Below are 144179 nucleotides of genomic sequence, written 5' to 3'. Positions count from 1 at the left end.
GGGGTATATTGAGGGGATATGGAGGGAGCTGAAGGGAGTTATGGGAATTAGGAGGCATATATAGATCTCGGCCTGTTCCTAGCTCACCAAGTGATTACTGCCTTCTTTAGGCAGATGCTAGACTGGCAGGAGGCAGTCTCCAGGCCCCCTTCATTCCCTGGCAGTTGGTGATTTTCAAGTCATGGTGATGCATGCTGTAGCTGTGGGGTGCCATTTCTGGGATGACTGTGTGTTTTGTTCCCTTAATGGGGACCTCAGCAGCAGTCCTGTTTGGCATCAGCTGGGCTGTGTCAGCACAATGAAGCTGATTGGTTGAGCCTCAAAAGCAGACCCTAGAGAGAGATTGATTCTGACAGGGAAATAATTAAAGGGGGAAATTGGTGCCTTGCATGGTAAGACATCTGCACACTTGTGATGCTCCTGGTCAAGTCGCCAGGATAACATGTGCTTTAATGAGTAAGGACAGAAATGCCCTAGGTTAAAGCCATTCAAGAAATTTTAAAAAAAAGAATGAAAGAAAAAAGAAAAGAAAAGACATGCAGATTATACACAGACAAGAAAAACATCTTTTAATTTTTAAAAGACTAATTTCTTATACATTTTATATTTGGAGCCAAGTGCTTTGTTGGAAAATTAGTCAGGCTTTAATTTAAATGTTATGCAAATACACGAGCAGCCTGAAGCAGTTGGCTAGGTTACTCCCACTTTCTCCAACACCTCGTGCCAACATTTTTTTTCTGCATTGGTCCTTTTGCTCTTTCTTTCTTGTATTTTCTACTTTAGTATGTCCCCATCCTTTTTTAGCCATTTAAAAATATGTATATTTCCATGATTCAGCCAAGCCCTGACTTGTCATCCATGAATATGGTACCAAGTGAATCCAGTCTCTCAGTATCAGTGAAAACATGGAAGACTTCTGAACATCGGCCCTGTCGGTGGATGTGTGCCACCATCAAACCTGGCCTCTGGTGCTTCATCCTTCATTTGGTAGAGGCTGCTGCCTCTGGTGAATTGCAAGCTGCCCATCCAGATTCGAGCAAGCTCTATTTGGCATCAGTCCCATCATCTGAGGGCAGGGCAGCACCAGAGAGCCACATCCTAAGGACAGCAGCTTCTCTCTGCATTCCCCTCCCTCATGGTACACCGAAGTCTCAGTTTCTTCTAATCTGTGGATCCTGATCCTGACCCTTTTGTTCCTGTTCCTCTACATCCATCATCCTTCAAAAACCTAAGACAGTCAGTCATGTCGTTAGCTCCACCCTGTGTGGCAGCTCCATATTTAATATTGGTCACAAGGCTAGGAACCAATATGTGTTAATAGCTCCAAATATCAACTTGTCAACATATCTGGGCCAGAGAAGAATGTGTTAGGAATTTCTCTCATTCTTGCTTTTAGATACTGTAGTTATCCTTTTACATTCTCTCTCTTTCTCTTTTTGGATTGCGGCAAACTATAAACTATATAAAAATTAACCATGGTAACCATACTTTCACTGGAATGAAACATTCACATTAGTGACTCAGCACCGTCTGTCTCCAGTGCCCTTTATGTTCCCAAACTCACACCCTAGTTCCACTGAGTGTTGCGTTTCTTTACTCCCACCTCCCCAGTGCCTCTGCCTCTAGCATTTGACTCCTTTGAGTTTCTGGTATAACCAGAGTGATACAATATTTGTTCTTGTGTGACTGACTTGAGTTCCTCAAGATTCAACCATGTTTGTAGCACATGTCACGACTGATTCCCCTTCGGAAGGCTGAATATTCACCCATGAATAAACACATTTATGAATATTTATAGTATTCGTGTATTTACATACTTATGCATATGTATATGTCATCCTAATAGCTGACTCATCTCTCAGTGGACACAGGGTTGCTTCCATTTGTCATCTATTATAAATGGCATTGCTATGAGCATCAGCATACAACCAAAATCTTCCTAATTACAGGAAAGCTTTACTTAAGAGGAAACACTATAGAGCTGTTTGAATAGACATTTCTGCCTGTGTCTCATCTTTGCCTATTAAGGATGGATGGCCCAGTCCTACATGACAGATAAAGTCAAGGTTTACTGTGGCTGTCGATTTCCTTTCAGTCCTTATTCTTCTGTATACACAATTAATTTTTTAGCAAATGAATGTTTTAGTTTATACTGCTTCATTAGGGTGGCTGATCAAAAATAAGAATAAAATGTTTTGTGTATTTAGAGATAACAAAGTTGAGTGAAATAGATAATAGATAGATAGATAGATAGATAGATAGATAGATAGATAGATAGATAGATAATGTTGACTGGGTTGGGAGGTGGGGACAATCTGCAAGGAGTTGGGGGAAGGGAAATATGAACAAAACATATTGTATGACAGAACTTAAATGAAAAGGAGTGGAACCCATGCAGTAAAACATGTAAAGTATGAAGTAGGCCAATGCAAAAAAAAAAAAGGGCAGGAAAGAAGGGAAGAAAAAAATATCATCTAAAATTACATAAAAATATAACATAAAAGTCCTAGATTCATTACAAAGCTTTGACAAACATCATGACCACAAACAGCTTAGACGAGGGGAGGGTTTATTACAGCTTACAGCTTACAATCCATCTTTGATAGAAGTCAGAGCATGAACTTAAGGCAGGCCTGCTTCCTAATCTATACATTTCCTCCAACCTTGGAACTCACTCAGCCAATCTGGTACAGCAGAAACCATGGAGGGTACTGCTTGCTAATGGGATCACTCACTAACTTTCTTATACACCTCAGGATCCAAAGCAGCAGTTCTCAACCTTCCTAACAATGCAGTCCTTTAACACAATTCCTCATATTGTGCTGACCCTGAACCATAAAATTATTTTCATTGCTACTTTATAACTTATGAATCATAATGCTAATTTCTTTGTTTTCCTATGGTCTTAGGTAGCTTCTGTGAAAAGGTTGTTTGATCTCCAGGTTGGGAAATTCTGGCTGGTCTAAGGGATATGCTGATCACAGTGGCCTGGGTCCTCCTATACTAATTAACAATCAAAATAATCTCCCACAGGTGCTCTCGGGCTAATTTGATATCGTCAGTTCCTCTCTCAGATGACTCTAGGCTGTGTCAAGTTGACAGTTAAAGGTCAATCAGGAAATGGGACTACATGCTTGACACAAAATTCAAGCCATGTATGGCAAGGCAGAGGGGAGTATGTCAGTTAGCCCTACTCTGCTCCTGCTGCCACTTAAAACTAGCTTTAATTTATCCCATGAAATCACCCATCAAGAGACAGTTTTCAGATGTAACATTCTGTGAGTGTTCTCTGTGTTATGTCTTATAATGGAGCTAGGCAATTCCCTCGTTGTGCTGTTTAGTGTGGTGACAGTGACTGCTCAGACCAAACTATGGGAAGCTTAGCCTTAAAGACGTAGCAGAGAGAGAGAGAGAGAGAGAGAGAGAGAGAGAGAGAGAGAGAGAGAGAGAGAGAGAGAGAGAGAGAGAATCACAGAACATCACAAGAAGAGCTTTTAGGATTCTGAAGAAGGCTCTAACCAAAAGTGAAAACACTGTGTGAGTTCCCTATGGATTCTATACAAATCTAGGGTCTTAAAGTGCACAAATTTCAAAACTCTTAAGTCTGAAATCAAAGAGTCAGCAGAACCACATGCCTGGAGTCTCTATAGAAGAGTCAGCACCTTGCTTCTTCTGGCCTTTATGGCGTTGTTCCTTGCCGTGTGCCTGTATCATTTCTACTTTCTGCTTCCCTCCTTACTTTTCTTCCCTTCTTCTCTACATGTTAATCAAAACTCCCTTGGCCTCCCTATGAAAATCTACATGGTTTCATGGAGGGCCCATGCAAATCATCTAGACCTTTCTTCTAGCTAAGGTAGCATTCACAGGGTCCAAGATAACTGATCTCATCTTTGGGAGTCAAGACCAACACATGAGAGAATCATTATATCAGATTCCAGAAGAAAAGAATAAAATCCAAGCTGTCAGCTTCTACACAGTTCATTTTTATGGCGGAAATGTAGAGCATTTAATGGACACATGCAGTGTGACTAACCTGTAGTAATTTAGTAAAAAGCCAAGCAAAAAAGCAACTGGTTGTATTTAACAACTCAAGATGCAATCTTTGAAGAAGAAAAACAGGCCCATAACTGTGTAATTTTTTATCGAGGAGGTCAACAGCCATGCCTCAGTAATCTCCCAGAAAATTATCCTCCTTGCAATAACCACAAAAAACTGAAGGAGAGTTTGCTAAAGTATGAGATTCCCCCTCACCTCAGGTTTTGCAGAAATCTCATGAAGCTGTGGTTTGTCAGTACAGTGAGCACCCTGTTTTACTGGGTTACAGTAGCTCCTTTGGCTGAAATGTTTAAAATAGTGTATTTCAAATCACCTGTGAAAATATTTTTCATGCCCCACAAAATATTTGGTTTATAAATCAGCGCTCCATGGTATGCATTCATAGTGTCAAACTCTTCAGTAGTCAAGGCCATCCTTTCAAATAGCCAGGAAGTTGAGATTTCTCCATCCTGAGCTACCCCATGGTTCATGGTCAAGCAGTGAGTTTTCAACACAGCAAACAAACCAAACTTGTCTGAGATTCAGAAGTGTATAAAAGAGGGAAGTCTATTTCTTCAAACACTGTTGTTTTGCTTACTCAAAACCTCCTGGACACACAGGATGCTCTCTTCTCTGCAATCCACTAGAGGAAAGAAAGCTGGTGATTACCCTTCTTCCCTTGAACTGTAAGCGTCTGTGAAGGTGGGTTTATGAATGTTCTCGACAACTGAGCTTTGTTCCATGGGCTGTTAGCCTTCTTTTGACTAGTGTCCCCTTGACCTTCAAGTGCCTCTCCTGCTTTTCACTGTGACTGTCCAGGTTTTGTTCCTGGCACACCCAACACACAACCTCTCAAGAGAGCCTTGTTCTGTCTTTGGCTGCCTAGAAGGGTCTCCCTGTTACACAGAATTCATTTCTCCCTTAGCTTCTAGCCTAACTTATCCCATTTGGGGAGAACCACTATATCCAACTCTCCATATGCATAGCATTAAGTCTCTGAAGGGAGAAATACCCGTCCTGTCACCATGTTTTATATAGACCTCTTCTTTCATCTACTATTGCCTTGGCTTGGAGAAGGAGTATCTGGGAGTGGTGAAACAAACAAATGACTCAAAATCCAATCACCATCGCTTGCAGATCAAAAGCCCAGTTTTTATTTACATATCAATTCAGTCATTACCCTAGGTTCCCTTTTGATTATCCCATGAATCAACATCCCGGCATCCTAGGCCCTTGATTCTTAGAAAGAGACTGTAAGTATAAGCACAGACAATAAGATAGCTGGATTGGGCCCCACCCTGAAATTACCATTCTGACCAGGCCTGGACCTAAAGTAGCTCTGTTCCAGGCTGGCCAGGAATCCACCTGCCTTTCTTAACATAAACAAAAGGCTTAGCTGGGTGGGATCTTGCCTTGTGACCACCACTCCCTAAATCCCTTAATATCTTCCTTAATATCTTTCTGACAAGCTGACTCATAGTGCAGCTGCCTCTGTTCCTTTAAGTCTGTGAAGCTCCTTATACAATGCATATTACAGTTCTTATATTTTGCATAGTTGAAAATTACATATTTTCAAACTCATATTTTCAGTGTTCTTTCCCACAGCTTTAAGGGCTGTCCTGAAGGTCACACCATTCTACCATTTTGCTGGAACATAGACATGCCCTTGCCTCTCAGACTGGTGCTGTCTCTGATTATCATGGACTCATTAACCTTGGCAGAGAGGACATTCCTCAAAGAAGGAACTGAAAACATACACATTATACAAACAAACTTTTCACGCACAGCAACCATGGACACTCATGGAGGCCTGTCGTCTCCATCTCCCCAGCCCCTGAGCACACTCCCTTATATCCTCCCTCAACTCTGTCTCCTCAGTCCAGACTGCGTAATCTCAGTTCATAGGTCCACATCACATGGCCTGATCTTGTGTCATGGTGTGTCTGCACAGCTCTCACAATGGACGTGGCTAGTTTCAGGTGTGTAAAGAAGTCAGGTGCTAGTCATGAGACTTAGCTGTAGTCCCGGGCGCCATCTTGGGACTGCCGCCACACCCGCTCCCCACATCTCCCCCTTTATGTTTTTGGCAGAGAGAATGTCTGTCTTAGGTTGTCCCCTGTAGCAATGTCCCTTACCCATCATCGGACGACAAACAGCTTAGGTTTGATCCCTGTCTTAGGTTGGTGACATGCACAGGCATCTTGATCGTCATTGACTACTTCTGTAGCATGCCAAGCCACACTTGAGGGGACTGTCCCATCTCCACCGCTGTAAAAGCCTGAATCATTAAGGCTTGAGTTCTGTGTTGACGAAACTGTATACAGCACATGCACCAAAAGGCCAGGACACTAATAAGAATCAGGCATAGGGCAAGTCCAGCAAGTCTAGCCCATTCTTTTAGCCGTGAGGCAGCGGTGGCAATCCAATCAGCTAGTCCTCCAGCTAAGGACATGTCCACTCAGGTGGAGTTGATATGGACGATGGATTGTCTCAATTCTCGAACTAGTCTATCAAAATGTTGAGACCAATTTCCTGTAAGATACTGAGATATATTATGGGATAACTGAGCAGCACAACTGACATTCACAAATGGTATGGAGGTGACACACAGTCCTGAATATTTCTACTCACAACCCAATTGTATTAACTCCATCATAATATCCGCTTGTTCTTGGAGCAAATCGACCCTTTGATACAGCAGCAAAATTCCCGCTTTCAACTGACTATTAATATTACTCTGAACATCTAAAGCTTCTTTAACACCTGTGGATAAATTACTTACAGCTGTGGATAAATTGCTTATAGCTGTCACAGTCTGTACTACAGAGGTAAGGGATATGGCTGCAGCAATGGCTGCGGCAGCAGAAACTGCTATAGCAGTAACAATGGCTGTAGTAACAAAAAACTCTCCAGATTTCAAAGGGTTGTAAGCTTACATCCTCTGCCCCCCTGGAGCGTACGGAGGTGATGAGGTGGCCCCGGAGCGATGGTTCTACCTTTAGTTTCACTTTCTCTAAGCTGTCGGCGATGTTTTCTAGATTGTCTTCCAACATTTCCCCCTCGCTAGAATTTCCTTCGGTCTCTAATTTTTGAGAACGTTCCTCCCTAACCTGATTTAGTGCCTTATTTCCCCTTTTGAGCTCCGTTGCCACACCTTTCCTCATCCCCTATGTATTTTTTACTAATTTCCACACTGCAGCACTCTTTTTAAACCCCTGCTCCTTGGCAAACCTCAAATCTTTCCCTAATTTCTCCCAACTGGGCATTGTAAGATGTCCTGTCACTGGAAACCATGGAGCAACCTGGTCCACTGCTTTTAAAAAACTCTCTACTATTTCTTTCTTTAGCCCGATTCCTTTCGCTTTTAACAAATCCTTGAGGGCTTGGCGAACTGTCTGAGCTGATGTTGAGTTCTCCATTGTGCTTGGTGCGACTTGTCCCAAAATCGGGAACCTTATAGTCTCAACCTGAGAGCTTAGCTCGTCCCACTTACCTGGGAACTTACCGGCTAGCCGTCCTGACCTCGATGAGTTCTGAACGAAGGAGGAGGGTCCCCGTATGGGCCACCACTTGTCGCTTTTGTCTCTGTCCCGCAGAAAGGAGCAACACCACGACGTTCTTCTGAAAGCAGTTTATTCAGGAGCCTTTCTTTTTGTATGTAAGCAGCAATCTCTCTTTTCTTCCCTTCCTCTCTCCCCAGCCCCCGAGCACACTCCCTTATATCCTCCCTCAACTCCGCCTCCTCAGTCCAGACTGCGTAATCTCAGTTCATAGGTCCACGTCACATGGCCTGACCTTGTGTCATGGTGTGTCTGCACAGCTCTCACAATGGACGTGGCTAGTTTCAGGTGTGTAAAGAAGTCAGGTGCTAGTCACGAGACTTAGCTGTAGTCCTGGGCACCATCTTGGGACTGTCGCCACACCCGCTCCCCACAGAGGCCCATGCCCTGCTGGCTCTGTTTCAGGGGCAGGAACCTTGTCATTCTGTCCCTTATACATGGCCAAGCAGGACTTGGCTTAGTGCATGCATCTTCATGGCCTTCCCTTGTTACAGGCATCATAATCCTTTCCATGCAGGTTCCCCATGACAAATTCCATGTCTACATTTGTCCCAAGTAATGGTGGAAGGAGTGGATCCAGGCTACATTACATCTGCAGCACACTTTCTGACAGAAGTGTAAGATGTCCTGGGTTTCATGGTATCTATTTCTCAGCTCCCTTTAGAACAGTCTCCACCAGGGGATCTAAAACTCCTTAGATCTCAGTATGCACAGTATCTCAGTTCGTACACAATTTTTAATCTCTACCCCTGGACATTCTGCGTTTTCTTGTAATCCATCACATTTGCTTGCAAACATTTGTAGTTGACAACCTGTGGATTACTAAGGAGCCTAGAAACTTGGAAGAAGAGTAATGCTTAGTAATGTGGCATTACTTTAGAGATAAAATACAAGTTGACAAAGTTCCCCCAGGTGCCTGTATATCAGATGAAAAGTTTCTGAACAGAATGTAATATACCTTATGGAAGCTCAGTGACTAAAACCTAATTTTTTTTCTAAACAGTATCTCAAAGGATATAATAGAAATGGAGGAGGCCTCTGGGAAGCATAATTTGCTATTCATTATGGTACTTTGTTTTCTCTACATAAATATAGAGGATGTTCTAGAAGAATACTAAACAAAGAGCCTTTCTTTTCTAAAAAATTTAAAGAGCATGATGAGAGGTTATAAAAATAATTGGTTGATTCTTGTTAATTTGAGTTTATACATGATGATAGAGGGGGAAAAAAGATGTAAGGAGACCTTGTGCAGTAACACATGGACTACTTTTGAATCTTCATTGGCAATAGACTTGAGCTCATAGATGGGGCCCATGTCAATGGAGGTATCTTTAAGATGAACCTTGTACTGTAGTAGTTGTGTAAGGTGATTTGAATGAGAATGTTCCCCATAGACTTATAGGTTTAAATGCTTGGTAGAATTGTTTAGGAAGGATTAGTAGGTGTGACCTTGTTGGAGGAAGTGTGTCACTGGCCTTTGAGGTTTCAAAAGACTTGGGCCATTTCTGCCAGCTCTCTGTACCTCATGGTTGTGCTTCAAGATGTGAGCTGTTGGCTACTACTCCAGAAGCATCCCTGCCTGCTTGCTGCAGGCTGCTGTGCTCCCGGCCATGACGCCCATGGCATCCTTTTGAAACTATAAACCCCAAATAAACTTTCCTTCTGTGGTTGCCTTGGTTGTAGTGTCTTTTCACAGCAATAGAGAAGTGGCTAAGACAGAGGCTCTACACATTCATATATTTTCTAGGGAGTCTCTTGTTTTGGTTAACTTTTGGTGTTTGCTTTGTGAGTTTCTAGTGGTGATAGTGTTTTGTTGCTATTTAGCTGACATTTTTTGCTTTCAGTGTTAGGGATAGAACACAGAGTCTCTTATGACAGCTAAGCATTCTACCACTAGGTTTACCTCTGTCCTCATTATACTCTTCACTGCCTTCAAATGCTTGTTAATCCTAGAGATTCCCAGGCTTCTGTGTCTTTTAGGAATAAAAGTGAAATTTCACTTTACCTCAGGCTGTGGAAATCACCTTGTTAAATTATCCATCCCCAGCATCCCACTGAAAAGTTAAAAACAAAATCTCACTACCAACTTCATAGTTTTCAAGAAGTCAGTGAATGTTTCTAGTTATCTATTTGTAAATTCTACTCAGCTAAGTAACATTTTTCTTGGTCATCAACCTTTCTGTGTTTTGATTCATTTTTCTCTTACTCTCATTTCCAAGTGTACATTTTGAAATTCTTATATTTGCCACAGAAGTGAAGAACCAAATTGCTGACAGGGTCTTAACACTATCTGTAGTCTATAAATCTAGATAAATAGTCAATTAAAATTCCCCAAATCAAAACATAGACTATCACTCAAACATCCCTGTGGGATCAGTGACACTAACTCCAGGCAAAACACAATTTAGCATCTGTTCTCATGGATTTGCCCCTTCCAGAAGATTCTTATAAATACCACCAAATAGTTGTATTTTTTTTTTCTTTTTGGCTTGCAGATGTATTTTGAGAGATGATGTGGTAGCAATAGTCTATTAATTTTTAAGGCTGACTAATATTCTTCTATGGTATACTATATTTTATTTACTGAGCAGTGAGATTTCAGTTGATCTTGATCAGGGTATTATAATGAATGTATGTTGAATGGGTTTCCATTTTACTGGGGTGAATGTCTAGAAGTCCTCCAATCCTTGAAATTTGTAGAAACCTGTGGGGAGGCCTAAAAATGTTACTTCTAAATGACTTCATTTTATCTTGTCAGTGTATACAGAATTCTTTTCCTTAGACATCTCTAAGGATCTCATTGATCCATTTTTCTTGGAACACACTTTCTATCTCTGATTTCAAAGACCCATTCTTGGTACAAAAGTTTTATACATAGAACATTCAGTGCCATAACTTTATTTTGTCATTATTGTCCAGTCTTCATTCCTTCTCATTGCCACTTTTTTCCAGTCCTCTCTTCCTTCATGAACCTTTGGCTTTCCAGCTGCCAACATGGCAAAACTCACTTAAGACCCTGTCTTAATTACTGTTCTATTACTATGAAAAGTTACCATGACTGAGGCAAAAAAATAAAAATAAAAAATCTCTAGGCAGTGGTATATGCCTTTAACCCCAGTCCTGGGGAGGCAGAGACAGGTAGATCTCTGAGCTCTAGATTGGCCTGGTCTAAGAGTGAATCCTAGGACAGTCAGGGTTACACACACACACACACACACACACACACACACACACACACACTGTCTCAAAACAAAACAAATGGAACCACCCAAATAACAACAAAAGTACCCACAAAAAAAAAAAACAATCAAACAAAATCATTTAATTGGAGACTTGCTTACAGTTTCAGAGGGTGAGCCAATAACATGGCCATCATGCTGGGTAACATGGTAGAAGGCACATGTTACTAGAACAGTAGCTGAAAACTTACATGTTAAAACAACAACTACAAGGTAGAGAGAGGCAGAGACAGAGGGAGGAAGGAGAGAGAGATAGAGATAGAGAGAGACAGAGAGAAATACAGAGATAGAGAGACAGAGAGTTAACTGGGAGTGATACAGCTTTCTGAAACTCAAAAGCCATCCCACCTCCTTTAATAAGGCCACACCTCCCAATCCTTCCCAAATAGTTAAACTAACTGGGACACAAACATTCAAATAATTGAGCCTATAGGGACAATTCTCATTCAAAACACTATGGGCTGTTTTCTCCAGACCTTACATTTGCTTATTCCAGGCTGGGTCTTTCCATAGGATTATATACGGATATTTATTTATGGATTTCCTGGAAGATTATAGCTTCTCAAATTATGTTAATGGTTTATTTCCCATGTTACTATTTCTACTTACTATTAAAGTAGACAATGTTTTCTAATCTATTTATCTGAAATACATTCAAATTCCCATTTTTCAAATCTATTTATCTGAAATACATTCCAATTCCTGTTTTACCTCTTGTGTTATTGTTAAGCCAGAATCATTTCATTTGTCCGCATGCAAAATAGTACCAGCAGCAATTGAAGATAGTTTGATATTTTCTTTTTTCTAATACTTGGGTGATTGCTTTCTGTCTTGATTGTGCTTACCATAATATCAGAATTGAATGACAACAGAGAGCAATGTCTCTGTCTCTGTTCTGGTTGTAAATGAACTATTTTAATGTCCTTACTTAGAACTTTCCTTTTTTTTTTTTTCTTTTCTTTTTTTTTTTTTTTTTTTTTTTTTCGGCAAAACTTGGGACCCGCGTGAACCCAGGGCCTTATATGGTTTGCTAGGGCCTTTTTGGACAATCAGGGCTCAATTTGTCTCAAAACAAAACAAATCCAAAGTATACCACTTTAGAGCTAAATCCCAACCATGTCCTTGCTTTTAAGGTGATGTTTTTTCTGTTTTTGGGTTTTGTAGAGCTGTTATTTTTTTTCATTATCTCCACATTTATTTGTAAAGAAGAGTGAATGCCGAATTCTAATATTCAGTATATAATTGTTTGATTATCTGTTTGTGGCTTTAAGATGGTTGTATTTATTTTTTATGTGTGTGTGCTATGTGCATGCTCACATGCGTGTTAGAGTGCTCACCATGTGTGTGTGTGTGTGTGTGTGTGTGTGTATCTGTCTGTGTTTGTGTGTATCTGTCTGTCTGTGTGAACGTATTTTTCTTCTAGTATTTTGCATATTAATTTTTAGGACAAGATCTCTTCCTGAACCCAAAGCTAGCCATTTTGGTTAGACTAGCTGGGCAACCAGTCCCAGGGACCTACCTATTTCGTTGCCTTCCAGCTCTGTGGTTACAGGCACATGCTAACACTCCCAGCTTTTATGTGGGTTTGAGGGATCTCGGAATCCTTGTGCTGGCTCAGCCAACACCCACTGAGGCATTTTCCCCAGCTAAGAGAGTCGTATTGTGGTAATTATGCTAAATGTGTATGATACGAGGTGTTGGTTCATTCTGAATAGTCCATGAGAAATGATGCTTGAAATGATATGAAAATGAACCAAATTGTTAAAATTGGTTTCTTGAAAACAGCCTAATTACATAAATTTTCATTTTCATATTTATCTTGAACCTTTTAACAAAGATTGCCCTGAAGCTTTTTTGAAAGGCCACCACCCTTTAAATTTAAAGCTAATGTTTTTAATAGACTGCAAATTGTAGTAATAGGTTACATTTTGACCCTTTTTTGTGGGTAGTTATGACAATATGACAGCTGTCTATTTCTACCCCCAGGAAGCCTTTTTAAAAAGAAATAACAATTCTGTGTGCTATCACTTTATTCTTGTATCGAAGCAGATCTCTCACTGGTGGCTCGTTACATTTCTCCACGGAACATAACGGAAAACTACAACTACAGCTGCAACAGTTAACCACTTAACGCAGTTACTTGTTAGTTTAACCATCTCGGCATATTTCCTAGTTCTTAGATTTCAGTGTGGTGAGGCCATAGGTAGGTTATCTCAAACAAGAGAGGACTGTTAATGTAGCTTATAGTTCCAACACCCTATCTGGGTTAGTATTTGCCTTGAATTTTCATTTAAACTGAATTCAGTTTATCACATATCAATAAATGAACAGTTTTTAGATCACCGTGTAATATGTACTTCCAAAATCTACTGTGGCTTGTTTTATTGGACCATGGGTTACATGAACAGGGAAGGAGAGCCCACTGGAACATGGAGTCCACTCAAGAACTGATTAAGGACATCTTTGCCCTTAGATACTCAATATATTATGTCTCATTTTTAGTCCTCTTTACTTCCCTCCCTTACCCTGTTCTTCTCTCTCTTTTACTATCACCAAGGATGTTTGTTTGTTTGTTTGTTTCAGTTGTTTTGGCCTATGTGCTGGAGACCGAAGCCAAGACTTTGCATGCATTGTGTGATCTATCTCAGTAGCCCCATTTTTGCAAACTCAAACTAGGCCTTTTTTTTTTTTACTATAGGATTAAAAACAACTTAGCAATCACGTTGAGAATGAGGTTCTACCCACGTATACACCAAGTCCTTGTAACCAGCATAGGAGGATAGCATGGACTAAGATTTGCACAAAACAATATAAAAAAAATACAGGCAGTCAGGCTCAGTACTGGGGAGCTATGCATCCGAATGAGTCAGGAAATGCCTCGTGGCCCTGGAACCCTGACTGCGGCTCTACTGTCTTTTGCAGGGACCCTAAGTCTGTACATTACCTGCTAAAGGCTCTTACACTATCACGTTAGACCCATGTTGCAACATAAATTGCATTTGGGGAAATGTATGGCACATTCATGCCATCGCATCATGAAGAAAAATCCATGCATGGTTTTCCTGATTCAAAGATTGTACACTCATGAATTGCTTTTCTGATAATCACATTAACTTTCACTCTGGGAATTTACTTTCTCCGACTCCCTAAAACACAGCCAAAGTCTACTTATCCCCAAGGTGCATGTAGCGAAACTTAAAGAAAGGTCAATGCCTCTTCGCTTCATTTCCTCCACCACTGCCACGATGTCTAGACCAGTTGCACAGGGTGTTTCAGGAATGGGCTAGGCTTTGGATGGGTTAGGCTTTACTCTGTTCTATTTATTAAGTCCTGAGGGTTCTTCGCTCCTTAATATTTGCTAGAGCAAGTCTTTCATTAACACCGTCTTACATAAAGGAGACAGACAAATACGCTCAATCGAACGTGGATTCTTAATGTGCCCTGACAGACCTGGTACCCACTCTCATCAGGCCGCTCTCAGGATCTTAAGCATCAGAAGAGGATGATCCAGTGCAGAAGGTACCCGTGAGTAAAAGTGTGCTGTGCTTTCTCCCTGAGAGATCCATGCAGTTCACACTGACCTCAGAAACTTGCTAGAAAGAGCCCTCTGATGTGGCCAGCAGCTTGGTCTCAAGACATAGTCATTGTGACCAGAGTTCAAATGAGATCAGAGACGAAAACGTTTGAAACATAATACCGAAAAGAGGTTGTGGCTTTCAGTTATTTTAAAGGAGTCTTCTTTGTTGGCATAAAGAGTTAGAAGCCCATACTGGGTTGTGAACAAAAAAGACACAGGGTGCAGGGGCAGAAGGTTTTCTGTGAGACCCTGTGGGGCAGGCAGTATTTTGTGAGATTGTATCTTTTATCTCTTGAAGATTTCAAGTACCTGGCAATTCTGCTGTGCAAGGAAGTTAGATTCTCATTGATGTCCATTTAAAATATACAGGTTCTATATACCAGCCATGATGTCTACACAATCACAATTATATATTTCTTCACTTAAAGGACACTTAAAGGCCAGGCATAGTGCTGAGAACCTGTAATTCCAGCACTGGGGAAGTGGAGGCATGAGGGTCAAGAGTTCAAAACCAGTTTCAGCTACATAGTGAGTTCAAGGCCAGCCTGCACTACATGAGACTTGGTCTCAAAGACAGATGAAAGACAGCTAAAAGTGGAAATCCAGACCAAACAATGGCTGAAAAGTTTGAGAATGTACTGATTGCTAGCAGTGTCAATTATTATAGTGGTAAATTAAGATTATTGCACATCTAATTTATGATACGTTCGATTAAATCTTTTATTCTCTCGGGAAACATTTTAGGAAAAAGTGTTCAACTTTTAATTTCTCTCAGACTTATAAACCTAAAAGGACCCATGTGATTTAAAGTTATCTTTTATTTTAGAAATGTTGATAAAGTGACACTTTTGACATGTTCCCTCCAATAAATCCATTCTCTTAGAACTAGAGGAAAAAACAAAACAAAAAAATCCTTTGTTTTGAAGCTTAGAAACATTTCAAATTGCCAAACCAAAAAGAAAACCGTGGTTCGGTGATTTCCAACCCCATGGATTTACCCATGAGACTTCACTTCCTGCCTGGTGACTATGCCAACCTTTCTTTTTTTTTTTTTTTTTTTTTTTTTTTTTTTTGGTTCTTTTTTTTGAGCTGGGGACCCAACCTAGGGCCTTATGCGCTTCCTAGGCAAGTGCTCTACCACTGAGCTAAATCCCAACCCTCTGCCAACCGTTCTAAATTGCCCACCTAACACCCAGTCTTTTGTGCCTGATAAAAGAAACCCATGTCCACCGGATAAGACATTATGTCCAAGCAAATACTCCATGTTGTAGCTCTGCTGTGGCCAGTTTGGGTCAATGAAACACCAGCATCCTGCATCGCTGTTGGGATGTGCTTCATTGCTGTATCTGCTTCCTCTTTCTTCTCTCCTGGAACATGGAGGTGACAACTGAGGATCCAGCAGCCAACCTACATGAGCTACATGTGAGGGGAGCTCCCAGGATGGCAGAACAGCAGGATAGGAGTCTAGGATGGGATGATATGTGAGGCCCTTCAGAGATGTTCAAATCTGCCTGTGATGGACCTCGATTGAGAAAATGTGTCTATAAGAATGGGCTGTAGGCAAGCCTGTCGAGCATTTCCTCGCTAGTGATTGATGGAAAGGATTCATCCCACTGTGAGTAGTACCATCCCCAAGCTGGTGGTCTGGGTTTCCGTAAGAAAGCAAGCTGAGCAAGCCATTAGGAGCAATCTAATAAGCAGCACCCCTCCATGGCCTCTGCATCAGCTCCTGCCTGCAGGTTCCTTCCTGTTTGATTCCTGTTCTAGCTTCCTTCAGTGATGGACTACAACGAAGAGTAAACCAAATAAACTCTTCCCTTCCCAACTTGCTTTTCAGTTATGGTGTTTCACTGCAGAAAAAGAAACCCTAACTAAGACGAGTTGGTACTGGCATAGTGGGTGAGGTAGTGCTGTGGTAGACATGACCATGTTTGGGGTAAAATTGTGAAAAGATTCTAGAAGTTTGGGCTAGAAAACCCCCTAGTGTCAAGAGCTAGGTGGGATGCTCTTTTGGGACTTGGAAGATATAAATGTTTAGAGCTGGAAAGTGGTGACTCACACACTTCAATCCCAGTACACAGAGGCTGAGACAGGAGGATCTCTGAGTTTGAAGCCGAGTGAGTTCGACAGCATCTGGAATACAGAGAGACCCTCTCTCAGAAGAAGAGGTGGAAGAGGAAGAGAAGGAGGAAGAGGAAGGAGAGGAGGAGGAAGAAGAGGACAAGGAAGAGGACAAGGAAGAGGACAAGGAAGAGGAGGAGGAAGAGGAAGAAGGAGAGAATGAGGGAGAGGATGAGGAAGAGGAAGAGGAAGAAGGGGAGGAGGAGGAATATTGAGAGCAGTACAGAATATAGAAAATGGAGACCTGGCTTGTGAAGTTTCAGAGGGAAGTTTAAAAACAACATCAGAGTCATTTGTTCTTTTGAAGTAAAATTCTGCCCTTCTGGTCAGATGGTGCTATAGAATCAGCTGTCTTTTGTTTTCAGTCTCACTGGACTAGAAGCAGAACACCCTGCTATCTTGAGTGAACATCAGATTTATGTCTGGCAAGTTGTCCAAGCTCTGTCCATGACCAGGGGTTTCTGCGCAGATGCAGAAATAGTGCTTTTGCACACAATGCAGTGTACTCTTACTCTGGGCACAAATTTCTGGCCAATTAGTTTTGCCAGGCATCTTTTGCTTTTCTCTATTTCACTAACCTCTTTTTATAGGGAGAGTTAAGCATAAAGGAAAAATACAATAGGTGATGGTTCAAAGAAGATGGCTGACAATCAAGATATTTAATAGTAGACCAATAAGATGAGTCAGCAGATAAAGATTGCCGCTGTTAAGCCTGAAGACCAGGGTTTGATCCTTCCGCATGATGGAAGAAGAGAATTCATTCTTGCAAACTGGCAAATTAACTCCTCCACATGTACTTTGTAGCACACACATACACGTACTCCTTCCCTATAACACACACACACACGCACGCACACACACACACACACACACACACACACACACACACATTCACACTAAATTTATTGGTTCTCTGTGAATTTCACATCATTCACCCCAGCTGCACTCATCTCTCCCTCCCCTCATACCCACCCTCCACCACTGCAACCTCCCGGCCAAGAGAGAGAGAGAAAATCTTACTGTGGAAGCTGTGGCACGTCAGAGTGTGTCCCACAGTCTACCCTTTTGTCCACACTTCTTTGCTTGCAAATGTTCTCTGCAATGACTCATTGGTCTGGTATGAGGCCTCTGGCTTCTGCTACTCTATTAATACCAGAATCTCACTGGGACTCCTCTCAGATATCCTGTTGTTGTCCTGTCTCATGGAGATCTTGTTGTCTGGGATATGTAAGACATGCCCTTTCATGCACTCCAGCACTCATTGATGGAGATGTTGGGCTGGGGCCAGTTCTGCACAGCCCTCAGACATCAGCATATCCACAGGTGGCAGCCCAGGCCAGGGATGTCAGTATCACCAGTTACTCAGATCAGACTATCCTCCAGTACGGCCTCTCTTCCTTGTGCCCGTATTCTGAGAGTCTGGACTCAGGGGTGCTATGCCCTACTTGTGACTTCAGGTAGGGTCATCTCAGGCATGGTCTGCTCCCCAAGGATTGTGTGGAACTCTGATTTATGATCATTTCTGGCTAGTTTCCTGTCAGGGTCCTGTGTCACCAGACTGGAGGTTATCTCAGGCACACTCCTTGCCTGGGCCTACCCCTGTGACACCACAGAAGGGTCATCTGTCTCAGGCTCACTCCTGCCTAGGGTCATGGTCCCAGGCCAGGTTCATCTGGACTCCAGCTCATTCCCTACCAGGAGCCTAGCCAGGCCGTGCTACAATGTACTGGTGGTCATCTCAGGATAGCTCTCTGCCCAAAGGCCCCTTGCTGCTGGCCTCGTGGTTGTCTCAGGCTTCCTTTTTTCAAGGAAAGTTAGGTTACTAATCATTCAGATATTCACAGGTCAGAACACTGAGCCTAGACGTAGCCTCTCTCCCCTCTGCCACCTACTGACACACATGTGACACAGCAGCCACAAGTGCAGTGCTTCTAGGGGCGAGCACACACTAATGTTTTTAAAAGTAAAACAAAGGCATGTAATAGTGATGACGTACTTTGTTTAAATGCTAATTTCTTTGTATGATTTTTTTTCTCTATCCCTGTTCCTCAACCCAATGCCAATCCTCTTTACCTGAAATACTACTGTAAACATTGCCTTGCAGAAATAGAAGCTTTCAATATTTGCTTTTCTATTCTTCTGTTTTTACTTCCTTGAAGAAGTAAGGGGTGCTTTGTGTCTTTTAGGGTGATATCTGTTAGTCAGTTTTCTGTTGCTACTAGAAATGTCCGAACAATCAAACTATAAGAAAAATTAATTTAGCTTGGAGTTTTAGGGATTTCAGTGCATGCTTTATTGACTACGTTGTCTAGGACCTGAAGTGAGGAGTTACATCATAGTGGGAGTGTGTGTTGGAATAAATTTAACTTCTTGTCACAGGTAAGCCAAGAGAGACAGAGGAAGACCCAGAGACCAATGTCCCTTCAAGAGCACAACCCTAGTGAGTTATCTTCCTGACACTTGGTTCCACCTTGTAAAGATTCTACTATATTCCCCAAAAAACTACTCTACGGAACATAATTTCAACGAAGGAAACTTCCAGGTCCAAACTGTGGCAAAAGGCTAAAGGGAATTGATTAGGCTGGTGTTCTGAAAGAGAGGGAGAAAGGATTTGGCCTCTGGCTGCCTTAAGATAGTGATTTCCCAGAAACTAAGACCCAGAGGAGGCAGTAGGTCCATGTCCTATGAGTGCTTTGTAGAGTTGGTATGACTTGTGAGAGTTGGCCAATATACAAATACCCCAGCCTCATCAGAGACTCCCAGACCCCAAGTGTAGCAACAGGAGTCTCTATACCTGAAGTCAAACATAGAAACGACTGGTAACGGGTTGCGTTTGTACCAGTGCTAAGCCTCCTTTAGGACTTCTGGGCCTAGAAACATCCTAAAGCCCTTGCACAAAGGAATGTTCTCACTGAAGGAAATGGTAACTGAGGCTGCATTTCCTACCAGCCCAAAGGTCTGAGTCAAATTTAAGTTGACAAACAGAAGAGAGATGTAAACATTTCTGCCAACCTACGATGTTTATAAAAGAAATGAAAGATTGCATATAAATCTTATAGTAATGACATAATAACCCCTGGGCTCCTGCTACATTTTTTAGCTCTCTTTGCATAACTTAGAATTTAGGTTAGTTAAAGTCGATTTAGAAGAAAGACTCTGTTTACCTTGAAAACAGACCTGTAGTGTTCCATTGCACACTGAACACCTAAAGAGATTATTTCTTGTGAGGAGGCTGCTGATGTTACTATCTCAAGACCCAGAGTCCTGGCTCCATTGTTTCCAAACTGGCAACTCTTTCAGTGAACCATTCCTGAACATAGCTTTGCAGATTAACAAATGATCGTTCATTCAGCAAGTCCATACGTCGTACTCAGACTGAGAAGATAAATCCTTAGGTAGCAAGATTCAGTGTCTCATGCGGGGGTTTCTAGCTGACTGTTGGCAAGATGGGAAACAAATGCATTTGCCAGCAAGTAGAATGCATTACATAGTTGTGAACTGAGATTTCGGGATAGAAGAAAAGACAGAATGTGAGAAAAAATTGACTCTTCCTATTACTTAAATGAAATGCGTGAAAATGAATTGAAACAGCAGACACAGAAGCTAATTGGATCTGTTGCCGTCTCTAGTATACATGATGAAACAAGGAAAGGAAGGGAAATAGTGACCTCGAACTGACTCACAATTCTCTTAAAGTCAAGCTATGTACATGTGGTATCTGTATTAGCATCTACCTGTTTTTCATCAATGGGCAGTTCCATTTAAGCCAAACCCATTGCTGAGCCAAAGTAATTTATTTTAATTAAGTTTGTTGGGAACAATTAGCAATTTTCATGTAATTGAGTTAGAAGTGAAATGAAATCCAATTTTGGAAAAGTTCTCCTTGGTGGCTTCCTAGTAAGCGTGACCGTGGTTTCTTTGCTGCAAGCTGGGGACATTGGCCTGTTTTGTGTCCAGACTGTTATTCACCCAACAGCAGCTCTCCTCAGCTACTCCCTGGTAATGGTAACCAATATCTCAAATCGCCAGCTGGAGGGTAGTGCAGCCTCATATCTCACCTCCAGAAAGCAGTTCAGTGATTATAAAATAGGGGTGAGGTGTATGTGGAAAGAACTAGCAAGACTCCTCTCAGATATGACAACATATTCAAGGCTTTCCAGGAGTTCAGTCCTGTCCCTTGACCATTTGTACAGATCATGACCAGCATTTCCTGGGTGAGAGTTCAAGAATGTACATGGTTAAGGGCCCAGTTAGGTCACGTCACTTGAAACTGTCTCTGGACAGTTTGTACCTTAGAGACAAATCTGTTAACCACTGAAATAATAATCACCACATAAAAGACATGAAGAATTATGTCATCCAGGAAAGATCTGGAAAGGCTGGAGATACAGCTCAAGAATACAGAAGGGCTGAGGGTGACCCCCAACTCACTACCACTGCCACACCTCCCCCCAACAATGAAACAAAGAAAAAGAGGAAAGTTGAATTTATATATTATATGACCAAAAGAAAAATAGAGCAAACTTCAAAACTTTTTGGTGTCACATTTAACTGGGGCTCTTGGAAAATGGCACCAAAGGTCACATTAGAAAGAGTGAAGAAACAAGAAATGCTTGACCTAGAAGGAAAATCTTTAGAGCTGTGATATGTATGGAAGATGTCTGAAGTCACTAGCGAGGTCCTGTGGTAAACACTTAAAATGTGATCTGCAGAGCGTTGCTTAGGTACCTTAGGTCTCAACCCCTCTAAGGGTTTCGTTGATTTCTGTCATTATCTTTACTGGATCTGGAGAGAGAGAAAAAAATCAAAAATAGTTAAGCCAGTGAGTTTCCATCTGGGCTTCGTGTACAGCACTGCAACACCCACAAAGGTTAATTTCAGTACTGGAGAATTCACCTGGTAAGTGTGAGGATACTAGACAGTATGAAAGGTGACCAGAGCAGCGTGAACTGAGGACTCCAGTAGGATTTAGTCCCTCTCTTGTCCTCCTGCCGAGGAATGGCTCTTGTGTTATTATTGTTACTGTCTCTCTTGAGTTTCGATCACATGAGTTTGAGGTTGATAATTAAACTTACGTGAAATAGTCTCTTTGAAATATAAAAGGAATTTGAAATGATTCCATCTTGGCAACCACATCAAAGGCGGAAAAATGCAGAACCTAAAGATTCCCAGATAATATCTAAGCCAAGCTTCCATCAGAGGAGGCGGGAAATGTGCAAGGTGGGTTGGGCAGAGCAAGGCGATCAATTTATCTACAGCCAAGGAATATCAGCTTCTGTGAAACTCTTCCTCCTAACTCCTTATCCACTGCCCTCTTCCTCTGATTACTCATTTACTCCTACCAAATAATGTTCTTCCAGTAAATGTCTGTTCCTGATTCCCAAACCCTACAAACTATACTGATATAGCCAATCCAGGGTTGAGTTGATAATTTTAAGTCTTTAAATATGATAACCAAATTGGATGGATGTCTGTCCTAATTTTTATGCTTCGTAGAAGTCACAAATCAATTATCACCAAGCAAGTAACAAATCAGGTCTCTGAGGCCCAGCTGTGAGTCTCTTTCTTTGACTTTAATGTTGAATCGAAGAGAACATTGCGCACTGGACTTGATCTTGCTTATGTCCAAAAGTGTCTCCTTGGGCACAGGAGATTTTTCTCCAGCCTGAGGTGTTCTCTCGCCCTTCTGTTACATGCCTGTTTTTCACCGTTGTGAGAACGATGACCTCATTCTCTCCGGCTGATAACAATAATGGCACACTTTTTATAACTTGAAAAGACCTTTCCTTATTGATATGGTGGTTAAAATTAACTGTAACCCAGGAGCCTCCCACCGCATACCTCGCCTTATCTTGTGGAGCAAAAATGAGGAAGACGGAAAACATGTACAACCCGTGGCTGTTCAGGGCTTTGTCAGGGCTAATCTGTGCTCCTGGAGAAACCTCTGTCTTTAAGCTCATGTCACAGCCAGCTAGACTACACTTTGTTGAACAGAGCCAAGCTAAATGGAACAATCACACTAAAATAGGTACAATAAAAGTCTGTGCTGAAGAGATCTTGACATTTAATTCACAGTAACATTTGATAGGCTGATAAGTGTGAAAATTAACGACTGATCTTTGTCTCTCAGAGGCGGCACGTATCTTTCAACTACAGCCCTCAACTGTGTTTTCTGGGCTGACTTCTGACTAAAAATCTACTAAAGGTAGTATTTAAATGAATTGAGGATTCAAGTCTTAGTAAGAATGATAAATGAGTTTTGGAGCCTGGTATAACAAGAGGCCTGAAAATGAGAATGTAGTCTTATTTGGTCATACTAGTGTTTACAAATCTAACGCCTATCCTCTATTTAAAAACTAAAAAGATAAACTCTCTATTTAAAAAAACACCTCTGTCCATAGGGAAAAGAAAGTAGCATACTTTGCATGTGGACTTCTACATATGAATTAGCTGGCAGTGTGGTGGGTTACAGATAATGGCGGATCTCGTCATGAAATGGTAATGGAGAGACTTTGCATCTTATTGCAATGGTCCGAGCGCTTATCTCTCTCCTCAACTTCATTAACATAAGCTCCTAGGACTGTACAATATTTTTATCTGCCTTTCCATCACTGTATTGGGCAGATTGCTGGCAACTACAGTCTCTTCATCATGGCCTATTGTTATTCAGATTACACACAGTGTTAAAAGAGGAATAGCTCATCCTCGCTAGCCTAGCCTAGTGCTCTTTATTTTCAAAAATGTGTAAAACCTCTAATGTGTAAACACGGTGTCGTGTGGAAGGGTTGGTCATTTGTTCTAATCGTGGACTGTTGCAGAATAAGACCCATTAATCCACAGGAGATCTTTTAGCTATTCTGTCTCACCTCACTGTTTTCCTGGTGTGTGTGTGTGTGTGTGTGTGTGTGTGTGTGTGTGTGTGTGTGTGTGTGTGTGTGTGTGTTTATAGTCTTAAAAGTGATATCATGAATTTAACTTCGAATATTTTTACTGCAGTGCCTTGGCAGGGAAAACAGGAGTGGGGCCTGAGGATGACAAAAGGCAGGAGGAAGAAGAGGTACCCTCCCTAAACCTTCCCACGATGAAAAAGATTCATCACAAGGCAAAGCCATCTGAGGAAACAATAAGTGTTTCTTACACATTGTGGATAAAGGATGTGGATGTGGAGATCCCCATGCTGCCTTCAATAGATAAGGTTTCAATGAGGGAGAGAGGACTGCTCGAAATTGTTCATGGGATCTGCGTGCACTCTGTGTTAAGCCAGGAGACCCCTTGGGAAGTTCTGTGGCCGTGGCAGTGAGCTGAGGACTTTTCTGTGAATGCTTTGTACTGTACTGAAAGATAATGCAGACTGAGATGCATGATGTCACTTTTGCACATCTAACCTCAATGACCACTCAGTGGCCGATGACGAAGGCATCTGTGCAACCCGACTTTGCATGACCTGGCCCCTTCTGACCTCATTTGCAGTCCCTGCCCAGTTCCCATTCACCCCCATGCTGCCATCGCACCGAACTTTTATCTAGCACCATTCCTTGTATAGCCACAATTTTCTGCTCGATTTTTACATTTATGGAAATTACATTCCTTTCCACAGTCTGTAGCCAAATAATCACTGTAATTGCAATTCTCTTCTCTCCACTGCCAAGATCTGACTCATGACACCACCATCCCTCATTCAGGTAACTGCCCTCACTGCCCTGCTTCAAATCACCGCCCCATTATCAAGTATCTGCCACACAGCGGGCAAAGCATTCTGTATCAAGTATAAATCAGATCCGTTTTCATGACCTCTAAATCATTGCCTGGCTGCCTATGCTCTGCTTCTCCATGCTCATTATGGGCGTGGTTCCTGTTCCGTGTCTCCTCCACATGGACTTCTTTTGGGTCTCACAGATACAGTAACCCTCATCTCAGGGACTCTGACACATTCCACCTGCTCTAAAGATTTTTCTCCAAGTCCTCAGGGCTCCTCCACTCAGCGAGGCCTTGGAATTAATGCTCTCTCTTTGGAAGGCCTCATCTAACCAGGAAAACTGTTACCACAATAGCGCAGCCTCTGTTACCCTCTACGGTACAGTACCCAGCACACTCTGCTTTCTCTGACTTTCCTCTTATCTGCAATTATTGATACCTAGTTTGTTTACTATTATCTCTTGCTCTGGAAATATCAAGAGGAAAAACATTCTCAGAGTCCCTCATCCAGTGCCTGGTATAGTCTGGGTCTCACGCATTCAGCAGCTGCTTCCTTATTCACGAGCCACTTTTCTTCTGTGTCTTATTCTTTCTATCTGCTCAGTGTTTTCTTCTGATCCTATTTCACGTTCAGCGGAAAGCTTCCCAGAATTCGATAATGCTTATAAAATCACCATTGACCTTTTATTTATGGTGTCCCTTCAAGTAACCTCTAAAGGGAGGGAAAAAGTTAATAAATTATGAAAGCTTCCTTAGCATATGGTTAAATTTTTACTGACTGGATGTCATTTTCTCTCTGTCATCTCTCTGCATGACTGACAGCATTTGCTGCGTTACTGGTTCATTATCTTGAGCACCTGTTTTTGGAAATAATAGCCAACAGCACCTTAGGTTTTGTTGAGTAGCCACATTTTTTTCATCTCCAGTCTCCCCTCCCCATTCTTTATGGGTTACCCATGTCCCAGGTACTAACAAGACAAGATTTTAAAAATGGCTGACAACCTCTAGTCTACCTATCAGAGATGGCTGACAGGTAAAGAAAATAACATCTAGGGTATAGATATATGCAAATCAGAAGATCCAGAGAGTATCCACAAAACCAATCAATCTGGAGATGTTTTTACAATAAAATGGCCATATGGTCACCCTACAGAGGGAGAACCAGGGATTCCTGGCAAGGAAGCACAATCAGTTAAAGCAGGAATACTTGAAGAATCCAGAGTTGTAGAAGATTGGCCTATTTAGGATGTGTGGAATGTGCAGGAAATAGAGGGAGGGTTTCAAGAGGGGTAGGATGTAAAACCTTGGAAGAATTGAGAATGATGTGCAAACATCTGAATCTTATCTCTTGGGGGTAAAATGGCCACTGAACGTGTCTGCTTTCCAGCTACATGAATAGCAAGGAACAACAGTTCATTAACAAGTTCTATTTTTACAGTTTTTCTGAAAATCCTATTACAGTCTATACTGTGTGTTTTTAAACTCTTGAGGGAAACCTCCTTGCAGACAATAAAGATAAGTTGATTTATTGTTTTAATTGCAATTCCCTGTCCTATTTTCTCATGTTTATCCCCATTAGTCTTTTGAGTTCACCAAAACTCTGTGAGTTCATTATAAGGTATAAATAGACTCATCTTATCAAGTAGAAAAAGACTAAATTTCCAGAACTAATAATTATTCCAAGTATCACTAGAAAGAGTTATGACTATGTAGACTCCTCTTGAAGCCTTCAGCCTTCTTTGGCTTTTATGATAAGAAGTAGATGACCATGTCACAAGAAAAGAACATGAAAACGATCGCTTTCTTTTATCTCGACTATTTCACCAATACTCTCCGCAAAGTCAATTAATTCTTTTGGTAGAATTGTCTACATTTCTGTTTATGGCATATTTTCATCTTATTCATCATGGTGGCCTGGGCTTCTTTACAGTCCTTTCATGGATCTCCCTTAATGGTACACTGTGGGCTTGCCTACTACCCACCGTTTTTCATGTTGACCCTGCATAAAAGGCAATTTATGGATCCAGAAGGGAGGAAATATGAAATGCTTCCCAATAAACATTAAGTACTTGATTTTACCATGGGATCTCTATTCTCAACACCTAAGAGGGAAATGGGGAAAAGGTAACAGTGGGAAAGGTGAAGGTGTGCGTATTCAAGGGTATTTTAAATGGCAGTGCTGGGTCATTGTGGCAAGGGAGGAGAGTAATAATGGTAGTCTCCAAAGTTAAAAAACATTAATTAATTAATTAATTAAGAATCAATTAATTCCTAATTTTGCCAAGATTACAAAAATTTTACCTGTGGTTATGAAAGAGTGGGACAAGTGTAGAATCTGGTGGAAGGAACCAATCACTTCTACTGTACAGATTCCACAAGCCAAACAATGGCCTCAGGATATTAACGCATAATCTTATTTTCTATTTTGCCACAATTTAGACTGGTGTGATTAGGAATTTACTGGAAGGAAGTGGAAACCCACAGGCTACATATCTTGACCTATAGACAATTTTCAGATGCTATTCTTGGGAATCTATGGAGAAGGCTAAAACTCAATGGTCACAATAACATGGCCAGATCAGGTGGCTATGTGGGAGGGGGCAGAGTTTGAACCCATCCTGATCATGAGTCCTATGATCTTTGTGATACATGACACTTCTTTTTATTCTAGACTAGGAGCACTCTGCTTAAGAGTAAGAGTTAAGTGTTAGAGACATGCCTCAGTGGTTGAGAGCTTTGTTATTCTTGTCCAGTAACCACCTATGGTAGCCCACAACTGCTTATAGCATTCACAGGAACATGCACATATATATGTGCACGCATAAATAATAAACACTTTCATTAAAATAAATTCTTTGAAAAATCATTTTTAAAAGATGATTAAATGGATATTAGATTAAAAGAGTAATAGAAAGTATTATGAGGTATACACTGCTTTGTGTCCTGGTGTTCATTTAACTTTGTTTTTATTTTTTTTTAAGGAGAGCTAAATTTGGATAGACATTACAGTGTCGCATACTGAGGTTCATATTTCACTTATGTTTACTAAGTATTGACTATGTGCCTAGAATTACAAAGGCACATTAAAATGTAGTGTGATTCATCCTACCAACCAAGCAACCAAAAATGGTGCCTGGTTGTCTTTTGATATCAGCTATAACTTACTGCAAAAGGCTAAGTCAAAATGGTACCTTAACAGTGACCCGGTGTTATTCCGCATATAAATCACTTCTGCAAGGCTCACAGATACAGTGCTCAGAGATGACGGGGGCTTCGATGGCCACTCAGACTTAGAAAGGATTCAGTGTGGTCAGTGACATCTCATGAGAGAGAAGACCCAGGTTTTTCATCCTGCCTGAATCCTAGATGATTTTACCACGCTCCCATTTACCCAAGAAAATCAGGTTCTCTAGGTGAGCCTTCAGAAAGTGCTTCTTCTTGGACTGTTTGTGTTTCAGAAAAGGAAAGTTGTTCCCAAATCAATATGCTTAAGGAAATGGAAAGTCCTTGATTAGCAGCCAAGAGGCCTCCTAATGAAACGACATTTCCCTCCAGGGATTTCAAGTGGTTAATGGAGCCTGGCGCTCCCTGGGTGAAGTGCTTGTGTTTGCTCTGTGCTGTGCTGAGCTCCGCTTATATAAACACCAGTGCACCATGAAAGTGACCCCGAATAGACGCATTTGCATGTCCATGTATGTCTTCAGACAAAAGAAGAAGTGTGTCTGCAGTAATAGCTGGGTTCTGTGGCTACAAGTAAATTTGCCATGTGGACAGACTCAACACAGTTCTTCATGAGCCGTTAGAGAGTGGTAGCCGGTTATCAGGCTAAAAATACTAAAAGGTCATATAATGCTGGGGACATGGAGACACAGTAAGATTAACACTGTGCCCAGGGGAATTTTAAGCAGTTGGTTGGAAGGATGTACAATCTCTGTTGTTGTTGTTGTTGTTTGTTTGTTTGTTTGTTTCCCTAAAGGAAGTAAACAGACTATGGTCTTTATGATGACATGATTTAAATATGTTTATAAATATGCAAGGGCCTCATTCTCCATTTTTATGGTACCTTCACTCTATCTATGTGTATAAATTGCCTTAATTAAAGCTTAAAACTCCATAGAAACGAACCGAAAACATCTGAATATCAAAGAAGAATTTTCTGGCATCCAAAATACAGGTGAGATGCAGAGACTGGCAAATTTTCTCTGGGTGGAATTTCTCAATTCTTCCCTTTCGCCTTTCTTTGTCTCTTCACCACCACCACCACCCCCTCAGAAATAGAGATGCTATCTCCTGAAAGTGACTACAGATAAATCTGATCATTTATAATCACAGTATATTTCTTGAATGGAACTTTGAAGAGGAGAATCTCTTTATATTTTTAAAAATAAAATTATAAATAGGAAATTATGATCTTAGAGATATTTCAAAATGGACTTCTTAATTTCTGAGGACATAGAGGCTTTCTTAGTTTATCAGCAACATTACTAAATGCAAAATGTCTAAAAAAAATTAAAGCTGTTTTATCAGACCTCTGGACAGCTTTTTGATACATGCATATGTGTTAGTAAAGGTTTTCTAGAGAAATAGAACACACACACACACACACACACACACACACACACACACACACACACACACACACTAGATACCTTATGGAGGTCAGGAAATTTCATGATCTGCTGAATGCTGGATGCCCAGAAAAGCCAGTAGTATAGGTGTCAGTCTAAGTCTGGAAGCCTAAGAACAAGGAGTGACGTCAAGGGCAGAAGACAGATGCTCCCAGAGAAACACAGAACCACTGAATCCACACTTCTCCTCTGCTATATCTAGTCTCTGAACAGATGGGTGGTGCCCACTCACACTGGTGAGGTCCTATCTTCTTCACCCAGTCTACTAAATCAAGTGCTGATCTCTCTTGGAAACACCCTCACAGGCATCCTCAAAAAGATCTACCAGCCATCTGGGCCTCTCTTAGTCCAGGCGAGTCCACCTCTGAATTAACTGTCACATGTTCTGAGCATATTCTGACCACATTTGATTAAAGACGCAGTGGAGAGTATGATGCTCTTGAGCACAGGCAGTTGGAACACTATTAGTGCTGCTCAAAGTAAATGAGGCAATGTAGGTTTGTTTTGTTTTTAAAATATAACTCATGACATGAAGTCATCAAATCTTTTAATTATTTTCACTTTACATCTCCATATCAGCCCCCCTCTCCTCCCAGTAGCCCCTCATGCAAGTCCTCCCCCAACTCCCCATTCCACCTTCCCTTTCTCTTTTGAGAAGGGGAAGCCCCCTCTGGGTGTCACCCCTCCCACTAACACACACACACACACACACACACACACACACACACACACACACACACACACCAAGTTGCTGCAAAAACCAGGTGCATCTTCTCCCACTGAGGAAGACAAAGTGGTCCTTTTAGGGGTGTGGGATCCACAGGCAGGCAGGCCACAGGCTGGGGGACAGCCCCTGTTCCAGTTGTTGGGGAAACCCACTTGAAGACCAAGGTGCTCATCTGCTGCATGGGTGCAGAGGACCTAGGTTCAGCCCCTGCTGGCTCTTTGGTTGGTGATTTAGTCTCTGGGAGCCCCCAAGGGTCCAGGATTGTTGACTCCGTTGATCTTCCTGTGGAGTCCTTAATCTCTTTGGGTGTCTCAGTTCTTCTCCAAACTCTTCCATAAGACTCCCAAGCTCCATCTAATGCTTGAGTGTGAATCTCTACATCTCTTTCCATTGGCTGCTGCATAGAGCCTCTCAGAGGATATTTAAGCTAGGTTCCTGTCTATAAGCATAACAGAGTAACATTAATAGTGACAGGGATTGGTTCATGCCCATAGGATGGGTCTCAATATAGGGCAGTCATTGGCCATTCCCTCAGTCTTTTCTCTACCTTTTCCCTGGCACATCTTGCAGGCAGGACATGTTTTCGGTAGAAGCTTTTATGGATGGATTGCTGTCCTTTTCTCTCCACTGGAAGTCCTGCCTGGCTGCAGGAAGTAGCCACTTCAGGATCCATATTCTCCACTGCTAAGAATCTCAGCCTGAGTCACCCCTACATATCCTCTCCCCATCCCAGATCTCCGGCATGTCCTATTGAGTGTCTCCTACAGCCTAACTCCCTTCTCTCTCCCCTGCTCTCCCTCCATAAGATCTCCCCTCCCATCTCTACCCAATTCTCTCCTTCCATTGGTCATATCTCTTTTGTTTCCTCTTCTAAGGAAGATTCACCCATCTTCCCTTGGGCCCTCCTTGTTATTTAGCTTCTTTGTGTCTGTTGGGTTTGGGTTTGTTGGTATGGTTATTCCGTACTTCCTGGATAGATACCATGCATGTCCTACTGGGTCTGAGTTACCTCATGCAAGTCTTCTTTCTATTTTATTCTTTTTGTTTGTACAAATAGAGATATCTCTTGAAGTACATTTATCTGTAGGACAATCATGACATTTCAAAGAACTGTGAATACATTCACTTGAGCTTTGACATGGATGAAGAAACTGTTCTCTTTCCTTCCGGAAGCTTCCTTGTAAGAATTGTTAGCTTCTTAACATTGGGGTTAAGTCAGTGTAGCAAAATCTTAGGTCCTAACATGGCTTCTTAGCATCTGAAAGATGCTCTGAGGACTGGTGGCAAGCAGATGGCTCAAGGTGTACATTTCTGCCAACTCAGATATCACCAACTGTGCATCCCACATGAGAGTCGTGTTTAGCATTCCCCCAGATTTGAAGAGAAAGTGGCGAGTCAGGCCTGTGAGAAGAAAGGTCTCACAGGGATCTTCAAATCAGGGCTGCCTCTCTTTCCCATTTTAATCATGAAAGGGCTTTGTTTCATCCGAAGCCAGAGACCAAGTATGAGTTAGCATTGCCACAATCATGGAGAATGTTAGGTTTGTACAATTTTGGAATGGCCATGGTGGGTGTGGATCAGAAAGCCATGAAGAAGCCCTCATGCCATTTAGAGCAAACTGTGATGGCCATCCAGTTGTTCTTGTGATTTTAACAACCAAATGTCTGGCTTCTGTTTCCTGGCAATCTAGATCTGCTCTTTATTTCTTTTTTTGGTCTTGTTAGAAATTAAGTGGTCTGGCCATCACCATCTCTCAGTTCCCTGTGAAGAGAGCCAGATGGAAAAAGGCCTTTTTATATTTGCACATTCATCAGAATTGAAATAATGGCCCACTGATGTTTTATCTTATAGATGAAGACCCAGGTCTGCCCTTAGGGAAACATTAAATGCTGGTTATTCTGCAATGAGAGTTGAAGCATGAAAAACCCAAAAGATAGCATCAAAAAGACTAATTTTAAAAACACGTGGGGTTTATTTAGGAGAAAGAATTTTAGAGCTCATTAGTGAATTATCCCCACACTGCACCAAAGCATTTTCCTTTCAGAACCTCAAATATGTGTTTGAGAGAAAGAGGCAAACGAGGATCCAGCTCAACTAGCAGCTTAAGCAGTCAATTCATAACACGGCACTTTGGATTCATGAATTATCTCCTTGTCACTTGAACTGAAATAATGGAGAAAGAGTTTTCCATTAAGGAAAAAAAATCCTACTTCAAATATACAGTGGGCTAAAATCTTTCAAAATCTCAAGTCAGAACCCAGAGTAGATCAGTAGAGAGCTCTTGTTCTCTGGACTGAACCCAGAGTCAACAACAGCATGCCAAGGTACCAAGACCTCAACCAGATCTGCCAACCTGATAAGTCCCTACCCTAATGGGGTCCTGAGATGGTACCTCTTGATCTTGAGGATCAGCCTTTCCTCCCAATAGCACTTTCATGATTGAAGGCCACTGTCTGTTTCAATTATTTTTTATGTCGCTGAAACATGATGCCTGAAAAGGCAACATAAGAAAGAAAGAGTTTATTTGTGATCACAGTTTTGGGGTTCAGTCCACCATATCATCAGAAAGTTGAGGCAGCTGGTTACATTGTGCTCACATGTCATGAGGCAGAGAATGCTGACTACTCTTGCCCATTTCTTTGTCTTCTTTCTCCTTAGTCCAAGACACCAGCCCACAGTGCTGCCCACATTTAGAATGTGTCTTCTCTCCTCAGTTAACCTAGTCTAGAAACTCTCCTGTATACATGGACAGAGCTTACTTATTCTAAATCTATCAAGCTGACACAAAGATTAACCATCATGTTATCAAGATCGACCAACTTTTTCTAGACCAGTTTGCAATGGTCTAGTCAGTCTGACACAACTATATCACAATCATCTCTACGCCACAACTGTGTCACAGTCATGTGTACCTTTGATGAAGCCAAAGCAGTAAGCAAGCTAGAGAAGATATGTTGCTCTGGTTCCTCTAGAGTCTTCTTAAAAAGTCTCAGAGCAACTTCAAAATGATTAGTACATATTTACTGTAGAAATGAAGTTTAAGCTTAAGGTCCTCATCCAATTCCACCTAATTGACAGATGAAATGTTTTTCTAGTTTTTTTCCCAAGTTCATCTTTCATAAATTTATGCAGAATCATGGTGGTTATTTATATGAACAATGTTTTACCAATACAAAATTTAAGACAGTCTGTGATGATGGGATTTCATGAGGTCTAAATCACCATTGCTTAGCCAGCCACTCCCATTTCTCTTCCTGTTCCACAGTATTACAGTTATTACAGTTCCAAGGATAAAGGCATTTAGTGGTTCTTGTAGATTGACCAGTAACCCACATGCCACAGCCCTTCTCCAACTTCTCACAAAGGTCTGAATCACACGAGAGCCATTGCATGCTTGGCCTCAATCCTAGAGCCTTTATGAGAGAGAGAGAGAGAGAGAGAGAGAGAGAGAGAGAGAGAGAGAGAGAGAGAAGAGAGAGAGAGGAGAGAGAGAGAAAGAACAAGAACAAGAAGAAGGAGAGGAGGAGGAGGAGGAGGAGGAGAAGGAGAAGGAGAAGGAGAAGGAGAAGGAGAAGGAGAAGGAGAAGGAGAAGGAGAAGGAGAAGGAGAAGAAGAAGAAGAAGAAGAAGAAGAAGAAGAAGAAGAAGAAGAAGAAGAAGAAGAAGAAGAAGAAGAAGAAGAAGAAGAAGAAGAAAGAAAAGAAAGAAAGAAAGAAAGAAAGAAAGAAAGAAAGAAAGAAAGAAAGAAAGAAAGAAAGAAAGAAGTTTAGATTTTCTTTTCCATCTTCATTCCAGGATACTCGTGTACTTTGAGGATATCTAAGTCTGGAATTTAAAATGTTTCACTCCTACTGAAACCAAGAATTTAATTGGAGTTGATAGACAACACAACAATAAACTTTGATTTGGGGATCACTTGGAGATTCTCGATTTTCTGGAGAATTTAGAACCCAGAGTGTGCCAGACCACCCTGGAGCCTTCAGGAATGTGCTAAGTTGTAGGATTCCAAAAGATCCAGTTAGCTCTTTTATGGAGAGCAGCCTTTTTGCTGTTTGAAGAGAACAGCCATCCAAAAGGTCACCAGAGGACCAGAGAATGCCACTGAGTGGTAAATTGAATAGACTAATTCAGTACTAGGTTCAATCCTTAAGACAAAACACATTTTCAGAAAAAAAATTTTTTTGAAAACTTTTTACTCATTGTTATGAAGACCATTTCTCCCTCAGGAACAAATCTCCTTAGATGGGTGCCTGATGCTTCCACAATTTAGTCACCAGCTCAAATGCTAGTGTACAAATTCTTGCTCTGGAATGAGTCATTGCTAAGATTCAAGTCGTCACATTCCTTATGGAGTCAAGGTTGCTATATTTGTCACTGCTATGTCCAGAAGCCTGGGAAGGACAATGGACTGAAGGGAATTTCACACATGCCATTATAAGTCACTTCCTCATCCCTCTGTGGGGATGTGGCTGGAACTTGGAGAGCTGGAGGAGGAGGAGATCTGTCTGGCTGATGCAGACACAGGGACCACAGAGCCTTCGAGAATGGAGTCTGAACTAAGATTGTCCCGCATTACGCATGTGTGTGGCTTGATTCTATGGCACCAACATTTTGGCACTCAGCAGCCACCTCCATCCAGGCAGAGTGAGACACTGGTACAATCCATCCAAAAGATACTGCGGGTGTTTTCAGAGGCAAACCAATTTAGATCATTACCCCCAGACAGCAAAGAAGGTCTTTTCTTTGCTAGGGAGAACTAGCAATGTCAGGTTTTATTTCTTATCCCTTCCCCCCTCCAAAAAAATTATTAGTAAGTCTTAAGTATAGTGCAGTAGACAATTAAAATACTGTTAATATTGCTTTTATTACTAAACACAAGGTAAGTGTAAATTCATAGAATAAGCTTTGTCTCGTTGTTTTTGGCCCATATCCCCCTTTATTCTAATTATTTTTTTAAAAAGCATACCCACAACCATTCTTTTTTTTTTTTTTTTTTTTTATTAACTTGAGTATTTCTTATGTACATTTCGAGTGTTATTCCCTTTCCCGGTTTCCGGGCAAACATCCCCCTCCCCCCTCCCCTTCCTTATGGGTGTTCCCCTCCCCACCCTCCCCCCATTGCCGTCCTTCCCCCAACAGTCTAGTTCACTGGGGGTTCAGTCTTAGCAGGACCTAGGGCTTCCCTTCCACTGGTGCTCTTACTAGGATATTCATTGCTACCTATGAGGTCAGAGTCCAGGGTCAGTCCATGTATAGTCTTTAGGTAGTGGCTTAGTCCCTGGAAGCTCTGGTTGGTTGGCATTGTTGTACATATAACAGTCTCAAGCCCTTTCAAGCTCTTCCAGTTCTTTCTCTGATTCCTTCAACGGGGGTCCTATTCCCAGTTCAGTGGTTTGCTGCTGGCATTCGGCCTCTGTATTTGCTGTATTCTGGCTGTGTCTCTCAGGATCGATCTACATCCGCCTCCTGTCGGTCTGCACTTTCTTGTTTCATCCATCTTTGTCTAATTGGGTGGCTCTATATATGTATGGGCCACATGTGGGCAGGCTCTGAAACCCACAACCATTCTTGCCACACAAACACATCCCTGGGAGCAGGGGCCTGCCATGAGTTACTTTTCAATATCTTGGTTGTCATCTTACAATAAGTGTTTGCCACACTTTACTTATCCTAGTTTTTATTTTACATGTAGGAGATATATTTTTGCTCTCAAAATTAAATATCATAAATAAAATCATGAAACACAAGTGCTTTTGGAGATTCTGACTCATCAGCACCAACTCCCTCTTCTGCTCGCTCTCTCTCTCTCTCTCTCTCTCTCTCTCTCTCTCTCTCTCTCCCCCAAATGTTCCTAGGTTTGCACACTGAACTAGATAAATGGAAGACTCATAGGCAACCGAATCATCCTTCCTCCGCCTTGCTTTCTGCCTCATTGAATGTGTGCTCTTATCACCGTCTTGCCTTAGGCTTTACTAGGGAGATTGCTCTCAGGAAGATCCCTAAGGCTTTTGTGCCTTGATCTTAGTCACTGTAAAATTTATCCAGCACTATCCAGGGAGGCAGAGGCAGACAGATCTCTGAGTTGGAGACCAGCCTGGTCTGCAAAGTGAGTTTCAGGACATCCAGGGCTACACAGAGAAACCCTGTCTTGAAAAAACAAATAAATAAAATGCTAAAGCTAGGCTTATAAACAAAGACTGTGTTGATGGCGCTGTCGTGCAGTTGGCAACTTGCCAAGCATCAAGAAGCCCAGGGGGTTGAATTTCTAGCACCATATAAACCAGGTGTGGTGCTGGAGGATATGAATTTAAGGCCACCTTTGGCTACATAAACAGTTAGAATGCAGAATGAACTAAATGAGACCATACCATAACAAAATAAAGCAAGCATACAAAATAACGAACATGTAATTTATAGACATTCATTCTTTGAGGTGTAGATATAATATTTGAAAATTAGATGTAATCATGAAACTTCTAGCACAGAAAGATTAGAACATTTCATTGCTCTATAAAAACAGCCTAGTAGCCATTTATAGTCAATTTCCACTCTACCCAACAAACCCCAAACTGCTTTCCCTAGATTTTCCCTTTTCTAGAATATTTAATTTTTTATTATCATACACACATGAAAGTAGAAAATTAAAGCTAACATAGCCTACAGTCATCTGGGAAGAAAGATTTGATCTTGGAATTGCCTAGATCAAATTAGCTCGTGGACCTGTCTGCAGGGAACGATTTGATTATTAATTGATACTGTAGACCTCTTCCCACTGTGTGTTTCACCATCCCTAAGCAGGTAGTCCTGGGTTACAAAAGAAATCTAGTTAAGAATGAGCTAAAGAGCCAACCAGCAGGCACAGTTCCAACATGGATCCTACCTGCAGGTTCCTGCCTCGAATTCGTGTCTTGACTTCCCTCAGCGATGATGGTGACCTGGAACTTGAGTTGGTTTGGGTCAGATTGTTTTCTCAGCAACAGAACATAAGCGGGAACATATCGCTCCCAGCTCTCCAGGATTTCTGGGAATATGAGTTCTGCTACTCACCATTGCGTAGCAAGCATGTACCCATAGAACCATCTTCCCATTCCCAAATAGAGCACCATTAGAGTAAATTTTGACATCAGATCATGTGATCCCTTAACTTTGATCTTCTTTTTCTAAATTCCTTAAAGCTATTCTATTTCCTTTGATTTTCCACACAGACTAAGAATAAACTCATTCATGTCTCAAAGTAGCTTGTTGACATGTCGATAGAAATAGACTTTTTTTTAATTGTATCTTATTACACTGAGTCTAGATTTATTTGGAGAAAATAGATATCTTAAAGTTAGCTAATTGTCTCATCCTTGAACATGATAGACTTCCCCATTCATCCATGTCTGCTTTAGTGTCTTTATGTTAGCATCTTTTTTTTTTCTGAGCTGGGGACCGAACCCAGGGCCTTGTGCTTGCTAGGCAAGCGCTCTACCACTGAGCTAAATCCCCAACCCCTTTAGTGTCTTTAATACATACTTTTTAGCTATAATAAATAACGTAGTTACTGGGGGATTAATTTGGTTTGGTTGGTTTTGGTTTTGGTTCGCTTTTGTTTGTTATTGTTTGTTCCTTTGGTTGGTTGGTATTTTGAGGTTCTTTTGAGACCGAGTTTCTATATGTAGCCCTGGCTGTCCTGGAACTCATTTTGTAGACCAGGATGGCTTTCAACTCAGAGGTACCCCTGCCTCTGCCTCCCGAGTGCTAAAACTAAAGTTGTGCCCCACCATTACCAACTGGCTAAATAATTTAGTTTTAACTATACAAAACTTGCCACCATTTTAGATTTATTCCCGGGTGTTTAATTTGGGATGTGATCGCAGATGGTACTTTCATTTGCAGTAATCAGTGCTCTATTGCTAGTATGTACACTCGTGGTTCATTTCTATATAATTAGTATATATCCTGCAAGCTTATTAAACTCAGGTATTAGCTCTCAGAGCTCTTGAGTATTCTTTGCAATCCCTTTGTAGATAACTTGTCCTCTGTGAATGGAGGCCGTTACGGGTCTGTTGTTCCCACCTGGGTGTCCTTTTCTCCCCCTATTGCTTTGCTGAGGGTATCTAATACAATAAGAGCTGCAGACGCAGAAATCTTATCTTGCTCTCAACCGATCATGCTTTAGTTACTCTTATTTTCCCATGATGAAACACTCCTAACTTCTGTGGTCCCCAAATGAATTCTCCCCGCTCTCCTCCTGACGTGGTAGGTGCCTCTTCTTCCAGCTGTCCTTACTGAGTGTGTCATGCATAGTCACAGATCCCTTGTCACTGCATACACTCTTGGCTTTGACGTCTTACCTGTGAATAGACTCCTTCCTCATTCCTTTCTGAATGCTAGGTCTTTCCTAGAGGACACTTTTTTCCAGTTCCATGCCAACAGCATGTCTGAGTGGCACATCAAACTGATATTAATGCTTACCAAACATCACTACTTTTCTATTTGCCACAGAGTTTGTTTCTCTGGTACATTTTTAAAAGCACGAATCTAATTATATTGCCAGTTGGTTAAATGTTCTCTTGTCTTATTTTGAGTATTGAACCAGAGCCTTCCATGATACTTCCCTCACACTCAGGCTTATTCATCTCCTAACACTTCCCTTCTTGTCCCTTGTTGTGTGGGTCTTTCAGCCTCAAATGTGACCTCCTTAGTTGGCTTTTCCCTCTACTCAGTCTAGGTCATACTACTGCTTATGATTTCTTTCATCTGATTGTCGCTTACTTCTTCCTAGCATTACTATCTGACATAGCATCATTTGTTAAGTATTGGTTTATTATGTTATTTTTATCTCTAGAAAGGAAGCCTCCATCGAGGACAGGAGATTGGCATTGAAACTATAACTCTGCTTCCGGTTCCAATGCCTGAACTCAACAGTAGACGTTTCACAAATAATGAATGCTGAATGAAATGAAACCTCTAATTTTCCATGCACTTGGTCACTGAATATAGAAATTTAGTATTATCTTATTCCAGCAATAAAATGGCAACCAAGAGAGAGAGAGAGAGAGAGAGAGAGAGAGAGAGAGAGAGAGAGAGAGAGAGAGACCTCCTTCCCCCTTTCCTCCCCCTCCATCCCTCCATCTTTCTGGTGGGCCAGTAATCAACTTCAGGCCTTGCAGATGCTGGACAAGCTCCCTACTCCTGGGCTACACATGAGACTTTTAAATCAGAAAATGATTTAACACAGAGAATTAGGAAATTCTGGAATCTATTGTAAGCACAAAAGAAGCAGAGGCCAGAAACATTACTGCCAGTGATTAGGGAAACAAATTTTAGGAATTCTGATGAACTCCTGCCAAAGATCTCAGCTGTCCATCGCACCAAAGCTTCTCAAGGGTTTTGCAGCAGCTCTGGCAAAAGCTGATCCTGCCGATGGCCAATACTCTCTGGCTTACTCATCGCTGCTGAGCAATGACAGTGTTTCTTTCTTTTCCACCTTCCTGTCTTTCATGAGTTCTGTTCTGAGCAGAAATCTGACATGAGATCCTGCTTGCCAACAAGAAATAAACTATTGGCTCTGGGCCCCAGCTACCTCTGAGAAAGGAAGGAGAAAGAAAGAGAGAGAAATGAGAGGGGAGAAAGGAGAGAGAAGAAGAAGAGGAGAGTCACTAGCAACCCAACTCATAAGTTCATCTTCTTCCAATCTATGATAAAGTTCACTCGTTTTTACTCAAGTCTTATTCTCTCCATACCCCATTGTCTGCCCTTCACCGCCCCTCCCACCTCCACGTAATAGGACATTATCCTCTGCAGCAGCTTGCAGAGCATTCTCCTCTTTATCCTGCTTTGTTAACGTGCCTGAAATGCATATAACTCTCTTGTTCCCCAGTTCTAGAGGATTCAGTGCTTTTCATCACCTGCGAGGGTAAATACAAGTGACATGGCTTGGGAAGAAAGGCCTGGTGTTTGACCTTTGTTCTTCAGCACCATTCTGCAGCCCACATGCTTCCTCACCTCTGCCTCTCTTCATCTCATTCACCCCTTTTCTGCTTCCTGCACTTTTCCACCTGGCGTCTGCTGACCCTGTGAGAAACAGTTCAAATATCACCTTACCCGAGAGGCCTTATGTGGTATTTTGATTGAGAATGGTCTCCATAGAGGCATATATCCGAATGTTCAATCCACAGTTGGCGGAACAGTTCAGGAAGGAGTAGAAGGTGTGGCCTTACTGGATGAGATGCACATTGTTGGGGGTAGGCTTCAAGGTGTCAAACGTACACACCATTCCCCGTTAGCTCTTTTTGCCTCATTCTTGTGGATCATGACAGAGGCTCCCAGTTACCACTTTAGCACCATGCCTGTCTGCCTGTTGCCATACTTTTTGACATGATGGCAGGAACTCTATCTAACCCTCCAGAACCATGAGCCGCAACACAAATACTTCCTCTTATAATTTACTATGGTCCTGGTCTTCTGTCACAGCAACTGGCTATTCCCTTTCCTTTGCTTCCTCCTTGACCCTTTTCAATGCCCATCCTACAATTGAGTTAGGACACTCGCAAAGTAGTGCAGTCATTCATATCGTAAGGGCCTGTCCAACTATAGAACTGTAAGAATCTGCCCAACTGTAGACTTCATAAAACAACAAGTCCTAGGAGTATGCCACTCTTCCCCAGAGTTAACATCGTCGAGATCGTGTTTTGCCACTTTCAGAGAACCCTAGCCTCTTATTCAAATGTCTGCTTTCTTTGCCTTGAGCCTGTGTGTGGCAGATTCAACCAAAGAGTTTGTATTTGACTACGTCATGTTTATTTGACTTTGGGTTCCACTTCTTTCTGGCAGTTTTCGAATTCTTTCTCATAAGCAAGCACAGGCTTCGCCATTTCAGGGTCTCTCTCAGACAGACTGTGTAACATGAGCATTGAATGTTCTCCCCTATTTTGCAAGATAGCATCACTTGTCATTAGGACCTTGAAGATTCAACTCCTAAAAGGCAGAGGATAAGTGATGTCCTGTGGGAACGCTTGCTAATCTTGCAAAGGACTTTGGTTTGGTTCCCAGCACCCACATGGTGGTTCACAACCACCTGTAACTCCAGCACTAGGTGATTCAACACTATCTCTGGCCTATACAGGCTACAGATAGCAGGAAATACACATAAACCTGTGTGTGTACACATACACACATAAGTAAATAGTAAAAATAGATAAAGAGTAAATGTAATGGGGCCGTATATCTTAAAGCTTCTCCTCAACATTATGCGATGGTCACTATCAATGTTTGCACATTCTAGATTCTTACATGTAAGGAAGTCTCTGAGGAAACCAAGACTATGGTAGCATGAGTTGTGCCAGACCTAGGTGACAATTTGCCATAACTGAAATTCCACTGGGCATGATAGTGGTCTTGCCTGACCCTGGAAGGTGGAGGTAGCCAGCCTGTGGGATAAGAGGCTGGCAAGGCAGGGGTGTTGTTAAGGTTTCACAGCCACAGGAATGGAGCAAAATTGCAGCTGAGACCACTCTAGCCAAGACCTGAGATTTATGGAGTGAATGGGAATAAGCAGACCTCCAGTGTGCATAGTTGAGCCCTAGACACACTCTAGCATACCACGATTGGACACGTGGAAACACTGGATACATCCAGATTTCACAAATTATAAGTACCCTCATCCTTACAAATATATCATCTATTAGAAGTAATCTCAAAAGAGAAGTTGCAGGAGTTCCATAAAAATACATAGGTGTATAGGCTTGGAAAAAAAGAGGAGCCTCTAGGGATCATTTCCAAATAAAAAATTAATAGTTCAAAAGGAAGGGATTGGGTAGAATGTCTACCAAACAAAGGAATATAGATTCTGTTGTTTTGTTTATCAAAGAATTACTTTTTATTATTAAGGATGATATATAATTGCCAGCTGTCAAGGCCACACCTATATAATCCCACCACTTAGGAGGTTAAGTTTGGCTAGAGGATCAAAATAGTTCAGGGCTAGCCTGAGCCACACAGGAAGACAGTGGATGAGGAAACAGAAAGTGGAAGCTGCAATACCTTTGGGAGATAGTCTGTATAATCCCAGAACAGTCTAAGTGACTGGTTACCATGTCCTTTACATTGCAATTTTATATTCCAATGTTCTTATTCTAATTAACTGCCTAAAGATTTATAGGCTTCTAAAAATATATTGTTTATTTTTATTTATTTATAATCCAGCCATGTTCCCCACCCAGGCCTCTCTTCTCATTCTTCCTCCCTACCGCCTCCAAAAGGATTCTTCTCAGAAGTATTTCCGTACATCTGAAAGTATTGGATTGATATCGGTCAGTTTTGGCTACAGGAATGTTAAGTTGTATGTATTAGCGATTATCTTCTATGGCAGATCGTCTACCTTGGTCTGCTTAGTTAAACTGAAATCTGCTGGAGTGGTCAAGTACTGTAATAAGCATTTGTTTCCTTCTAACCCACTCGTACTTGATAAAGGACTCCATGAAGAGTCTGTCTCCTCTCGCTCTCTCTGTCTCTGTCTCTGTCTCTCTGTCTCTGTCTCTCTCTGTGTGTCTCTGTCTCTCTCTGTGTCTCTGTCTCTGCCTCTCTCTCTCTCTCTCTGTCTCTCTGTCTCTCTCTCTCTCTCTCTCTCTCTCTCTCTCTCTCTCTCTCTCTCTCTCCTTGCTTTTCATCTGAGGGTGTTTTGAAAGGCTTTAAAAATTATCCAACAGAAGAGTTATGAAGTCAGTGACACCCCTGACAAGTAGCACACACCCAAGTGCCCACGCAAAATGTTTCAAGAGCATGGTTGAAGCAGCTCCCCTGGCCCAGCCCTGCCTATGAAGAAATGGAATCGCAATTTGTGGGGAAAGCTGAGGCTCCCAGTGGTGTTTGTCTGGACGTGCATTTCTCCAGGAAAAAGTGGTTTGATGATTTCTGTCAATGTCATCAATCTGCATAAATTTAATATTTTTGTGGACATCTTTTGAAAGAAACGAGCTTACTTAGATTTACATAATTTTAGCTTTTGCACATTTTTTTTTTTAAAAAAATATGAAAGTTGGCTCTGGTATCTTGTGATGGTTGCTGGGAGAGAAATCAGCCCACACTTTTTCTTACTTGTTATTCGTTAGTGGAACACCACTGGGAAAAAATCATGCTCACACTTGGCAAAAAAAAAAAAAATCAACAAAATTTAAAATCTTTCCATCCTTTAATTTTCCAATCAATGCTGAAATGAATTTATACTGATGGAAGCATGTTCTAATATTCTGTTATCAAACTATTTTCCTTCTGTAGTTTAGATTCCCCAAAGGAAAATATCACAAGTTTACTTAAACATGAAAAGTAGTTTTGTTTCTTTTTCTACTAAATGGGTCAGTTAAAATTTGAATATCATTGAAATAAAAGGGTATCTTAATTTCCTGCAGCTAAGCAACAATTTTCTATTTAAGTGTATGTTTTATTTCGTTCCCTTTTATTTGTACTGAGGGTTGAAAATTACTTTTTGAGGACATCTTTTGATATGTTTTACATCTTTGAAAATTGGGTGTACTTTATGACCTTGAAAAACATCTATACTTTGAAAATAGACTTGAAAAACAATGATGTGGTTTCTGGGGGAAGGGGTTAGTTTTATACTGTACACAACAAATCAAGTATATGCTGATTCTACAATATAAATTTCAAAGCTTTTTTTTGTAAGGTCTATCCATAAGTTATGTTATTTTAAATAGAACTATTTACATTCACTATTTTGAAACCCCAGAGAATAATTATCACTTTAGGACCTACCAGCAAATAACTGGTAAGGGTAATAAATATTTAGTATTGTTCACATTATACTAAGGTGAGAGTAACATGTATTTATTTTTCCTTATGTGGCCAAATATATGCTTTATCTCACTAATGTGTCAAAAATTAATATAATCATTGTAAAATCTGGTTAGCCATTATTTTATTATCTGAATAGTTGTAGTTTTCCATCCCACTGTCACAACTTATGCTTACCCCTCACATGGATTACTTCTAGAACTATTTGTTGAAGATGTTCTGTGCCAGGAGCCGTGCCACTTGACACAGACCTTACATGCCTCGAGCTCTCAATCACGTAAAAGAAATATGCACTCTTTAGGTAATGAGAGAGTATCGCTTGGCATCAAGTGTTGCTGTTTATTGTATTTTAGTTCTTTATTAATTGAAATACAGATTAGATGAGAATTAGTGAGATGGTACCTGAATTAAATCCTCTGTATAAGTCATGGCCAAAAAATATGAAGCAGATGTTTAAATTCTTATTTTACATATAAAGTAATATGATGTAGGCTGTAGTTAGAAGACTATAAACTGAGCATTTATTTATATCTCATATATTTTAGCATATTATACATATTTATAACATATTATACAACTATTTCTCTTCCAAACCACTCTTTTAAAAAAGCATATTAGGGATGCATATTAATTATTGGGTTTTGTGGCACCAGTTGCTTTATTTCTTACATTTGGAATAGTTTTCATTAGGCAGACAAAGAAGCAAGATATTACAAGGTGATAATCCCAGTGGACATGTACTACTTAGTTGATTTGAAATACCACCTTCTAGAGTGCAAAGCCATTGTTGGGCTTTGAGGAACAAAAAAGGGACAGTGACCTACCCACAGAAAGAATGCTATGGAGAAGCCGATCGGTTACTTATCAGTCTGCTATTATTACTGTGCCAAACCGACAAGCTCACATAGCTTGGGCATGATGTGACTGGTGGCTGTGGTCAAACAACGCGATAAAGATAAAGTGATGACGTCATCCTCTGCGGATAACTTCTACCTTGTTTTCCAAAATTAATCATTTTAGGAATACCTATGAGGAAGGGATAAAACCAAACACATGTTCCAACTAGGTACGATAGTGCTTTTAAAGCTTGGTCACTGCCAGAGAGGAAAGATTTTGTAAGTATAAATTCTGCTGAACTCTCTTTTGAGAAATAGTTATATTGACAGAGTCTCAAGACAGTGTTAACCTCCAGCATACCATGTGAATTCAGACTAATGCTTTATGATTTGTTGAGAAGTGGCTCCCATCTTCAGATTCTCAAAAATTTTAATGAAGAAGATGCCCATTATTCCCCCACCAGACTGCTTGGAACAAATTCAGTTATTTAAGGAAAGGTTACAAGGGCAACCATAAGCAACCGCTTCTGGGTCAACCTTCTGCAGAAATAGTCCCTCCTGGACAAATAAAACCAATCTAAGTTTGGGATAAATATAAGACTAAGGCACAAAGAATACAATGAAATTAAGAAACAGGTTAATTCTTTGTTACCAACTCTTCTTGAATGGTATTTTGATATACAATAACCAAAATGGAATGTGGCTTCACTGAGATGACAAATCCACTTTCTTTTTTAAACTTCTAAAGTAAAACTGTGGGAGCAACTCCATCTGTAAGCACTCAGAATGGACAGAGGTGAAGTAGGTAAATAAAACTGCATGATCATTTTGCTAGAATTGATCTGGGTGAATTGCTGCTTTAACTATTATTTTTTATTTTTTTATTTTTGCTTTAACTATTTATGTACACCAAGTGTGAGTCTCTTAAGCAAAGACGCATCCTAAAATATAAGAATACAATATGTAACATGTGCATATATATGTATAATATGCTCATTGTCACATATGTACATATGTAGATATATATGGCATTTCTATGTAGAACTTAGACTGTGCCTGCTGGGTTTAAAGTCTCACTACTTGCCTGGATTGTGAGTAAAGGAATACCAGCACCTAAAATGGTGAATTGGATAGAAATTAGCACCTCTTAAGTGAACACATTACAAAAAGTTAATATGAAGAGAGCAAATATCCATAAATTTCAAATGTATCACTTTTTCATGACAGGGCAAAGAATGTTTATAATCAGAGGACATAAGTGATAATCATAGCATTTACTGAGTCCTTGGTGGTGGTGACATCTTCTTTTTGAGGGAATCATTTAATCTGCCATTGCATTAGCAATTCTGTCTACCTATAGGCTATAGACATCTTTATTCATCAACCAGGGATAACTTGGTGGACAAGTCACTGGATATGTCATTTGGGTACCAGCAGACTCTCTCTCACCCCTGGGGGCAATCAATCTTCGGAGGGGGCAGTATTTAGCATTACATATAAACAAAAGACTAAGCCTCAACAATAGTGAATGTTTTCTACAGACTGTCAGAATTCACACTCAGATCCCAGGGAAGACTTCCATCCCTCTGAGCCTCCCCTGGGAAAGATTTTGCCAAGCTGTCTTAGTTAGGGTTTCATTACTATGCAGAAACACCATGACCACCGTGGCAACTCTAATAAAGGACAACAATTAGAGCTGGGCTACAGGTTCAGAGGTTCAGTCCATTATCACCAAGGCACGGTACAAGATGAACTGAAGTTTTACATCTTCATCTGAAGGCCGCTAAGAAAACACTGACTCCCATGTGGCTAGGAAGAAGGTCTCAAAGCCCACCCCACAGTGACACACTTCTTCTAACAAGGCCACACCTACTCCAACAAGTCTACATCTCCTAATAGTGCCACTTCTTGGGCCAAGTGTATTCAAACCACCACACACACCCATGGTGCTGAAGCATCAACCCTTGATGTGGCTGTGTCTGCGTCAACAGCACACACCCACTCTAGCTTCCTCCATTCCCTTGAAGGTGGGTACTACCTTGGTGACTCTTGTGGGCAATTCTTAAGTTCTCAATTGGGTCCTTCATATGGTGAGCTATTGGCTCACCACATGAAGAGGAGATCAGACAAATTGCTCAACCTATCTGGGTGCCATCCATACTTCCCCTTCATTTTCTATTTCATTTCTAGAATCTTTTTTGTTTCCCAAAATGATTTAAAATAGGCTGGAAAAAAAAAGATATATAGTGCCTAAGACCTTTAAGAGATAAGAGCTTGCGTGTGATAGGCTTTATTTGGAACTCAGACTGAAAGGTAGTCCAGAAATGGAGCCACTGCTTGACTGACACCCCTCCACTCCCACCTCCCCCCACCTACTCACTTTTCTTCTGCCACATTTGGCCAGAGCAATCTGCTCCTGTGGGAGTCTTGGGAGGAAAGAAGAGAAAAATCCAAAATACCAACTTGGCTGTCTAATTATTTTTAATTATGAAATCACTCAAGGTCGAGGTGAGCACGTGAAGCTCATTCCAGAGACTGAGATCCAACTCCTCAAACAGCAGGAAATCTTGGGGAACAGAACAAAGAGGTTCCTTTATCAAGTGACATCTGAAAGGGTCTATGGCAGGTAGAGTCACAGTGGCTCTTAAAATAAATAGATTTGAACAGTAAGCTCAAAAAAAAAAAAATCAAAAAGAAGCAGGACCCAATAAAACCACAAACACCCACACAGAAACGCCAGTGATCCCTGACCTACTCCTGGTTACTGAGAACAAGAAAGACCATGAGAGACGGTGAGTGGATGAACAGAAAAAACGGTCAGCCGATGTCACAGAAACCCAGTTTAGGGAAAGCACTAACCGCCCCAGGGAGGTTGTTTGTTTGGAGTTCAGACAGAGCAACTTGATAAGAAAAGAATCCGAGGAGACCGGGGAGGAAGTAAATAATTAACCATGCAACCTGGGTGAAGAGTGGCAAGCTAAGACAGCCCTATTAGACCTTCAAATCGGAAGGTTAGTACCAGTGAGAACCCAGCCTGAGACAGTCGTCTTTATGCTTCAGGCGCTTCTCCTTTCTCCAGAGAAGTCAGTCCCTAAGCCTGGCTGGGTTACACTTTAGAGATCAATAGGAGATCCTTTTCAGCACATTAAAGGCAAGTCCTTCAAGTCCTTCAGTGCTTACCGAGCTGTGTATTCACCTGCTTCCTTCTGTCACTTCCAAGTCTGCAGACTTAAGTCCAATGGTAGGCAAGTGTAGAGCTATTTGGTTAAAAATGTGTCTATTCAAGGGGGGCAAAGGCACATGCACGCCTATATTCATAGCTCTAGGAAGGCTGCACTGGGAAGACCGCAAGTTCAAGGTCAGTCTGGATTACACAGCAAGTTCCAGGGTACAATGAGATCCTGTCCCAAAAATCCGGGTCTGGGTGTAGCTCATTAATAAAGCACTGGCCAACCAAAACAAAACAGTTAAGCAAACAAAAAAATTGTATGACCCTGAAAGTATTATTTATGTGCTAGCTCTCTTTCTTCTGCATAGTTATTGTATAGATTTTCTTAGGGAAATTTCGAATAAGTTGCACAATGGTTCTTTCTCTAAATTATGACCCCTGAACCATCTGAATCAGCAAATGTTGTCTAATTCATCTCATTGTTTTCTTAAATATCTTTCAATCTTTCAATCTTGTACATCTGGGTGAATAGTAATCACCTTGGAAATAGAAAGGAATGTGGAGAACGTAGGGGAGAGCTTTAATATGAAAAAAATGACCAGTGTGGACATAATCAAATGATTTCTAATTACCATGGTGACTCTTAAAACTCCCTCAGAGCTGGGGCTCACAACCCTTGAGAAAATGAAGGAAATCTGACATTTGATCTTGGACTCAAAGACAAACAGTGTAGGAATGTTACCCTTCTCATTCTCCTCTGCAGGCAGATCAGTGAAGTCATTTCCACCGGAGAGGAGAGTCTGAAAACCAGATTATTTGTTTTAATCCTTTTAAAAGTTGAGTGGAAACACAAGTCTGGATGGTATGGAACCATGCATGAGTTGACTAAATTATTGTCTGATCATGAAAGGCAGCTGATACTCTTCATGATACATCTTCACGGCTATTTTAATGCAGTACATAAGCTTTGAGTAGGTGTTCACATTTTATAAATACTGTACGGCGAAACCCGACAGTATGACTTAGAAAACAGCTCATCTCTTTCTCACTTGGTGAGCAGAACGCTCCATCTGCTTTATCCGAGTGGTTAATTCACTCCCCCGTGTGCCCAAGAGTCTATTGAGAGTAAGCATGAAGGTAGGACTAGAAATCAATTTCTTTTTACTTTCAAATTCTTTTCCTCAAAGTTTTGCGTTGTCCTGGCCAATATTTTTACAAGTGTGTGTGTGTGTGTGTGTGTGTGTGTGTGTGTGTGTGTGTGATCACATTAGTAGTGCCTCAAAAATATTCTTCTACAAAGATTGTCTTCATTAAGATCTCAATATTTTCGATCAGAGACAAAATTGAGTTGTACATAAGTCTACATGGACCCCATCATTAGCATTCAAAAAGCAAGTTCAATGCATTAAAGGATAATTATAAAAGATTTGGCTTAAGCTTTGGTTTCCCAACCACATCATGTTCTTCATACATGAAGGTTACTTACTAGTGTTTTCACATGATACCATCTAAAGACAGAGGCCCAAGAGCATGAAAGATAGTTGTTGTCAAATCCTTTCTACATGGGTGAGAAAACCCAGGGCATGATGTCACAGTTTAGAACAGACAGGAGGCAGTCCAAGGAGCAAGGCCATATACTGGTTTGGAAAACATTACAAATCAGAGTCAAATTGTGGGACCTGAGCACATTTCAAAATAAAGGACTGTTCAAAACATGGGAGATAGATCAATTCTTGTCTGTGTCCTTCCATTGCACATCAATAGGAACAAAGTAAAACCAAGCTGGGAAAGAGGATTCAGCCCCAGCAGGTTAAGAATGCAGTAAATACATCTTTACAGGGATTGGTCAGCCATGTTGGAGCTAGATAATGTTTGACAGAGTTGCTGCCAAGAGCTCAGTCACAAGGTGGCACTTTAACCAAATGACCCCCTCCTTCCCTGGGAATCTATCATTTAATATGTAGAATGGAAACAATAGTGCAATTAGTGTGGAGATAGGATAATTTGATGGAATTAATGTAAAACTCATGCCTCTGGACCATTTCAGCAGATTGTAGATTCAAGATCTCTTGAGACCCTTCAAGGGTACTTCCTATCATGGCAACAGTGATATGAAAAGGAAATAAAACGTGCACCTTTAAGGGCTGCCTCAAGTGTGCCAAGGCCAAGACTGTATTTATGTCATTAGCGGATACTTCCAGCCCCCATATCTTCCCTTCGGAACAAGGGGGCTCACTTATCCAATCGCATGGGGACTTTGAACAAACTGGAAGGGTCATCTCAGCCCCATAATCGCCTATGTCCTCTGTTATAACCATGATGGTTAATATTGTTTGTTAGCTTGACGGTATCTAGAACCACCTAGGAGACAAGCTCCTGGTAACTCAAGAAGAAAGAAGAAAGATTGAGTTAACTGAGATGGGAAGAACCACTCAAAATGTGGTCTATAGCATAAGCGCCCCCCCTCTCTATATATATACATATATATATATATGTATATATATGTATGTATATGTGTGTATGTATTTATGTAGATAGATAGATAGATAGATAGATAGATAGATAGATAGATAGATAGATAGATAGATAGATAGATAGATAGATCTCCAGCCCTCCCTCCCTCCCCTTCCCCTTCCCCTCCCCTACCTGACAGTAGATAGAATGTGTCCAGCTACCTCATGTTCCTCCTACCATGCCTTCCACCATGATGATGGTGGTGCTGATGAGGATGAGGATGTGGTTGGGTAGGCGAGGCCTGCAGTAGGCACAGGGATGATGGAAATGGCATTTCATCACATGTTCTCCGCATGTGATCATTATAATAATTTGTGGATGGACAGGTTCCTAATTTCTTCTCAATGTATAAATAAGGGAGCTTAGTAACACAAGACAGGAATCCATATATAAAGATGGGTCTTATGGAAATCTTGTCATCTTCAATTTTAATACTATTTCACCTGAGTCCTGTACCTAGCACAGTACAGAACTCAAACACATTAGCTGAAGAAATGGACTGATTTTGTTGGATCTTTGTGATTCCCTCCCCTTCTCCTGCCCCCAAAAGTCTGGGGGAGATAATATATCCAGTGGTTCTGCCTTGCAAAAGAAGCATGATTTCGAACGTTTTGAATGATTCCATTCAATAGGTCTTATACTCACTAGCTCTCAAGAACAATTTGTTTTATCTGGGAAAGCTGATGGCATGGCTATAAGTAATTTGCAGAGCAAAGAGAATCATATTTGAAATAATATGCAAGGAACTCTGGGAGGTCCTGGCATGCTGCTCGCCCGTGTTTGTCACCGACCAGCAGAACCTGAATAACAAGTACTAGTGGTCAATGAGTGTTCATGCTTCAGCTAGGTGAGAGCACTTCACCGGCCACTCCAAGCACAGCACTTCCACGAAGTCTTCACTGTGAAACAAGCCAAGCCAAACCAAAAAAAAAACCTTCAGAGAAAGCTCACCAGCTCCACAAAGCAGCAACCAGCGATATTTGTTAAGACGATGACAAAATGAATTGAAAAGCATTCGGTCTGAGGGCACATTTCCTGACGCGTCTGATTAACACACCACAAGGATCGGCTTCCCCACTTAGATTTTACTTGAATGAAGTTGTTTGGCTCTTGTAGCACGAGGACTTTAAAAGCTGGAGGGCCAGCTTGTTTAATTAACTGCAGAAAGACTCCCCCCAGGACCTGGGATATTTCACTCAGCGGGAGTGCTAGGTGAAGACGTCTCCACCGGCTGAGGGAAGGGAGGTCTCCACCTGTCGAGCTGGGGAGGTGGCTCCTTGCAACTGAGAGGAAATAAAAACCATTCTTCTTTTCCACAGTGCAGTTAGGCACTGTGGAAAGAAAGGTTAGAAACAGAAATCGTTTCTTTCACCCCGGGAGCAACCTATAGTTTGGTTTTCAAGTGATAGTTGTTGCTAGTAAGAAAACCAGCCTTTAAACTAGAATAATGTTTTCTCTCCTCCATTTGGTAGGGTCAGAAGGGGGAGGAGCCTTCAGAAATAAAGACCCGAGGACCTAGGGAAAGCTGTTTAAGGGTGCAATAAGGAATGGACAGTTGTGCTGAAATGTGATTGGATGAACCGGAATGATGTAATGCGGTGGGAGGGGGAAGGGCTGTCTGTTCAGAGTTCCTTGGCTTCTGTGCAGCATTCTTTACCAATGGGCAGCACTTCCACAGAATAAGGATCTTCTAGGGAGGAGTGATAAGAAAGAAAACAGTCTTCTTAATATTTTAGACAGCTTTGAAGAGCTGTAAAAACATCTAACCAGCACACCAAGTTGTCTGTCTTCTATCAGCAATCAGCGATTAGATTTTACTTAATGAGAGTGGAGCTGGGCCACTGGGAGAGTCTGGATTTGTTGCTGCACACACAATATGAACATCTTTTGTGCCATGAATTCTAAAAAAAAAATAATAATAAAGAAGGGATAAAACAATGAAATAGGATCTTCATACTTTTCTTAGTCATCTTAGAACTTTCTAAAAGCTGATGCACACCATGAGATCCTAAGAAAAAGAGTAGTTACCAGAGTCTACAATTTCTTATTTCTTTGTGTGTAGACCCATTTTTAACAGCTGCATAATAACTCTCTCTCTCTCTCTCTCTCTCTCTCTCTCTCTGTCTCTCTCTCTCTCTCTCTCTCTCTCTCTCTCTCTCTCTCTCTCTCTCTCTCTCTCTGTCTCTCTCTCTCTCTCTCTCTCTCTCTCTCTCTCTCTCTCTCTCTCTCTCTCTCTCTCTCTGTGTATGTGTGTGTGTGTGTACATGTACAGTCCAGAAGTCAACATCGGATGTCATTCCTAATCACTCTATACCTCATTTTTAAAGATTTTCTTATTCTTATTTTATGTGTCTGAGTGTCTCACCTGCATGTGTGCATGTGTGCTGTGTATGTGCCTGGTGTCTGTGGAAGAACTGGAATTACTGACAGTGAGCCATCGGTAGGTGCTGGGAACTACACTTGGGTTTTCTGTAAGTTAGCAAGTAGACTTAACCATCTCTCCAAACCTCTACCTTATCTTATTGAGATATTGTGTCTCAATAAACCTGTAGTTTACTAACTTTGCTAGACTGGCTAATAAGCCAGTCCCCAGGATGTGCCTGTCTTCAGCTCCTTGGTGCTGAAATTACAGGAGGCTTTTTTTTCCCTTTAACATGGATACTATGGCTCGAACTCAGCTCATTCCTCAGACTTGTGAGCCCCACACATTACTGATGTAGCTTCCTCCACAGTCCTTGCAACTTTTAACCACTGAGCGTCCCCCATGCCGTGCAGCACGGAAGTCTGCTTTCTTTGCTATGCAAGTCATCATCATATTTTTAAAGTGTCCTTTTTATATGTTATCAGATTCCAGCCAACTTTGCTAGTTCTGAAATAAATTACCACACCTCCGTGATGCTGAAACATTCATGGTTTGCAATTTAACTTCCCAGAGAACAGGCTATGTCTCAGCCAGGCTACAGTCATGGCAGCTCCATCATATGCATCCAAGAAAGCCCAGCAAAAGCAAGAAGATTCTGACCAGAGAAGCAGCTCACTGGCTTAGGACTGTTTCTCAGATTGGGGGCCTCAAAGGCTTCCAGAATACTAGCAACAGATACTGCATCTGAAGGTTGTTGAAGTGGTGCAGCTCAGACCTCTATTATTTCTGGTATTTCCTCCTCCTCCTCCTCTTCCTTCTCCTCCTCCCCTTCCTCCTCCTCCTCTCTCCTCCTCCCCTTCCTCCTCCTCCTCCCCTTTCTCCTCCTCCCCTTCCTCCTCCTCCTCTTCCTTTTCCTCCTCCCCTTCCTCCTCCTCCTCTTCCCCCTCCTCCTTCCTTAATTTTCTTTCTTTTTCTATCTTATTTTTCTTGCTCCTGTTCCTTCCTCCTCCTCATCTTCTTCAAGATTTATTTTTTATTTTCTTGAATTATATATATATATATATATATATACATGAGACGCAGGGGTAGTATGGGCACGCAAGTGCAGGTGACCAAAAAGAAAGCAAATGCTAGATTCCCTGAAACTGGAGTAACAGGCAGTTGTGAGCTGCTCAATGTGGGTTCTTGGAACTGAAGCCTGGTTCTCTGGTAGAACAGTCCACATTCTTAACTGATGAGTTACCTCTTTCCCACCAACCCCAGTATTTTACATCTATTGATTCTGAAATGTCAAACTTTGAAAAGCACCAGACAGTGAATACTGCCATTCAGAACAGTCCAAGTCTGTATGTGAAGAATTTTAGGAATATCTTCACCTAATAATTTCAAGTCTTTCTTGTACACAGAGGGACAGATGGGAAAAGGCAATCTAATGGATTCGAGAAAGAGCTTAAAACAAGCAGTAATCAAAATCCCAGGGTACAAAGGAACACTGCATTTCACTTTCATTGGCAGGATACTGTTCTTTTATTCTTTTTCTCATTTTAGTAGAACATAAAATATCAGTGTAGCTCATAATCTGAGTTTCTCATTTTGTTGGAACTTTTTTGGCACCAAAAATAAATACCTTACATAGAGAAGGCATCCAACAGATAATAATGATGGGCAATAAAAGCAGCTAAAATATAGAGCCCTATGCCTTACTCTATTAAAACAAACCACCTAAGCAAATGCTCCGTAAGGCCTTCTTCCTAAAATACAAATATAGGCTAGGCATAGTGGTGTACATCTGAACACTTGGGGAGTGGAGGTAAGAGGATCCAAGGTCCAAGGTTGTCGTCACCCGTGTAAAGGACTCAGGCTGGCCTTGTTTTGTGAGACTCTGTCTCAAAAAGGTGGGTTCTGCCGTCACATCTCTATTGTTGTTGAGTTGCTGTTGTTGCTGCTGCTGTTGTTGCTGCTGCTGTTGTTGTTGTTGTTGTTGTTGTTGTTGTTGTTGTTGTTGTTAGTGATGGTGGTGGTGGTGATGGTGATGTGTGTTTAATTCTATGATAAAGAGGTGGAGAGATGGCCCGGTGATTGGTTAAGAGTGGGTATTGCTCTTGCAAAATTTCCCAAATTTTGGTTCCCAGCATCCTTGTTTGGTGAATCACAACTGCCAATAATTCTAGATCTAGAATCTGACAACTCTGGCCTCTTCAGGCACATGCAGACACATGCATATAAACACACACACATACATACATACACACACACACATACACACACAGACCATCCATATTACATACCCATCCCAACCCCCTCCCCCCTCCATACACATAATTAAAAGCACATCTTTCTAAAAATTAAAATTGAAACATGGTGCATGGTAGCTTCCCAATCCTTGGGAGAGACATCTCTTCCGTGCAAGCAAGCCTTATCTCCTCTCTTGCTCAATCCAAAACGGCAACTACATCCACCTTCCTGGGGACTTCTTTCCTCTAACGTTGTCACACCTGCTGCTTCTCTCAACATAGAAATCCCGTTTCTGCCTCTCAGAGAAGTGACCCCTCTTCCTCTACCTAGACTAACTCAAGCACAGCCTTTCATGAAACACATAGGCTAATGACTTTTCTCTTTGCTCCTTGGGGGTAATTACTCTAAGAAATCCCATTGTGACGTCACTAGGGCTTGGCTTACTTTTTCACCTCCACCCCAGAATGTGAGCCTTGATTTACTAATCTGACACCTGATGCTATTCTGGGTATGTGTGATGAGTCAAGGGAACATTTGATTGGATGGAGAAATGGTATTCAGGAAAGATACAACACAACGGCAACTCTTCTGGACTCACTTGCCTTTCTGTTCGTTCACTGTTTCCGCATCTGCATGCATGAGCTAGAAAGAAGACGAAGGCAAGGCCAAGCAGATCCTTGCCATTGAGAACTCCATCTGCTAGACGACAGTGATAATTACCCATAAATGTGCCAGCACATGTACAGACACAATGTGTGGCTAATCGTAGGCTGGCTAACACCCTGTGTCCAAATTCAGATACGAGTCTTAAAGGAAAAGGTTCGGATACCCCTCGGGAACTTCTTCCTCCAGAGATGTAGGTGTTCCCGTCTTCAGTCCTCTTTCTTCCCCCGCTGTGCTCCTAAGGACAGCCCAGCTTCAGAGGCAGCCCCTCAGAGGCAGCTCTGCCCCAGCAGCTCCTGGATGCTCTTACAGACAGTTCTTCACCACACAGACTTAATGAAGGGGTTACAAGAGTAAAAAAAAAACTAGGGCTATGAGGGAAGAGATGCGAATCACTAATTTAACTAAGCAGGCAGGGAAAGCATTCATCACAGGGAGGGCATGGGCTGAGGCTGAATAGGCCTCCAACAGCTTCTAGGTAGCCTTCAATGCCTAAATAACCAGAGCCTATACCTTCCTCCCTGACCTCCACTGGCCCTTAGGATCCGTGATGGCCCATAATAAAGCTCCCTGAGAATTTGTGAGGTCCATAACCTCCAGGAAGGCACAGCTCTGGGCATATCTCAGGGTATTTACAGGAAGGTCTACCTGCAAAGGGAAGACCTATTCCGAGTGTGAGCGATGCCTTTTTAGGAATTGGGGACCTGGACTGAAAAGGGGGAAGAAGTCAACTGGTTTCAGCATTCGTTTCTCTCTGCTTTTTGACTTTGGAACCAGAGACCAGCTGGCTTATGGCCTTGCTGCCACGCCATCCCTACTAGGATGGACTGTACGCTCAAACTGTGAACTCAAACTAACCTTCCTCCTTGAAGTTGCTTCTTGTCTGGTAGTTCATCACAGCAACAAGAAAAACAATCCACACTGCATCTGATCATTCCTCTCCACAGGAGACAAATTAATGATGTAGGTTTTGGGTTTTTTAACCAATGTTCCATGCTCATCTACTTTTTACAATTATATAACAGAAGATTTAAGACATCTGTATCTATCACAATTCTTCTCGGGATATAGCAATGCAAGAACAATCAGAAACAAAGTATCAAAGAACACATAATAACCTTTTAGTCCAGTTAGTTTCCATAACAACCATTTTCTGAGTTAGATAATGTCTCCTAAGGTGTAAAAGGGGTTAAGTCATTCCCACAGGATCTGACAGCTGATGCTGACAGAAAGCTTGGGTTGTGCAACACGTTTATTTGTCTAGTAAGTGGAGGAAAAGTTAAACTGGCATAGGGGTTTGAAACTAGGAAGAGGAGTAGCCCTTGGCCAAGCTCCTTGAGACTCTGCTGGGACACCAACAGAGATACCCTAATGGATCAGTGTTCCACCACACTAGAAAGGACACTTCTTTACCCGGTCAAATCAGCCTTTCAGATCCTCAATCTGATGATGTCCAGCCAATTCAGCAACAGAGTAGGGGACAACAGGCAATGAAGCTTGACAGAGCTTTTATTTCAAAGCAGCCAGGAGGCTATCAACAGAAGTGACCCTCCAAAGCCCACAACGTGTCTGTGACAATGAAAGATGCTCTCTTTGTCACCATGGCCAATATCATCTGGCTATGGTTACCCACCTATAGCCATTGTCCTTTTCCTCATCTACAGCAGATCACCATGACTCTTGTCTGAGACTGGCTAGAGGCCAACATCTGCAAGCTTCCTTTGTGACTAAAGCCCGATAAGGAGACCTTGGGTCCACTGGATAGAAGGTATGGGAATGGTCCTCAAAACAGGCCAAGCTGGGGATGGAGCTCAGTGGCAGAGTACTTGTTTGATCTCAAGCAAGGCATGGTTCCTTTTTTCTAGCTGTATATGCTGCCCTTAGCAAGCCTTTTCCTGGGTCCTGAATCACATGTGATAGGGCATAATCCTTTGGCTCCGTCTTACTTCTACGATTGAATCCCAGCATTTGTATCAGAAGAGTTTTATCAGGATCGTTTATATCTGAAGGGCAAAAGGTGACAGTTCTTATTTTTTTTTTTTTTCTGGGCATTTGCACATTTGGCTTCTTCCGGATTTGGCCTTTGCCTCCTCAGCACTTACAAACCCTGCCAAGTTTCACCCTGTCTTTCAGAGGTTTTTTTCAATGGCTCCAGCGAAACCAACAGCATTTGTTTTAAAGAGCTCCTTGCCAGACTTCCTTTGCTGAAGCTGATGTTTCCTTACTGATTCAATACTGCTGGGACATTGGAGCCTTGGGGCTGTTTCTGAGCTGGGCATGTGGCACTCAGCCTGCACCTCCCTGGGAGGCATTGATTCCACTGGACACCATGGTGAGTGGAAAAGGTCACTCTAGATACACTCCAGATGTGGTCGGAGCACCTCCCCCATACAAAGTGTGGTTCCCCTGTGGGAGAAAAATGGCTGATAGTCTCCTCCTCCCTGGTCGCTTTTCAAGATTATGAGGAGACATAGTCACTCCCTCTCAGTGGGCCCAGGTACAGCTCTCTCCTGAGCTTGTAAACTCACGCCGTGTACTGAACACAGGCCTCTGGTCTTGAGCCAGGTCTAGCAATACCTGTTTGTGCTCAAAGGGTTAGTTCTTAGAACAGGAAGCAGGTTGGTGGGTAGTATAATTACAGGTTAGTTTTGTTGATGTTGAATAACATCTCCCCGAGGCTCCTACTGACATATATAAATGCAGACTGTACGATGAAGCTCCCCTTTCAGTTTCTGTGATCATAGTCATTTGCAAGCCCAGAGCTCGGGAAGGCTGAGATATCTAAAGGAACATTGTTATTACAGAGCAGCCAAGAGCATCATCTTAGGCCTTGCTAGCTCCACTTCCTGGACCTCTTGCCATCTTTTCCACTATTTCTTATTCTGGAAGGGACGCGGAATGACATGGTTCTGGTTCCTCCTCATGGGATGGCCTTCTATGATACACACTTGGTAGTGCTATCTATGTGTGTAGACTATTTCATGTCAAGTTTTTGAAAAAGTTTTCAAAAGAACACCGACATTTTCACCATTTCTCGTGTGATAAAGGTTTGCTCTTCTGTAACCATTTTCTTAATTTTGACTTACTTGGAACATGGATTTCTTAGAAGCCTTCAGTAGGCTAGATTGGTTTTGGTGTTGGGGAAGGGACATATGAATGTAACTCTGGATCTTAATGGGGAATTAGAACTCTTTGCTGGATATGAAAGCATGCACTCTACAGCCTGAGGAGGCCTCTGTTTTCCAGTACAGCATCTGAGAGAATGGATTCTTTGAACCAAACCCAATTTACTCTACTTTACTGAATCTACCCAAGGTGGTTGTCACATTCCCCGTCAAGGTCCCAATTAGGATGCACGTTATTCCTGTCACCGAGAAAATGGCTAAACACTTAAGATTGTGAGACAACATTGGGCCCATTCCATTTGTTATAAGGAATTAGGAACCTCTGCATATGGTTTATAAAACTGTGTTATTCCATTAAACAAACCACACTCCAGCTTTATCCCCCACAGTGAGCCTTACAAAGAGTTTCTTTGTTACACTAGAGATCTTATGGTAGAACCCAGTGATGGAGGCTCTAGGGTAGGTGTGCCCAAGGACTATGTTGACCCAAGCAACAATGCTCTCATTGAGTTTTACAGCAAGGAAGGAACCAGATTAAGAAGGGGTTCAACTTGGGAAGCAGTGGGTAAGTGGCTTATGATCAGGACACCAGGAAGCAGCAGACGCAGGGAAATGGCAAATTCTTTTCAAGAAAGTACAAAATATTCTCAATAGTTTTCACCAAAATAGCTTTTTAATAAGAACAACAATAATACCTTAGTTCATAGTTTATTGATCGTCATTTTTAACTTTACTAAGAAGTTGTGTGCCATCAAGTTACCTTAACCTTAAAATGATTATCTATTCCAAGTGCTATGTTTTTTTTTTATTTTTTATTTTTTTCCAAGTGCTACATTTTATTCCATTTAAAAAAAAAACTTGGCAACATGAGAAGAAAAGCTTGTTAAAGCTCTAGAAAAGTAGAAAGAATTGTGAAATAACATAAAAACATCTTTCACCTAAGACTTACAAGGTGTTAATATGGTGCATATTTGCACTGTTCTCATTTAGAGAGAAGTGATAGCTAATAGATAATGATAGATGATAGATAGAGATAGATATATTGATAGATGATAGTAGCTAGAGGGCAAATAGATGACTGATATATGATAGACAGATGATAGATATGATAATTGGTAGATGTGTAGGTAGATAGACAATAGACAAAAGATGGATGATAGATATGGATATATTTTTGCTATAACTTAGATCTTAGATAGATGATAATTAGGTGGTAGGTAGAAGACAGATAAGTAAAAGATAATATAAACTTGTCTGAGGTATAACAGCTCTTGAAAGAATGACAGATCATGGATATTATACAATTTTATTGTTTTATCCAACATTATTTCTAAACATGTGCTGTATTTATTTTACTAAATAAATATAGTGTATTTATTTAGACTACACTATGTATTCTACTATGGTAGTATATGCTTTCATAGAGAACATAATGTCTATGTGGAAATTCCTACCCTCACTCATCATTCTATTTCATAATTAACCACACCCAGAAATAGTGTATGTATTATATTTTTATGTCAATGAATACCTTATTAACTTTTAATTACATAACAAATGTAATCATAATATATAGAAATTTGAAACTATCTTATAGACATTTTTCTTAAAACTACACTGTGAGACGATACCTCAACAGAAGAAACAGGCAAAGCTGTCGGTAAGAATTTCACAGAGGTGGTGATTTAAAAGATCTCCAAATGAAGAGATGTTCAATTTTGTTAGTGACTAGAGAGATACAAAATAAAACGGTAATAAATGATGATTTCACAGGTACTGCCCTGGCCAAAATTTGAAAACTAGATGACAATGAGCATCCTGACTAGGGAGACCAAGCAGGTGTCATCATCTCACAATGAAAGATGAGCTAGAAAGGCCAGATTTGCCTCCTAGAAGCTTGTCTATAGCAAGTTCTAAATGAACACTTTCACAAGAAGAATAGAATTACAATGGATCCATAGGACAAAAGAGATGTTGATAGACCTACAGAGTTTGAAGACAGAGGTTTTAATATAAAGGAAAAGCCAGTGAGGACCCAAGCCTGACACAGAACTGCACTTAGGAAGCCCTCTGCAGCCTTGGGTTCAACATCAGCAGATTCAATCCATCACCAATAAAAACTCACAAACTGCTTCTGTGCGGCGTGATACACAGTGGTACATACCTACAATACTAGTACTTAGGAGGCAGGGGCAGGAAGATTAAGAATTCAAATTCAGCCTCAATTATGTATCAAATTTGTGTTGGATAGGATTGCCTTGCTCTGAAGAGACATCAAGACCACAGCAACTCTTATAAAGAAAAACATTTCACTGGGGCTGCCTTACAGTTTCAGAGTTTAGTCTGTTATCATCATGGCAGGCAGCATGCAGGCAGGCATGGAGCTAGAGAAGGAGCTGAGAGTTCTACACCTTGATCCGCAGGCAGCAGGAGACCGCAATCCACACGGGTGTAGCTCGAGCATAGGAGACTTCAAAGCCCACCCCTACAGTGACACACTTCCTCCAACGAGGCCACACCTATATCAGTGAGGCCACACTTCCCAGTAGTGCCACTCCCTATGAGCCAAGCATTCAAACACATGGGTCTATGGGAGCCATTCAAACCTATTGAATAGGGAGACCTATTCAAACCACTACAAAATTCAAGGTCACTGGAGTCTAATGACACCTGCCTCATTAAAAAAAAAAAAAAGTATGTATCTAGACTTCTTAACACTATTTTCTAAGTAATATAACACAATACACATAGCATTTACGTTGAATTAGATGTGGTCTATATGATAACATGCAGTTTTGTATAAAGGACTTGAACATCTGATGGTTATGTTATCCTTGGTGAGAGAAGGTTGTCCTGGAACCAGTCTCCAGTGTTAATAAGGGACAACTCTTTAACTACCAATAAAGATGAATACATGACAACAGGGGTCACAAAATATCAAAGGATTGGTTTCCATTCCTACCAGCTTTCTAGTCCCATGAAATATGGGGATTTCAGCCTCTCTTCTTTAGAGAAAAAACTATTTATGGCCTAATGGAGTAGGAGGTGCATGATAAAGGAAGGAGACCCTTTGTATCCCTCTGAAAAAAAGAGTAATGGTTTCCATACCCAACTAAGCAATCATGTAAGTAGAATAAAGAAATTTTCAGACATAATATGAAAAAAGTCATACAAAAGACCCAAAATAACCCTGACTGTTTGTTGGTATCTTTTATAAAGTATCAACATTTAATTAGAATCACGTCCATTTTCCTGAAATGATTGCATCCATTAATGTTTGAAAATGAGTTAAAATGCAGGATTCACATGCAATCTTACAATGCTGTAGGATATCATTCAATATCAAGGAAACTACACATAGCAGCTTATCCTTGTAGTCACAGTTTTTCAATAGACAGAGGCAGAATTCCTTCCGTTCAGAAGTTGAGTTCAGCCTAGGCAACACAGTTAGATCCCATCTTAACGTTCAAGAAAATATATGTATTGAGAAGCTGCAGTATTCAAGTAGAGAAGGCAATAATTTATGGGCAGGATTGGCCAGATCAAGCAGTGGCAGAGAAAAATCTGTTAATGAGTAAAAAGGCACAACAGGTCTCCAGACAACATAGACAGATCCCTGCACAGTGGGGCCACAGAGGTGAGCTCTGAGAGTGCCACTGGTGAGTGGTCTATTTGAGCAAGATGTCTTCTGAAGGATAAAGAGACAGCTTGGACCCGAGGTTAAAGATGCTGGATGGTGGGTTCAGTAAAGAAACTTTCAGGAACTAGAAACATTCAGGAGTCCAGGAAGCCTTTATACCACTCAAAATGTGGACATTTGGGATTGAAGAGCAGACATGCTTGAGGAATTGTAGTGTCCAGTTCAGAACTAGCAAAACCTGGTGACTTAACAGAGGAAAACTCCAGTGACCATATAAAATGTGGGAGTCTTGCCAGGCCAGAAGGGTCCACTCACTCCTTCTAACTGGATGTACTGATCCTATGTGGCTCAAAGATGAAACTGCTTGGACAGGAGAGGAAACAGGATTCCCTAAATCTACATTCACAGAATTCCTGTCATATTGATCCTGGGAATGATGACAGAAGGCAGGAATGTTAACTTGGGCAGGAAAGATGCAATCCTCACGAAATATAAATCAATGTCTCCTAGCAAACAAAACTTGTCTGTTTACAAGTCCAAAGTGTTAACACACCATTTCAAACTGATTGCTAGAAGCAAAACTAAGGAAGACAGTGCTTTGAGAATATATCAAATTGAATATGACTGGAGACAATCCTTAAAGCATAGAAAGGGCTGTGGGGGAGGGGTTAGAGATTTAAATTGTTAATGGCATTAACCGTGGAAGATTCCCCAAGGAGGTGGGCTTTTGAGAGAGTGTGGAATGCAATTCAAGCTACTCCTGCCTCGAAGGGAATGCTTAAATTCTCAAAGGATTTTTCATTTGATGTGTATTCTTTCAAAGCATTTTAAAATTAAAGATAAAGTATAATTACATTAAAGAGAATGTCCTACAGAAACTGCAACAGAACTTTTAAAAGTTCTGCTTTAGACTGCGTAACGTGATAAGTAGACCATTCAGAAATACTAAACGAGCTCATCGGACTAGATTATTATATTGACCATATATAACACACAAGTCAAGGGGCTTTATTTGAATTAAGTTGGCTATAAGATTGTCATTGGAAAAAACAGGAAAACAAAACAAAACAAACAAACAACAACAACAACAACAAAAAACCCCAGCCATCTCATGTACCAATCTCCTTCCAGCCCCTTCTAAGGTCGAACCCGGTTTCACCCATGGTTCCAATTAGCGCCTCTCCGGCGATATGCATATTATTAACCTGGATAGAGAAGAATACAGCCTTGCTCCCTTGATCTCACACTGTAACACTGACACATACAACAAAAGTTCCCTAGAAAAGCAGAGGGGGCGGGGTGAAGGCCCAGGGCGCTTGCGCTCTAGGTTGAACATTTAGGTAGGTGAAACATTTAGGAAGCTGCCTTCCTTTGAAAAATGATGAGTTTGATTTTTAAAAAAAAGGAATTAACAAGCTGTGTCGTGCGCTGCACATGATCAGCCATGCTTGCTAAGTCTGTCTGTTGGCTGTTGCTATGGCTACGGAAAGCCAGTGGAACCCAATGAGCTGTCTGCAGAGGCGCTGAGAGGACCAGCCATTTTACTTAGGGAAAGCAGTGTGGCATAAAGCCTTTCTGTGGAGGAAGCATTTTTTTGAAAAAAAGAAAAATCTTTGGGGAGAAGAGAGCCCACAGTGGGCACGCTAGTGCACAATTATTGCAGCCACGTGTGCCCGCAAGCTGGCCCTGCGACAAGCTGTTGAGTGCTGTTGCAATTAGCTGATTGGAGAACGGGGACTGCAGGGTGATAATGCTGCGTCTCCGCTCGCGGGCACCAGGAAAGGGTTTTGTCTCGGGAAGGCAAGTCTTCCCTGCACAGTTATCTCAGCAGCTCCCTAGCTGAAGAGAACTGGGGGCTCTAAAGGGAGGGGGTCGCACTGTGCGAGCACAGGTTCTGGGCCAGGCTGTTGCTTATGAGCCGCAGGTCTGGGAAAGCAGGTGTGTGCTCGGACCGGCACTGGGCTGGAACGCAGGCGGCCGCTCTCGGGTTCACCTGCTTCCTGTTAACAGACTGTTGGCTCACAGAGCATCTGCTCCTACACGCTGAAGCTGCGGCTGAGAAAGGGGTTCCGGGCATCCCACTTGACTGACGGAGGTAAGCCTTTCAACCCTCTTTTGAAAGCTCAGCATTAAAAAAAAAATTAAATTGAAGCAAAACTTAACAAGAAAAAAATTTACATTGATCGTTATGATCTGAAATTAAGGAGGAGCACACACACGTTACTTCCACAAATTGGTGCCTCAGATACAGAGTTAACTCGGTGAGTTGAGGTTTCAGAAATTGTATGCTAAAGAAAAAAAAAGCGCCGCTGTTCTGCGTTAGGATTTAAAATAAATATTAACAAACTATCCTGGCTTGTCTTTCTGGACAGACCTGATAGCCAATAACCTTTCTGTCCGACAGAACAATGGATTCTTTTGTGACTTGCCCTTTGACACGTTAAAAGAACTACACAGTAAACCAGCAGAATGCAAGCTGTGGAACATTTATTTTTAATCCTCATAAACGTTTTAAATCTTTATACCTATGCACACCTTTAAAGTCAGGAATTCTGTTCCCTATCTAGGTCACAACAGCCCGTGGATATTGTACTTGCTTATTCTGGACTGAATGGCCCGGTGTGCTGTTTGATTTAGATCCCGGGCAGTTAGAGAGCAAACAGTGTAGGTATTGGGAGTTGCTCACACCTCCTCTCCCAATATCCTGCATGCCAGGCTGCCCCAGAGCACAACACCCCCATTGTACTCCCGAAACTCAGAATCCAGGGAAAGAAAAGAGATGGAGTCTTTGCATTGAACTCCAGTGCTGCTATAGGATGCGGCAGGAAAACTTGTTTTCTTGCCTAATTTCTTTTGTTTTCGCAAGTAGATAGATTTCACAGGACAGTGAAACAAACCATGCCACATACTTCCTACCGAGGCATACACCAATAATGGCAGTGATGTCTGCTGCTGGCCACTGGCTGCAAGTGGTGCAGACTTTGAAATGAATAGGGGAACTGCCCCTCAGTAAGCCTTGCTGTACTTTACAGTCTCTTAGGAACAAGCTGGTCGGTGGATTGAAACTGCTCAGCCAAATCAAACAGCCCGGAGAGGAACGGGTCAAGGAATGAGTAAATTCTGCTTTAGCACCATTTCAGCCTTTTCTGACTCAATCCTGCCGCTGGTGTACCAGGAATGTCTGATTAGTCATAATGCTGTTGAAAATAATAATAAAAAAAATTATTTGGCTGAAAACTTCTGTTAACACCGCTATCAGCTAAAGATGGAGTTTGCCACGAAATTCAAATAAATAGTTACCCAAGGTCTTTTTCCAAGAAGTGGTTTATTTTATCCTGTCTTTTTATGGCTAAATACAGATTGGATAAGGAGTCTCCCAGTAGCATTAATTGTGATGTCTTCACTGATGTATGTGAACAAGGATCACCTGTTTCGTGTGTTAGCCTAGCCTCAGAGGAGCAAGTCATAAAGCCCAAGGTGGGGGATATTTTATAATTTTCCTTTTGTCATTGGTATCTAGGACATAAAGATTTAGAAAGGTGAGCGTGTGCTGGATAAGGAAGCCTATGGTTGAGTGGAAAGGGTCTGTGGGCTAAAACGCTACGATGATGGAACCATACTTAGTTTAGCTCTGAAGGCAAAGTAACCGAATGCCGCCGGCCGTTAAGTTCTGTGAATAACATTTCTCATCCATGTTTTAAATCATTCAGGGAGAACAAAATGGACCCTAAAAAGATCTCCTTTCACTTTGCTCCCTTTTTACGATACCACCAAAGGAGTTCTTAGAATCAGCAAACACACCCAAGGCAAGAAAATCATACTCGGCTAATTTCTCTTGGGGTAACCTTTAGAACAGGTTGTGGGAATACCTATAGCATGCCTGAGGGGTGTCCCTTGTTACCTTGGTGGTGTCTTTTTGTGGGACAGGAGCGTGCGAGCTCACAGGAAGATGAACTTGCAGCTCTGTTTTCCCACGTTGCTAACCCTTTAAGGTGGCAGCCACAGAAGACCAGACCGGCACTCCCGAGCCTGACCCTGTTTGGATACCAACAGCTCTAGGAACGGAGCTCAGAGAGTCCTCCTCTCTCAACACTTTGCTTGCTAGTTTTTGCTTATCTTCGTTATCTTTGTTTTAGATAAATTTCTGCCATCCCCAACTCTCCTCTTGGCAAAGTCAAATATTTTACAATTTCCAAAACACACTATGAAACTTTGGCAAATGCTAACACCCTCTATTGTAGATTTCCCTGAAACTCTCTAAGCAGCCACCTTTAGTGGACCCTGGAGAACCCAGTAAGGATGACTCTCTGGACAGATCCTTACCACATTGAGCAACCCTCTTGATTCTGTCTGTCTGCATCAGCGTATTGCTTTTGCCTCTGCTCACAGGTTTCCATGGTCTTACTAATCTCTGATTCTAAAGCATTTAGAACATAGTGTTCAGGCATTCCGTTGAATAAGTCAGGTTTCACTGTTGTTGCAAATATACCCTTGACCTAGTAGCCGTGAATCAGAGAAACTCAAAACATAAAAAAAAAAAAAAAAAAAAAGGCACCAACTTATCAAGTGTGAAAATGTCACTCTGGACCCCAGTTCCATAAGCACATGGGTGTCTTGTATTAACTAGTCATTTTCTGAAAGAAAATCTTTAAGTGTAAATTTTAAATAAAGTGACAAAAATTTCAGAAGAAGATAAAGTGACCATTCTTATTTGGGGTAGCTCTCAGGCTCTCAGTGGACTTTGTGTTGGAAGCTGAGTATAATGTACAAAGTATAAATACTTAGGGAAGAGCTTTTCATGTTGAAGCTGAGAAAGGGAAGAGGTCTTTAGCCTGGGGGAGGCAAGACTAAGGAACTGGAAAACAATGTCTAGTAACAGTTTCTTTCCATTTTCCTAAATGAACGTTGAAGGTTACAGGCTCTGTCATCTGTCAATCACTGATGCCCCTCCTCCTTCTCCCAAATGTGAGTGCCTAGGTAAGATAGGGGTGTCATTGTAGCTGTGAACTTAGTTTTAATGGAGACTGACTTTTTCCCCAGATAAAGGCATAATTCTTTTGTTAAAGAAATATTCTGATTACCCTTTTGTTGTGGGAAAATTGCTAGAATGATGTGATCCACAGGACGATTTCATGGGGGAACTTAATGTATAATTTCCTATCTCTTAAGATACTCATGTTCAAGGCAAAAGTAGTCATTAGTTTGGGAGCTCAGATTAGAGGGTTCAAAATATTCAGCTGTTTTGAATTAGAGAGGAAAATACTAGAAAATATTTAAATTCCGATTTCTAGACATTTTAATATCCATTCCAGACTTGAAGTTTCTAATGATAATGAGTTAAATATAAGTTCCTCATGATTGTGCTGGGTCCTAAAGGTTCATGTTAACTATCCCCCGCTGACGTGAATGAATAGCATGCTGTAATTAATAGAAAAGGCTTGATATTCATCATAAAGACAAATTATTGAGTAGCTCAAGTCAAATATATCAGGTAGATTCCAGGAAACATAATCTCATCACACATCTATATCACCTATATATATTTAAGTAAAATATTATATCTAAGTAATATCTTATACTTAAAAATATTTGATTGTATAGCGATTGGCCCTTGCCTCTTTCAGTGAAGAATTATAATAGATAACTGCATTTGATAATTTTCTGAAAGTTGTACAAAAGGATATAAATCACTCCAATATGCCTATTGTAAACTATCCTTGTCAAGAGTTATACTGAGTGTTTCAAAAGATCTATAAATCATTTCTTAAAATTCTAAGACATGCATTTAGCTATAGAGAAGCATTTCTGTAACTGTTGATCTCTGAAAGAAACCAAATAACTCTGGTCCAGTGTAAGTTCAACCAAGGCTATATTAGTTGCCTGGAGGAGGGAGTACCGGCTTAGTCAGGGCTGGAGAAGGCTTACAGTGTGACAGACTTACATAGAATATCACACTTTCCAGTCTCCTAAACGGAAATGCATAGTTCATTACAGAACAATTTTGGCCAAAAGACACCAGTTTTCTTGTCCCTATCTGAATCAGGTATATGCAGGTCTACCATTGCTCCCATTTGCTCTTACAAAGGTTTCCTTTGAGCAAAATCCAAAGAGCTGTCATTCTTCCTTGATCTAACCAAGAGACATCTCCAAAATTGCATTTCACTCCCTCAAATATGCGGTAGTAATATTTCTTACGTTCCTTTCATGCATATATTGGAAAAATAGGAAAATCGAATAAAGAAGAGGCTTAATCAGAATCTTCAGAGACTTTAAAAATACGTGTTTATCTGTTTTCTTGTTTTGGGGTGTTTTTTTATCCAACACAGACATTCGCTTTCTCTTCTTTTCCTTTGAGAAGTGTTTACAAAGGAAGGCAAATACTAAAAAGGATTTTCCTATAATGAACCATAACCTCTGTCTTCAGAAGGATATAATTTTATGTACTATTAAGAAAGCAGCACTTTGCTGGCTTAGTTTGAACTAACATTTGTACAGATTATCAAAGTGAGTCCAGGCCAACCAATGTGGATTATCTTTTCATATTCCTTTCCCACTCAGTTTTTTTCTAGGATGGCCAGAGTAGAGAACAGAGGCCACATAAATGTTCCCGATTCTGTATCCACTCCATGTTCTGCTCGATGTGGCATCCGTGAGAGCAATGTTTCTAAACCTGTGGATCACAGTCCCATTTGGGGTCAAATGATCTTGTCACAGGGGTAGCCTACAACATTTACATTATGATTCATAACAGTAGCAAAATTCTAGTTACTAAGTAGCAATGAAAATAATTTTATGGCCGGAGTTTACCCCAACATAAGGAACTGTATTAAAGAGTGATAGCATTAGGAAGGTTGAGAACCACTGACTTAGAGACTAAGGTGTTTGTAAGGATTAGCTATGGGGACCAATGAACTACAACAAAAAGGGACTTATGACCAAGAGTGCCAATTTAGAATACTCCCAACAGGAATTACAAATGCCAGTAAGACTGGAGTGAAGTTTTTTAAGTGCACAGAAAAATAAAACAACAACAGTAACAACAACAAAGCTTATATACATTCTGGGTACACTGGAGAAAATACTCTTGTTTAAATGTTCCTTCTTTCATCCTCTACAAAGTCTATGTGCCTACCAGGCTAAGATAGCTAGCTTCTCAGAAGCATTTAGGTCTCCCAGGAAGTGGCTGTCAAAGAGGTGACATCCCTGTAGATAGAAATGTACCTGTGCTTATGACTGTGGGGGTTCCTCTCCACCGATTATCTAAGCTTCCATCACCTCCGGCCTCATTGGGACATTGAGTATCTTATACCCTTTACCCATACTTAATACAGCTGAGGAAAATAACCCAACAATAACAACAAGAATGCTTCGGAAGGATGCCGAAGGGGGCTGACTCCTTGTGGTTTCCCAATGTGCCATCGCACCTTCTTCTGTTATTTTCTGTGCTGAAGTTAATCAAGGAAAGAGGATTAGGTCACGATGACTCCGCCATTCTTGTGTTCACTGTGTAGTCTTGTGAAGGTTTAGTGTGCTCTGAAATAAACGCTCATAATCTGTTAGCTCTGTCTTTGTATGGAATATTCCAGTCCACACTGTGAGAGTGAACACCCTTTGAAAGAACTTGTCTCTTAATAGCCAGATCTATAGTCTTTTCCTTTGTTATTGTTCTTAAAGATTTCCTTAGTTTTATTTTACGTGTATGGATGTTTTTCCTGCACCTCATCTATATGGGACATTGTATGGTGCCTGTGGAGTCCAGAGAGGGTCTCAGATCCCCTTGGAACCTGGGAGTTCCCCAAGGTTCTGGACGATCACATGGGTGCAGGGCCTTAATCAACACTGGTTCTCCACTAGAGCATCAATTGCTCTTAACCACTGAGCCGTTACTCTGACTCCCTTGACTTCTTTGAAAGAGGGCAGGCTGGCTTCAAACCCCCAATCCTCCAGCCTCTGCTTCCTGAGTACTGAGAATGCTGACAGTTGCTACCACATCCAGATAGATCAGGAGATCTACATAACATAGCGGTCAAGATGAAAACGTTGGAACAGATCAGTTGTTGCTACAGTGTGGATAGTCTCGTGTTTTATGTGCCTGTCTGCTAGGTTCGACAATTTTAGGTAAAGGGAGGCCATGTGAGTACCTAATGTTTTTGTTGTTGTTGTTGTTGTTGGTGGTGGTGGTGGTTTGTTTTGGCTGTTGTTGTTATTTTTGTTTTTTTGTTTTTGTTATTTTAAGGGACAGTGCTTGGGCAGAACAAAAGTGACAAGCAAAACTCTAGTCATTCTACTCTAGCTTTAGCATGGCAGCTGGGACATTGAAGGCATTCAGGAAACACGTCGGCCCATTAAATCTTCAGTCAGCATTCACCAAATGAATACATGGTCCATAGTAATCAGTTCTGCCCTCCACATTGTCCTAATGCTGACACATGATTCTAAAAGGCCGTGACTACCCAGAGATAAAAAAGGAGATAAGGCAACGGTTCTTAAGTTTTATTTTATTTTTTTTGAAATTACAAAACAGATGAGAAGAAAAAAAATGAAAATTTTAGGAAGTGCTATTATTATTTTTTAAAGCAAAATATAGTCTTCCTGAAGAAAAGCGCTCACTGAGCTTCAACAATTTCATAGCACAGGAATATTGCCAGGACCTGGGTAAAGCGTAAATGTATCTCGGAGTATCATGAATAATTCAGACAAGGAAATGCGATTTCTGTTCCTTCTAAAGTGTCTGGCTATATTCACACCCATTGAGAAAACAAGATCAACACGAACAAGTTCACATTTGCCTTCTATTTAAAATAGCAAAAGGAAGATAATTTAAACACCACAAATTCTAAGATATTTCTCCTTATGCTTCGGAGTGTAATCAGAGAGCTTAAGCTAGAAAACGGTGTCAATTTAGGGAGATCTTTTTAAGTTGAAAAGCTGTAAAAGCTGGAAGACCTTGTATAAGTAATCAAAATAACAGCTTCCAAGTAGATTCGAGAAAATGAAAGCTTAAATACTTAGCATTTGGTAAGCTACATTTTTTTCAGACTTATTTTATTCTGTAATTGTATGTATGCCTGTGGGTGGGTGAGTGCTGCTGGGTCAGTGCCTGCAGGGACCTGGAGCATCTGATTCGTCCGTAGCTGCAGTTCTGGGTGGTTGTCAGCTGCAGGGGGTTGGTGCAGGGTTTCAAACCTGGGTCATCTGCAAGAGCAGAAAATGCTGTTAACACAGAGACCTGGCTCCAGGCACGCTGCGGAAAGTATCAGTCCAAAAATGATCCAACCCGATCAATCCAAGGATGCTGTAAAGCCAGCACTTGCCCTGTGATAGCTACTATGCCAAGAGCTTTAGGTGTGTTAGCTCTTACAGAGGGGCTGAAAATTGTGAGCACACCGAGGATAGGTACTTTTCAGGCCGTGAGACTCAGCGGTGCTCAACAAGACTTTCATGACCTTTCTCCTGAAGAAAGACTTAACAAAGTCACCTACCTGCCTTACTCTTCACACATTGCATTCTGCTGCCATTTAAACGAAGCTTTTCTATGTATGTCTAATCATCCCCTGTGAGCCTAAATCCCATAAGAAAACGGCAGTGTTTTGGCTGTTTACTACGTCATGGCCTCGGCCAGAAGGAAATGATGGCTGGATATGGACTGAATAGGTTGTAGACATATAGATTTCTATGTCTGTCAATATGATCTGTGTGAAAGAATGGAGGTTAAATTAAAGTAGTGAGAACTGATTCCTTTCAACTTTCATCACAAGAACATTCATATGGTCCATATATCTTCAGATGTTCTTTTTGTTAAAACCTTTTTATTTTTTTCGTGCAGTTGGTGCCCTTTTTAGGTAAAACACTAAGCTAATGTCTAAGGAATCCTTTGAAGTCTTCGAGGTATCTTGAACAAAGGAAGTCCTGACACAATAGAAAATAACTTGGCTCATTTCGCACACTATCGACTTCCCCCACAATTTAATCCCGAGAACAACCAGCCTTGTGGTAGTGACCTCTGAGAATTAAAAAATAAATAAAAACAGCAAAGACTATAGTCATCTGATTTACCAAGAAACAATAGTCACTCCTTTTAACTACACCTGTTTAGGGAAAAGGATTTTCTTAGGTCTGTACCTTAGACACTGAGGGTACATCCTGAAGTCACATAGAATCATGTCTTTTCAGATAAGATGTGGTCTGAAATCTGATTATGTTCTTGACTTCCTTTCTACCAGAGCTTTAATTCTATAAAACTAACCCAACCGATTACAGTTTCCTTTCAATTATACAAAAATTCCCTTCCTCTGTATATAAAGTATTTGGGCTACATGTTAAATTAATTTTTAGATTTATTAGCGGGACAGAAGATACCATCTTATTTAATAAAAGCAAATGATAATCTTACTCATGAATAACCTGGTGTAGTTTGAAAAGTCATCGTCCTTTTGACCCAGCGACCCACTAGTGCTTCCCAGAAATTGTGATCTGACAAAGTCATTTGACTTAAGCTGTAGATTATCATGGGATCTTGTATCACTTCATAATCATTTGAAACCCTAATTTTTTTCTTCCTTTGAAAGAAATCAGAAAAACATGTCCTCAGAACTCCGTTTCCTCCCTTTGGAACTTTGATATTTATTTTCATAGCTGTCAGGAATGCAAAGATTAGGATCATCAACTTGATTCCTCGAGGATGTTCTGTCTGTGAACTGCCCAGTTCCCACACTCCTCAGTGTTTTCGTGCACTCTGCTTCTATTCCCCTCTGTAAGCTGAGGTCCTGAAAGTCCACAGTACAGAGAAGGCCTGTGGGGAAGAGAGCATCCAGAGGGACTTCAGCACATGGAGTGGGTGCATCCTTTGGGTCACCTAACCAAAGGCGCTTTCAAGGTCAGTCAGAAAGAACTAAGAAGAGTGTTGATTTGAAACTCAAGTGTTTCCACTTCTAACTAAAAGCAAATCATTTCCAAGAAATCAACAACCATCCTAGCTGATGCATCCCAGAGCAAAGGAGAATATTTTATCTGGTCAACAAACAGCATAGCTTCTTGGGTGACTGGCATTTGGAAACACAAAGAATTCATTGATCAGTACATTCTCTTGGGAAATAAATCAGGATTCTACCTGGCAAATATAATGCCAGGTGGCAAAATGATTTTAAGACCATTATCAACATCGTCACTCAACAAACATACCTGGACCATGAGTTCATACTTCTAAGTAACCAGGATATTAAGGAATTGTTCTTTCTGGCAGATGGGCATGACCATATAAGAACAGGTTCTTTCATTCTCACTTCCCAGACTTGTAAAGCTAGTGTCTCAGTTGCTGAGTTAATACAAGTGAGCCAGTCATGACCTTTCTAGTTCTATCTAGTACTGAAAAGTTCTCAATAAAAGGAAGTAACTGGGGCTGGAGAGATGGCTCAGCGGTTAAGAGCACTGACTGCTCTTCCAGAGGTCCTGAGTTCAATTCCCAGCAACCACATGGTGGCTCATAAACCATCTGTAATGGGATCCAATGCCCTCTTCTGGTGTGTCTGAAGACAGTGACAGTGTACTCATGCATAAAATAAATAAATAAATCTTAAAAAAAAAAAAAAGGAAGTAACTAAGGTGGGACCTCGGGGGCAGGGAACATGCACTAAGGGGATGGCTTCAAGCTCCCTGGGTTCAATTTTTAGTCCTCCAAAGAGATTAGCAATAAAAGTAGAGAATGAGAGAGATCATAAATTCTAGGTGCAAATTAAAGGAGACATCAGACGGAAATGCAAATATTGAGAGTCTAATTACACCTTTGTTGTTGTTTGATTGAAACAGACTCTCTCTTATGTGGCTCCAGCTGTCCTGAGCTCACGACATAGATCAGGTTGGCCTCAAACTCACAGAGATCCTCCTGCCTCTGCCTCCCAAACTCTTGGATTAAAAGCATGTGCCACCATGCCCTGCTGAAACTGTGTTTTAATGTTAATATTGTCTACATGGTTAATTTGTTTGCTTGTTCCTTGTACTCCCATGAGGGAGCTACCATGTGTTTGTGGCAGAAGAAATGATAAAACATTGAGCTAGGAATCCATTAGAGTTCAGTTCAATTCAACAGGAATGCTGATTATGCAATAGTATAGAAGATGGTAACCTGTCATACAAAGGATACTTAGTAACACATGGAAATTCTGTGTCAGAAGAGATGACAATAAAAGGCTCTGAGAAGAGAGATTTCTTAGAGGATGAGAGAAGGACGCTCAGAGAACTATGACAGGGAACATTGCACAGGACTGGTGCACTCATCATCCATATGAAAATAAGGAGCGGGCTGGAGAGATGGCTCAGTGGTTAAGAGCACCTGACTGCTCTTCCAGAGGTCCTGAGTTCAATTCCCAGCAATCACATGGTGGCTCACAACCATCTGTAAGGAGATCCGATGCCCTCTTCTGGTGTGTCTGAAGACAGCTACAGTGTACTTATATATAATAAATGAATAAAAAAAAAAAAAAAAACAAGGAGGGAGTGGTATATAAACGTCAGCAATGACTCTCTCTCTCTCTCTCTCTCTCTCTCTCTCTCTCTCTCTCTAATGCTTGTTAAAGAAATTCTTGATTCTCGCCTTTCCAAGTAAGTTCCAAACCCTCACTTAATTAAGGTCTGACTTTAATAACATTTAAATACATCATTAACGAGACTGTAAACCAGTGTAACCATGGTGGGAGACAGAGTAAAGGTTCTTCAAAAAATTACAACTGCCCCATCTTGTTTATTGGAAGGGTTGCATTACAGCTTGGGGGCCAGTGGAACAGAAACCATGGGACTTAGCAACTACTTCTAAAGTAAGCAAGACTTTGGTTGTGAAGATCACAAAGATATACACTCTATGTAATTCATAGTACCATTATCTGACACAAGGACAGTTCTATAAATGTTAGCTGCTATAATTATATTAGCTGCTGTTATATATTGTTGACACATTTATAGCTGATTTTAGAAGTTACAGAAAGACTCTGCTTACTACTTGGTCCTTGACAGTCTTGCAAAGTCATGCAGGTGATATGAAGGGCCACCCCTTTGATGAGGTCCACGGATGAACCCCAGAAGACCTATGCAATGCTCCTCTTAAGAATGCATCACTGGGACAGTTGAAAGAAAAGATCCGTGGGTGATCAAGTAACAAGAGAGATAGTGAAACTCTCAACAAAAGTGGAAAGAGATGAATGGGTGAGGATTCAAGCATTCAGGACTTGGGATGCTTCCTGAAAATGTCTTCATACAGGCACCTAGCAAACAGCCAGGAATACTTTAGCTATCAAGGAGAAGTGAAGCAAATGTTGGGGCCCATGAGGGCTCTGATGTTGCCCACGTGAACAGACTGTTGACCACATATAGCTTGACCCTACTGCCTCTGTGGGAGACGTTGTCCCCCACGGATGCTTGCTTGACCAATAAAAGACTGTAGACAAGCTGTTTTAGTTCCTCTCTAACAAAACAATTCCTATTTTTTGCACTACTTTATCTTTTAAATTTTTTTATTTAATTAAAATAAAATTATATAATGTCCTCTGCTCCCTGTCCTCTATCTGACCCTTCTGGTATCCACTCTCCATGCCTTCTCAAATTCATGGCTTCTTTTTCTTTAATCATTATGGTTACATACATATGCAAATAATTATGTAAATGCAGCCTGCCATTGAATATAATTGTTCAGTTTAATTAAGTTACATGTTCTAGTTGATACCACTTTTCCCATTTCCCCCTCTATGATTTTAAATAAGCGATAATACTCTTTCCTTGCTTTAAAAGCATAGAATCTGACTGATAAATGCAATTTCTGTGAAGAAATAATGAACATTAACATGAATCAGCAAAATTAGCCAATTTTCACTTATTTTGCTGTTTAATGTTGGGCAAAAGTTGTTTTTTTTTCCACTGAAGTTAACATTGTAAGATATGCTTCTGGCAAAACAAAACAAAACAAAGATTAAAATTAAAAAAAAGAAGAAACTAAAAGATTTAAATGATGAACAATTTCAAGAAGTTTGGTGCAGATCAAATGGAATGCATACTCTGATTATGTACGGCTGAGGCTGGTGTATAAAAATGCTAATGGGATGTTAGCTGTAGCAAGACATGGTGGTGCGGACTGGGAGGAGTCAGGGCAGGACAGTCACAAGGGTAAGCCCAGCCTGGTCTACACATTCTCTCTCTCTCTCTCTCTCTCTCTCTCTCTCTCTCACACACACACACACACACACACACACAAAGGTGGGGTAGAGAACCAAGTCCTGTATGTGATTCTTTGATCTCCACATGCAGTGGAACAGCACACATGCATCCTTACATATATATGTACATGGCCACACGTTCACTCACAAAAACATGCATGTACGATAAATGAGAGTAATTTAAAAACTAAAAATCAATAAAAAAGAAAACAAATTAGGAGGGGGAAAGAGAAGGAGGGAATGGGGAATGGAAGGAGGAAGGAAGAGAAGGAGAGAAGAAGGGGGAGAGAGGGAAGGAGGGAGAGGGGAGGGAGAGGGAAAAAGCACTACGTCATCCTTAGAAGAGCGAGTTCATTGGAAGACAGATACTGACTCTCCTGGCTGTGTGAGTTCACTGGTAACAAGCTAGAGTCCTGATCTTGGGAACTGTTCACAGTCAATATGGACAGTCACACAGCATCAGAGAGAAGTGACCAACCATTCTGACAGCACACACAGAACAGAATATGGCTGGTCTTACCTGAACCAATTTAGACAAGAACAAGGCAAAAACAGGGTTTGCGGGCAGTGACCCTGTATGCTGGTGAGCAGGGCATGGAAAGAACATCTCTTATCTTCTGGATTGTTCTCCTCACTAAGGCCCACTATTCTATAAAACACACAAAAGGAAGGGAGAGAGAAAGAAAAAAGGAAGGTAGGAAGGAAGGAAGGAGAGAGAGAGAGAAACAAGGAAGATATGAATAGATAGATAGATAGATAGATAGATAGATAGATAGATAGATAGATAGATAGATAGATAGATAGATCACATTCAATCACTGCTCTTGAAGACCTGACATCAACTATGTTAACAGAAGTTAGACTTTAAGCCTATAGAGCTACTCGTTTGCAAATGCCTGTGTTCATTTTCTAGCCGACTTTCCTGACTCTGTTTTCCTTAACTCTGTTTTTCCTGAGCTGATCTACCTTACCCCGATTCATCTTCAGGGTAAATTGGGGTGGTAAAATGACATCAACTCTTCCTATAGTTTATCATAATGGCTGCCACCCATTGGCTGCTGCGTCAGGGAGCGTGGCAAATTCTTTAAACACTTCTCAGTGACTAGTCACAAAACCACTCCAAGGAAGGTATTGTTCTCGTCTTACAGAAGAGGGCATGGCCTCAGAGATGTTTGACGACTTGTACAGGGTCACACATATGGGGAGGGTGGGACTCAAACTTGGATCCTTGATGTTCCAACCCCTGAGCTCTGAGTGGTTTTCAAAGCTGTCTATTAGTGGGAACTACAGGCCGGTCAAAAGAAAAGGTTACAATTTACACTTTCTCATTCTCCCTATGATTTTATACATGGGCTCTACAGAAATATTTGTTTAGAAGCAAATATTTTTCCTCTTCAAAGATCCCAAATGGCACAACAATAAAAAGAGGCAGGCAACCAGAATCTAGGATGTCAATAATCATTTTTTATATACTGAAGTTATAGATGGTTTTTACTTTCCTTTATATTATTGCTTGTCTTTGTTTGGGGGTAGGGGGAGGGAGTCTCATGTATCCCAGGCTGGCCACTAACATCCTGTGTAGCCAAGGATAACCTTGAGTTTCCAGTTCTTCGTTCCTCATTTTCCCCAAGTGCTGGGATTGAGGGTCTGTTCTACCACTCCCAGTTTTGTGGGTTGCTGGAGATCAAACCCAGGGCTTGCTGCATGCTAGGCAAACAGCCTACCTACTGAGTCACATCCCTAGCCCACTTGTCCATACTTTTAAAAATCTAGTTCAAGTTCTAAAATTTTCAAAGTAAGGAGATGCATCTAGAATACCCAAAGGAAATATGTGACTCCAGCTGACATTTAGATAGCTAATTATGATGTTCCTAGACAAAGCCATAGGAAAGTTAAACTAGCTGCAATTGAATGCTTTATCAGTTCCATTTACTTTTAAAATTGGCATCCTTGGTATTTTAAGAGATTACGTGTACCACTGGGAAGTTGGTAGCTGCTAGCTTGACACTCTGTGTGCGATGTCAGCAGTCCCCTGTGTTTGCTGGCCATAAAGATTTACCCTGGATTAACAATGATTAGTTCTACTTTGGAGCTGAGTCAGTTCAAATGGAGTTCAGAAATAATCAAGAGCTTGTACCAATGCACACATCAAGTAGTTTTTCTCGAGCATGTAGGACCAATCTAAGGCAGAAAAATGGGGCACTGGAAAGAATGTGTCTTGGGAGAAAACCCTTCTTGCTGTCTTCACGTTTTGAGGGCGGTATCTAGTACTATAAATGGTAAGGTTGAACACTAGCTTTTGTGAGTTTCATTTCTCAGGTAAGTACTAATATGCTGGGAAAGAAAACTCATCCCGCCCCTTTACTGGATGAAAAATGAACTGGGAATGTAGCTCAGTAGAAATGCCTGCCTAGCATGCATGAGCCTTTGACTGTAATCCCCATTACAAAAATAATACTAAAATTAAGTTAAATTAAGCCCAGTAATTGAATGGGTTTTCACAAGGTTTTGGTGCACGGTTCACATTATAAGGCACGGCCGTGGCTAGCTGTATTCCTCCTTCCTCCCTCATGCATTGTCATCATTACTAGTTAAGTTCCATCATGAACTAAGATATACTACGTGAGCAGGGGAAGGTCCCCAGCCCCGTGGAGCTTGTGTTCTGCTAAGGTCTATTTTCGCTTTGTATCTGCAGTTCAGTTGCCTGATTCATGAATGGATGAGTCTGCATAGACAAAACAGTTTTGCTAAGTGGTTACTGTGTTAGCAAATATGGTTGCAATATTTCCTTCTCGTGTAGGTGATGGATTTATACATGCCTTTGGAAGGCAACTCTTTCGAAGTTGGGTAGAAATATGCAGTTTAAAAGTTGCGTCAAAAGCAGCATGCGCTCAGAATTAGCAAATAAGACACTGCAGTTGTTTACAAAGATGGTTATTTTAATAAGCACCAACATTTTGTACCCTTGAAAGTACAGTGGTTTTCTTGTATTGCTTCTGTCTGTATCCCATTCATGGCCTTCAATTGATTACTCAAAAGTTTCAGAAGTCAGACACTGGAATATTCATACTGAGCACCAGAGCCGTCTTGTCAGTCCATTTTTGAGATGAAAGCATTTTCACTGGTACAGAGTCAGTGCCTGGTAACAAATGTTGCTCATTTCAGGTGAACGTGAACACTCATTTAACTGGGTCCTAAGGGATAAACATATTTCAGAGTCTTTGAGAACCAAGACTTACTTTCTGTCAGCCCAAGGGATTGGTGTAGGAACAGGGATATTAACATTCCTAACATTCAGATGCTAAAATTCCTTTTCTATGAAAAAGAGCCGGTATTTAAGTGTAACTGGCTGCATCAATCACAAATAAAATGAGGGTCTGTATTGTCTCTTATGCGAAAGCCATCACATTTTTAGAGGCATCCATTTCTTTGTGTACCTTGCAATGCTCTCTGAATCCTTTAGTCCTTATCCATTTGAGGCAAGTCATTAGCATACATCCAATCAATGAAATGGCACAGAGACTTGGAAAGCCACAATGAGTAACATGTAAGTAAGAGAATTCAGAATGTTTCAGTTGGTCTTTATGAGTACAGACAGTTCTCAGTTCCCTCCTTAAGAGACTTCTGGTCTACCTCCTTCATTGTTCATCTGTTTTACAGTTTTATCTCAGTGCTGGTTTCTCTCAGGACAAGTTAATATAACCACTGGAGCAGTGGGTGGAGATAAGTGTAATCAGGAGTAAAGCTTCTTATCTCCTTGGATGCTATAAAATTAGGCAGGCTTCCTTGGCCTGGGAATTAGCAAGTGCCATTCCTAACCCTCCCCAGTACGACAAATTCACTGTTTTTCAGCAAAACACAAACAGCAAACGAAGCTAGTGTCCTGGAAGTGCTCACTCTGACATCAAAGTGGTTCAGGTTTGATCTAGTTACTGTGCAGGAAGAAACTTCAGAGTCAAATGAAATTTCTAAATATACTGAGAAACAGTGAGAAATGGTCCAGAAGCAAGATTGATGAAACAAGCCCTCATCTTAACCATTCTTATAAATTCTAAATACTTAAAATAGGAATGCCGTCAAGTGTTACATCAATAATCAGGATGATATATTATTGTTTCTCCTTTGAGTGAGTCTATTGTAACACATGAATGTATTCTGAAGACACAATGTAAGTTAACCCCTTTAAAAGCAAAGCAAGAAGAGGATGATGAATGAAATAATGAGTTTATTTCTTCAGCTACATTTGCATTGTTTCTTATGAAATAGATTTAATTATCTTATTAATTATATGTAATCACTAAATAATATATACCATGGTCTGTGTAGTTATATAATGTGCAAGGTATCATGAATATTATTTTATTATTCAGTTGGCAAACTGAGGATAAATAATGAAAATATGATGCCTTTATTTTTAATAACTCTGTCACAGAAACTGAAAACTCTGAGTACCCCTGTCGTTCATTCATCTGGCTAAAGCAAGTGAGATAAATGAGAATGGGCGCTCTCTACATGGCTGGTAGGAAGCAGAAGGAAATCAATTCATTTCCTCTGAATTAAAGTTTCTATTAGTCATCTCAGGATGGTGTAAAGGTAGTCCTCAAAAATAGACCTTAAGCTGGTTTTGAGGATTAGAAAAAGAGCAGTAATTATTATATTTCCTGAAAGAGGAAGAAAAAAAGAACAAAAACAAAAATCATCGTAACAGAGATGACCTGACCTGGTCTGGCTCAGTAAGTCAACCACCTGAGAGAATAATTGGTGTTTGCACCTCTGGACTCCTGTATTCAGGGACTCCTGTTCTTACATTTGTAGGCCATGGTGTTTGTTACAAACTTGAAATTTCCAGGACCTTTGTAGCTACCCAAAATAGACGGCAGTGCCTCGGTCCATTTTTGGAGATGCAAAGGTGTGTTCAAATGTGTGGAAGCCTTTTAAAGAGGCCAAGCGGGGAGATCCTAATCTAGTAACATGAACATAGAGTTCACGTTACAGGATGGTGACAGAGTGGGTGCTTAGGATGGATAAAATGCTGGGTACCGTTTGTCCTGGCCTTTCGAGTTCCTCCTTCCCTTACCCAACATTGTACATGCAAGTCCAAGGCAGCCTGAATTTTGATCTTTCTATCCGTCTTCACAGCTAGGCTTCATTGCACAGTGTAACTTTTACCAATAAATAACCCACAAATAGATCATTTCAGCTGTGACCTTTTTTTTCAGAAGCATTTGACAAAGTAACCCTCATGTTAACAGAAATTAATTTATCTCTGAGAGTTACCTCACTTCTCCAACCATTTTTTCTAATTATCCTGCATAACATTTTGTCCCATGATAACTGCTTCTGGAGATCACTTTGCCCTACTTGAACGCCTTCGTTAAATGTGCCTCATTTTCAACTTCAGCGCTTCAAATTTTGCCTCTCTCTTCAGAAGACATTCTACTCCTCCTGTCTCAAATGATTGCAGCTCTCACTGTCTCTGCTGCTGGTGTCTCTTTTCTAGTCTCCATAGAAGCCTCTTTTTCTTACTCCATCGAAGCCAGCACCGGATACTTAAATGAGCTGGCTGTTGTGCCCAGCAAGTTCATCAGGGTTTGAACAGCAAGGCTCTATCAAGCCTTTTTCTTAGCAAAAAGAAAGAGCAGCATTTGGCACTGTAACAGCGCTGGTACACCTGGCTTGAATCCACAGGAACCTGTGGGAGCACTAGCCCTTTTGTGGCCTTCCGTCTCCGACGGAATGATGTTCCTCAGTCCCTCACTCAGTAATGGTTTTCCTATACATTCATCCTTCACACTCCAGTTTTCAAAATGTGAAACCTCATGGGCCTCAGATGTTTCTTCCAACTATCATTTAAGAATATATGAAAAACGACAGATACTTAAAGTCAAACCCGGTCCTGAGAGTCTCCAGAATGCGTCAGGTTTGCGATGTGCTGCATTTAGGCATAACATACTAAGCAGATCTATGGATGTGTCTCGCTAGATTCTGCAGAGAAAAAACAAAAACAAAAACAAAACATGAGTTCCTAAGGTGGAGTCGCTGGCAGGGGAGACACAGAATAGGGTAGAAGAGAAGGCAGAAATCAGACGTGAGGTTCATACAAAATGCTTCTGAATTTAATTAAAGCAGACAGCACTCATAACAATCAAGGGCCTAAGGTAATTTCTTTCTACAAAAAAACCTTTTAGAACCATGCAGAGTGTGTGTGTGTGTGTGTGTGTGTGTGTGTGTGCACCATAAGCCCATTTCACGATGCTGTTTATAAAACCTTCAGATAGTGTGACCATCAATGTGACAACCTTTTTCTCTTCCTTATAGACTACGATTCCTCTCTAAGTCCTGTGAGGGTGGAGGGGGAATGATTTTTATTTACCATTTATTTCGATCTCCTCTCTAGTATATCTATTCAAGTAGCCAACATCTGCTTTTACTTAAGTCTTTTGGTCATTATTAATTATTGCTGGCATTTTAATGGTCCTTTCATGTTAACCCTCTATTCCATAATGTATTCACTCATCACCTTTAACCAAACACTGTACAGAGATAACTGCATTCACCTTTTCACTGCTTTTATTTATTATTTGTGGGTGGGGTATGGGTAAACATGCACGTAAACAGGGCTTACAGGACTGGTTCTCTTCTCCCATCATGGAAGTACCAGAGACAGCACTCAGACTGTCAGGATTAGCAGCAAGTGCGGACCTGCCGAGCCATCTCACTGGTCCTCATTCAAGTTTTCAAAATGAAGAAGGTCCTCTCCTCAGAGTTTACAGTCTCTTAGGACAGAGCCAAGCAGCTGCCATGATCGTACATCTCTTTCCATAACACACATTTACCTCTAGTCATTTTTCACGGTCTTGTTTAATTCTTTCAAAGCGTTCTCAAATAGGTAGACAGGATTTTATATTTTATCAACTAACTCTTCCCAAAATAGCATGGATTGCCACTGGGGAAGCAAAGCCTGGAACTCAGCGGTGCCTGATTCTAAAAGGCTACCCTTGTCACTTTCAGAAGGTAATCACCACCTTAGTAGGCAGATCTTGGACTTCGGCTATCATTGGATTATAATTACAGTCCACCAACATAGCTGGTGTGTGTTTGTAACAAGATGCATAGGGCTATAAATCTGCAAAGGGTATGACAGATTCTCCTCTGCTTTCTACAAGCCACTCCCTTTGATAGCAACAGCATTCCCCCACAGCCTTCTTCTTAGCATATGAGGTGACAAAGTCATTGATTTGAAAAAGGCTATCCCATCAAGCCCAGGACAAAACTAGAGAGGAGATGAGAATTCTTTAATCCTGTTGCCCGACAGTTCCAAGAACTCTTATTTAAAACTGAAACAGGAAAATAAACAAAACGAGACCCAGAATGTGAGCTATCTGAAATAAATTATAAGGAAATTAAACTCAATATTCAGGTGTGTCCAATCCATTTCATTTCCCCTCCAGCAAACTAAAAGTGCATAAATTTTTGAAGCTAAATGATTATATTCAGAAAGAAGTTTTCTATGTAGCTTTTGAAAATCGCTGTCTAATGATTACTTTGTGCCAGGAGTGATTTCCCCTGCACAATATTCTTTAATCCTCTATAAAATGCTCTCAGGTCAGGAATGGCAGTCCATTTTCAAAGTGAAGGAATTGGGGCTCAGATGTGCCCAAATCAAGGAGTTTAAACAAGTGTAGAAGAATTTTAACTCTGAACTCTGCTGAAAGGCACAACTTTTAATTGCAGTGCTGTGTATCACCAAAGTGGGTGAAGATAAGCCACAGCAACAACCAGCACTTAGGCAGCACCTACTGTGTGCCAACACTATCTAAACTGTGTATTAACTCATTCTCGTTGTACAGCACTCAGAGGGGTAGAGTGCTGCTGTGGTTCCTATCTGCTGTTAAGACTCTGTCCTGTCCAGTTTTTATGTCATCTTGACACAAGCGAGAGTTACCTCAGAGGAGGAAACCTCAGATAAGAAAATACATCAATAAGTGAGGGCTATAGGCAGTATAGGCATTTTCTTAATTAGTGATTGATGGGAGATGGACCAGTCCATTGTAGGTGGTGCCATCTCTGGGCTGGTGGTCCTGGGTTGTATAGGAAAGCAGGCTGAGCAAGCCATGGGGAGCAAGCCAGTAAGCAGCATCCCTCCGTGACCTCATACATCAGCTCCTGCCTCCAGGTTCCTAAACCCTTTTAGGTTCTTGCCCTGACTTCCCTCAATGGACTGTGATTCAGGATATATAAACCAAATGAACCCTTTCCTCCTCCAGCTACTTTTGGTCATGGTGTTTCATCATAGTTATGGAAACCCTAAGACAACATCCAAAGTACATGTATCAAACGAGCGACAACGGTCAGAAATAGTTGTTACATTTACAGTAGCAGCCAGGTTCCTCAGCTTTTAAAAGCTATAAAACCCAAACCCCATCTGGGACTCTGTGCTATACAATCAGTTGTGTTATCATTTATCCTTATTCCTTCAATTAAGGTCTTTAATCTGAAACCCAAAACCAACAAACCAAACAGAACCCCAAGATTCCTTAGAATAATTCCTGTGTATATCATCACAGTTATTGATAGGAAATAGGGGGCTTCCTAATCCAATACAGCTTTACCTTAGCTATGAGTGGTAGTTCTCAGAAAGGAGTAAGTGGAACTGTTCTTGCTGACCTGGAATACATTTTCAAACTGTCTTTTCTATAGCAAGAAAAAATCCTATCTTTCAGTCTCGATTTTGAAAGCTTGGGTAAACTCAGTAAGTGACCCCGTCCTCAGTTTTCTGAACAGTGATCTTGCCATGTTCACCAAGAACAGGATAAACACTGGGCTCATGTTCTGGGCTTCTTAACAATTAGTCTAGTGCTGTGTTCTTAGCTCTCTTGGCATCAGTAATCACTAAACGTCGGTTTTCAGAAGAGCCAACCTCTTTACCGTGCTTAGAAATAAAAAGAAATGATATCACCTAGTGAGCCTCCTACGGCGTCACATTGTGACTGTATTCCATGGCGTTCTTTAGTCCCGTGGGCCCGAAACCTAATGCAACAGCAGTTGTCAGTGCTAGTGTTGATATCTAGACATTACCCTTCTGGGTCTATTTTTACCTGATATCTTAATGGCAGGCCTAATAGTCCCTGCTATCTTTCAGCCAGCCCGATGTAATAAAGTTGTTCTTAGATGGTCGTGTTGGTTGATTTCCACTTTAAGAAGCAGTCTAACTCTGTGAAGCCATGAAAGCCTTTGGCAGGCTAGATTTTGCTTCAGACAAGGACCCAGGCAAAGGCAGCCTGGTTTCCACTCCTGGCCGTAGCATGAGGGATAGCAGCTCATCTCAGTTCATAGGAGTACAGAGCAAAATGGCCTAGGACCAAAAGCAGCCTGCTGGGGGAGATTTTACATCGCTACTATGTGTATGCTCTCCACGTCGTGTAGCCTATTACAAGGAAGTATGGGAAAGCAAGTTTCTAACAAGGTATACTCTCCAGACTTTGTAAGGAAGAAACAAAACAGGTCCTCAGTGTGAGAAAGCAGTGTGGCCCACAAGCGTGTTCTATAGTGTAATTATTCTAAAGTATGATAAACGTGGAATGTTTGTAACTAAAGCATTGCTGGTTTTTGTAGGAGGTTGACTTTGCTGGCTAATGCTGGCCTTCCCCAACTTCTCTGTGAATGATGTCAAGAACAGGAGAATGCTTGTAGGTGTACTGCCGTAAACAAAGGAGTTTGCAAAAAGCCGTAAGTGACATGGTCTGAGGCATGCAGCACCTGGGCCCTGTCTGATCATCTGAGAATGAAGGGACCAATAGGCAGCATGGGGCCACAGGTAGATCTGTACCTGGGTGGATACGCATGCCGGCAGACTGCAGAAACGGGTAGGAAGGCTTTGGTAAAAGGAAGCCATAACATGGACGATACTCGCATGTCCAACCTGCAGTCCTCTGAGGACAAGCTTTTATTACTACCTAAGAAAATGGATCTAGGCTGGCACTGGGCTTGCTCTTCCTCCAAGTCTTCACATGCACCCCCCAGCCCTGCTAACTTTTGAATGCTGGTCAACTCCTCTTTATACTGCATCTTCATGAGTTACAAGGACACTTTTCTAGCATTGTGTATAGTGTGTAGTGTGTGTGTGTGTGTGTGTGTGTGTGTGTGTGTGTGTGTGTGTGTGTGTGAGAGAGAGAGAGAGAGAGAGAGAGAGAGAGAAAGAGACTGTCTTTGTATTATATGTGTGTGTGGTTTAGTGGGAAAAGTCAGTCTCAGTTTCTCCTATACATTTATTTAATAAGAATTAACACACAAAACTTTTGAGACTTCAAAAGAACTGTGAATGTCTCCCACCAGTAAGCACCCAGCTTGGTTATAGTGGATGCTTCCATTCTAAGTTCTGACACTATGTAGATTCTAGATTCTAGACAATAGAATCACATTCTACAGGCTATGGGCTCCGTTCCCCAGCTTCAGGCGTCAGTCGCAAACCCTGTATTTCTTTACCCAGCTTACGAACTATCAGTTCCAAGTCAGGATCTCCATCTCCCTTGCTTTGTTCAGTTAATTTTCTAGAGTGAATCAAGGCCTTGGGGAAATATATTAGCTGGTTTATTGTGAGTGACATAAAAAGGACTCAGAGGAGGAGACACACCTGTAGGGCTAGGAACGTGTACACTCCCTTCAGGAGCCTCTCTTTCTTCAGCTATCCACAAACTCTCTGAACTCTGTCCTTTTTCCCCCTAGAGGCTTCATTACTTAGACATGCACAACTGATTAAATTATTGGCCGCTGGTGATCGATTAAACCCTTAGCTCCTCTCCTTTCCTTGAAGAGCAGAGAATGAGGTTTACTGTTCCAATCCTCTAACCCTGGCATGGTCTTTACAATGTGAAACCCCCATTCTGAAACTCCCCAGTGATGGACAGACATCAGTCATCTCTGTAGCATGCAAAAAGAGCCTAGGGAACTCAGTAGTAGGCAAACATCAGGGGTAAAAATCCACTTATATTTCATATGCAAAATGAACCTTTGTGATCCTGTACTGATAATTGTTGAAATATGCCATGGATCATTGAGTTAATTTATTCATTTATCTAATGACTCAGAAAATATATTTTCATCCTGCCCTGTGATGATCTCAGTATATTTTACATATTATCAAAGAACATACAAAAATCGATAACAGGTAACACATTTTCAAACATTGTCAGCCTGTGCCAAGCACTGGTGAGTCCAGTGACACAAAAGCTTACATAGCCCCTTTGCAGTACACACAGCAAAGACCACTCCATGGATGACCTCCATGAGCCTGTGATTCCTGCTTTGCAACAATGGCCACCACATTTCTCCTTTCCTCTTTTGGTGGCTTTGATTTGCCCCTTTGCCTGAAGACAAGTTTTCATGTTCTCTGGTTTCTAAAGATTTGACTGCCTATTCATTTGTGTTTCTAACCAATGTATAACTCAAATGAAAAAGGGTTTCAGACTATGAAAAGTAGACTGGTATGACCGTTGTTGGTAGTATTGTTGGTACAGCTTAGTTCATGCCTAAGTCTATGTTCAGAAACTTCCCTTTAAACATAGGTATAACCACCTCATAAAACAAAGAATAATAAATCTTTCTCTCAATCAGAAGAAATATTCCTCATCTGAGGGGTTCATCCACCTTAACAGAATGTCAGATGGTTCTTAGAAAAATCTGAAGGCATGATTTATGTGTGTACAGACAACTGAATTCAAATTTATTTTAAAATAAGTACAAATTATATAGATAATATAATTTATTAAATCGAAGGGAAACACATGACATTTGCCTCTTCCAACAGAGTTTTTGCTGAATGTGTAGGTACAAAGAAACTTCCCAAAAGTCCCTGTGGTTGAAAACACCTGCTTAATTAAAATATCCAGTAAGATTTGTTACTGGTGGGGGTGTTTTACATAAGAAACTGTATTTTACAAGTTCTGGCAGATATATAAGAAAAATGTACTCGTGTTGCTTAATATTTTGAGGAATTTAGTAAATCATTTATTTATCCATCAAGGTGGTGTGGAGGACTTACCAGGGACAGGTCTTATACCTGTGGAGATCACACTGACTAAAGGAAAGGGTGATGCAAATGCAGGAGGGAGCAGCAATGGGGCAATCCCTAAAATAAATGGTTTGACCTAGCAGAGGAGGAGGAATATGGCTCCCTAAGACTTAAAAATGAGCCAAGTGGTGGTGGCAGTGGCACACACATTTAATCCCAGCACTTGGGAGGCAGAGGCAGGTAGATCTCTGAGTTTGAGGCCAGCCTGGTCTACAGAGCAAGTTCTAGGACAGCCAGGACTGCACAAAGAAAACGGGGGGGGGTGGCAAAAAATAAAAGAAAGAGAGGAAGGAAGGAAAGGAAGAATAGGAAAGAAGGAAGGAAGGGAGAGGGAGGGAGGGAGGAAGGAAACTAAGAAGAAGAAGAATAAAATGAAGGAAGGGAGAAAGAAAGAAAGAAAGAAAGAAAGAAAGAAAGGAAGGAAGGAAGGAAGGAAGGAAGGAAGGAAGGAAGGAAGAAAGAAGAAAGAAAGAAAAAGAAAGAACTACAATGAGAAAACTCTGCCTATCTGGGTGGGCCATGAAAGCCTTTCTGAGGAAGGGCATGTGTGAGTTCTGTATATCAATGACTGAACAGAGAATGGAGGTGTTCCAATCCAAGGACATCACGTATGCCAAGGCACTGAGTTCTGTTCCATTACCCTCTGCCTTGTTGCTTTGAGTCAGGGTCTCTCCCTAAACCTTGAGCTCAGTAAGGCCCAGCAACCTCCTGCCTCTGATCCTCTCTCTCCTAGCTCTGGGATGCTGACACTCATGAGACCATTCCCAGCTTGTGAGGTTTGTGCTCCAAGACCCAAATTCAGGTCTCATGGTTACGCAGCGACAGCTCTTCACTCTCTCTCCAGCCCCTCGAGTAGTGGCATTAAACACGGTAAAGTTTTCATTAGAAAACGGAGTTTTAACAAAAATGTAAGAAGTCGTTTTTACAAAACTTGAATCTGATAATATTAGTCTGTTAACCTTTCCATGGAAGATCACTTGGTAAAACCCAGTCTTGGGGCATAACGGTACATATGGGCACAAAATAATCTGAAAACCAGAACTTACCATACCACCCTCAACTAGGCAGTGAAAGTAATTAGAAGTGTGATGAGATAGCTCTCAGGGGGATTTATGTAACCCTGAATAGAGACAGGTTCTGAGGTTGGTAACGACTTACAGTTTAGCTCAGGGTACAAGTATAAGAGGAGGGTTTCGGGACTGGTCAGACCCTGTCTTGGGCCTCAGTTTCCCAAGTCGGGCCATTGATGCTTGATTCAGTGCACAGCAGACCCAAGGATGGCTTGACAGATGCTTGCTGCAGGATAAAATGAAAGGCAGTGTTTTTCTTGTACACTCTTCACTTCGATGAGGATGGCCGGAGCAAGCAACTGCGCCTAACTCCGACTTCTTTTACCGTCTTTTGCATGCCTCTCTTTAACTCAGCTCTATCAGATTTCTGTAGTCTCTGTAGCAGGAGAGTTTGATTGACATTCTTCTCAATACATCCTCGGAGTGCTTTGGAGGGTCTCGCTGCTCCAAACACTAAAGCATTCCCCTAAGAGAATGACTCATTGTTCTCCTGGATTAGACAATGTCACTAAGCTGAGGAAGGCTATGAAAGCCTTCAGGTAGCGGCAGCACAATTCACTTTTCAACGGCGGTGAACTCTTGAAAACAATATTCCTGGGAAAACTCCGTTCACTTCCTTCCTCCCAAGATTCACCCCCAAATAATAGGAAGTGATGAACAATGACTAGGAATTCTGAGTTCTCTTGAGAAAAGAATTTTTACAAGTTTAAACTACACGAATTCAAGAAGTTGCACAGAAAAGTTCTTGGAAATCATCTTGCTATCTAAAAATAATCGCTAAATGTAGCCACACACGTTGGCCTGTCAGCCTCGAGCCATTACATGTTTTTGAAGTTTTTCTAAAATTACCACCCCCACCCCCAACACACACAAAACCAAACCACCTGAAAAGCAAGGCCAGCAGTGAACGGTGGCATTGAGGGCAGGGAGGAGGGGTGTTTCTTGTTTGCCTCTGTCTGTTTTGTTGTGCTAGGGGACAGACCCAAAGCCACCTATGTACTAAGCTAGTGCTATGCAACAGAGCCTGAGTGGAAACTCCTGAAGGCTGCCAATGTGAGCCCAGATGTTCTTTTCCAGTGAGGGTTTATTTTTGTGGAGTTCTGTGGAAGCTGCAGCACTCTGGGGCCACTTGCAACAGTGAGGAGTGTATTTGAAAGGCTGGCGAGGTTACTCATACTCTAAACTGGCATATTCATTCATTAAGGGTGGGACACAGTATAGGGAAGAATAACAGAAAGACTCTCTCTCTCTGCCAAATTGTGTATCTGTCTTACCAGTGGGTCTAATTGGGGTGTTATTTGAGTTAGCAAGCTCCTCCCTTGGGGTGTAAACACCCTCTAGGATGGTTTGGTCTATGTAAACTATCTCAGTGAACACTGTTCTAACACAGCATTGACCTCAGAATCGTCTAGATTCTCGGTAAGTATTTGGAGGGAGACAAGAAAACGCACAAGTAAGCTGCCCTTCATTTGATTCTACTTTGTGTCCACTAATCTCCATCTAAGACTCTCCCTACTCTGAAACCTATTCAGTGCATACACAGAGTGCGTGACATTCAGTTACTACGGAGCCAACTGGTCTCACTTTGGATTTGAGCTAGGATTCTCGTGTCCAGGTCCTACTTTCTTTCTTAGAGCCCACATCTCTGCCCAGATATTTTGCCTACTGTTCTTACCTCTCCAAAAACAAGTAAGGGGCTCACTTAAATATAATCACTGATGAATTATTCAAACCTGATGTATTTACAAAAGAAAAGAGAATATGAATGAATGTAATTAGTATCGATGTTGAGATAAAAGTCACACGAATTACCTAGAAAAGTCAGAATTGACCATCCTTTACCATTTTAAAATATGCTTAAATCTTAATTTGTTCTCTAAGACATTGAATGAGTTGAAAGGAGTTATTTGGATCCCAGCTCGGGATCTTTGGAACCAAAAAAGACTTTGAAGAGATACAGCCCACAACAGGATTGATATTAAATGGACGAGGGATCAGACCTTTGACCTCTTTGTTTGAGAGTGGATTTTGAGGTAACATGACCATGCAGGTGCAAGTAAGGCAGTGCGCGACCCACGGGATTGGTGTGGAAAGCCAGCTGCCAGGAATGAAAAAGAATAGTTGACTTAGTGGTCAGAGAGTCAGTCCTTACTTCTCTCATTAACATTCACGGGTTCTCAAGGAACCATATTTAATAAATGGTTCTTTTTAAAATAAACTATCATAAGGAGCGTACAAAAATAACTTTAAGAAACTTGCCTGAGAAGAGGGTTCAAATCTTTATTGGTAGAATTCTCACTCAACAAGGAAAACAAGTATCTAATTTAAACTGGTAGATGATTAACGCTTGATAAAACATGACTATTTAATCAAATAAAAAACTGCACTATTCTATAATGATTATAAGTATTATAGCATGCTGCTTGCAAGAGTCACGTGAATTTCTAATTCTCTACCATGCTTGACTCACTATGTTTTGAAAAATCAATCCTGCTGTCATTGATGCAAAGAAGAAATTGATTTTGTATTTGTCTCGAAACAAAGTACAAAGTGACGGGAGACTCCTTTTGTAGCTCTTGAGTAAAACACTGCTTTCTGACCGCTCCTATGGTTCTGTGTTGCCTGATAAAGGAAGAAAAGATTGGGGAAATTCATCTTCAAGGAATTAAGACTTTAAAAAAGAAAACTGCAATATTCGCTGGGTATAGCCACTGCCTTTCCTTCCTAATGGCTGTGCTGGTTAGTTTTTTTGACGCAAGCAAGAGGCATCTAGGAAGAGGAACCCTTAATTGAGAGATTGCCTTTGGGTAAGCCTATAGAGCATTGTCTCAATGGGGGATTAATGTGGGAGGGGCCAGCCTACTGTGGGTGGGGCCACTCTGGACAGGTGGTCCTGGAAAGCAGGCGGGGCTACAGTAAGCACCTTTCCTAGTCTTTGCTTCAGTCCTGGCTTCAGGTTAGTGCCTTGAGTTTCTGAACTGACTTCCCTCAGTGAAGGACTGGATCCCTAAGATGAAATCAACCCTTTCCGCCCCAGGTTGCTTTTGGTCATGGTGTTTTATCACAGTCATAGAAAGCAAGATAGGACAGTGATAAAGCAAGGACCTAACGAAACAGTGTTGCTTACGTATCCTGTCCTCCCTTCTCGGTAAAAAGAGACCTTGGTTCTGTCTTTACTTATTCCTGCAGCTGAGTACAGCAAATCCTTAAAAGCCAAAGCAACGCTCATCTGCCCAGTTGTGTATTCCCAGAGTTCCCACTATACAGTGAGCTGAGAGATGCTTGCCACATAAATGTTAATCAAGGAAATGTCCAAGTACAACTTGTAGAATGTGGTTATTCATTCTGAAAACCAAATAAAAGTCCTAAGTTTGCCTGTCATGGTTAGTGACCCGGTGTGAATGATTTTTCCCCCGCTGGGCTTTCAGAGGTAGAAGCCTCTCTGTATCGTGTCACTGAATGGTCCCCAGTCTTAGCCAGCAGATAAGAAATGTCATCAGCTTAACCCAGTAGCTTTCAAAAATAGCATAGTTAAAGTGGACACGTCGGTGTGTGCTAGAAAGAAACCATTTGCCTGTGGTCTTAAGAAGAAGCTGGTAGCTGGTGTTCCTACCTGAGATCTAAAAATGCTGCACTAGGATCAGTTGTGAATAAGCAAGGAGGTAATCAGAAGTCTCCCTCATCAAAACGCCTTAACATCTTACTTTCTACCGCTCAGGTAAACTCTTTTGAAAACATCACGGTTGGAGCAAGGTACAGTGTTCCTTTAAGATTCAGTGTGTGTGTGTGTGTGTGTGTGTGTGTGTGTGTGTGTGTGTGTGTGTGTGTGTGTGTGTGTGTGTGTTGCTTTCAAAAGCGCTGGCTGGCAGCTTTCCTCAAAATTTCAATGAATATTTGCACAATGAACCAAGTTGTTGTGGGTTTCCTGGTTTGTGTTGGTCCAGCCCCCCCTCCACCCCCCAGTGGGGGTGGCGAACCGGGTAAGGCATTTTCATCCCTTCGCAGACAAGTCCAGCTGCTGGTAATGCTGAAAATAGCTCAAATGCTCGCAGGCTGGGAGCACCACCCCGCAGCTGAGATTCTTTGCCTCTCTCATTCGCGTTCTCTCCTGACCCCCATCTCCCTTTCCTCCCTGCAGGCACTTGGATTGGACTTAATCTTAAACCTCTGGAGGTCAAGACCTTTTAAAAAGGGCTAAATAAACATTCTACATGTAAAAGGCCAGCGACTCCTACTTCCTCTGTTGGAGCAACTGTGAAGTCCAGCCTCTTCTAGGTAAGGATTTTATTCAGGAATTACTTGCTTTCTGGTGTGGTCCTGACTAGTGTCTCTGAAATAATAACATAGGAGGAGGCTGAAGGGTTCCCAGGTAAACTCTATGTGCCGGGATGCAGCAGTAGCATCGAGCATTTTGTGAGTGTGATTGTAAACTTAGCCTAAAGCCCTCTCTCCGTCCCTGGGGTGGCGGCGCTCACACAGACCTGACCACTGCAGAGTACTGTCTTGGAGCTTTCATTAGGCGTGACTGCCACAGAGCTGAGGGGACCTGTAGACACCATCATTTAGTTGTTTAGACGGCTTTCTTATTTTAACTTTCTAAAGGCATGCTTTAAAGTCAACAAGGGGAAGCCCACCAGGGTAAAGACAGCTCTCAGTGATTACTCTTGGGTGTGGAAGAGTCTGTTCCCTACTTAACGCTGTCTAAGTCACTGCCTGTGTGGAGTGAGAAGGTGGTTAGGGGATTTTATTATGATGATCATTATTGGGTTTTTATATGTCTAGTGCACTTTGGGTGACTGATTTTGAGAATCCCTGACCCAAGCTGAATCTTATCTAAGTGACTTTTGTATGAGGTAGATTTTCTGACAGGTTTTTCTCTACTGCAACAGTAAGCTTTTTTTTTGGATAGTTTTCTGGCTTTCCCCCTTCCCACCTTCTTATGCCTGCACTTGACATTTTGCAAAGTACTTTGATCTGTGGACTTTAACCTCAAACATACCATTTACTTTGATTGTGAGTATTTACTGTGTTCAGTTAAAAGGCCGTTTTTTTTTTTTTCTTCTTCTTTTTGCTTAATGCTTTGATAGCAATTCCTTCAGATAATTTACTGGCTTCGGTCCTCCTGCTGCTATGTTTTAGACTTCATTTCTAAAGGAACCTTTAATTTAAGAAGATTTTTTTCCTGGCAAAGCTCATTTACCATGTTGACTTTCTAAGGTAGCTGTTCTCAACCTTCCTGATGCTGCGACCCTTTAATACAGTTCCCCGAGCCGTGGTGACCCCCCCATCACAAAAGTATTTTCTTTGCTACTTTATAACTGTAATTTTGTCACTGTTATGAATCATAATGAAAGCATCTGACATTTCCAATAGTCTTAGGTGACCCCTGTGGAAGGTGGTTCCTCCCTCAAAGGGATCCCAGCCCACAGGGTGAGAGCTGCTGATCTAACAACTCAAGATGTCTAAAAGCAAATAGTAAAGACAGTTCACAGAACCAGTCCTGTCACTCCCTGCTTAAGTGTCCTGCTTCCCCAAATTACCACATGCCTTGAGGTTTAATTGTTGCTTTTTTATATACTGAAATCCTTAGCATGTCAAGATGCTTTTTACCAAAAGACTTTTGGTTAAAATGAACAAACAAAAACAAAAAAACCAAACGAAGAACCCAAGTATTTAAATGGCACAGTGATCTTTGAGTAACAAAACCAATATTTCAAAAGAAGAGGCAGAAGAAAAACAAAAGTTAAAAAAAAAAATCTTCAGTAGCCGAAAGTTTTAGTGAGACTTTTTTGGTGAATGGGAATAAAGGATTTAAGAAAACAAACTACAAAGTGGTTCCTGAAACTGACAAAATGTGAACAAGTCTTCTAATCAATCATTAATCGGCTCAGCTATCATTGTCTTCACGTTCAAAACTTCATACACAATGCGTTTGCTTCCTCCGGAGTTCTTTCCTACTCTATGAGCTGAATATTGTTTCTCTTCTGCTGGAGGCTAGGAGCCTAATCCAGCCAGGAAGGCTGTGAGATCCCAGACTGCGGCTCCACGGAGCTGACAGTCTGCTCTGTGAACCTTGTAAAGGAAGGAAGCCAGTAGCCACCAGACAGGACTTGAAGGAGGCAGAGGGAGGGGGAATGTTTCAGGAATGTTCCTCCTCAAGTAGGAGCACATGGAGTTCTTCCCTCTAGAATGCGGATTATAGTAGGAAATGCTGGGAGAGGGTCAGCAACAATGCCTTGCTCCTTGGCCTCTTGGAATCTACATTATAAAGAACATATCAGTCATCTATTTCTGGGAACAGTCTGACTTTGAATGCCCCTGTTTCTTTGAGCAAGGGCTTCAGGGTTGCCAAGGATCTCTGAGGATCAGGAATGGTCCCTCTTAGCACTGGGAAGCCTGGTGAGCATGCGGGGTGCACGTTCGTCCCTAGAGCCTGCAGTAACGCCATTAGTATAGATGCAAAATCAAAGACACGGGAAGGCGCAAGTTTACGCAACAGCAGACTGCAATCCCACCCTGATGAGCCATCCAATGGCCTGTTTCTCCCTCCTCCTCCATGCCCCTCTGTTTCAACTTTACTTTGAAGCATTGGACTGTTTGAATGTGAAACTCAAGGAGGAACCTAGCCGAGGCAGCCGAGTTTCACATAGGCTCCACATGAATGAAGCATTCTACCCACCCTTGCTGGAAACCCGGCCCAAGTTTGCCAAAAGCTCTGTTCGTGTCAGCAAGCCTGGCTTGGAAACCTAATCCCAAACCAGGTGACTTCTGGACTTTAGAGGCTTTGTTGTATAAGTACAGAAGCTGTCAAACAAGGGCACTTGCTATTTCCACAACCTCTACTGTAATTTCATGTGTATACACATTTCTTCCTATTTATTCTATGATATTTTGAGGACAAGTAGAAGTCTAATATGGATTTCTGTAGATGCAGTGTTTAAGCACTGGCAAATCGTAGTCTGCATTTTAAATTCCAGCACGGTTTGAACAGAGTGGCGTGAACACGCTGGTGTAATTCAGCCGAAGGAAGGAAGTCCCAAGAGAGCTATGGAATGTCTTTCTTTGCTTAAATATACCTCTGTGCTTGCGAAGAACAAACAGTAACATTTTGTCCAGGTCTGTCCTCTTGACAGTGTGCCTTTTGTTCGCTCTTTAAAGGTGGTGTCAAATATATTGGTGGAAAAATAATAAACTTCCCCAGACTCCCCCCTCTGCCCGCTTGCTCAATTGATACACTCAGAGGGAGGGAACATTGTAAGCACTGAAACGTTTGCTGCTATTCCTTGTGATGTAAACTGAGAATAAAGGAGGAGTCGGTGGAGTCAGCCTCTCTCAGAAAGGCTTGCAGACCCAGAGTTGCTGTGTACGTGAACAGTTTAATGGGACCTGGTCATTAAAGTGCAAGCATGAGTGTGTGTTTGCCTGGGTGCTTGCGGGCGTGCGCAGGGGGACTGGAGGGGGGACGGGAGAACGGTTTTGCTTTCTTCAGCAAATCCGTGACCTCAGAAACAAAACTGGTCAAGATCGGGATCAGGATCAAGATCAACAAACCTTCCTTTGTTGGTAATATAAATTTTGTTGGCTGAATATCAAAATCCTTTTGATATTACTCCTTTCTTCAGGAGCATCAAGCATTAGGATTCAAGACACAGGAAATAATCTCCAAGGAAAATACGGTAGTTACTTGTAGGACTTCCATGGGTTGCTCTCACAAAAGTCATCATGACTCTGAGGCCATCATAAGACTCAAAGCCACCCGAAAACTAAGATGCACCTTGACATTTTGTGAATTGGACAGTGTGTACCCAACCTGAGGACGTTTCAGGGGAATTAATCAGTGAGCTCAATAAAGATGTCGTTAGACTAAACTGAATGACATTGATGAATACAGATTCACGATAAGATGAAATTCCAGAAAATTTCCATCCAGAAACTACAGTGTGTTTTAAATTTGACAGTGTGTACTTTCATTATAGTTTGCAGTTTGTAGCTAACCTGTAAAGTGGCTATTGTCTGAGTCCACACTACATAAAGCACTGTCAGAGAGCAGCAACAAGTGTGGAGTCAATGTGTGTAGGAGCTGGTTTAACACCAGCTTCACTATGCTCCGTGTAAGATTTATTGGCATATAAAAATGAAATAGTCCCAAATTAGCAAAATGAAAACAAAACTCTCAAATGCAGGCCCTAGAGAAAACAAGGCAAAGCAATCCAGAACATTCCTGCTAAGGAGAACATCACTAAGTGCACCCTCGCCCAGGAGTTTAGTCTTTCTGGCAGTTCCATCATCCGTAATATTCATAAGGAAGAGAACAAAGATGCCACACCCAAAATAAATGCCATGCCCATGCACATGCTTCTCTAGGCCATTAAAGGGCTTTTTCACAAATGACTTCAGTTGTGATTTAGGAAGGCAAATACCTCTGAATTAAAACCATTTTGTGATTAATTTACTATCAGAAAGAAATGAGCCATTTCATTCTTATGTATTCCTTAAGGATATATCACAATAGCCAAACTTATATAAAATAGATTTTTTTTTCTGGAAAAAAAATGTGGTTTAGATCAGGTCAAGATCAGAGTGTCCTTCCCAGTAAATCAAAGAGGATTATTTGCACAGCAAGATAATGCACTCATCTACAGAAAACTCATCAATTTTAACCAAATAAGGATATTTGAAATAAGAAGTATTGAAATAGAAGACAGTACAGGGAGCTAAGCAAAGTCAATGGTAGATCATTTGCCAAGTATGAATGTTACCCTGAGTTGAGTTTGATCTTCAGGAATAACTCGGAAGGAGGAGTGGGGAAAGAGGAAGAATGGTATGGGGAAGGAGGAGTTAAAAACCACCTTAATCATTACAATGCCCACACCCTACTGTCTTATTAGAGTCTGCCCTGCTCTGTAAGACGGTTTTCCACACTGGTGTTGACGTGCAGGCATGTGTGTAAGGGTACAATGCATCTGCTCAGTGCTTCTCTCACTTCTGCACTCTCTCCTGAGTTATCGTGGAGTGAGAGCTGGAAATGAGCCTCTGAATCAGTCCTAAGTCACAGAGCCGAGCAAGCCAACTGGTCTACCACATAGTCACAGAGAGAAAGGACCGGACTGGAGGAGAAAGTAGGCTGTTCTCTCCCCTGAACTTGGCAGAAGACTCCCTGGGTCTCCAGGTCCCACCATCACTTTTTCTTCTCTCCCAAGATATTTCTTCTCTTATGTTCACCTCTGTCTTGCTAAGAAATAGTTGTCTCTGGCAAACTCATTATTTGATAATGAGGGGAAAAGAGGTTCAGATAGCTAACACTGGGGTGCAAGATACACATATACTATGGCCCACAGCCCCTGAGCTAGAAGAAGACGGGCATGAATGCATCACAGGACACTTGTGTTTTATTATTGTTGACTGATTCACACTTAAATGTAAATAGATTTCAATTTCTAATTTTTCAACCAAACTTTTTGTTTTAGAACAATTTGATACTTATAGAAGACCTATGAAGACAAGAGTTATGTTTCATGTTTATTAGTAAAACTTATATCAGATGATATCCCACTATAATTAACCTCATTGACAACGACATTATAACTAAACCCCATGCTTTCTCCTCCTTTCTACATAATGACCTTCTCTGTCCTGGGATCCTTTCCAGACTATCATATTACATTTAATCATTCCTCCTCAGGCTCCTCTTAACTATGACAGTTTATTTTCTCGTGTTTGAGGGCTGTGACAGTTTGGGGAATACTTGTCAGGTATTTTGTAGACTGCTTTATTGAAATTTCTCATATGTTTTTCTTATAACTAGCCTGGGCTCACTGGCTTGGGAGAAGGAAACCTCAGAGCAAGTGCTGGTCTCATAAGATCACATGAGTGTACCGTATCAACAGGACATATGACGCTGACACTGTCTTTGACCCTCTGGCTAGGGCAGCATGCAACAGTTTCATTCCTATAAAGAGGCTTTCTATCCCCTTTTTAATATTTACTTTTAGCTTTTTTTTTGAACATTGTTGTGATAAAATATAGGATAGAAAAACTTCTGGGAAGAAAAGTTAATCTTGGCTCACAGTTCCAGTGGATACAGGGTATAAGGTGGGCAGGGTAAGGCAGCTCCATGGCGGGGACCTTTGCTCATCACTGTTTACACGGTCACCAGACAAGGAAGCAGTAAGCCAAATCTGAACCAGAGGGCCGAAACCTTCAAAGGCTCACCTTTGGTGGACTATGTTACTGTATAGGCTCCACATCCCAAAGGTTGACTTTCTTCTACAATGATTACTTGTAACTCTACTCCATTAATTTAAATCTACTTCATTTACTAATGTCATCGTGAACATATGGACATTTGTTTCGTATTGTGAGTCATGTGATGCTTAATATCAAGATCCAAATAAAATCACCAAACAGACAAGCTTTTGGCCATGTTTGTGAAGGACTGTCTAGATTAGGTTAAATGGAGTGTGAAAACTCAGTTCCAAATGTGGGCAGCACCATGCCACAGGCTCAGATCGCAGACTGTATAAAAAGGAGAGACCTAGATAAGCCCTGGCCTTCATCTCTTTCTGCTTCCTGACTATAGATGCAACACGATCAGCCACCTCCTCCTCCTCCTGCTGCCCCACTGTCCCCGCCATGATGGACTGTATCACTTCTGGCCCCTCAGTGGCTTTGTTGGCTGTTCTGTCTCAGGACTGAGATGAATAGCTCGCACAGTTCAGTTAATCCAAGGCTATCTGATGTTTCCTTCTCTCTCGTTGTTCCAGTTTGGGCCTTGGGTGGTTCTGTTTATTGTTGCCCGTGTCTCTTTAACATACTTCTATCATTTTAAGGATTTTTTTTCTGGCTCCACAAGATACTCCACATTTTCCTTGGTGTATTTTCTGATTCCCTGAACCAGTTATTACCTCAAGGATCTCTGATTACTTATATTGAAAAATTGCATTACTGAACCCAGAGCACTCATTTTTATTCTTGAGTGAAATATTTACAAATTATAACCAGTTTTAACTTTTGTATTACATAAAAAAGGAAAATAAGGTAAAAAATGGAAGGAGTTTACAAAAGGCGCAAATAGACCTACTAAGAACCAAAAGTTATGATTAGGCCATCTGAAACAACCTGTCAGCACAGCAAAGAGAAGAGCACTAATAACTCAATGCAGTTTATATTAAAATTTTTACTCTTGTGAAAAGACAATTTTAGGATTAAGAACAGAGTGGGACCACCCATGTCTGCCCCATTCTAAAGTTCATCTGCACCCGAACTTTAGTGACAGTGACTGAATTTGACTTAATAGGGAAAAGGATGCCCATGTGAAATCCAACATTCGAGGGCCCATAGGGATGCTCAGTAAGAAAGTGGGAGGAACTAAGTTCAGACTCCAGTTTCCACAGAAGTGCTAGGTAGGCAAGGCAGCCTGCCTCTATAGCCAGTGACCTGGAGGCAGAGGAAGGGTACCCAGAATGAGCTAGACTAGCTGAATCACCCATCTCCAGTTCAACAAGAGATCCTTTCTTAATGGGCAGGAAGATACATGATGAAAACATCTGATTCACACACACACAGACATATGCTCACATACAGATATATGTAACCACGTAGGAACACACATCCACACTCTCATACCACATAGACACTTATGTGACATTGGGGGGGGTACGTGTAACATACATGTTTAAAGCACAACACTTTGGTTATTTTAACCCATTGAAAATGTTGCTCCAAGTAAAATTTCCAATTGATTTAATTGCTCTCAACAGGCATTCAGCTCAGTGGTACTCTATTCATTCAACTTTGTAAACCCAAGACGTTTGCTGGCTTAGAATTTAGTCGTACATGATACTCGTGGTTTTGTTTGATTTGACCTTTCAGATGTTCGATTTTAAAAACAACCAGGAATGTTGGAAAAGTTATATGATAGTATATATTATAAGACTTCAATGAACAGAGAATCAAATAGTTACCAAATACAGGCTTTTTGCTTTTTAAATTTTATGTAATAAAGTATATGTGATGGTGTGGCAGAGCATACACACACATGCACACACACATAAGCACATGCATGCACACACACAGGTGGACCCAGGCATGGCACATGTGTGGGGCACATGTACAATTTTCAGGAGTCAGCTCTCTCCTTCTACTTTATTGAGGCATAGTCTCTCTTGTACCTGCAGCCCTGTTTACCCCAAACTTGCCTGTCCATGAATTACTAGGCTATTTTTCTATGTCTCCATCCCATCTTCCTCTAGGCGTGCTAGAATTCCAAATATTAGCCATTCGTCTTGATTTTTGTGGGTTCCGGGGCTTGACCATTGAGCTCGTGTCATCCACCTTGTGTGACAAGTGATTTAAACCCTCTGAACCAAGACACCAGTTCTCTAAATATAGTTTTATCCATAGATGAATAATATTTTCTAGCTCGTATTTGTAAGTATTCTTGTGTGTATACACACACGTGTGCGTTTGTGATTGAATGGACAGCTCCCAGCATACCAACATATCCTCTACCCCTGAGAGGTGTCCGTCAGGTTTTCTGTGTTTACTGAATGGTAAACTAACAATGGGTGAGTATGAGAAAGCCACCTAAAAACAAATACTGTTTTGTAAAGACACATTGAGACTAGAAACCACCTCGCTGTGTACCTGCAGGACTGAGTATTCAGAGGCATGGCGTGGACTCTGCATTGCACTCAACAGCATGTTCTTGATTAAGCCTGAACTTTGAGCTCAAGGTAGTAAAGATTTGGAGATGGGGTCTGTTGCCTGCTCCGGAAGACCCTTGCAACACACCTGCTTTACGGAGAAGCAAATGGCGTCCAGAATATCACCCCTTTGTCATAGAGTCCGAGGAAGAATGCTAATCGTGTTTCTGACATAAAATTAAATTATCGACATTTTATTTGTATACTCTATGATTATTTTTATTCAAGGCAAAATAAGTCCTAAATTTCACAGGAAAAAAATTACTTGAAATAAAGGAAAGTATGTATGTGGCTTACGAGGAACTAAAGCAATGAAGAGTTATCAGGTGAGCAATGGTTTGTAAAAAGAACAGTGGAAGTTCCCTTTAACAGAGTGGGGGTTCTTTACTTACTGTGTGTTTACACGTGTGTGTTCACACGTGCACATGTGTATGTATGGCTGCCTATGTGTGGAGACCGGAGATCAACCACAGATAGCATTCCTCAGGAGCCCTATTTTTTGAGATGAAGCCTCTCCCTGGGACCTGGGCCTCCAGATTTGGCTAAGACTAGCTGGTAAGCAAGCTCCAGACGTCCTCTTGTCCCCACCTCCCTCCATCCCAGGCTTTTTACATAGGGTCTGGGATCCAACTCCAGTCCTCAAGCCTGTGCAGTGAGTGCTTTATGAATGGAGTAATCTCCCCAGCTCTTAAATCTAATCTTTATTTCATGATAGCTATTTATGTATAAAATACATCATTGCTTATCCTGCTTTTGAACAACATGATAAATGTATTCCATTTCGCGGGCTTTGTATAAAATTGACACTCACTCTCTTTGTCTTGTGTGGCAAGCTCCATCACCGGGTGGATGGTCACAGCTTATAAAACCCTGAGCCTCAAACAAAGTGATAATTACTTGGCTGGGGTGAGAACACTTGACTGTTGTGAGATATTTTCCTCCTTATACTATTTCATCTGTTTCTGTGACAGAAATTCAAAAGAAGGCTACCAGTCATTTACATCTACATAATACGCAATGTGCATCCAAAATGTCTTTTTCTAATCAGTATTCAGAGCGAATAAGGACATATGTATCATAGGACACATTTCACAGCAGACCTTTTCATACTGTTAATGAATATTAAAACTGAGTACATTTAGCATTCAACTGTACTTAACCATTTAAGTAAGAATGGCTATATAGATCAATAATGAATTAGGAATTTATTAATAAAATACTGTTCTGAGTGACCACAGATAACCCCTTTAATGTCTTGAATTTTTGTATTCATTGAATGAAATAATATCACAAAATTTTTATAATACCTTTTGTTCCTGTTATTTTTTAGTTGCTTTACTATTTGATGGACATCATACTGTTTTCAATGTAAAACTTTATACTCTGACTACAGAAACATCTCAGTTCATGTGGGAAAATTAATAAAACCTGATAGAGCCTTTTAAGATTAAAAATTATAAGGCATAGGGAAGAATTACTTTAGTTTGAAAGTGCTATCTATCAGAAACCTACATTAACATAGATAAAGAAACATATGGATAACCTTATATAATAAATTTACATAAAGGATGCCTCTGGGGAGAGGAAGAGATTATGTTAAGAGAAGTGTATATTGAGTTTTAATTAAATTAATAATATCTTGTATCTAAGTATCAATATAAATATAGGTATATTTGTTTTCTCACTCCATTTAATATTTGAGCAAAAATATGAAGAAAAAGACCTTCTCATAGTTACATTTCTTAAGTTTCAGGTGAATCTTAAATGCAGAACAAATTGGAAGGCCATTTCTAGGTGAAATGCACTTTCACTTCTGGCATCCTTAGGATTCTGAAACGTAACAAAAACAAAATGATACGCAGACACACAGATGTTGCAGCCCTTAGCTTTTACCTCCAGACTTTTACCTCAGGTGCAAAACACCCATAAATGATAAATTTGAGGTGAAAATAGGTTAGCGTAGAGCAGGCAGAGAGCTTTGAAAGCCTGCATTCATGATCAATTATGTGGCTTGTTATTTCTTCTCCCTTTTTAGATAGAATTGTTATAAATGCAGTATTTATTCTTTAGCTATGAAATAATTATCCACTATGCTTCACGAGACTCTGCAATGATGACTGAGTCTGTCAGCGAAGAGTATGTATTGTCTTCTCTCTTTAGCACTGCCTTTGTGGTAATGAAATAAAAAGGATAGATTCTTGTTTTGAGAGAACTCATAAAGATCTAAAAGTGACCAGGACACACAAACAATCCTAATTATTTTTATGTATCAGCTGCCACAAATCTACTGTAAGCAGTGGTGTGGCTATATGCACAGACAGACCATGTACATTATACAAAATGTTTAACAAAGACTTCGCTTTGCAATTTAACATATTTCTTACCATTTCATTTATTCGCCAAAGCGTATATAAACACAGCTGTTGATTCACATTTGTACTCAACACTTCTCGATGGCACAGGGGGATGGTGATAACCATTCACAACTATGTGGCAAGAACAAATGCTCTGTTTGCTGTCCTTTGTACATGAAGCCATCTTGTTTCGCCATCTCAACACCATTTATTGAGATGCTGTGTTCTTTTCCAGTGCATATTTCTTGCTCCATTATAAAAACAATATATCAGGTATCCATCGCTGTGTGGATTTATGTCTGCGTCCACAAACAATTGATTCCACTGATTGATATGTCTGTTCTTGTGCCAATACCAGGCTGATTTTATTACTGTGGCTCTGTGGTACCATTTGAAGTTGGGGATGGCGATAGCTCTAAAAGTTCTTTGACTATTCAGGATTGTTTGAAGTATCCTGAGTTTGTGTGTGTGTGTGTGTGTGTGTGTGTGTGTGTGTGTGTGTGTGTGTGTGTGTGTGTGTGTGTGTGTGTGTGTGCATGTGTGTGTGTTTCCATGTGAAGTTCACTATTGCCTTTTCATGATCTGAGAATTATGCTGGAATTTTGATGGAGATTGCATTGAATCATTTGTTTCATTAATGACCTGAAGTTCTTGTCACACAAGCCTTCTACTTGCTTGGTTAGAGTTACCCTACGATATTTCATATTTTTAAAGGCTATTGTGAAGGATGCTGTTCCCCTGGTTTCTCTTTGTAATTGGTACATAGAAGATATATAGCGTCGGTACATACTAGTTTTTGCAAGTTAGATTTGCATCCAGTTCCTTTCCTGGAAGTATTTATCAGCTGTAGCAGTTCCCCGCTGGAATTTTTAAGGTCACTTATATACATTATCATATCATCTGCAAAAAGCATGCTTTGCTCTTAAGAAATAAAAGGTCAGAATGCTTTTGCATCTGTCATCGTTCAAGAGCTTTTAATTCAAAATTATATGCCAGAGGGGCTTACTTGGAGTTGGCATGTTTTTAATTCCCTCATAGGCAACATTCATGAAGTTTATTAAAAGTATTTCTAAAATAAACAACAAACACATGAGAAATCATGCAGCCCCAATAAAAATGAAGAGTAACTTTGAATCTCCTCATGCTGCTGTCATTAATACTGAGAAACCAAGAATTGCATAATGAGAAATGACGTTTGGGGGATGAGGGAAAGACGTGGATTTCTGGCATTTGATGCTAGAGAGCCCCTGCTTGATTGACATCTCCTCCCTCATGCTGGCTGGAGCACTAGAGCCTCCTGATTTTCCTTCAGGTTCTGATTACAGGGTCTGTGTCCCACTCTCAGGTGTGCCGTTCTTTGCCTCACCATACAGTTACTCCCCTGGGGTCTATTTTTTTGCCTGTAGCCCTGTAACCTTCCCTGAGTTCAACAGCCTCATCCACGATGCCCTCCAGCGCTACACCTCTCTCCCTGCTTTGTCCCACAGGACTCAGACTTACAGTTCCAAGTAGTTCTTGTATGAATGCCTCCCGAATCCCTCAAACTCAACACGTTTAGAATGTACTGTCTTCTACCTTCCTCCCCACCGAGGGATGTATCATTTTAATGAGATCATCCAGTTACACAGGATTGGAATCGTACACAAGTTTTCTTCACTCCTCCTTAGCCACTCAGCATTCCTTGATTCTTCTGTATCACCCTTCCCCTAGTTACAAGGCTCTTGCAACTCTCTTGGCCAGGATTTCTTAGCAGTGTTCTGACTACTCCCAGGTACAGGGATTATAAGAATGAGTGACTACCTTTAGTCCTTGTTTCTGTTTGTTTCATGAATGTTACAGCTTCTTGTATTTAAAACATTGCTATACTTATTAATCTCAGAGTAATTATATTCTAGGCCTCGGGAGATGCTTGTACCTGGGAGGCTAAGGTAGAAGAGAATTCTAAGTTTAGGCTATGTTATGAGACCATATCTCATAAAAGAGAGAAGGGAGAAGACATATGGTGGAGTAGCATAAACTTTCCATTCTTCTAATTATTACCATAAAGCAAATATAGCTTTATATAATATGCACGGTAACATCCTAAATAAGCAGGAAATTAAAATCATAAAGGAGCAGCTGAAGGGAGCAGCGTGGCAAACTATGGAAGCTGAATCCCAAAGAGCTAGAAGTAAGTGACATGCACAACAAGGATTCCATATTTGAGTTGAGTGGCTTCATAAAAAGTGTTGACTACAAAGTTTAAAAGCCAGCTGAGGGGCTGAGGATGGGGTATGAGGATGAGGATGAGGTTGAAAGACAGTTTTCCTAGCTCACGTGATTTGCTGAGGTCAATCCCCATCTTCTCCGTTTGACAAAATGGCGACCATGCTTATAATTTCAGCATTCGAGACATAGAGACAGAATCAGAAGTTCAAGGTCACTCTCAGTGATAAACTAAATCCAAGACTGGCATAGAATACAGGAGATGCTGTCTGATGCCCTACCCGATACTCTGTGAAGGTTTCCACTCCATGAGTCTAGTATATCTCCGATGGACTCGGTTCTTAGTGAGGGATGTCTCAAAAGTGACGACCGCTTGTATCTGTATATATATAACTCATCTGTGGATTGGAAAGAGACTGTTCTATTTGTCTCTATTTAAGGACCAGAATTTCTACAGGAGTCTGTGAGAAATAAGTATGTCTTTGAAGGAAAGCGTCTTATGGCTTTCAGTATTAATTTTCAAGATAAACATCCAAAACAAGGAAGTCCAATAGGAGAGTATTGAAGCAAGAGCTCTCAATTGAGTATGAACTCAGGTATTTAGCACATGCTCTGATGTTTACTTTGGTCCTATGCAGAGTGAAAGGAAATACCTCACAATTTGCCTTACTCTGAAATCAGGAAATGCACAGTTGTAAAACACAAAAGGTTTTTCTCTGTGAAACAATTACAAATTATTTCTGTCCCCTACCTCTCTGTGTGTGTATTAATATGGTGTCGCTGTTATACACATTTCATACAACATACATTTACTGTGAAATTGAGCTGTCATTGAAAGAAATAGTTCTGCTTTTCAGGTATAGTGACAAATTATTCAGAACAAAATCAACTGTTTTTCTGCTCCTGATACTGCCAATACCATTCCTATGATTGACAAGCGAGCTCACTTATTTTAAAGAGGTCAGGTGTTTTCAACTAAAACTATCCACATGTAACTAGAGAGGGACTTGCTTTCCTGCACTGACCTTTTATCTTTCTCATCTTCTCAGGAACTCCCATGTGGCAGGTAGCTGAAAACTTTCATGCTATTTCTTCTTCAGCATTCGATGTTGTTCTATCAAATGCTTGCTGAAGGTCTCACTGTATACACAGACCCACTCTACAGACAGAGGATCTCACCATATACACAGACCCACTCTACAGACATGGTATGCCTATTAGGCATTTTGTTAATTTTTTTGAGTATTCTTTCCTCATGGTTTGCCAAACCACGGAGAGTAATTTTAAAAAGTCATTTTCAGTTCCTGGGAAACTATACATAATATGTGATCATCGCTCTTGATATGAGAGTTGAATGCAAATAATAAAATTACAGTGATGATTCCTACTTACTTCTGTCCCAAATGACATTTAATCTTTAAATATTTATTACTTTAAATAACTTGTAATCATCTAAAGCAAAATCAGATGTTGTTGAATGACTCCGTTCTCTACATATTTTTAAATTACACAGAGAAAAACACTATCAGCCTCCAGGAAACTCATTTACTTCAGAGATTTAAGCTTCTCTTCTTTACTCATTCATTATGAGGGAGTTTCAGGTGAACTGCTGATCCAGTGTTCTCCCTGCTCACTGCCATTAAATGTGTGCACCATGTAGTCAGTCATTCAGAATAGCCCCTGGACAACGCAGTTTCTGTGCAATGCACACACAAGCTTCATTTTGTTTCTGCGCGTGCCAAATAAAACACCTTATCCCCCTCCATAGAAAAATGACTGACTGACTACAAATTACCCATAAAGAAGAGCTAGACTGCAAATGGACTCATGAGAAGTCGAGGAAAAGAATAGCAGTCAGCTCTTCGAGGCTGGCATATGAATGCCATGGTCATTGTATAAAGCAGAAATAGCTTCGTTCTATCCTACGTCAAATCTTTACAAAAGAAGCGCTAACTTCCCTCCTCAGGCTTTTGACGTTCCGTGGATACACTTTCTGTCTAAACTTAGAAATCCTGACGTCCTTGTCATTTGTGACAGGGCACAGTCATTCTCTCCTACACATCCAAATTTGAGAGTCATCCTAGTCCAAGCACTGTTTGAAGACTTAGAACACATCAATGAGCTACTCCAGTGGAAAAGCTTCATTCTTGAAGTTTTTGAATGCCTAGAAACACTATCAAGCTATTGGTGAAAAGGAACATGAACACCACCTCTAGAAGGTGAATGCAGAGAGTAGAATTTGACCCTCCACTGTAGGCTTTTTGTTCTAAAAAGCCAACCCAAACCAAGCAAACAACAACAAACAAGAAATAGGTAATGCTCTGGTCTATCTTCTCCCTATGAGTGAATAGTTTATCTCATTTCTGAGGGTAATTATGAACCAATAATTATTATGATCAACTTGGTATTATAATAAAAATCACATGTTCAAGGAAATTTGATTCATCTAAATATCTGAGGTCATAAGAGAAGCCACTGAGGTCAAAGAGAAAGAAATGACCTAGAATGACCTTGAAACACGTTAGTGAATTGGATCTTCTTTAAAAAGTAGCTTCCTAGCGACTTCTCAGGATTTCCCGGAAATCCAACAACAGTGGGAGAAATAGAATCTAGCCCCAATAGGTTATAAATCTATACATTAAACACAATTTTGCAGGCCCATCCCATAAGACTATATAGCATTCCAGCTAGACTCACCAGGATACAGCATTCCAGCTAGACGTACCAGGATATGGTGCTTGAGGTTTGGAGAAACTTAAAGAAGCATAATTTTAGTTGTGTGGACTGACGGGTTTGCTTTCTGTTTAGACAATAAGCTATTTAAATCAGGACCCTCAATCAGAAGAGTGAAACTTCATAAAGTATTCTGTTCAGGACTTTGAAAAGGTTGCATGACTGAAAGACCATATGGTGTAAATAGCTTCTAGCTATAGGAAGGAAAAAGTCTTAGCATGGCTTAAACTCGTCTTTCAGTTTTACAGAGCCTCATGTCCTGATCTGAGTAATGGCTATAGAAGCATGAACAAGATAACTGCATGCTGGAGAGGCACTCGCTTGAGCACCCTCCCTTCTAAGAGGCTGTGAATGAAGAGACCCCGGGATTTCTTGTCTATCCCACCAACCAATGACCCAGATAGTCTGCCCACTATTAAAATACGTGACGTCTTCATTGGCTTCCAATAAAGCTGCCTGCTTTTTTTTTTTTTTTAACTTTTGGTTTTGCATCTTAACTGATACAAATTTATTTCAGATCTGCTGTCTGATACTCCTAGTTAGATCCTTTCAATCAATATTGTTAGGTATGCAATCAAGGTAAAATCGGGGCATGGGAAGATGGATCGGTGTGTAAAGTACTTCCTGAGCAAGCCCAAGAGCCTGAGTTCAAATCCCCAGACCTGACTTCAAAGCTGAGTATGATAAAGCAAGGACCACACCCCGAGCACCGGAGGGTGAGACAGGAAGACTTGCTGGCCATCCTTTCTATCTCAAATGATAAGCTCACTTAGTTTGTGACCCTGCCTCACAAACTAAAGTGGTCAGCGGTAGAGGACGCTATCCAGAGTCTATCTTGATTTTATGGGCGCACGGGTGCACACACACATACACACAGGAGCATACCATCTACACATACATACACTCCAAAATAAATAAATAGGTAAATAAATATAAATAAGTGAGATGAACAGGCCTCAGAAGTTATCCCTACTGAGATATGAGTAGTGACATGTTTCCTTCAAAAGGAGAAGTCTTAAGAGAAAACAAATCAGCAAAAATAAACAAACAAACAAACAAACAAACAAACTATCCAGCTCCCACTAGTTCTACTACCAAACAATAAGAATGTTGAAATGAAAACTTTGTAATCTGGGTTAAGGTGTAGTTGAGCCTCTGGCTGATAATCGCATTTGGGCTTTTTAAACTTGTCACTGTTTGCTAGCTCAATGCCATTTTCATTGTGCCATCTCCACCAAGTATCTGCTGCAAAGTCTGCCCAGCATTATTAAAGACCTGGCATTTTTTAAACCATATTTTAAGTAGTATACTTTGTGGCTACACAGGTGTCTTTTGTGGCCAAATCTTCCCGTTTGTCCATGCCCTGAGAATCTGTTATTTTCTTGTGACTTTCCCTTTCAGAGTGTTTAAATCAGTGGTTCTCAACTGGGGTCGCATCTCAGATATTTACATTATGATTCGTAACAGTTGCAACATTATAGTTATGTAGTAGAAACAAAATAATTCTATGGCTGAGGGTCACCACAACATGAAGAACTGTTGAAGGGTCACAGCATTAGGAAGGTTGAGAACTGCTGGTCTCAGAGATAATGTGAGGACAGTGGACCAGGGCTTTGTTCCAGGTCATAGTGACTTCCCCATGTGAATATGTAGCATGGGTAACAATAATCAAATCTTGTCCTTAACTGTGAGGAGAAGCAAGAATTGTCAATCACCAAGTAGAACGAAGACCATGATTTCTGGACGAGCAGGAAGAGAATCTAGGCAGGATGTCTGGATGGATGGCTTTGTGGATTGCTATGAGTATACAGGGAGATCATGTTGACACACCGCAAAGCCAGAACTGTACTCTCGAACCAGCATTCTCTTAAGGAAAAGAACTGAGCATTGTTTCTATAGCTGCCAAGTATATGGATAACTGACTTTTTTTCTTCCTTGAGATTTAATTGCCAGACATGATGCTGTGCATTTAAATGAAGCCCCTTTCCTCTCCTCCTGGGCACGCAGCCAGGTCACATCCACCCTTATGGCTGATACCCAGCCAATGAAAACGGTCCATTCCCCCATCAGTCTGCCTCCCAATGCCCATGTTGTCCCCTCTTCCCATCTGCCCTTGGGTTCAGCTAGTTCTGTAGTCTCTGAGCACCTATGCAATGCTGGAACATCATGTGAAAGAAGCCTTTTTCCTAAGTGACTACCAGGGACAGAGGCGTCTATCCTCCACCTGACCAGCATTGGATATTTTATTTTTCTGGTGTTCAGCCATGAGGATTTGGAAATTATGAGTGTAAGAAGTTGGATAATTTTGCACAGTTGGTAAAACTGTAGAATTGCAAGATTATAACATAAATTGTAAACATGTCATAAAGGATTTTGTGATCATACATTATATTTCTTACAGATAAATTTTTAGAAGGCTAACGAATAACATTGAACCAAAACTCATACCATAGTGCTTTGATTTTGAGAAAATTAGGGGGGAAATATCAGAGGATTGAGCACTCCTATTCCATTTGAAAGCATTTTAGTTACTCATGCACACGCCCTCTTTGCCGAGTATTTTTCCTGTTGAGGAGGACATAATTCTAGAGAAACTAAAAGAAGAATATTGCATGTGATTTTTGTTTAGCTCTCAAGAGGATTCTAACAAATAATCTTGGAAAACAGCCATGAATCTGTTTAGTCAAATTTCTAATCAGTATCCCTGTTAGAATTTATAAAATTACGTTTTATAGAAAGTACATTTTAACCTTGAACTTCCCAAGGAAATAAAATAAAGTAAGCCAAGAAAATGAAAATACTGCCACTATTTGGAATTTTCCTGTGGTTTTTAACCACAGCTAGCTTTTAAGAGAGCTCTAAACAACTCTTCACCATCATTGTTGTGACTCCAAGAAACAATGTAAGTGGCCATGTTGAAATGACTACGATTCAAAGACCCACTCTCCCCAGAGAGAGAGTTTTTTGTATTTATGGGTCAGTGTCCTAAGAAAACACCCTCATAAATACAGAATTATAATTTATCCATTAGGTCTAATTAGGCTCAGACATTCATTGTACACCAGTAATTGCAGTAAGTATCCTTCCTGTGATGGGATTGTTAGGGACTAATGTGCTGCAGCAACCCATGAAATACTCATGGTTACGTTAAGTGACTCCAAGCAGGTGCCCCTGAAGGAGTGCCTTCCATCTCAGTGGCTGCTTTACACATTGGACTGAAGTTCCCACTATAATCTGAAATGTGGCGTACTGACGCCAACGTAAACATCGAGTATTATGACTGCAAGACCAGTGATAGTTTCTCGCATCCATGAGGTACCTCAGAAAGGACAGCAATTCCTCAGGCGACACATTTCATCATGACTAAATGGGTCAGCATTCATTAACAGCTTGAAAAAAACAAATATAAAATGGAACCCCAGCCAGACTTAATTAAACTATCTCCTTTAGTCTTGTTTTAAGGTCATTCCTTACACAGCAGCTAGGTACTTTCTGTAAAGGCTTGTGTCAGATACCATTGTCTTCCACTGGCATGATTCTCATGGTTGTCCCCTTCAATTCATTAAGAAAGAATGATGAGACTGACTATGTTCTTTGAAAGCCTACTGTGCTACAGAGAAAGATGAAAAGAATTCTAACTACAATAATATTGTTACTTAAGTCCATTTTTAATAAGGGCACAATGTTACCATGTGCCAACTATAGACACCCCTATTTTGCAACTAGATGGCATAATTTATCTTTAAGATCTTGCTGTTTCCAAGGTGATCCTTTGGAGCAAGCTTCTCATCTTTGGCATTATTAGCAGTTATATTAAATGATTATTTGTTAGAGTGGATTCTCTGGCATGCTGTTGGGTATTTAATAGCATCCTGTCTTTTATGAGATGCCAGTTAGCACCTCTCCATAGCCCAGTAATTGCAATTAAAAATGTCTCCAGATGTCACTTCTCCCTGGAAAGCAAAGTCACAGTGGCTTATCTTTAATGTCTCAGATGATAAATATTCATAAACTTCACCATAATGCATCACGTTTGAGTAGGTGTTGATGCCAGTAAGTCTTTCTTTGCTGTCGCTTGGTGCTGTTTTGTGCTTGGCAAAGTGTGATGGTTAGAATTGTCAACTCGGCAGGATCTGGAATCCCCTCAGACGAACTTCCAGGTACAACTATGAGGGACACTTAAAGTTAGATTAGCCTCTATTTGTGCCCATGAGATATCATCTTAATTGAATTAGTTGAAGTTGGAGGACTCACCCTAAAAAAGGCGGCGCCATTCCCTAGGCTTGGGTTCAAAGGAGAAAATGAGCTGAGCACTAGCATTGACTCTCTCTGCTTCCTGACCATGGATGTAGTGTGACAGCTGCCTCAAGCTCCCCAACACCACCACTTCTCCGCCATGATGACTGTATCATCAAGTGATGCCCCCCCACCCCCAATAAAACCTTTCTCTCTGAACTTCTCTTAACTTTCTTTTGTCACAGTGACAGGAAAAGCAGCTAGGATATGACACCCAGCTTCTTTCTTTGATATTTTTTTGTATTTCTCTCCTCTTAAACAATCCTATCTCCTTGTATTTTTCTGTACATCTTTGCATATTCTGATGAATATGTACATCTGTGCATATTCTGTCTCTGATGTTGTTCACATTGCTCCACTTTATTCAGAGTGGTTTAGACTCTAGGACCAGTTACGCAGTTGTCTGACGCCTGCCTTCTCCCTTTAACATTAGAGCTTCGCCTCAGCCGGCAGTTTTAAATTTATGTAAGAGCAACAAGATACACTATTGACACTTAGAAATGGCATGTGAGATTCGTCTTTTTCCTTTTATGGACTAGAGATAATTTCACAGCAGATAAAGAAACACTAATCTTGTCTGAATCAGTATACCTCGTGAGGGCGGAACAAGAATTCTTAACATCAGCTGGGAGGACAGTCCAGGTAGCAACACTAGAGCACCTCAACACAATGTGTCTCTGCAGTGTGCTGATGGGACCAGAAGCTGATGTTACTGCACACCCCTATAAGCAGTTACTTACCAAGGTTGACAACCTCCCCAATGGGTTCATTTCCTAACCGGCTCAGTAAGTGTTCACAGACAAAGAGTGAAGGCATAGCACCTGGCAGGTAAGCAGTAATCCCTTAAGATTAATTCCTATTATTTTTGTTTTTGAGGATCTTAATAGGAATATGGCTAGTAAGCAAGCATCGTTTCCCTCTTTACCTCTGCATTGAGGCCATGGTCTCCATTCCTGCGTATACTGGTTTGTCTAAAAGAGCAACTAAAACTCCTCCATTAATCTGTAATCTACTCTGCAGCGTTCTGCTGTCAACGCTCAGAATCACCAGATGCACCTTCTCATACAAGAGTGAAGGCACTGAACTAATTTGTCTACAGGTTTCTTTTCCTTCCATAAAATACTACTGGCATCAAAGCCCTTGCACTGTGAGGTTGCACAATTGAATATGCTGATCTCCGACATGTGAGCAAACTGGGCAGGAGTTAGAGGTCTGTGTAGCTGCTTAATTGGCTTCCAGTCCTATCAGGATTTCAGATGATATTCTCTCTCTCTCTCTCTCTCTCTCTCTCTCCTCTCTCTCTCTCTCCCCCTCCCTCTCCCTCCCTCTCTCCCTCCCTCTCTCTCTCTCTCCCTCTCTCTCTCTCTCTCCTCCCCTCCCTTCCTTCCTTCCCATCTTCATATCTATTCTTTTGTCTTCCTCTTTTAATACAAAATGACAACTCCTCCTCCTCTCCCTGAAGGCTGACTCTCATGGGATATCAGGAAAGCAGGAAGGTCAAACCAATGACATCTTCCCTGCCAATCTCTCTTGTTGCCAGGAGGCAGCCAGGAGCATGCCTGAACCTAGGGCTGGCTGCTCTTAACAACACTATCAGAGCTTCCTCAGGCTGTCTGAGCTGTGGCATTCCCAGCTGTCTCTGCTACGGTTCTCTCTTCAGTTCCCCCGAAACAGCTTTTATATCTGGGAATAATCCTCTAAGGGCACCTCCTTCAGAGTGTAGCCAACTGCAGTGGTGGTTATGGAACCCCATGGGTTTCATGGGATCTTACTCAGAGTCCCTTAAGGATGCATTGTAAAATAAAGCTTAACCTGTAGCCCACGAAGCCAGGCTCTAAACCCCCAACCCTTCCTGTTATCATATTACTACAGAATAGCATCCATCCGAACTGGGTTCTCCTATATTTCCCCACAGGTTTTCCTTTGAGAACTACTTAAGTACAGAGTCTCATTCTCAATGAGTACATGATGTTACGTCTCTGCTAAGGAAATCTTGTAGTTATCAAGGCAACTCTATTCCATTAATGTAGCTATTATTGTTCACCATGGATTACCAAAACTGATAGATATGTTGACTAACAAAATCTCATTTTATGAGAGAATTATTTTGAAATAACTAACCAACTTACTTTATTATGACTAACATGAATACAGATACAAAATCCATACTAAACCTCCTCGTCAGATTGTCCCTGGGGTCTGCCTGGAGACTCTGGCTCACCTGTGGAGGGATATTTGAGTGATCTATAGGACTTTAGAATCTTGCTACCCAACATGCCATAGTACATATTAGATGTAAACATGGAAATATAAAACTAATAGAAAGTAAACTCTGAAACTAGTTTCAGGAATGTATTGCATAAGCCAAAGTCAGCATGATTAAAGTGTTTTCCTGGTGAATGCAGGAGAGACCAGGAATACAGCTTGCCATTCCCAGAAACTCCACTCTGCACACACCGAGGCAATGCCTGGCATTTCCCTTCATTAAAACTTGGCACAAACTGATGAGGCCAAGGTCATGTGTCCTGACGGTCTATGATTACATGCTGATTTCCGAGTTCAAGTGAGAACAGTGCTTCCTACCTCAAAGCAAGCCATTCAAAACTTACAAAGTGTGCCTCAAACAAAAACAAGTTTTGCCACAGCTTCGACTGAGCCAGGATCTTCCAGGTACAGAGCAAGTGGTACCAAAGGTCAAAGAGACACCATTGATCTGACCTCTAGGTCTAAGTCATATAGGTATGGTCAACTGCAGTCAAATGCTAGCACCTCAGCTGCCTCTGAAGATGACAGAAGTGTCCTTTATGCTAAGACAGTATTTTTCAATCTGTGCATTGAGACCCCTTTGGTGGTGGTGGGGTTATGTGTGTGAATGATCCTTTCACAGGGGTCACCTAAGACCATCCAAAACCACAGATATTTACATTACAATTCAGAAGCAGAAAATTACAGTTATAAAGTAGCAACAAACATGAAAAACTGTGTCACGGTGGCAAAGCATTAGGAAGGTTGAGAAGCACTGTTCCAGGGCACAGTCTGATTAACCTGACACTACCATCCACACACTAGGGGCTTTTAGTCCATTCCAGTTAGTTTGCAGCCTGTTGAGCTTCCATTCAAGCACTGGTATCTAAATTCAACTTTGTAAACCTACAACGTGGTTGCATCCTGTACTTAGAATTTAAACTATAAAATATCTTATTTTGCTTGAACAATAGGAGTTTATTTCTCAGCTTTCTGGGAGCCAGAAGGCATTTAAGCAGGTTGTTCAAGATCAAGGTTCTAGCAGATGATGCTTTCCCTGCAGCATCTCCTTGCTTTGTCCATGTCCCCCCAAGAGAGCTGCCTTCTCACTCAGTGTATGAGGTCAGTCTTTATGTCCTTGCATCTGTGGTGTCTTCTTTGCAGGACCACATTTCATTCCATTTCCTTATAAGAAGGATTCTAGGTAAATTGGATGAAGACCCACCTCAATGCCTCATTTAAACGGAACCATCTCTTAAAGGCCTAACTTCAAATATCGTCACATTCTGAGGTGTGTAGGAGTCAAGGCCTCACCATAGCATGTGTGTGTGCTCATACATGTATGTGTATATGGTCATGCATTTGTGTGTGTGCATGTAAAGACCAGAGGCTGACATCAGGTGTCTTCCTCAGTTTCTCTCCACATTGTATTTTGAGACAGGGTCTCTCACTGAACTTGGAGTTTACTGATGTGGGCAGACTGGCCAGATAAAAAGCCCTAGGAATCCACCTGTCTCAACCTTGCCAGTACTAGGATTATAGATATATCCTCCTCACCTAGATGTTTTTTTGTAAGTTGTGAGGGATTAAACTAAGGGCCACATTTGTATATGGCAAGCACTTTACCTTCTGAGCCATCTCCCTGGCCTTCATCACAGGAAATTTGAGAGGAGACATTTTATCCTTAATGAATACAATATAATTATAACTCCACTAATATAAGTTGTTAATTGAGGAGGGGAAGTGATGTAGTCATAGAAAGCCTAAACCACCTCATACTGGGATCTCAGCCTTCATAGTCTTAACCACCCTTCTGTCTCAGGATAGTCATCTGAGCTTTCAGAGCTCGTCCCAGCCACTAGCTTCAGGCTCCACTCCTACCGGTGCACTCCAATCAGATCAAAGAGACTGAGAAGAGGCAGAGAAATCTACCACACTGTGTAAAACAGCCCCGAGAACGTGTTTTATAATCGCGCTGGAGCACTCTCAGACATAAGCAAATGTGAATTATCTCACTGGGCATTCATCTTTCTATAACTCTTCAAGCTGCTTAAGTGTAGAGAAAACATGGCCTGCCATAAATTTCGCAGAAATTCGGCCCCGATGAAAAGCCACTTGCTCTTTCCCTCCTCCGTGTCTGTCAGCTTGTTATTTCTTCCATGATTTCCCTCGGGCTTCCTTTGCCATATTTACAGTGGAGATAGATGTAGTTAAAGTTTTGCTGATTTGTGGAAAGATCAAAAGTAGAACAGGAAGACATATTTCTGAGAGTCAGAGCTCCCCCAACTTGTGGGGAAGGCTGAAAAGTGGCAGTAAACGCTGTGACAAAAGATAGTTACTGTAGAAACCAATTGGACAGGCTTTCATCCAGGTGTTCTTCATACAGCTTGAGCTGAAATTTTTATATTAGCCTAAAATCTAACATGTCAAAGAAAAACCAAAAAGAGAATGCCATTTGTTACTACTGTTCAGTTTTTAATCTACGATAATAATAATGGATATTACTATCAATACTACATTCTCAAGTATTGAGCTAAGTGTTCAACAAGACAAGGCCGTTAACTCTTGTATGGCAACTCTAAACAGATTTGGAATATCTTGCCACTCTCAAGTCAGAATGGTACTACTTGAGGACAAAGGCGTCATGTGGGAAGTTCTTACCACGTCCCTCATTCTTCCTTCATGAATTTAATTTAATTCATAATTGCCTTCATGAATGTTAGTTTAGAAGATAGTTGACCCTACTATGGAACTGAACTGTATATTTTTCAAGATGCCTGTCTAAAAATGTATGAAACAAAAATGTAAGGCCACTTATGATTGCTCTTTGCTTTAGGGATGTTTCTAGTCAGACTTGGATTCTTATCTGTCCATGTTCATGATGGTCCTGACACCACCTACTTGGCCATCGATGGAACAGTTCCTTCATCCTTCATGTTTGGTTCCTACTTCATGGTAATGACATAAATGGTAGTGGGGAAATAAATGCACCCTGTATGCCCGCTCATCTCAAAATAACTAGAACCGGATACCCTCTAACCTCCGCTGGGCTGCAAATATCTATCCATGTCTCTTCCCTTTCCTTATTGATGGATGGTTATCAGAAGTCCTGAGGTAGCTATCCCAACACCTAAGCTGTCTCTCCTTTCTGAGTTCTCATTCCTTAATACAAATGACCAAAGCATGCTGCCAATGGTTAGGAAGAAAGCCTTACTTAACAGTGTAGAGAATTCTTAATGTTAGGAACTGATCTTAGCAGCCTTATTATATAATGGTCATTTACCATGGCATCATGCTTATATCGTTGTGTTTTTAACTATAACAGGTCCATGCTGCCAGTGTGTAGAATGTTACTGAATTTGTAATATGTGTTCATTCTAGGATTCCCTGAGAGTTAAAAACCATCTCAGTATGGCCACTAGTTTGCAGAAGTTTCAAGGTGACACAACTTCCTTGATTGGTTTGAGCCAATGATGACTCAAGCAACAATGATTTATCAAGTCTCTCCTATCTCAATTTAAACCACAGGTTTTGTTTAGTAACACAGAATAGAAAACAGCCAACAATTTTTTCCATCACAGTCATGAACTGTGAACAGATAATCTACTAATATGATGAAACAAAGCTAGATTAAAAACTTAATATAATTTAAGGAATCTGGGAAGGGCTTCATTGGACTTAACAGCAATTCCAAGTTCCACAGGAATACAATAACTTAGCCCATAGGAAACATAGTTTGAAACTACCTTCCCTCATGTGATCACAATATGTCAGTATAATTACATAATAATAATGGCATTCAATCTCATGAACTTTTAGAAAGTAACAGTTGAAGCTAGCAATAAGGAGAAAGGGGGATCGCAAAGCTTGCATTGTCCAACCATGCATGTGCAGGGAACAGCTATGGAAAATAACACATAGATTAATACACTTTGGAAATTACAAACAGAGTTATAAGATACTGTGTATAAGGGAGGCAATAAATCATTGTATACGATTTTTATGTATATGGTTTCATACTCATCACTGAAGGGGGATGTTTATTATGGGATAAACAAATGTAATACACTCTTGTGTTGTAACATGCTAAGGGATTATCTGCTTTGGTCATAGTTGGTAGCTATTGGGAAGCTAGTTGGGAAATCCTTGCAAAACCCAAGAGAAACCAGTTTGATCCCCAGTTGAGCTATTAATAATGAATTGGGTATTCAAAAGAGAGAGGGAGAGAGAGAGAGAGAGAGAGAGAGAGAGAGAGAGAGAGAGAGAGAGAGAAGATCCTACAATCTCTAGCATGCGGTGAGATCAAATTCATTACCAATGACAAATTTTCTCTGAGCTGCAAGTTGCAGAACTAGGATACCTCACTGGGATGTTATGAAACATTGAGAAAAGACAACATAACTCAAAGATGACAGTGTACCCAATAAAGAGAAACGCGGAGAACCTTTCTCCTGCCATCTTTCTGATCTGAAGTTCAGATCTAGGTTGCTTTGGGAGATGAGTGTAAACAAGATGTCTCTCTGGGAGAACCTGAGCTCTTACAGCCAGGGCCAAAGCGCTCAAACCTATAAGCCACCGTACACTGTGAGGGTACTCTGTTCAAGGGATGCCGGCCAAGGATGCTGAGGCTGTCAGGTGTGCAGAGCCGGTAGACAGGTTTACTCTCTATGTTCCTCGATATGCAACAACACATAGACTAGTGTGGGCTCAGGCTCAGGAGATGCTCGGTGTCTACTTAGTATCAGATATGCATGAGAAATAATCCCTCTTCCCTAGATTCCATTTATTTACTCTGTTTTACTATAGCAGGTTTTATGTTTTGGAGTTCAGAAGTGGGGTCAGCACATAAAAGACCTCTCTATCACTCTGTCTTTGTGGAGACAGGGTGTCTCACTGAACCTGAACCTGACACACTGCCTAGAGTGGCTGGCCACCAAGCCCAGCCTGGGAACCCTCCTGTCTCTGTCTCATGTCTCTAGGATTACAGGCACACTCTTACACACAGGCTTTTGACGTGGATGCTGGGCATTTGAACAGAAATCTTCATATTTGCATGCTAAACAATGTCATCGCCTCGGCCCCAGTCTTATTTATTATTTTAGCCTAATCCGATTAAAACTTGAGCTAAGCATTTATTTTTATGGCTCTGATACTAACTAAAAGCTCTTGAGAATTTTCCACATCTCAGGCACTATGGTTTGCAGGTTTGATGGATGATGTTATATGATTCCCTAAATTAAACTGCATGTGGGCATGGACCCTAGTTTTCTCTGGACACTTCTCATCTTTTTGCTTGGGAATTATTTAAGGATTTAATGAATACTAAAAGAATGAATGGTCAATAATGGAATGGAAAAGCAACGTACAAAATCTATACTATTGTCGTGCCAAGTGACCAATGAATAGTCATAGCAGGGTTCCAAGCCAGGTCAGACACACAGTCATGCTGATGGTGCATTGTGTATGCTTTGTGTTGTTGTTGTTGTTGTCATCGTCATCATTGTCATCGTCATCAGTTGGTTTCTTGGTTGGTCAGTTGCTTTTTATTTCCTACCTACCTTAGAAATTGAGTAGCCATAAAATGCTAGCCCACTGGTTTGAAAAATAAGATCCTTGGTGTCGATGAAACTCTATACAAAAACTGTTTGACCCAGGATGAGGCCCCAGAGGACTAGGCATTATCATCTTCGCCAAATATTAATGGGAGGAGAAACAAGCCAGTGGGACAAGTTAAACTGGAAAGAAAGCAAAGAGGCTGAGAAGCCAAGGAAGGCAAGCTGAGAGAATCAGGACAAGCCTCTGACTCAGGAAGGAGAAAAGGCTGCCCAGGCACGAGGGGACTGAAAAGCAGGACAGAAGACAAATAGATACAGACCAGGATCAAATGGAGAGCACAGGGTGGTGCGAAGGAGATACGCATCTTAGTGATTACCAGGAAGGCCAAGCTGGGTTTGCTCCTGTCAACTGGCCAGGGTATGATTTGTGGCTAGTAATTAAAACAGATACTGGAACCAGAAGCATAGTTTCTGTTTACTTCATGCTGTGTCCAGAGAAGACCACAAACTCAAGAGCAGAGTGAAAGGCAAAAGACCAGTCTCAGGCGAGGCTTTTGTTTAAAGTGTGAGATGCACAAGGAGGGGGAGACTTTGTGCTTTCCTACAGAATGCTAAAGATTTCAACACACACTCTCTCTCTCTGGTGTGTGTGTGTCTGTGTGTGTGTGCGCGCGTGCAGGATTTCATCGTGTTTGCACATGTGCATAGAGAGGCTGCAAGCCAACACTGATGTCTTCCTCAATTGCGTCTCTACCTTACTTTTTGAGACAAGATCTCTCACTGAGCCTGGATCGTACCAATTAGATCAGATTTGCTGGCCGGTAAATCCTAGGGATCCTCCTATGTCTGCCTCCCACACAGGGATGATAGATGCCCCACGGCCATGCTGCCTTCATACATGGGTGCCGAGAATCTGACTTCACATATTCTCCATCCATATGCCAAGCACTGTACCAATTAAGCTCACACCCTCAGCCCCTAAGATGATGTCTTTCTTGATGACTTTGAGTTGTATTTCTCATCCATATGATCATGGTCATTGTTCTATCTCTGCAAGGGACAGACCACAGTGTCAGCTTTGTAGCTCTCACACATTTTCTGTGCATCTTGGGCTCAGAGAATAAGCAGCATTTGCAGTTGGTCCTTGTCCGAGCTGCTGTTATATACTCACGCTTCCTGGCATCACTCCTTGCTGGAGCACAGACTTGATGACCTTCCAGTCTTCACCACACCACTTTCTAGCTTTATTTATGCCACAGGACAGTCTGGTGCTGAAAATTATCCCTTGGCAAAGGCGATAACACCATAAAGAACCCAGCTTGCCCACCCTGCAGTGACATTCCCTAGGGTCACATTTCTGCACCAGAGGAAGTCTAGCAGGCATTCATATGTTTAGCTTCCTGCCATTTATGAAAACCGAACCGAGCGTTGCCCCGTGCCCAGAGTGATGGATGCCCTGACAGCCTGCATGCAGTCCCCGTGCAGCCACTTGTCGGCACAGGACAAGCCCCCCTCTGATGCACAGACAGGACCACACTTCTTTCTACTCCCTTTCCAAGTAAGACACACACAGAGGACTTGTGTTTCTGTCTGCAGCTCTGGGTTTCCACCATTTATTTTTTATAGCACCGACACTAAACCAGGTGGAGCCAATGCGGGCTATTATTTCGGACTTGGTACATCACCATGCCGATTTGCCGTTCCTAGGAGGCACACTTGCCGAGTTGGGTTTTTACCATTTTTGTCATGGGAGACCTGGCTCATCAGAACGTAAGTGTTTTGAGGTGTTTGATAATTTCCGTAATGTAAATGCTTAATTTCCTCTGCATGGCGGGGGAAGGACTATGTCAGAGTAAGATGAGAGACGAGGCTGAGGTTATTGGTAGGGCTTCTGGCAGGATGGCAGAAGAGCGGAGAAAAGCAGAATATCTTGTCCCCTCCTCTGGTTTCTCAATAGATCGCTAATTTTTGAGAGAGGCTTGGTTTGCCTGAAGCAGCTGTGTGGTATTTCAAAACACAGATAGCCATGCGATTTCAGTAATGTTTGTATTTCTCATCTTTATGTACTCTCTAAATAAAATAGACCTGCAGTTTTAGGCTTAAAGGGGGGTAATAAGAACTTTCAAATTAGGGCATTTTAAAGGAACAATTTGTAAGGAACTGGAAACGTTCCCCACACCCCTTCACACACCAACAGAACAACAGTAACTAAAAATTAGCGTGCTAACTGGTAATAACCTATTCCAGTTTAGAAGTCCTTTGTCTGCAATCTGAATTGTTCTTCATCAATAGTGTTAAACTTTAGGAAATAGAATGTGTTTGGTTTATTTCTCTATGAATATTTAGCACATCTCAAGGTATAAATACTACTGCTTTTTCAAGCATCTTTCCATTTTGGCCCGTTTGCAACATTCCAGACTCCCTACCCAGCCTTTTGACTTTGCAAATGTCATTCCCAAACTGAGCTGGTAAATCAGAAAATACCCAAGCAACTCATAGGCTTTGCCGTTTCCCAGTGCTCTGCGCTCCACCTCAAAGTGGGGTCAATAGGACACCAGGGGAGGATTGGAATCAGGTCAGCTCTAGGTGGCTTTATTCGCTTTCTATTAAACCTGACAGCTAATTTGCAAGTTCACACTTATTAAAAGCTAGGGTTCTTGAAACTCTGGCAGCTGAACCCTCCCAACTACGCTCACACAGAGAAAATGGAGCCCCTTACATCAGGGCCCCTAGCCCAGGCATTATTATGGTCAAAGACCAAAATGAATTCTCATTCAATGCTTTCTAGTAAAAGGGCACTGAGAGACAAAGTAGGAAGCGTGAGGTAAGAAGCCAGAGATTCCCACTGAAAGTCTCGCCTGGAATTCAAACCTTGTCATTTCATCTGAATTCACAAAGTCATCCCAAGGAAGAATTTCTCCATAGACCCACTGATGGGATGTTTCAAATGCCTCTTCTATATAAAGATATGTTTAATCTGATAGAGCAAGTGACATTTTTATAACCCAGAAAAATTTATTTATTCTTGGAAAAGAAAAAAGAATCTTGGACACGCGGCCAGATACGGGAAAAATATATTTAGGGGGTGACTTTTTTTTGGCATGCAATAGAAAGGAAACAGTTTTTTTTAATGAAACATTTGGCAAAGCAGACTCTTAGAACTATTTCTAAACTTGTCCATTTGCAAAGCCTCACAGACTGTTTTGCTTTCTCTGCTCTGGGAGAAGGAAAATCCCTTGGCTGGGAAGGGCTGCATCCCATCACTGTGCTTCTGCTGATAGGAATTGGATAAATTAACTAAACTCCCGTTGGAATGTCTAGCCTGTCATCAGCTCTGCATCAAAATGAAACACATGGCATTGAGAGAGAGAATCCAAACCAATTCATTTTCAAAAAATATTTGAATAACCCTTGAAGGTTAGCAACACATTCATTTACATACACACATGCACCTGCATACACACACCATACATACATAGACACTTTCATACACATATACACTTATACACACTACAGACATATAAACTTACATATACACAAACACACACATATACACATATATTACATACACACAAAAACACACATATATACATATATACCACACACACATATACTACACAAAAATGCATACATACCATATGCATTCACACACATACACATATACCCACCACACATATACAAATACATACACACACATGCACACACAATACTGCTCTAAATTTCTCTTCTATAGAGTTGGACAGATTTCTATGCTCTGACCCATGTGCATCGCTTCAGAGGGAATGCTGCTCTCATGAGGAACTTTGGCATCCTGGGTTTTGGGGGCTCATGGTGTGCCAGGAAGAAATTAAACGTGGGTATTTTAGTAAAAATATCTCAGTGGAGTTAAGGACCTAAGACAGTGAGGCAAAGAATATCAGTACAGCCTGCCTACAAATGTGGATGATGTGTTTGTCCAGGTCAGCACAGTATTTGCTCACTGAATATCACACCTAAGCTTCCATCGTTCAGTCCAGGACAAGCATAGGCAGACACTGGGGATGGAGACCACAAGAACGTGCCTCAGTTTCCCTCCTTCAGTCTGTCATTTTCATCTTTCAGTGCCTCTTATCTCACAGTGTGGAGTGGAGCTTAAAGCCACATTCATGGAGCTCTTTGGGGAGCCAGTCAACTTGCTCAGGATTAGTAAACAACTGAACGTGTGTCTCCTCAAGGTTAACACGGACTGTTTCTGCAGGCCAAGAGGAGCACTTGAGGCTTTGTTGAGTGAACAGAGGCTGCTGCACTGTGAACATGTGTTCTGTTTCTCTAGAGCTGAGCATGAGTCTAAGGGACAGAGGTTGATTTAATAGAAATGTTGTTCTGTCGGCAGGAAAAGCCTTTCCCTTCCTCACACCTGTCTCTGGCCCTGTAAAATGTTAATCCCCACAAACGTGTTAGATCCCCACTGATGTTTGGCCACCTATACAGGGTCACTCTCTTTATATCAGAATCAACATAGCTGCAGGCTTTCCATCTTCTAGAGCATTGATGCTTTGACTAGACCATTGTTCAGGGTTGTGGGGTATGTGTGTGACAGAGTCTCCTCTTTTCTCCATTCATAAATTGAATCTAAAGCCTTCCAAACTGCTCCAGAATGATTACCACAGCTCTGCTTAAACAGCTCAGCCAATCCAGGCAAAGCCAAGGCACACACGATTGGCATTAACTGAGGAAAGAGAGGACCCCGGGCTCTTGGTGGGCTACTCACCTCCACCGTTTCCCCCTCTCCATTGGTTTTGGGGAGAGGTCAAAGGTCAGACTTGGGTCAATACAGTTCTTTTGTCAACAGCTGTTTTAAGTTCCAAACCTGAAACCCGAAGGCAGTGGAAATTCTAAGGACAGTTGCCAGTTAGAACAATCACTGGGAAATCTACCTTCCCTCTTCCTCCTCTTACGTGAGAGAAGTGTTGCTTTTAAAGCACAGACATAATTAGAGAAAAGGGGTAGGGTGGGCTAGCATCAATGCTGAATCCTTACCTTGGTCACCTCTCTCCAGGGAACATGCTTAGAAACTTGGGTGAACGTTGAAGGAATCAGAGAAAGAACTGGAAGAGCTTGAAGGGGCTCGAGACCCCATATGTACAACAATGCCAAGCAACCAGAGCTTCCAGGGACTAAGCCACTACCTAAAGACTATACATGGACTGACCCTGGACTCTGACCTCATAGGTAGCAATGAATATCCTAGTAAGAGCACCAGTGGAAGAGGAAGCCCTGGGTCCTGCTAAGACTGAACCCCAGTGAACTAGACAGTTGGGGGAGGGCGGCAATAGGGGGAGGGTGGGGAGGGGAACACCCAGAAGGAAGGGGAGGGGGGAGGGGGATGTTTGCCCGGAAACCGGGAAAGGGAATAACACTCGAAATGTATATAAGAAATATTCAAGTTAATAATAAAAAAAAAAAAAAGAAACTTGGGTGAAATGGGTATTTCCAAAAGCAACCCACAGCAAAGGCATTTTAATCACACTTTACTTGACATGATAAGCTGGAATTTTAGAATGTTAGCTTAGCAATGAGACAATGAAAAAACCGTCAGTGAGCATGCTTGCATCAGATAACGCAATGAATCGCGCATGCATGTCGAAAACATTTCTTTTTTTACTGATATGGAGTACCTTCTTTATTATTATGATGTCTCAAGTCTGTGCTGAAGATGAGCTGTTGTCTAGGTGATATCTTCTGACACCTCAGAGGATTTGTAGAAAATTTATAACATAAATAAGTTAGCCTTAAGCACGGTCCTGAAGGGGCCTGCTGCTATCAGGCGGGTGTTAGGGTGGCACTGGGCTAAAGTCCTCTAAGAATAGCTATGGAAAGTTGGTAGGGTCGGCAACGTCCATACACCTGTAGTTAGCTACAGATGTTAGCAAGCATTCACCTCATTCAGAAAGGGTACTCTCTGGATTCTCAAGTCTGTACTGTTGTGGGTATGAAAACATAACGGGGTCATTAACATGGATGGCACTGATTTTAACCCCTCCTTAATCCCCCATGCACAGTTCTTCTACCTCCTCATGCATGAGGAACCCACGACTACCCAGACTCTCACGATCAGCTTCTATTATGCTCTCAAGATTCACATAACAGGGATGCCCGTTCCTTACTCATATGGCTGCCTTAGGTGTAAGCAAGCCTTGCTGTTCTTTAATAAAAGACTAGACCCGTACCACAACATCTTGAATTAGTCAGGCTTTTGAATGCTAAACATATAGAAATTGGGTCTTTGCTGTCCCTATAGCCAAGCTCTCAAGAAGCAATGTTGACAAAAACTACTTAAGACAGTTACAGCCGGTCCATTGTAGGGCTGTGGTAATGACCCCGTATCTGAGTACTGACTTCAGAGCGAGGCTGCTGGGCAGGAGATCCATCCCACCACTGAGGCCTGATAGCTTGGCACCTGGCCACGACTCTACTTCCAATTTGTAAAAGGGGGAGAAATGGCATCTGGCAGTGACTCTATTTCCAATTTGTAAATGTGGGGAAGGGCATGGCAGACCCCATTTTGTCTGCCATCGGAGGCATAACCTAACTTAATGTGAGCGCTTGGGAAAAGGCTTTGTGACAGCAATCTCCATAAGTGCTCGCTGCAGGGCATGCTGTGGTTGTCTTGTGGTGAACTCAGCAACATTAAAATTATACTAAAATACTAAAGCCTAAATATTTTCCAGGATTGTCTATTAATCATTACCGTTAAATGAGTTGAACTCCATTGAGGCATATGCACAGAATTTTAGATACATGCTAATTTTAGACTGTGACTATTCTATGTTAAAGGTATAACCGTGCACACACTCATGGGCATACATAGTGACAAATGTTTCAGCAAGATACTGTAGGGATTAACAAACATCTAATGTGGAAGCAGATGCAGTTTCAATGGGACTGAAGACTGGAGGGGACTTGGGGCAGGGTGGCACCTGCATGCCTACCTGCGTCCTTTGCCCGTTCTCCTCTTCAGAGTTGTTCCCTTTAGGAAAGAAATACTTTATTCTCAATTCACAGCTATCTACAAATAGTATTCTGCCCAGAAGGGAAATAATTTACAATGAATCATCTGAAGCAAGTGTCCTAGGATGTCAAAATGACAGACTGCTGTTATAAGAATATCTACAGAACCACACATGACTTCTCACCATGGAATCAGAGCCATCCCTTAAAACAGGCTGTCGCTGAGTGTGGAAGACCACAGAGAAGTTCCCTCTAGCTCCAAAGTACTGTGGTCTTCCCCTGACCATAGCTCCCTCCTTTGTCTTGAAATTCTACTGCAGGAGTGAACATTGTATTTAAAAATGACACTTGCTTAAAATATTTTATGACTTACCTGAAAGACTGATCTGCCCATTAGTACATCGGAGAGCCTTACACGGTCAGATGAGCCACTGTACTCTACACATTGTAGAGAGCCATCCAACCCTAAAAGATGATTTTCAATGAGCGAATGTGTAGTAATAAAGGAAAGGCATTTCTAAAGACAAGGCACAGGAAGTGACTCTTTGGCTCTAAGGAGCAGGGAGGTATGAGAGCGCCCAGTGGGGTCAGCAGGGCGAGCTCTGCTCTTCTGACTCTATATGTCTCTCCTGTCCTGCCCTACTCTACACATGTCTAGAATAGACTAGAAGAGCTCAGTCTGGGATGCAGGTCTGGGGTGTGGAGTGTACGAACAGCATGGTCCTTGCTAGCACACCCTATTGTTCCATTTTATTAGAACTCTGAGCAATGGTCACAGAAATCTTTGTGAGGAGAAATGTATTAAATTAGGATCAAAAAGAAAGGAAGCGGATTAGTAAAACATGCCAGGGTCTAGGACAGTCATCAGTGCTTGCTTCATGATCATCTGATGTGATCCAGAACAAAACAGTTACTAACTTCATATGACTATGAGTCTGTACAGACTCGCTGTGGCATGTAAATGTATTTACAGTAACAAATGCATTCCCCAATTTTCTTACACTATTTTTGTCCATCATTTTAGAAAGCGAGCATCAAGCTTTGTCTGAAAAAAAGATACCCTGATAAAGTTAGGCTTTGCTTGGTTAGATCTCACTGCTATTTTGGTGATTTGGTGGTTGACAAGCAGGTCCCATCCACCTACTCATTGTCACCTTTCTCTTCTAGAGCCAGAATAGGACAGACTCATATACCATTCTGATCTGGGTGCATTTCTTCAGAAGGTATGCTGCCCTCATGGGGAACCTTGGTGACCTGGGGTCGGAGTTTCTGGTGCTGGGAAGAAGTTCAATGCATGCATTTTAGTAAAAAGATACCTCAGTGGAGTTAAGGCTATCAGACAACGGGCCAAGAGTATGCACATGCCTTGATCTCTCCTTGACCGTTACTGCATATTTCCCAGAACGACGACTCCCTGGAGATTTTGCATAGACAACTGTTTTTAAGCTGATTCAGAAGAAGCCCTTAGGGCACAGCAGAAGGACAGGATCTCAAGAGAACTTTCCTTTTTGCTTAGTGATTGTTTTTGTTTACTTAGGAATGCTAGCGGTGGCACTCAGGACCTTGTGAATGCTACATAAGCCCTCAGCCACCAACTCACTTCCCAAGTACATGTGAGGAAATCTCTTGAGTGGGTCATAAAAACACAAAGAGTAACTGAATTCTACCCTTGTCCTAAAAGTGTCTTCATTGTCACTGAGATGCCAAGAAGAATGTCACTGTCAACAGGAATGCCCCATCCCAGCTTCCTGTCCCACTCAAGGCAGTGTGAGGTTAGGTTGTCAATTACTGACTGGAGGATATTTATGAAAATGACGCATCGTGCCCAGTTAGAGATCTCCTTTGAATAATGTGACTTCTCTCACAGAAAGGCCATTTGAAGAGCTAATACTAATTTTCATCTGGCCTTAAGCCATGCTCTTCATTACAAACTGTTAGAAAGTACAATGCATAGTGTAATGTAGCTTGATTCTTTGCTTGATGAACGGCCTGGCCTGTCTTCCACTCGAATAGAACATAGAGGTAGTCCAATCGTGTGCTTGCCTCTGCTTCCCTTTTCCACAGTGTGGCACAGGGTGTGCATCTGAACAACAAAACTAAAACCAAAACCACACACACACACACACACACACACACACACACACACACACACACACAACAAACAACCAAACATAAAAAACCCAAACGAAAACATAACAAAACAACCAAATAAACAAAAACAAAACCACAAAAATACACCCTCCTTACCTTTCTCAGTATCACCAGTTTCAAATTCTCTCCTTATTGCTCTACGGCAAATGTTACAACCCAAAGCTGAGCATCCGCCACTCTAGCTCTTTTGCTTTTGCTTTTTCTAACTTTGAAAACATAACTTCTTTAGCTGAAGATCTTACACAGTAGCTGGACTAACAAGACTCCATATTAAGGAAATACTCAAACTTTGAATGGCTGGTAAATAATTGTGAATATAAATAAATATAAATAAAGTAAAGAGGAGACTACCTAGACAGATCTGGGTGGGACTCAGACATCAAGATCCTGTCACAAACTTCTCCCTTGCTGGTGACATCATCACCCTCTAAGGGTTCTCCCTCAGTGAAGAACAGTTATGAGGATTTTAATTAGAAAAAATTGCCAAATATGTTTTCTTCATATCATTAATGACCTGAAGTACTTTTAAATTGTTGGGAATTTAGAGAATATGCACCAGTATTCACTACTTATATTATATAATGTTTTAATATTCAGAGTTTATTGAGTTTTATTTCAGTGGTGTTGTTATAAAAAACTCTGTGGGTTATTTTCAATGTTAAAAGTCTTTGTTCTCACTACTTGTTTATGTAAGCATCCCATGATAGTCTCTGCTTGTTAACGACAGCTCCTGCCTACTGATACTCCTCAGTAGACAGAATGCACTTTTTACCACATAGACACTTTGAAGTCAACACTTTGAAGCCCTCCATAGAGCTTCTATTGCAATTTCCTGGTTTTTCAATCTTTGCTTCAACTGGGCTCCAGAATTGAAAAGGGACAGGGACCTCATTCCCTTGGGGTGTCACCACCCCATGTTCTGGCTACTAGAGTCATTTTGCCTGATTATTAGCTACCTGGCTTCATGTCTCTCTCTTCTCTGAAATTGCTTATCTAATTCACCACTGAGTAATCTTCACAAATCTACCTTCGTATGCACACACCCAGTGTTGATTTCCTTAATTTTCATAACCACTTGGGTTAAATCAGTTAAGTCCTTGGGTTGCTAATTGACAAAAGACCCAGAGTCAATACTTCAGCCAGGCCATTGAACCAAAGTACAATTATCTAATAACTCTATTATCTCCCAGTTCCCAAGTCTGGAACACTAAAATTAAAGAGTTATGAGAGCCATGCTGCCTCAAATCTCTTTTAGAGGGAAATTCTCCTTTGCTGTGTGTAAGGCTCCAGTGGCTTCTAGCAATTCCTGGCATCCCAGGGCTGTGGTGACAAGATCGCAGTCTCTGCCTCCATGGTCACACAAGTCCTCCTTTGTGACTGTCTCCACATCAATCTCAATATCTCTCTTGCCTCGTCTCCCTGGGTTTAGGTACCCTACCCAATTAACTTTGTATCTGTAAGGATGCTACTTCTAACTAAGGCTGCCTTCATATATACTGAGTGCTATGAATGCTTCAACGTACTTTCTGGGAAGACACAACTCACCCAGCAACAGTGACTATTAGGCATGGAGTCATCTCAAACCAGAAACCAGCTTCAAAATATCTACTGCAAGCTTAAAGCTTACCCATCACCTCCCAAACTCAACATTCACTTTCTTCCACATGCAGACAGCTAATTCACTCTTCGGGATCTAGGAAAAGACTTGGGCATCTTTTACAAGTTATTTGCAAGCAGAACTAGAATACGGGACTAGAGGGTTAATCATCCCTCAGTATAACCCAGGCACATTGGTTCTCAGACAACACATGAACTCCTAAAGAATATATGGGCATCCACCTAACTCACTCTTTTGGTGCTATGAATCTCCTTGTAATTGGTCACTTTGTTTTTAATTTTTTCTGTTGTACTTCAATGCCCTTTCTATTCACATACTGTATCTGAGATAATCCTCTAACAGGATGGAGTTTCCTACATCCTAACATGTCCTTTGATTGCCCTGACTTTGGAGAGCAAGGAAATGCCCTGAAATTTTTTGCAAACAACAATTTTTTTGTCATGCAAAGAATTTAGAAGGTCATCATTCTCCACTGAATTTTCTGTCTTTGCTGATGGTTTATTTTGTAGAGGAAAAAAATCTTACTTCCACCATTGTTAAGTCATGTTTTTTACATGTACATGTATGTGCTTTCAAAGAAAGATCACACATCAGGGCACAAGTAGAAGACTGTGGAATTTGTTTTCCATTATTATAGTCAATAATAATCTGTGTGATCGTCTTCATGAATCAAGAAAACATGGATGAGTGGATGGACAACTGCAGAGACAGACAGGTAACTAGATGATAGGTTGATGAGAGGGGGAGAGATAGATAGATAGATAGATAGATAGATAGATAGATAGATAGACAGATAGATAAATGATAGATAGAAAGAAAGAAAGATGATAGAAAAAAGAAGGAAAGAAAGGAAGGAAGAAAGGGAAAGAAAGAAAAAAGATACATGGATGGATGGGCTTACAGATATAGGTAGGTGACAGTCAGATGCTACTTCCTAATTTTTGATTATTTTAATAGTTTTTAGTATAAGGACAAAGAGAATCTCACTGAAAAATGAATACCAAGAGGCTTAATTAGGCATGACACTGAAAACATATTTTATAAATATTTTGCTAAGTCGATAGGGGAGGAAATGATTAGTGAGGTGGTTGTTTTGCCTTATGCTGCTTTTAGAGCCCATTGAAATTCCTCATCGGCGTTAACCATCTGACGTGGTTTCCGTTTGGGGGAATGTTCTGTTCTAAGTCCCAGTTCGTCCTCTATTTTCAGGCTGAGAGTCTCTATTGGAATTACAAGGACGACACTGTGTACTCAAGCAAACCCTGAACATTATTGACAGGGGATATTTAAATTAACCATTTGAGTTTCCAAACTCTATGCCATTTCCAGTGTGGGGGCACTGAAATCCCTACAAAACAGGGCCATAAGTTGCCTTTATCATAATAGAAGATTGACCAATTTAGTGATCTCCATGGGAATGTCCGAGCTGGGAGAAAAGTCTCTTCCCAGATGCATGATAGTTAACATCCCACCATCCTCTCCAAAAGGTGCAGATCCAATGACCTAACTTCCTCTTGCCAGGTCATCTCCAACCTTCCTGTTTACTCAGAGACAAGCAAGCCACGACTTACTGCCCAGCTGCAAAAGCAGTGATGCATGCAAAGCAAAGCCTGCATCTATTCAGAACCATTATCTCTGAAATACAGTAAAGTCGAGCTTTTCCCATTTTCTAGTTCTGAGATAGCCATTGTCAAGCAATGTTGCAATCTGGATCCCATGCCAATGGCTATCGTGGTCACATAGGGGATGTCTGACATTTTAGTCTCAGAAGGACTAAATGATGTTTTAGTCATTTTCTGAAGGTTGTCTTGTTAGTGACAGAAATAATAGAGTCTCTGGTATTCCCTAACAAGTTCCTACATGCAAATGCTGCCCGTAGTTTACAAAATAACGCTACTGAAGCATGCGATTTAATAATTTTCTCCTTTGTTCCGATAGCCTCTTTGTTAGTCATATTTCCATCATTTTGACAAAATATCTGATCTAATCAACCTACAAGGCTCTGATTCAGTCTGTGGCTATTTGGACCCATCGTTGCTCTAGGGCCTGTGTTGCAGCTGAGCATCGTGGTGTTGAAATGTGGTAAAGGAAGTATGCTTACATCACAGAGACCAAGAAGCAGGGTAGGACAAGGGGGAGCTAGGTGTCTGGTGTCCTGTCTGAGGGCACAGCCCCGGGAACCTAACTTCTTCCTACTTGGCTCATTTTTTTCAATATCTTCTACCATTTCTTAGTAGTGCAGGATACAGACCAACTTTGTATTTGACATGCCCTTTGGAAACATTTAAAGGCCAATTGTCCATTTGAGTGGATATTTCAAAACAGATAAAAGGAAGATGATTTATGACTTCTAAGTGACAGTGGTGGGTCCGCATTCTCACAGGGACGCCTCCAGTCTGCCAATCCATGGCTCTATCCACTGAGTGACACTAAAGAACTCTTCTTTAACATGAACTGAATGTGAATGTTTTAAAATAAACATTTTAAAAGTTTCAGCTCACCATCTGGGTGGCAAAATGTGTATATGTGGGGGGATACTTTTTTCTTTTGACAAAATTCATGTTGATGCTTTTAAATATTGAAATTATATTCTCAATATTAGTTTGTATATTAGACTTACAACCCATTGTTTTACTATTTTTTCCATAACATGAAAGTACTCTTGGATAACAAAAATTTATTAGGAAACTAAATACATAAAGAGAAAATTAAATATATAAATTATAACACCCCCAAGGATTAAAGACTGAAAGCAGATATTTTCTAATGCTAAAGGAATCAGAAATTCTTAACCTTGAGTGTACTATATTTCTCTAAGTTTCCAGGAAAAAATTACAAAAGTTATACAGTACATGAAATGCTGGTGTCCTGCACATGACCACCCCACCATCACCACCACCACAGTAGGTTGTGATCGTTCTAAAACTGAACAGAGCCATCTGGGGTATGAATGAGTCATTAGACTAAGACAAAGAAAAAGTGAGAAACTTCTAAAGTCCTCTCCCAGGAAACCGAAGATCTGCGCAGTCGCTGTGCTCACAGACCAGAGACAAACTCTCTGGACTCTGAGAAACTGGTTCCCAAGGCTGCAGAACTGTGAGCTGCATTCATCAGGATGGCGAGGGCTAGCCTAAACCAACTCAAGGCAGACGAGGGAGGCCCCGCTCTTCGCTTACTGAGAAAATGGAATGTGGGAGAAATTTCAGAAGGAAATACCTTGATAGACCACACAAAGGAGTGCTGTGCAGGAGGAAATTTTTTCTTAGGGAGAAATAAATAGGAAGTCAAAGAGAAAGCCACTCCTACCTCCGACCCCATCACCATCCCGGGGTTCAAACTCTGGATCTTGCTCATACTAGGCAAGCTGTCTTCCAGAACATTCCCTAGATTTTTCCCCACTTTTTTTTTTTTTTTTTTCAGTTCAAGACAGAGCTCCATAATTTGCCCAGGCTGGCCTTGAGCTCACTCTGCAGCCTGAACAGGCTTTGAACTTGAAATTCTTCTGCCTTGGCATGCCAAATAACACCATCCCAGTTTCCTTTTGCCGACACTACATCTTAAAGATTTATTTATTGATTTTATGAATGTGAGTGTTCTATCTGCATACACTCCTGCAGGCCAGAAGAGGGCAACAGATCCCATCATAGATGGTTTTGAGCCACTAAGTGGTTGCTGGGAATTGAACTCAGGTCCTCTGAAAAAGCATCCAGTGTTCTTAACCTCTGAACCATCTCTCCAGCCCCGGACTTAACAGTTTTTAAGTATATGTTTTCTTAACAAAATTTTGTTTGCTCAATATTAGGAAGACATACTTTACCACATAAATAGAAGAAAGGAAATTAACGCTGTGTGTGTGTGTGTGTGTGTGTGTGTGTGTGTGTATGTTCTCTCCCTCCCCTCTCTGCACACACACACACACACACACACACACACACACACACACACACACACACAGGCCCGAGATTAAGCCATAGTGCCATTCCCACAAATGCTGTCCACCCACTTCGAGACTTTGAGACAGTCTTTCTCATTGGCCTGGAGCTCACCCATTAGGTTAGACTGACTGACCAGTATACAGCACAGGGCTTTCCCCACCCCCACCTCTCTGGAACTGGGTGGATAGCACCTACCATCACTCCTGATGTTCTTATTGGGTGGGTGGGTGTGGGGGACCTCATCTCGGTTCTTTATGCTTTCACATCAGGAGCTTTTCAGACCAGGCTACTCCCAGCCCCTCATTTTACGGGTTTTTTTGTTTAGTTTGAGGCACGTTTCTGTTTGTTTGTCTCTTATGTGTCTGTTGGCTCTTTAGCTCAGAATGACCTCAAGCTTAATACAATCTTCTCCCATCCCTGAGAGTTAGGATTCCAGGCCTGAGGCACCAACTCCAGCTTTCATTCGTGGTTTCCTGCCATACTCTATTATCTGTAGTGAATGCTCTACAGGTATCGTCTAAGCCTTACAGCAGCTGGAGGCAAATAAGTGCTCCATCTTGTTGGTCTTACTTTACACCGGAAGTAGGAAATGTGGGAAGCCTGACACTACTGGGTGACATCTTCCTTGAGAAAGTACCGGTGTGGTCAGTGGCGGACACTGAATGCCAGCGATGCCATCAGAACCTGGTCTTCATACTGACAGGGCAGACAGGCATTCCGCTGGGGTTTGTGTCCGATCTTTTTCCAAAGCATTGAAACTGTGTGACTTAATGAACTGCTTGATTGACTGTTTAAGACACCTGAGAAGTCTCATGAGAGCCTGGGAAATGCTGTTATCTTAATTTACTTTCTTCCTGAACTTGGAGTCACCACAAGTGAGTTTCAGACGTGGAAATGCTCTCTAGTTGAAAGTCTGTGCCTCAGTTTGTGAGGATTTAGTGAAAAAAGGAGACCTTTGGTCAAACAGATTTAAACATGGCTTTGCTCTTTGACCAAAACTAATCTTACCAACCCCTGCATGTCCGTGGTTGAGACTATAAGAAGTGTTTCTCAGTGTACATATAGATCCATTCATATTTCCAGTATTGAGCACAATACTAACAAAGCAAAATATTCTTAAGACATTCCCATCCACAAGCATTTTGACCAGGGAAGAGGGTTGTTCATTAGTTTGGTTTTCCTTTGACAAGCTAAGAGCTCCTATCTTAGAGACAAAGGTAGAAAGCAAGGGAAACTGAGGTCAATGTCCCGCAACGAATACTCATGCTAACAAATGGGCTTCTATACAACCTTGGATCTTTGTAACAGAAGACAGAACCTTAATGCCACCCTTGGTCTGCCTGCATAGACACAAACACAAAGTGCTGTGCTTGTGGGATTCTTTTTTTCTTGAACAGCCCAGTAATCTATACCGAAGTTATTTCATCTGAGTGCACTAAAAGTCAATTAATTATGTTATGCAGGTAAACTGTAAGTACAAGGCCAAAGCAGGAGCTAATCTCTAAGTCAGTCATATTCCTAAGACTTAGGCATTAGAAAAGGTATCAACTCTACCCCAAGCATATTCTCAGACAAACGTTAGCTAGTAATTCAAGATGGTGATCAAGGTATGTTTCCTGGGATTTCGTTACTTCTTCTGAATCAGCTAGTCATCTTTCTTTTCATTAAAATGTGGGATAAGCATAATTTTTAATCATAAAACTAGGCAAGCCAAGGTGTATCTTAGGAAACCTTGTTTGTTGTAGCATAATGATCTAATTACCTCAACGAGCAAATCACTTCCTAATGAAGACACACTTGTTGAAAGAACTTATTGAAGTTAATCTCTTCAAACATTTATTTATTTGTCATTTATCCCAATGATCTGATAAAAGGCTTGATTTGGTTATTGGGCAACAAAACTGCTAAGATTTCATTAATTTCAAAATAAGAAAGCGTTGACCTAACCAAGTAAAATTTGCTCGTTACGAATGCCCTACACAAAAGTACCATGAAGCATCAGCAGATAAATTTGCTAAGTTTCTCTAACATTTACTTCTATGCATTTTTACCATGATGATGAGACATTAACAAAGTCTGTTGACTCTGCATTTATTTGGCCAGCTGTTATGGCTATATAAACAAGAGGATATTAGCATAAAATGTGGTCTTTCCTTAATATTCTACCCACTTTTCAGAAGGCTTGAGAACATATTTTGCTGGAAGTTACTTAGATCACATCTGTGCTGCCTGAAGTGACTCATTCGGTAACCACGGAAACAGAGTCAAGCAGTGAGAAGGGAGGAGCCTGTGTGGATTCTTTTGATGCTCTGACCTCTGTGGAGATAATCTGTTAGGATTTCCTAATCTGTCCCCATGCATTCAGGTTTCCTTTCAGGTCACACTTTTGTGGGCTCTCTGTAAAAGCTACAGTAAGTTTAAAAGAAGGCAACCAAACACCGTTCCCTCAGGACTTTGTGTTCTTTCCAGAAATGTGTCTCATATTTAAAGATGCATGCTCGAATGTCCTAAAAACGGACTCTCCTCCCAGATACATTTCTCTCCCATCTATTTCTGCAGTCCTGGTGCAGGGCCAGGGTCCCATGCTATATTTATGTAATTCTATTTTTTCCTGTGTCTCTTTTCATAAGGTTTTAATATATTAATACTTACTTACAAAGAAAAGTATTTTTAAAAAAATCAAGAAAATATGCACTCCATCTTGTTATACATTAAAGTTGCATCAAATGTGTATGTGTGTGTGTGTGTGTGTGTGTGTGTGTGTGTTTATAACTCCTTAAATGTAGTTTTCAAAGCTGCATGTACTCTACTGCAGCCAGACAAAGTTCATATCGAGTGAACTTGATTATACATCTATGGAATATGAGGCTTCTAAAGGGTCGCCCATGAAAACTTTGGGTAATCTTAAATTTAGAGTCAAGTTACAATATTCTATCCCTTCAGTAGTAAATATATAAGATATTTAGTAACAAAAACCTAAATTTAATATGGCCTCTACCCTGAAGAAACCATGCACACCATAAAGTAAGACAAGATGAGGTGATACAAGGAAGGCTTGCCTTCTAATGAATACACATTTATTTAAAGGAGCATGTTGAAATGAAGTCCATCTCTGTCTCCAGGCTAGGAGCTTTTACGTTGTATGGGAATAAAGGCATTGGGAACTACTTCACAATGTGCTTCTAATAATTCTTATTATTTTAAGAATCATTCGGAAGAAAACTCACAAAAAATAAATAAATAAATAAGCCAGTCATATCAGTTTGTCAACCAGTCATGTGCTCTCCAACAGGGACTTACCGGAAGAAACGTGACTCCCCTAAGACCCAGGGCAGTGTCTAGCATAAGGTAGACACCCAGCCCAGGTGTGCTATTTAGATGCTAATGAATGTCAACTGCGATCTTCAGAAGGCAGGAAACATCCCGTAGACCCCAAAGAGGAAAGGGAGTAAGGGACTGTATCTTGAAAATGTGCCTGGAACTATGGTGTTAGGAGGGAGGGAAAGAAGCAGAAAGTGGGGATAAGGGGAAAGGGAAAGGGCAACTCAAAGAGTATTATGATAAAATACAATGTTAGGACCCAGAATCCTGAAGGCAACAGCAGCGGTAGGGAGTACGCTGTGTTCAGTAGCAATCACAACTCATATTTATAGTCAGCGCCCGTGAGCAAGCACGGAGCTAACAGTTCCATTAACATCCTCTCAGGGATCTTACCAGAGCTGTTATCCCAAAGTTTACACATAAAGAAAATAGAGACTTGAGGGATTAACTTGCTAAAAGCTGTTCCACTAGAATCCCCCTCCCCTTTTGGAGGTAGTGGGAGATGCTCTCCCAGAGGACCTACATGTATGTCTGCCATAGAGTTCCATCTGAAGGTGATAGAAAGGCACCATTAGAGCTTCTGCCAGATGCAGCCTTCCCATCAATATGAATGTGCAACTTTATCCATCACCACAGGCAACAATTAAAAAGTAGAACAACCACAGGCCGATGCTTTGTGCTTCTACCTGTGGGATCAGACAGCAGGTGAGCATGGTTCATAACTGAACCCACAAAAGACTGAAGTCCAGTGTACACAGTAACAGGAGAAATGCTCAAAACCAGATCCAAGTCTTTTTATAGAACTAGTCGAAGATTCGCAGGGGGTGAGGGGAAGGCTCGTAGTTAAAATATAAACTGACAACACATTCTTATATGTGATGATTGCTTGGTGCTCTGAGCATATCAGGATATGCTGGGTGCTGAACTAGAAGCAGTGAGAGATAGTGGTGAGACAGAAAACATCGGAATCTCACAGAAAACACAGAGGAAAAGGGAAACATGAAGGAGATAAGCACCCCGTCTTTGTTGAATGAACAAGCTTCTGAGAACGAGAAATAAAGAGTGATTGATCGATGGGGAAGGAAGTCCTGCAAAGGGAGTAGGAGCTCAGTGAGATAACGCATGCCAATAATCTCACCAGTCAGGAGGCTGAGGCAAATTTAGAGCTCAGTGGCAGCCTGGGCTACATGACCCTAGGAAGCACATGCTGGGCAGAGAAAAAGAAAGATGTATGAGATTTGGGGTAATCAAAGGGTTACATAAATTATTATGTCTAAATCTGGGGAGTCAAAATGGAGTTCATAATAAACTTTCAAAAAGGGCAGACAGACGGCCAAGCTGGAGAGAAGTGGAAATAGCTGATATTGCAAATGGAGATCCAGTAACTGCAAATGCAGATGGAGTCAGAGAGGGAAATTTGCTAGCGGCTCATTCCTTAGAAAAGAGTCATCAGAATGGAGGTGAATGGTACTAGAGGGCGAGGATCTAGGAAGAACCCTGGGGCGTAGGACAAAGGAGAATAAAGGGCGATGGAGATGTCAGACTGGACACGCCCACCTAAGGTCTTAAAAACAAACCATCTGTCCTACCAATCACAGGCTCCAGAGGCGTGGTCTGGGAGCCAGCCCCACAAACAGCACTGCACTCTGGGAAGTAATCAATACTGAAGACAGACTAACTGGCTTCACTCAGTGGCTGTGAAGATGATTAACTGGCTCTTTTTCCTTTTGTCTTGTTACACTTCGCTTGACCACACCCCACAGTCAGTCAAACATCTAAATTTGTTCCAGCAGAGCTTAAGCTTAAAGCTATGACACTGTCCTAAAACACCTAGCAAGTCAAATACATGAAAAGCTAATGGCTCGCACCCCGGAGTCTTCCGAGCTGTCCAGCGTGACTGATGACCTACAGGATGGAGAGCGAATATCTGAGCGTATCAGATGTTAGCAAGCAGATGCTGACGGTGCTGAAAATCATAGCTGTTCAAGTTTTAGGTGCCTTATGTGTGGCCCATCAAGGAAAGTGATGGGAAATAGCTAGGGTGTCATCGGAGTCTGTGCGTTAATATACTGCGGCTGCTCTCCTGTCGCCAACCTAGGACCTGGGCATTCAATGAAGCAATGTGAACATATTAGCCCCTGACTATGAAATCCGTGTACGTTTCCTTGTCCCTACAAAGGCAGTTGAACTAGAAAGACACATGCTGAGAGAGAAATTCTCAAATGATGAGCTTTAATATTTACATTTTAAATAAGACATACCTATTTTAAGTCCCATGAGTTCTGTGTGTTGATAACATGGGAAATTATCCTAACGAAACAGAATTGGGGTAAGGACATGGCTTAAAGCAACGGGAGCCTCCTCCTCTGGCTTGAGGGCATTTGTAGTAATACCTTGGGGGCTTTTTGTGTTTTTGTTTTTTTCCTCTCTTTATATTTACTCTCTTTAATGTTCCCTCAGAATCCTCCTCATAGAAATAGATTACACAGTTCACACACTGAAGTTCTATCTCATTAAAATATATCCAGGGTCCAGTGGCATACACTGGTAATCCCAACTCTCAGGAGACTGAAATAGCAGGATCATGAGTTCTATCTTGGGCTGTTAGGTAGAGAGTTCAATACCAGCCTGGGCCACGTTGTTAGACCATGAATGAATGAATGAATGAATGAATGAATGTGATATTTCTTTTCCTTTCACTGTGATATCAACTCGAATCTCATAATTTCAGCTATTAAAATTATACTAAAATTATTATTATAAAATTATACTCAGAAAACCAGCTAATTTTCCTGAGGATATTAGGTACTATTTGAGCAACATGAAATGAATGGTTAGAAACCCCCTGTGATTCTGGGTAGCAGCCATTCAATATTTACAGCATCACCAGCGCTTGGCTTAAAGGGATAGGAACCAGCTCCAGATGGTTTAATGATGGAGGAAGAGGATCCTTGTCATTGGTAACTCTAATCCCACTCTTACTAAGTTTTCCTCAGAATCCTATCCTGGAACACCTCAGGGTACCTTTCTTTTTATTTCTTAGCACCACTCAGAAGCCAGAGACAGATTCATCGTAGAATACCAATCTGCAAAACCTAAGGGTTTCCACACTGCTAAAAATACCCCCAAAGGCAATGCAGCTGCTTCATGTTAAACTCGCTCAGAACAAAATGCAGAAACCATCTTCCAAATGATACCACTTTAAAGTTCAAGGCCTACATGAATTTAACAAAAATGTGATTTCTCATAGCTAAGTCCATCTAAAAACTAAGTTTAGGATCCAAAGAATTACAAACGAGTTTTCATGTGTTTGTTTGAAGTAAAAGGGAGAAAGTAGACTTACATATTCACAAAGCCCTGATCCTTTCTTTCAGATGAGTCGATAAACATCATCTGACATCAGTCCATGGTCATATTATAGCAACATTGTTACTTTGTGGCCAGAGTTCAGAATGGTTTCACTTGTGTATTATTCTGAACTGTTATTTGTTCTTAAAATCTCTCACAGAATCCACAGCCCTTTCACAGATATCAGTGGTGTTCATGTGGATATATGACTTGATGTTCAAATTATTGTTTGGGCCAGGATCTAAAAAAAAAAAAATCAAAACAAAACAAAACCACATCCTTTCCCCCCTACATTTTGCAAAACAAACAAACAAACAAAAATAACAAAAACAAAAAACAAAGTTTTGTGGAGGCGGAGAGAATGGACTCCTCTCACATGAAAACTTTGCTAAATTATTTGGAAGATTGAGCAACATAGGACCTAATTACAAGAAGGAACAAAGACCTGTAATTCCAAGAAGGCCCCAGTTGTCTGTCACAGAGCAACCTCAAGTGATTTACTTCGTCTCCCAAAACAACATTTGTTTTGCTTTTGGCCATACAAGCAGATCTGGGCATTTTCTTCTACTTTACTGTAAAAGGTTTAGTTTTGTTGAGGTCAGGGTCTAGGGTTTTTGTCTGGTCGAAACAAAGCAAAATGCTTTTTCTCCACAATGTTTGCATTCCAATCCCTTATATTTCCAGTTGAAAATGACCAAAAGGAAAAAGTAGGATTTCCACTGCCTGCTCCAAAAACTCTCTTATCTAGGCTTCAAAAATGCCCCTGTCACTGGCTGTGTGGTTCTTACAGGAAGAGAAAGACCCACCCGCTCACTATGGTGACCTTATCCTCAGAAAGACAACACATCAAACATTCCTCTCAATCACGGCTCAAGAGGAGGAGGAATAAAAAGATTTCGCTTGTTTTCCTTGTGATTACCTTTGGGCTCACAATTGTACCCTGTCTCATACTGTCTTCTCCACAGTCCCACGGAGTAGGAATCTGTGGACCACTGCAGTGTGAAATCGAGAAGCCCCAAGCCAGGAGACAAAAGTAGCGAGTCTCTAGTCATGTGGAGTCACGTCAGCACTGCGGCCAGAACCTACACTTTCAAAGCACTGGTTCAGTGTGGCTGATGTCACACTACCTCTCTTCAAGGAATGGATTAAGACCTGGGTCTTCTCAATGAATGTCTAGTCTGTCTGCCTGGATGTGATAAGGCAAGGAGAGGAAGAGAGGAGGGTAGAATGGGACCATGGCAGAGAAAGTCACCATCTGTTAACTGATCATCTGGGCAAAAGTAGGAAACTGGACATTTCAGTCAGTCTATGACCATTTAAATCATTGGTTTTCAATATGTGGGTTGCAACTCCCACAGGAGTCCTAGATCAGATATCCTGCATATCAGATTTTATATTACGATGTATAACAGTAGCCAAATTACAGTTATGAAGTAGCAATGAACATACAGTTCCACAACATGAGGAG

The 144179-nt window shown here is 41.2% G+C and overlaps 1 long non-coding RNA gene and 1 other non-coding gene across 2 annotated transcripts; one reads left to right on the top strand and one right to left on the bottom strand.

Moving 5' to 3' along the window:
- Nucleotides 1-18342: 18342 nt before the first annotated feature.
- LOC116915122 lies at nt 18343-18474 on the bottom strand. Its single transcript, XR_004389803.1, has one exon. It is a non-coding gene; the product is annotated as a small nucleolar RNA SNORA17 (small nucleolar RNA).
- Nucleotides 18475-63360: 44886 nt separating this feature from the next.
- Nucleotides 63361-129582, top strand: LOC116914287. The gene is made up of 3 exons (XR_004389742.1): nt 63361-64014; nt 93396-93532; nt 129506-129582. It is a non-coding gene; the product is annotated as an uncharacterized LOC116914287 (long non-coding RNA).
- Nucleotides 129583-144179: the final 14597 nt, after the last annotated feature.

The sequence above is a fragment of the Rattus rattus genome, chromosome 13 (assembly GCF_011064425.1).
Source record: "Rattus rattus isolate New Zealand chromosome 13, Rrattus_CSIRO_v1, whole genome shotgun sequence".
Lineage (NCBI taxonomy): Eukaryota > Metazoa > Chordata > Mammalia > Rodentia > Muridae > Rattus > Rattus rattus.
This window is presented reverse-complemented; position numbering and strand designations above follow the sequence as displayed.